A 144,179-nucleotide genomic window follows, 5' to 3' on the forward strand; every position below is an offset into this window, starting at 1 on the left:
AGTGAACTTCAAGGTGCAGCTGCTCCACCTCTTGGCAGTTTCACATGTGTCCGTGCGGGTACATCTCCTAGAGACCCTGAACACATGTACCCAGGGACGGGTACAGCAATGATTACAGCACAATTAATAGCATCCCCAAAATGAAAACCCAGAAGCCATCAAAAGAATAGCAAATGATTCATGTAACAGAATCCTGGAGAATTTGCTATGCCTCAGCAGGAATTTAAAAGCATTTATGATTCCATGTAACCTAACATCTAACTGTTACAGGTAGGCTGCCGGAAGCAGAGAAGCATGCACACACAGTGGTTTGTGCTGCGGGGGTAGGGGACAGGGATCGGGAGGCTTTTTCACCTACCCGGTGGCTTCCTGAAGCTGTTTCCAGTCTTTAAATACTACATATTCTTGGCATGCATTGTGTATGTATTTTTAAAGATCAGTTGAAAGGCAGAGATTCACTCCCTCATGCCTGCAAAAGTCAAAACTGGGCCAGGCCAAAGCCAGGAGCTTAGAACTCCTACTGGGGAGGTCTCACGTAGGAGTCAGGGACCCAAGTACTTGCTGCCTCCTGGGGCACTGGATGCGGACTGGAATAGCCAGGACTTGGAACGAGGACCCCAACATGGGATGTGAGTGTCCCGCGTTGGGCTTAACCATGGTACCCGCAAGGCCTAGCTGGCACTGTATTTTTCAGTAATCAAGTCTCACCCACTGCAGGCAGAGGACAATGGACACAATGGGCAGTTGCCTGTTTTTTACCTTTCCTGAAGCGTGTTGCTAGTGCATTTACCGTGTTCTCAAACTGTCCGTGCACCCAGATGAAGGGGCTAGGTGAGGAAACGGGACCTTCTGAGGTCCGCGCCAGTGTCCAGTTCCACTGTGGGTCAGCCGTCACCTCGGCCACACCGCCTTCTTGAGGGGAAGGAGCAGGGCTTCCCTACACCTCTACACCCAGCGGAACAGCTAGCAGGATGGTCTGACTGTACGACACCCACTCAAACACAGACTGTTTTCACACTTTCCACCTAACAGTTATTACAGCAGCTACCACATGCCATGTGCGTTCCTATCTGAGTAGAAATAAGCTGTGTATAATAGTTAATATTTGTAAGTTGTACCCTTGTATAACCTGCTTTACACAAATTATATAACCACCCCATCTTTTGCCTGAGGAAACTACTTATTTTACTATTGAAAAACACGATTTAAAAATGAGCAATAGACCTAAACAGACATTTCTCAAAGGAAGACATAGAAATGGACAAATACAAATTGCTCAACATCACTAACTGGCAACACACAGTCACAGGTACCGTCTGACTCCAGCTAGAACGCTGCTGTCAGAAAAACTGAACAGAGCTGCCACAGGATCCGCAGCACCACCACGGTACACAAACAAGCGGCAGGAACGCAGGAGCAAGGGGCCCCTGCCATGTTCTGGCAGCACATTCACAACAGCCAGGAAATGGAAACTGCCTAGACGTCCGTCATCACAGCAATGGAGAAAGAAAATGTGGCTGGAATACTATCCAGCCATGACAAAGGATGAAACTGTGTCACTTGTGGCAACATGGGACGGATGGACGGGAAGTCACCATGCTGTGTGAAGCCAGCCAGGCACCGAGGGGAAAGTGCTTCATGGTTTCACTCACATGTGGGCTCTAAAACGGTAGAATGTTCATGCTAGAGGTTGGGGACAACTATAGTTATTTCTTTGTCTAAAAGTTATTTGAGAGGCAGAGAGATCAAGTGAACTCCCATTCTCTGGTTCACTCACTCATTTAGTGCCCAAAATGGCTGGGCTGGGCCAGACCATGGTTGGCTAAAGCTGAGAGCCAAGAACTCAATCCAGGTCTCCTATGTGGGTGGCAGGAACACAAGTTACCCATTTTTTTTTAAGATTTATTTATTGGGGTTGGCACTGTGGCATTAGAAGGTTAAGCCTCCACCTGTGGCACCAGCATCCCATATGGATGCCAGTTCGAGTCCTGGCTGCTCCTCTTCTGACCCAGCTCCCTGCTGATGGCCTGGGAAAGCAGTGGAAGATGGCCCAGGTCTGTGGGTCCCTGCATCCGCATGGGAGACCTGGAAGAAGCTCCCGGCTTCGGACCGGCACAGCCCTGACCACTGCAGCCATTTGAGGAGTGGACCACTGGATGGAAGACCTCGCTCTGTCTCTCCCTCTCTGTAACTCTGGCTCTCAAATAAATAAATCTTAAAATAATAAACCATTTATCTATTTATTTGAAAAGGAGAGTTACGGAGAGCAGAGGCAGAGAGAGAGAGAGGTATTCCAACTGCTGGTTCACTCCCCAAATGGCCACAATGGCTGGAGCTGGGCCAATCTGAAGCCAGGAGCCAGGAGCTTCTTCCAGGTGTCCCATGTGGGAGTACTGCTTTCCCAGGCCACAGCAGAGACCTGGACTGGAAGAGGACCAGCCAGGACTCAAACCAGCACCCATATGAGATGCCGGCACAGCGCCAGACCCAGCATGGAAGCATTTTCAAAAAGAGACTCCAGGGGCTAGCACTGTTGAGTAGTGAGTTAAGCTGCCTGTGGCGCTGGCATCCCATATGGGCACCAGTTGAATCCAGGCTGCTCTACTTCTGATCTAGCTCTCTTCTAATGGCCTGGGAAAGCAGCAGATGACGCAAGTACTTGAGCCGGGAAAAGGCTCCTGGCTTTGGATCAGCCCAGCTCCAGCCACTGCAGCCATCTGGGGACTGAACCAGCAGATGGAAGATCTGTCTCTAACTCTGCCTTTCAAATAAATAAATCAATCTTTAAAAAAAAAAAAAAAAAGAGAGACTCCATGTATTTAATTCAATTAAAGGGGACAAAAGGGTTACTGTTAAGAACTACAGCTGTGACACAATTTTGAACATAAACATACAAGGGAAGGAATTTGTGAAACTGTATTTATTAATGTTTTGTTAAACATATTGTCTCTTAGAATTGAGGGAGGAAGCCCCACTCAAGTGAGGCAACAAACTTGCCATCTTTTACAAAATTTAATTAAAACTCACAATCTTATGATTAGTCCTTAATTCCTGAGAATTTGAACATCATTATGTTTTCTGTGAAATTATAACAAATGCTCAGATAATTTTTAAATTATAGTATGCTTGAAAAAAATTAATATGTTAGCAAGGAAAACCATCTCCAAATCTATACATTCATTAACTTCGGCAAGAATACACTGAAGCCCTGTTACTCTACAGTTTAATACAATTTAAATATAATCTTTTCAGAAATTTTATTTCAAATATATGAACTTACAATTAATCCAGACTACAGTGACATTATTACATTTTACTAAAGATAACAAAATTGTCACTTTCTTCTCAATTGTAGATATCCAAGGAGTCAGCATGTGGACTCTAGTATTAATAAAACAATTAATTTACATGAGTGGGAATAATAAGCAGAGAACAACTGATTCTCTTTTAAATCACAACCTGTGTCCCTACTAAAAGGGATGATTTTAGGGAAGAGAAGAAGAACAGGGAAAACAATATTGTTGCTATGAAATGATGACTAAATTGATATAACCAAATCCAAGATCATTAATATAAACATCTGCAATGAAAATATAAATTAATTATGCAGCATGCTTTAGGGCCTTTTCTACAGTTAGTATGGATTAGAAATACTAAAATGCTTTTAATCTACTCGCTGTTAGTAACTGTAACCAATGGTGACAAAATAAACAAAAAACATCTCTTACATGGTGTGTTTCTTCTTTACTCTTGTAAGACAATGAAAGTCCTGATCTCAGGCTGAGAACATTAACCTGACCCTAAACAATAAGCACAGCCAGGGCACTGTGTACCTACTCAAAAAGCTGAAGTAGAAGGATATTAGGAGAATTCTAACAATGTTAGAATTTCTTTCAGGATTTACCCAAAGAAATGTTTCACAGGCAAGTGCGATAGAAAACTCAAGCGTTTCCCAAAATGATGTTCATATTACATTTAAAGTTTTCAACTTTTCATTGTGAAATTATTTATTATACTTTAAAAAAACAAGATTAACCATTGACTATTAACTAACATACCTTGACAAAAATAAAGCTAACAGCTTGCTGGGAACTAAATTTACTCTAAATCTTTCTGTACTTTTTAATAAGTGATTTATTTTATTAAGAGTTTTATTCTCACAGTGGTAATGTTTAAAAGCCTGCACAGTGCAATTATTATAATTAGTATTTAGTCTGATGTCTTATACTTTATAAAAAGTTTGCCAAACCATTACCAAGATTTTAATTCAACCTAACAGAGAAGAAACCTGAGTTTGTACATAGAGACATTTTTTTAACGTATCATACCCAGTGCCTTCCTTCAACCAGCAATGAAGCTTCCAGCAGGTCTCCATGGCTTTATCTGACTTTCCAGTATGAACTAAGTCTTAAAGCAGTTGTTGGAGGTCAGATGTTCCCAAAGTAATGTAAACTAGTTATAAAATGTCTCATAGAAGACACGAGCAGCTCTGGGAGTCACATGAGATTACTACTACACGGCTGGTCAACAGTTACTCTGTACAGAAAGGCAGGTCACACCCGGTGCCTCACGTCCAGGACCAAAGCCATCTTCATAACATTTCTTCCAAAGGATACTGATATGTATACTTCATGAATTCAAGCTCAATTCCTTTTTTAAAATATGTATTTACTGGCTGTATACAGTATATGTATTGAATTTCCAATGACTTGAGACAAATATGGATCAACAACCTATGCAAACACAAATTACAAACATGTAGATAATGACATCTGAGGTTTCCGTTTAGAAATTTAATTTGTCCTCTGTAACTTTACTTCAATTAACTGTTCCTAGAAACACCTTCTAGACTAAAGTTGAGGCAAAAATCTAATTTTAAAATTTCATTCTCAACCTTTGAAACGGAGCCTTGTGCAACAGAACAGACGTCACTTTCAAACACTGCTTTAAAGAGTTACAACATCTAAATATTTTCCAGAGATGTGACCAGGAAATAATTCAATAGCTTTTAACACCTGTTTCACTGGCAAAAGTCTGAACGCAATTCTGACGATTTCCTATGGGCACCACGTACCAGCAACGTCATTTCACAACCGGCTCAGCAGACACAGTGCTGTCGGGCAGGTCTCCATTGCTTGTTTTAGTTTCTTCTGGGAGCATGAGTGAAAATAACAATGGATATATTTATTTTCATTTTTAAAAACAAACTTAAGTAAAATTTTAGAAGAGCTATGTCCCTAAATTCCAAATTAGGAAAAGGTTGTATCTGTCAAATACTTCCCTAACATCACAAGTCATATACCTAGTTTAATTCTTTTTTTTTTCAATCTAGGCCAGATTCTGTTAACTTTCAGACTGGCTCCCAATGGGCAGACGGAGTTAGAGAGATCAGGGTTTATCTCTGGTGGAGCTTCAAGCTGCGCCAAGGCCCTCGCACCTATGGAACCTCGAGACCTCTGGTCTGAGGACGGCCTGTTGCCCTCTAGCCTGTTCCTCCAGCTAGGGAAGGACCTGACTACCCAAAGACACCCAAAAACACGGTAACAAACTGGTACCAAAATTGTCAGGAATGAAGAACTTCCCATTTGTATTTAAGTTCTTTTTAAAGGCAGTTTACTGTGTATGTGACAGAATGAATCCCTAGCTTTCTGCACACAATGTCATGTGCACGCATTTCATTAACGCATGAAAACTATCAACGTACTCAGCAGCTCTGACTCCGGGCACTCTATAGCTGAAATAATCTTAAGAATCTTGGCCGGCGGAGTGGCTTAACAGGCTAATCCTCCGCCTTGCGGCGCCGGCACATCAGGTTCTAGTCCCGGTTGGGGTGCCGGATTCTATCCCAGTTGCCCCTCTTCCAGGCCAGCTCTCTGCTATGGCCCAGGAAGGCAGTGGAGGATGGCCCAAGTGCTTGGGCCCTGCGCCCACATGGGAGACCAGGAGAAGCACCTGGCTCCTGCCTTCGGATCAGCGAGATGCGCCGGCTGCAGCGGCCATTGGAGGGTGAACCAGCGGCAAAAAGGAAGACCTTTCTCTCTGTCTCTCTCTCTCTGTCCACTCTGTCAAAAAAAAAAAAAAAAAAAAAAAAAAAATCTCGAGTGACCTGGGCATATGAACGAGCTGCATCAACTGCAACTCCAGAGAGTTCTTGAAGAACAGACCAGGCAGGAATGAGCTAACTCTTGAGGCCTTAACGCCAATGTCCAATCTACTTGTAGTTTTCCTAGTCACGGGGACTACAGACAAAGGTCTGCAGATCACTAAATGTGGGAGCAGAAACTAAGCAACAAATGAGCTGTGTCCCAACACTAGCTTCACAAATTTATCTTAGTCACAAACTCACAAGTAATTTTTAATATTATCTTCTAGATAAAATCCTAAAAATATTTTTTTTCAAACACATGTCTATTACTTAGTCTAGATTCCATAAATGCCTGGATATGCTCCTTTTAATAAGTAATATTAGTAGGCAAAAATTTATTTATCAAGGAATAAGGTAGTTCATACAATTAATCTACCCAATTCAATCATATTTACTCATTGTGGAAAAAAAATAATAAAAACATCTTGTTTTATATCCTGATTTAGGAAAATTTCATGAAATACAAGAAAAAAGGGAAGAAAACAAACATGAAAATAAGAACCTACTAGTTGCTATTCCTAGTTGTGATCTTCCAAGAAAACAGAAAAACGTAAGTTACATAATCTGTACGACAGTAAAAAGGAAACATCTGTTCCTCAGGAAAGACAGTGTTGCTGAATGTCAGACCTGGAAGCAGTGCATCATGGGGACATGAACCACTTTTGCAATGCTCACAGCATTAAAGCTTATAAAGACTTCCCCCTTGGGGCTGGCACTGTGTTGTAGTGGCTAAAACTTGCCTGCGAGGCTGACATCCCTTATGTGTGCTAGTTCAAGTCCTGGCTGCTCCACTTCCCATCCAGCTCCCTGCTGAAGTGCCTGGGAAAGCATCGGCCACCTAAGTGGAGACCTGGAAGAAGCTCCTGGCTCCTGGCTTCAGCCTGGCCCAGCCCTGGATGTTGGTGTCATTTGGGAAGTGAACCAGCAGATGCAAGATCTCTGTCTCTCCTCCTTTCTCGGTAACTCTTCCAAATAAATAAAATAAATAAATAATTAAAAAGACTTCCCTTTCTTCCTACACAGAATACAGTGGACACAATCCTCTCATAGTGGCTCAAGTTCACTGAAATGACCAGCAATGCCATGACCACGCTGCCTCTCTTCCCCAGGCCTGGCTGTGGAGGGGAGCAGGAGACTGTTTACCACGACACAAAGCAGCCCGGACTATGTTCTGCCTCTTCCATCAGCTGCCCCACCTCGTTCAGCCATAGGCAGTCCCAGCAGCTCTGCCTCTGCAACCTTGAGCTGCCCTCCCCTAATTCACTCCTTCTAACTGGATACAGACTGAGCAGTCAAAGGAGAAAACCAAGCTTGCTAGATTTATTGAAAATAAGAGAAGCTGGCCAGCGCCATGGCTCACTTGGCTAATTCTCCTCCTGAGGCACCGGCACTCCGGGTTCTAGTCCCGGTTGGGGCACCAGGTACTAGTCCCAGTTGCTCCTCTTCCAGTCCAGCTCTCTGCTGTGGCCCGGGAAGGCAGTGGACGATGGCCCAAGTGCTTAGGCCCTGCACCCATATGGGAGACCAGGAGGAAGCACCTGGATCCTGGCTTCGGATCAGCGCAGCGCGCCAGCCGTAGCGGCCATTTGGGGGGTGAACCAACAGAAAAGGAAGACCTTTCTCTCTCTCCCTCTCACTGTCTAACTCCTGTCAAAAAAATAAATAAATAAAAATAAAAATAAGAGAAGCTAAAACTGAGCAGGGGCTCAAGGACCCACAGAGTGAACTAACTGTATAAGCTAAGGAATTCTCTCTTCAATGCCACACGTGATCCACACACAGGCTTTACTTTTTCTAGACTTGATCCTGTATTATTTTTCAAACAAGGAAGCTAGAGTCTGACCAGACAAAACGAACATTAGTACCCAGCACTAAAAGACCTATTGGTCTTTGCAGACGTAAGCCACTCACTGACCTTCCTTTTCCTTCTTCTCTTGGTTTTCTTCCGCTGCAGTCTTGTCTGCTCTGAAGAAAATTCTTGCGCTGCTCAGTGAGAAATAAAGCAGCTCAAACTCCTGCATAAGTGAAAAACGTGGGAAACAAAGGTTGAAATACTGAACGGCAAAATGTAAAAGTTACCTATATTTTAATGTCTTCATTATCTGAGCAAGCTCAAGTGCAATTTGTTAAGTATAGAAACTATGTACTGATCTGCTTTTAAGGTCTGAGTCTAAAACAAAATGCTGAGAAAAATTTGCAAAATTTTATGTTCTATTTCTGTAATTTTAAAGTATACCGTAAAATCTGAAGAAAAAACTTAGATGATAGCTCCTGTTCAAGAAAGTGAAAGAAAAAGAAGCAACGGGAAATCAGACGGAGTGGGGATAAACATCTGTGTTAAACACATAACAGCTATTTTAATTTTGGAATTAAAAAACCTTTCTCTAAGTCTACTTCTTAAATAAATAAATAAGGTCAGCGCCACGGCTCAACAGGCTAATCCTCCGCCTGTGGCACCAGCACCCCAGGTCCCGGTTGGGGCGCTGGATTCTGTCCCAGTTGCCCCTCTTCCAGGCCAGCTCTCCGCTGTGGCCTGGGAGTGCAGTGGAGAATGGCCCAAGTGCTTGGGCCCTGTACCCCATGGGAGACCAGGAGAAGCACCTGGGTTCTGGCTCTGGATCGGCGCAGCGCGCCTACCGTGGCAGCCATTGGAGGGTGAACCAACGGCAAAAAGGAAGACCTTTCTCTCTGTCTCTCTTTCTCACTGTCCACTCTGCCTGTCAAAAAAATAAATAAAATCTTTTTTTTTTTTTGCCTTTTCCTTTTATTAGACTTTATTTTTAGAGAAATTTTAGGCTGACAGCAAAATTCAACAGAAAATACAAGGAGTTCTATGAATCCATCCCCAAACCCATAGGCTTTCTCAGTGGGGACATCCACATCAGGGTGGTTCATGGGCTACAATCAATGAACCAACACTGCCACATCGTTATCCAAGGTCAGTAGCTTATGCTACAGCTCAGTCTCGGTGCTGTCTCTTCTATGAATTTTTTTAACTTTTATTTAATAAATACAAATTTCCAAAGTACAGCTTTTGGATTATAGTGGCTTTTCTCCTCCTATTAACTTCCCTCCCACCCGCAACCCTCCCTTCTCCCGCTCCCTCTCCCATCCCATTCACATCAAGATTAATTTTCAATTATCTTTACATACAGAAGATCAATTTAGTAAATATTAAGTAACGCTTGTAACGCTTTCAACAGTTTGCACCCACACAGAAACACAAAGTGTAAAGTACTGTTTGAGTACTAGTTATACCGTTAATTCACATTGTACAACACATTAAGGACAGAGATCCTACATGGGGAGAAAGTGCACAATGACTCCTATTGTTGATTTAACAATTGACACTTGTGTTTATGGCACCAGTAACCACCCTAGGCTCTTGTCATGAGTTGCCAAGGCTATGGAAGCCTTTAGAGTTCGCCAACTCTGATCTTATTTAGACAAAGTCATAGTCAAAGTTGAAGTTCTCTCCTCCTTTCAGAGAAAGGTACCTCCTTCTTCTGCCAGAAGAGGCTCCTGGCTTCAGATCAGCCCAGCTCCAGCCGTTGTGGCCATCTGGGGAGTGAACCAGTGGATGGAAAACCTTTCTCTCTCTCTGCTCTGGCATAGCAGATAAACCATCTGCAGTGCCAGCATCCCATCTGGGCGCCGGTTCAAGTCTTGCTGGCTCCATTTCTGATCCAGCACAACGATAATGTGCCTGGGAAAGCAGCAGAGGATGGTTCAAGTACTTGAGTCCCTGCACCCATATGGGAGACCAGTAAGAAACTCCTGGCTTCAGATCTCTTCAGCTCTGGCCATTGCGGCCACTTGGAGAGTGAACCAGATCACTCTCTCTCTAACTCTGCCTTTCAAATAAATAAATCTTTAAAAAAAAAAAAGAGTCAAATGGCTTACAAATACCATTACTTCTAAACACATTCTTCCACATTCATCTCACTTAAAACCTCGGTTTCTACATGGCTTCTGCTTTTCAGGTATCAAAAACTGAGTCACAGCAGATGTGACCTTGCCTGTCCCTTACCTGCAGATAGATATCCAGCCGCTTCTGAGTGAGATTCATGGTTTGCAGCAGTTTCTCATCTTGACTAGCTGACTGCACATTCTGTTGCTTAGCAACTGCTCTTATCTCCTTCAGGTATTTCTCCCTAACAGACTGGAACCAGTGAAGTGAGTCGAACTCCTGGTACTGATCCAAAAGCTTTAGAATGTAAGCCACACCTGCAGTCATCGGTAGACCCAAAGTTAAATTACAATGCGTAGAGAAGTTGTACTCCATATCCCTTCACAAATAACTCTCACCACTAAGTTAATCATTATGAATGAATTCTCATACAAAAACATTTTATATCATAAGCAAGTTTATCAAGATGGCTTAATACCTCAAAAAAGATGCAGAAGTATAAAGAACTAAAGACAATTCAGTGAGTAAGAAAATAAATAACATGGTCATGAAAAACATATTACTGTTGTAAAGGAAGAGAATAAAAACTTCTGGGGTTGGGCACTGTGGCTCAGTGGTTAAGCCACTGACTGGGACGCCCGTATTCCACACTGGCATGCCTGCTTCCAATCTGGCTTCCAGCCAAGGCACACTCTGGGAGGCAGATGATGGCCCAAGTACTTGGGTCCCAGCCACCAACGTGGGAGACCTGGACTGAGTTCTGGGTTCCTGGCTTCTGTCTGGCCCAGCCCTGAGTGTTAAGGGCATTTGGTGGAGTGAACTAGCAGATAGAAAATCTCTGTCTCAGTCATTTTGCCTTCCAAATAAATATTTTAAAAAAAACATAAAACAATTTCCACTCCTAACCAGACAGTAACTGAAGAGGCTACAGGAAAACCAAACACAAGATGCTAAAACTGTACAACCACAGTAAAACCTAAATATTGAATCAAACTAGTCAAGTGACTAGCAATACCAAGCAGGCATTCAGTGACAGATACAAATGACGGAAAACAAATATATTCAATCAGATGGCTCAGCTGAAGAATCAGTGAATGCTGATCAGGACAAATCTTAAAGAGCCCTTAGACCTACCCCGAAGCAAATGTTTCTAAGATTCTATTATAAAGGGAATATAAAATGGGCAAACAATTCCATTAAGCTTACCCATGGCAAAGCCATCATCAGTAAAGGCAGCTCCAATTTTATTTTTTTTATTTAATTTCTCCTTGCAACTAATGGAATGCTCTACAAAGTTGAGGGTCTAAAAAGACAGAACAAGGATATCACAGAAACAGCTATGTAAGATAAGGTTCAGCATTTAGTTCTCGAAACAAGTATTTCAAACACTGTCAACAGATTTGCTTCTTGGTTCCTGTCTTTGGCTCTGAAACACACACCTGAGACGAACGGTCGTGGGGGGACACCGTCTGCACAGGCGCCCTCGCTGGCTCTTCTTTCCAAGTCCTCAGTCAAGCACTGTGCGTGTATGGCTCCTTATAAACTATGGCGTGTATTTGAGAGAAGAGAACACTGCCGCTTGCGAGGTGTGTGATCTCACCCAGAGCCGTACGTTAAGTGAGCACTGAAGTCCGAAAGCAGGCTGCTCTACTTCAGTGCACACTTCTAAGACGAAACACCGGGGAGCCAGGGCTGCAGTACAGCGGGCTACGCTGCTGCCTGGGATGCCAGAACCCCATATGAGCATCCTAGCTGTTCCACTTCCAATCCAGTTCCCCGCTAATGCTAAGCAGCAGAACATGGCCCAAGTGCTTGGGCCCCTGCACCCACGTAGGAGACCCAGAAGAAACTCCTGAATTCTGGCTTTCAAAAACTGTCGGCGCAGCACGCCGGCTGTGCTGGCCATTGTGGGGTGAACCAACACAAGGAGGACCTTTCTCTCTCTAACTCTGCCTGTCAAAAAATAAATAAAAATAAAAAATAAGCCGGCGCCGTGGCTTAACAGGCTAATCCTCCGCCCTGCGGCGCCGGCACCCCGGGTTCTAGTCCCGGTTGGGGCGCCGGATTCTATCCCGGTTGCCCCTTTTCCAGACCAGCTCTCTGCTATGGCCCGGGAGTGCAGAGGAGGATGGCTCAAGTCCTTGGGCCCTGCACCCCATGGGAGACCAGGAGAAGCACCTGGCTCCTGGCTTTGGATCAGCGCGATGAGCCGGCCGCAGCGGCCATTGGAGGGTGAACCAACGGCAAAAAGGAAGACCTTTCTCTCTGTCTCTCTCACTATCTACTCTGCCTGTCAAAAAAAAAAAAAATCTATAAAATAAATAAATAAATAAATAAAAATAAAAAATAAAGATTTACCTAAGTCAACTCTACACCAGGTGTTAGTAAGTACTTAACCTAAGAAAAAAAACTACTAGCACCCAGAGGTTACACTATGGAGCAGCAGAGCAGGCAACAACAGGATGCTGTCTCCACCTCTACACACTAAGCCACTAGGCCTGTGAGCACTGAGCAGGAAGTAAGGCCAGTGCAACAGATGTGCTGAACTCTTAATTTCAGGAAATGTTAATTCAAGTAGCCACACATTGGCCACACAGAGACAGCAAAGCTCTAGACAGGTACAGAGAGTATTTTTTTTTTAAAAAAAATATGAATGATACGGTATGCTAAGTACTGTAGCAGCCTACACAAGAAACAAGACAGCCAGTTTTGCGTATATTGCCTCTGGAATCCCACAGTGAAGTCTTCATCAATAGTTAGTTAAATCATATATAGACATCTCACTTACACTTGCCTTTTTTCTTTGGAACTAAACGGTCAACTCACGCACAAGGACAGCGTCCTGCATGTCTTTGCTGTGCTCTTACTCTGTTTTGTTTTCTGCATCACTGACTGAATTCTGACAGCTGTCCTGTGCAACTGCAGGCTCCCCCTCCACTCACTGCTGGTCTCACTGCTGTTTCCTGTGGCTTGCATGCACTGTCCCTCAGAAGAAAACCTACAGGGAGAACTCACCCTGAGTTACCTGCAGTGTAACTCAATCCCTCACCTCGACTACAACACAAATTTAATATGAAATGAATATGGATATCTTTGCTAATAGCTGATATAACAGTAAGTATATAAAAGAAATAGAAAATTCGCAAAGCAAAAAGCTGCCTATAGACTATTAGCTAATGGTTATCATATGTAAGAAAATGTGCTAATTCAGGCAATATGAAAAGCTATTATTGAGCAAAGCTGGATATAATAAAAAGCTGTATCTTCTTGGTTATATTCAGCTTTTAGAGCTATTCACTTTCAAATCTTAGAGAAAACCTTTATTATAGGGAACAATAAACAGTAAGGAAAAACAACCCTTATTTTTAACACATACCTCTCTAAACTCCTAATGCCGTTTCCCAGCTTGAAAAATTGTTTTTATAATGTAATTTTTATAGCAGGCTACTTTCAGGCAGTATTATAGGATTAGAAAAGAACACATCATATATTTTAAAAAGGATAAAGCCCTAGGGCCGACAACTGTGGCATAGCAGGCTAAGCCTCCACCTGCAGCATCCCATATGGGCACCAGTTCATGTCTCAGCCTCAGCTGCTCCTTTTCAGATCCAGCTCTCTGCTACGGCCTGGGAAAGCAATAGAAGACTGCCAAGTGCTTGGGCCTCTGCACCCGTGTGGGAGACTTGAAAGAAGCTCCTGACTCCTGGCTTTAAATCAGTCCAGCTCCAGCCATTGCGGCCATTTGGGGAGTGAACCAGTGGATGGAAGACCTCCCCCTCTGCCTCTCCCTGTCTCTGTAACTCTGCCTCGCAAATAAATAAAATCTTAAAAAAAGGGAAAAAGCCCTAAGGATTTAAGTGTTAGGATTTACCATTGAATAGAGACAAGTTCCCTTCAAACAACGGCCTCTGAGAAATGTGTCAGAAAAACTTCCCAGCAAGTCTACACTAAGCAATTAAAATGACTATGTGATAAAATTCTGCCCAAAAATTCTATGGTATAAATGTAATGATATAAAGTAAAGTTAATTTTAAAAAGACTAGAATTCCTCTGGCAATTATTAACAAATAGAATATTTTTAAAAATAAGAACTAATTACTTCAATTCTAGGTCACATTCACTGAGATGACATTTAATTTCACCTACAATCAAAACCTAACATATGGGGCCAGCGCTGTGGAATCATGGGTAAAGCCACTGCTCGCAGTGCTGGCAACCCATATGTCCACCAGTTTGTGTCCCGGCTACTCCACTTCCAATCCAGCTCTCTGTATGGCCTGGGAAAGCAGTAGAAGATGGCCCAAGTCCTTGGGCCCCCGCACCCCCGTGGGAGACCTGGAAGAAGTGCCTGGCTCCTGGCTTCAGATCGGCCCAGCTCTGGCCGTTGTGGCCAACTGGGCAGTGAACCAGTGGATGGAAGACCTTTTTCTCTCTCTCTCTGCCTCTCTGTAATTCTGCCTTTCAAATAAATAAATTTTAAAAGAAAGAAAAAAAAGTAAAACATTCTGTACATTTTAGGTTATAAAGAAACCAGTTTTATTAATCAGTAATTTCTTGGGAAAAAATTAATTTTAGGTTTTGAAAATACTCACCAGAGGGGGAACAATGATATAAAAATTTCGGAGATGTATGTTCTTAGGCCTTCGAAATTCTGGAGCAAAAACATCTACAAGCATTTTGAAATATTCTGTACCTTCAGCAGAATTTCGTGTGTGGTCACTGAGGACTGAATCCAAATGCCTAAAAAGAAACAAAAATATTTCTTGGTTCCTAGTCCAGAAGACAGCTTTTTAAAAATTCATCTCTCAGGGGCCAGTGCCATGGCTCACTTGGCTAATCCTCCACCTGCAGCGCCAGCATCCCATATGGGCGCCAGGTTCTAGTCCCAGCTGCTCCTCTTCCAGTCCAGCTCTCAGCTGTGGCTCGGGAACGCAGTGGAGGATGGACCAGGTGACTGGGCGCCTGCACCCACGTAGGAGACCAGGAGGAAGCACCTGGCTACTGGCTACTGATCGGCGCAGCTCTGGCCATGGCGGCCATTGGGGGGGGGGGGTGTACCAACGGAAGGAAAACCTTTCTAACTCTACCTATCAAATAAGTTAAAAAAAAAAAAAATCTCTCATTAGGTTAGCTAAGAGCACCTGAAGGGGCTGGGGCTGTGGGTTAAAGCCCTGGCTTGAAGCACCGGCATCCCATATGGGTGCTGATTCTAGTTCCAGCTGCTCCTCTTCCGATCCAGCTCTCTGCTATGGCCTGGGAAATCAGCAGAAGATGGCCCAAGGATTTGGGCCCCTGCACCCATGTGGGAGACCCAGAAGAAGCTCCTGGCTCCTGAATTCAGATCAGCTCAGCTCTGGCTGCTGCAGCCATTTAGGGAGTGAACCAGTGGATGGAAGACCTCTTCATCTCCACCTCTCTAACTCTGTCTTTCAAATAAATAAAAATAAATCTTAAAAAAGAAAAAAAAAAGGCCGGCGCTGCGGCTCACTAGGCTAATCCTCCGCCTTGCAGCGCCGGCACACCGGGTTCTAGTCCCGGTCGGGGCACCGATCCTGTCCCGGTTGCCCCTCTTCCAGGCCAGCTCTCTGCTGTGGCCCGGGAGTGCAGTGGAGGATGGCCCAAGTCCTTGGGCCCTGCACCCCATGGGAGACCAGGAGAAGCACCTGGCTCCTGCCATCGGATCAGCGCGGTGCGCTGGCCGCAGCGCGCTGCCGCGGCGGCCATTGGAGGGTGAACCAACGGCAGAGGGAGGACCTTTCTCTCTGTCTCTCTCTCTCACTGTCCACTCTGCCTGTCAAAAAAAAAAAAAAAAGAAAAGAAAAAAAAAAAAAAAAAGACCAATGCTACAATAAACTTCTCTGTACATATACCTGGCCGGGGGGGGGGGGGGGGGGGGGGGGGAGAGCACTGGAAAACAGGAAATGTGACAGGACATTTCTAAGTAAGTTTCCTAGGAGTGCACAATAAGCTCATTTTATGTACAGAAAGTGATCAACATGATTTAAAGCTAGTTTGAAAAACAGAACATGTAGAACATCTTGGGACTTAACTTCTTCCTACAATGAACCTTGTTGTACCCCATTTCACTGTAAATTCTTCAATTTAAATCTCTTCACTAACACATTCACACTACCGTCCCTCTATTTAAACCTGATTCTCTTAGCGTCCCTCTCCAATTTTATTCTTTTTCTCCTGCATCTCTCATACAGAGACTTTCAAATTATTACTCCTTCAACAGTGAAAGGCAGAAATCTCTCCTTTGAGACTCACATAATCCAACTACAGTTGCTCTTCAACACATCATGAGGTTACATCCCATAAATCCACCTTAAGTTGAAAATATTATAAGAAAATGCATTTAACACACCTCACCCTCACCTACTGAATGTCCCAGCTTAATAGCTGTTTACCCTGGTCATCTTCTGGCTAACTGGGAGACATGGCTCACTCTACCACTGTCCAGCATGGCCAGCGGCGAAGTTTGAAAATCAAAATTCAGTATCAACTGAATCAAATCAGCTGTATCAAAAGTACAGTATCAACTGAGTGCATATCGATTTTGCATTATAATAGTTTTTTTTAAAAAAAAGGTTTATTTATTTGAAAGGCAGAGTTACAGAGAGGCAGAGGCAGAGGCAGAGGCAGAGGCAGAGAGAGAGAGAGAGAGAGAGAGAGAGAGGTGTCCTCCATCTGCTGGTTCACTCCCCATATGGCTGCAACAGCTGGTGTTGCGCCAATCTAAAGCCAGGAGCCAGGAGTTTCTTCTGGGTCTCCCACGCAGATGCAGGGGCCCAAGGACCTGGGCCATCTTCTACTGCTTTCCCAGGCCATGGCAGAGAACTGGATTGGAGGAGGAGCAGCTGGGACTAGAACCGGTGCCCATATGGGATGCCAGCACTACAGGCAGTGGCTTTACGTGCTATGCCACAGCACTGTCCCTTAATATAAAGTTTTTAAAAATCACAAATTCTAAGTCAGAAGACTATCTGCTTATCCAACAACCCAACTACTCCTTTATCAAAGCAGGCTTCTACTAACCTTTTAGACTACCCTACATTTATCAGCTGGGACTAGGATGCTTGCTCTAATTCTCTTCCATTGTTTACATCACAGGGGTGGGGAATGCCTTACCCATGGGCCATACAAGGCCCACTAAATCAATGGTCTGGCCCCGACAAGACAAGTGCATTTGGGACTTGAAATTCAATAAATATACAGCAGGCTAATTTTTGTAAAAATTTATTTTATTTATTTGAAAGGCAGAGTTGCAGAGAAAAAGGGGGGGAAAAGGAGAGAGGGGGAGAGAGGGAGAGATGAAGAGAGGGGGGGAGAGGGAGAGGGGGAGAGAAATCGATCAATCTTCCATCCACTAGTTCACTCCCCAAATGCCAGCAACAGCCAGGGCTGGGCCAAGCCAAACCCAGGAGCCAATAACTCCATCTGACTCTCCCACACATGTGGCAGGGGGCCAAGCACTTGAGCCATCTTCCACTGCTCTCTCATGTACATGAGCAGGGAGCTAGGTTGGAAGCTAAGCTGCCAGAATTCCACCAGTGCTCCAATATGGGATGCCTACTTCACAGACGGTAGCTTAACCCGCTGCATAACAGCACTGGCCACAGCAGACTCATCTTTAAGTTGATCATTTGCATGGCCTGCAAATGGTGTTATAAATATCTAAATGGCCAACAGCAAAAAGGTTCCCCACTCCTATGTGGGGTCTCTCTCTCTCCCCTTCTCCTTCTCCTTCTCTCTTGCACAAATCTAGGCCTTGCAATTACTCAGCTTTACTCTGGAAATCTTGTAAGACAATGTCTCATTCTCTGACTTCTTGGTTATTTCAAATCATTTTTTAAGAGTTATTTTATTTATTTGAAAGACAGAGGAGTTACAGAGAGAAGTAGAGCCAGAAAGAGAGAGGTCTTCCATTTTGCTGGTTCACTCCCCAAATGACCACAATGGCCAGAGCTGAGCTGATATGAGGCCAGGAGCCAGGAGCTTCTCCCAGGTCTCCCACGCGGGTGCAGGGGCCCAAGGAGTTGGGCCATCTTCTGCTTTCCCAGGCCACAGCAGAGAGCTGGATCGGAAGAGGAGTAGCCGGGACCAGAACCAGCACCCATATGGGATGCCGGTGCTGCAGGCTGGCGCTTTAACCCACTGCCCCACAGTGCCAGCCTCTATTTCAAATCTTTTTTAAACAGTCACCAATTTTGGGAAAAATGACATTTACTAAGAAGTAAAGAAAGGTTCAGTTTTCTTCCCTTCATATGCAAGCCACAACCCACTGCTTTGGTAATGTGGCAAAGAATCAGACTATCTAACAGGATACTCAGATCAAAGCGTCTGTGTGTTTGAGGCTTTATTCTCACAAAAATGTATACACACACTCCCCAGTATATATCTGTTTTATTTCAATGAACTTCAAGCCTGACACACTATGCTGTAATGAACACCTGTATACTCTTAACACCAGATTCATTGCTTGCTAACATTTTATCATATTTATTTGTTTTGTTTTCCTGAAACAAAATTGCAGACCGCATGTCACTTAACACATACTTTGGTATGAATCTAATAAGAACTATGTCATTTTCCCACAAAGCCACATTACTACACTAAGATTATTAGATATTAGCAATCCATTTCCACATCTCCTCTACTTAGTACCCATGTGTCATTTATAGTTTTGTTTTGCTTTTTTTCCCCCCCTTTCTGGATCATTTTTAAGAATCACCCACTGCATGTGATTATCCAATCTCTTTATTCTCCTAATCTACATCCATCTCCTTTACTTTTTGTCTTTCACTTCACATTTAAGGTTGTATCTGTCAAATACTTCCCTAACATCACAAATCATATACTTCTACAGCAGGTGTTTCATAGAAGGCCCCACATTTTGGGTTTCTCAGATTGTTTCTTGGTACTAAATGCAGAGGAAGCATTTCTGGCAAGAATACACACTAGGTACTTGACATTACATTGCATCAGAAGGCCAAATGGGGACTGGTGCTGTGGCATAGCAGGTAAAGCCACCGCCTGCAGTGCCGGCATCCCATATGGACGCCAGTTTGAGATCCGGCTGCTCCACTTCTGATCCAGCTCTCTGCTATGGCCTGGGAAAGCAGTAGAAGATGGCCCAAGTGCTTGGGCCCCTGCACCCGCATGGGAGACCTGGAAGAAGCTCCTGGCTCCTGGCTTCGGATCGGTGCAGCTCTTGCCGTTGTGGCCAATTGGGGAGTGAACCAGTGGGTGGAAGACCTCTCTCTCTCTCTCTGCCTCTCCTTCTCTCTCCATGTAACTCTTTCAAATAAATAAATAAATCTTTAAAAGCAGGCCGTCATGTCAGTCTGCCTGACATTACTAATGACGCTAAGTCTGATTACTTAGTTAAGGAATACCTCTCTCTCCCCCATCGTAAAGCCAGTTTTTCCTGTTGTGATGGAAAACACATTTAGTGGTAATTTTTTTGCATGAATATTCTCTAAAACCTCTTCATTCAATGTTTAAAAGTCTTATGGTGGTGGTTGCAAGACGGCGATTTTCCCCTCTAAATGTTCTCATCTCTTATACAATTAGTAAATGGCATTCTTCTGAAAAAAGGAACTTTGATTCTCCTCCTCCAACCTTTACAATTCTTCATTACGAATCAGGGATATTTTTTTTTTTTTTTTTTACTCAATGGATAATCATCTATTTCCACCATTATTCTTTTTGATATTCAAACTGTCTCCACTTTGTCCAGGTATGATCATTCACAAGTGATTCAAAAAACTGTTATAATTACTGAAAATAAAACCCACAGTTTATTAAACAAATTTAACAATTCTCAAACTTCAAGTTCTGTTACAAAATCACTACTGACTCAAGACTGTAGACTGAGGCTGATGCTGTAGCATAGTAGGTAAAGCCACTGCCTACAGTACCGGCATCCTATATGGACACCAGTTCGAGACCTGGCAGCTCCACTTCTGATCCAGTTCTCTGCTATGGCCTGGGAAAACAGAAGATGTCCCAAGTCCTTGGGCCCCTGTACCCACATAGGAGATCCAGAAGCCCCTGGCTCCTGGCTTCAGATCAGCCCAGCTCCAGCTGTTGTGGCTATTTGGGGAGTGAATGAGCGGATCGAAGACACATCTCTCTCTCTCTGCCTTTCTCTTTAACCCACCTTTCAGATAAATAAATCTTAAAAAAAAAAAAGACTATAGACCTATCCAATAAGATAGCTGTTAGTTATTTAAATTAGAATGAAATAAAATTTAACATTCTACTCCCCCAACCCATTGACCCTATTTTAAGTGTCCAACAGTGATATGTGGCAGTGGTTACTGTACTGGGCAGAGCTGTTCTAGACAGCATGAAAGGAAGAACTGGCATTCCAGAGAGGTGTTGGTATATAAGAACATGTTAAAAAGTAAGAAAAAACGGGCTCCGTGAGTTTTACAAAGGAGCTATCTGGCATTTCTTTCCTTACACTAAGTCTTCAAGATCAGTTGTTTGGACTAGCAACATTTCAGGTGTTCAGAGCCAGCTGGTTCAAATGGGCAGCATGTTCTAGAAGACCCCTTACTGGTACAGTTAGAAAGATCTTAAAATAATGAAGTCTTTAAGAAAAAACAGTACATTTCATTAATTTGTATAATATTTGCATATAAATTTTAATTATCCTCTAGTCTTCCTCTTTAATGCTTTATATAAACACACTTTTTTGGATCTTCAATTTAGGTTATCCCATAATTATATTACCTTGCTGCTTTTAATGTTTCATCTGCAAGACCTTCTTCTTTTACTAGTTCTTCAAAATTTACAATATCTTCGAGATCAGGCACAAATCTACACAAGAATTTGGGAAAGAATTCATTAGGGCAAATACAGTATATGCAATTGACACAGATATGAAAGTGACACTGTAGAACTCAAAACTTTCCAACTATGTATTTGGAAACAACTTTGCATTTCAGTTATGTTGGTATCATCACTTTAATTCTGAATGTAATTTCAGAAATGCATAATCTAATTTTATTCCTTAAAACCATGTCATCTTTAGATCCATTAAGTCACACTGATAAATTAACTATCACCTTAAAAGAAATAGATTTAAGTCTTCTGCAGTGGTAAAATTTAAAAAGAAAAATATATAACTAGTAAAATTAATGATTTTCTTCCATATTCTATTTCAAAAAATGCCAACAAGAACAAACACTTTTTCTACAATATCATTTATAGCACAGACTTAAATGTCATAATTTTTAAAGGCATAAGCAAGGCAAAAATGATGTTTGCATCCATACCTAATGGCATTGCTGCTACAGTGAAGACCACCAGATCTTATCATTCGCACATAGCCCATAGCATTACCTTAAAAACCACACAAAAAATAATATATATAAATAATTCTAAACTCAAATAGTCAGGAACAGTTATATACAGTAGTCAATTACAAGGTTTCCCCTGCTAAATACCAAAACATTTTGCTATTTTACTTCTGTTTTCCATAAAAAGTAAAACTTTTGCATATTTTTGCACTTAAAATATACATACTTATACACATCTATATTAAAAGAAATGTACCTTTCTCAATTGATAACCTAAATTCATTATTGCTGACAACACCGAAGGGATCAAACATTGTAAGATTACAATATCAGTACTTTCCTCATTCACAGGGAAAAACCAGTCTTTCCCTACCTCCACATACATACACACAGCTGGAAGTGATATCAAAAAATCTTTATTTTATGTCTCCCAATTTATCTGTCTAGCCTAGATTCCTCTTCTGAACTCCAGGCTTTCCTAATTCATGCCTATTATATTTAGTACGTCCACGTCAAACTCCAGACAGTTACCCCAATCACATCTCCTAGCCTCAGAAACGGGCAGTTCCATCCTTCCAGTTCCTCAGGCCAAAACGCCCTGAAGTCACCCCTGACTGCTTTCTATCACACTTTACATCCAATCAGTGGACAAATTAAACTGTCTCTGCCGTGAAAACACAGCCAGAATCCAACCACTTTCCACCACCTTCACAGCTACCCTCTATTCCAAACCACCTCCATCTCTTGCCCAGACCGCTGTGTTATGCCATGGCCTCCTGACTTCCCTACTTCCACCTTCATCATCCAGCCACACCCTCCAATCTTCTATTTACGTAACAAGGGGTGACCCTTTAAAAACTGAAGTTGGAACACATCAGACCTTTCCTGAAAGCTTTGCCACGGTTTTCCATTTCATAAAATCAAAACTGCACGTGGTCACCATACGCCAGCATGATCTCAGCCCCTGCTGTTCTGACATCACGCCCTGCCACTTGGGTTCTCACTAACCCCATTCTGATCCCTCACTATTCCTCAGGAATACTAAGTAGACTCAGGACTTTCGCGTTGGCCTGTCACCTCTGTCTAGCAGACTCTTTTCCCGAGTATGCACGTGGATTATCCTCTCACATTACTTAGGTCCTTGCTCCAACATCACCTCCTGAAAACTCGTGCTGAACATCACTGCATGGCACTGCCCAGTCCCATGACATCCAGCACCCATCTTTCTGCACCTTCCTCGGCTAGAAGACAAGATCTCTGAGACGGCCTTTGACTGCTTTAGTGCTCCATCTCTACAGCCAACGTGTCCCAGGACACTGGGACTCAATACATAACTGAACAGAATGGAAATTACTTGGGGGAGAGTGCAGATGCCAACAAGCAGCAGTTACCATCTCATAAATCATTACAGTAACATGTTTTAATGGTAACCCTACAAAGCAAGTATCAGTGAATCTATTTTAAGGCCTATGCCAATGTGAGAGACACTAAACTGTGGGGGAAAATCCAAGAGCTAGTTTCACTGTTTTCCTTTAAACTACCAGACCAATGTCTAGTTCATCAAACTGTCAGAAAGGTTAATTTAGAATACATTTAAGAGCAAAAGCTCAAAGACACACTACCTGGGTTCAAATCTGGACTCTGTCATTTGTTATTTATAAAACCTAAGTCAAATTATGTCTGTTAGCATGTCGGTCTCCTCACCTGTTAAGTTCTATAAGGGCCGGTCTTTATTTACTGTCATACATATCACCGGCACCTAGAAACATTTTACATAATACATAGCTGTGGACTGAATGATGAAATCATACTTCATGGTGCTACAGTGAGATTCCTATGAGTTAAAACATATAAAGTCACAGCAATTAATAAATGCTCAATAAATAGTTGTTACTGTTTCAGCAGGCAGATTGTCAAAAAGACTTCTCATTTTGCTCTCAGCTCTGAGATTCTTATTTTCTCAAGATATTTAACAGATATAAAAGCACATCATGGTAATTTTATAAGCAGAGAAAAAGAACGTGTGTTTTCTAAGAGGAGAAAAAAACACTAGAGCTAAGCAAAGAGGATCATCTTGTGTAACTGTGAAGTGCATCCTGGCTGCTATCAAGGCGACACTAGACAGCAGGCACACCGACATACTGAAGCTCATGACTGAGCATCCAAAATATATTCCCAAACAATATAAAAACATGAAGTAAGTAACATTACAAGGTAGTATTCACATGACGAAAAAGACTCTGATACTAGTATGTAAATAAAGTTTAAGCAACACTGCTCTTAAACGGAGGTCCACAGATCCTAGGCAGCAGTACTTGTGTATGATACACACAACTTTGCACATATTCAAGCATATCAGCTTCAGTTCTGGGGGAAACAAACCAGGGTTTTCATTAGATTCTCAAAAAGGGTTAAGAACTACTGCCCTAGAAATTTGCTATCTAGTACGGTATCAAATGTCTTCCTGAAGAAATCAATACTTATTTTGGTAATACCTAATATCAAATGGTTTGAAATTTAAAAATCACAAAGATTCTCTTCTTTTACTAAAACATAATAAAAAAAAAATCTAACATACAAACCAATTAATTTGCAAAATTTAAACTAGCACTCAGTGACTACTCCAGAACTAACTGCTTATAATATCTTCCCTACTATTTATTTGAAGCCTCTTCAGAGCAAAGGCTATTTGTAACTCAGCACCTAGAAGAATATCTGGCATACCTGATGCATAGTAAATGTTTGATAAATGAATCACTCACTCTCAAGAGGTAGAATTTTCTCAAAACATAGTAAGAGTTTACTACCCACTTTGTGTCAGTTAAAGTAAGCTGTGAAGAATATAGAACATCTTTGGACTTATTAAAGAACCTCAGTTCTTTAAAAGAAGAAAAAAGGTGGGGGGGGCAGCACTGTGGTGAGGCGGGTTAAAGCCGTGGCCTGAAGCGCTAGCATCGCATATGGGCACCAGTTCAAGTCCCAGCTGCTCTTCTTCCGATCCAGCTCTCTGCTATGGCCTGGGAAAGCAGTAGAAGATGGCCCAACTCCTTGGGCCCCTGCACCCGCGTGGGAGACCCGGAAGAAACTCCTGGCTCCTGGCTTTGGATTGGCACAGCTCCGGCCGTTACAGCCATCTGGGGAGTGAATCAGCGAATGAAAGAACTCTGTCTCTACCTCTCTCTCTGTAACTCTTTCAAATAAATAAAATAAATCTTTAAAAAAAGAACCTCAGTTTAAGTGTTTTTTTTTTTTTTTTAAACATTTATTTACTTGAAAGGCAAATAGATCTTCCATCCACCTGCTCACTCCCCAAATGTCTGCAACGGCTGGAGCCGGGCCAGACGGAAGCCAAGAGCCTTCTTCGTGTCTCCCACATGGGAGCAGAGGACATGGCCCAAGCAACTGGGCCATCTTCTGCTGCTTTCCCAGACACATTATCAGAGAGCTGGATCGAAGTGCAGCAGCCGCGAATCAAACTGGCGGTCATATGATATCACCACAAGCAGCAGCTTAACCTGCTACACCGCAGTGCCAGCCCCCTACGTTTAAGCAATACCACTTTCTTATTTCTCTGAGTTTTTCTTTTCACATTTTTAAAATGATGATTACATGTCTGTCTCACAGGGTTAGAGATAACATACATGAAAAAGCTCAAATAAGTTCAAAATTTTGTTAATTAGTCTCACATGGACGACAGGAACCCAACCGCTTGAGCCGTCACAACCGCATTAGCAGAAAGCTGAGACCAGCAGCCAAAGTTGAGCGCTAACCCAGGTATTCCATGTGGGGTATGGGTGTCTTAACCACCAGGCTCAACACCTGCCCTTTCTCGCTTTTACATATAACTTTACTGTATTTCAGAAGACAAGTTCTACTTGTAAGGTAGAAGACCATTAAGTTATATGTGCAAGTATGAAATGGTATAGCAAAGAAAAAAATATGACATCCAATATTTAATCTTTAACTATATGTAAGTTACTTATTAACCTCTCATGTAAATATTTTATACTTTCACATGCAGGCTGCAACTTGAAGGAGACTCTCTCTTGTAAAAGTAAAAACAGGGGCCAGCGCCGTGGCTCACTTGGTTACTCCTCTGCCTGCAGCGCCGGCATCCCACATGGGCTCCGGATTCTAGTCCCAGTTGCTCCTCTTCCAGTCCAGCGCTCTGCTGTGGCCCAGGAAGGCAGTGGAGGATGGCCCAAGTGCTTGGGCCCCTGCACCCACATGGGAGACCAGGAGGAAGCACCTGGATCCTGGCTTTGGATTGGCGAAGCGTGCCGGCCGTAGCGGCCATTTGAGGAGTGAACCAACGGAAGGAAGACCTTTCTCTCTGTCTCTCTCTCTCTCACTGTCTAACTCTACCTGTCAAATAAAAAAAAAGTAAAAACAGTAACTTTGAACAGAGTAGCTAAGTTCTTGCCAGCTGACAAACATAAATATGATGCTTGAGATGAGTTACTAAATATACTTTTAAATGATGAAACTTTATTTTATTTAAATTAGTCTATAGTCTGTCAATCATTTCTGCTGCAACAATCTAATCATCCTTTACTTTTAGGGGTAAGAAAATCACCTAAGTGAAATACAGCTGGGGCCGGCACTGTGGCGTAGTGGGAAAAGCCGTTGCCTGCAGTGCCGGAATCCCATATGGGCGCTGGTTCAAGTCCTGGCTGCTCCACTTCCAATCCATCTCTCTGCTATGGCCTGGGAAAGCAGCAGAAGTTGGCCCAAGACCTTGGGCCCCTGCACCTATGTAGGAGACCCGAAGAAGCTCCTGGTTTCTGGCTTTAGATTGGCGCAGCTCCAACTGTTGCAGCCAATTGGAGAGTGAACCAGCGGACGGAAGACCTCTCTATCTCTGCCTCTCCTTCTCTTTCAAATAAATAAATAAATGTTAAAAAAAGAAAGAAATACAGCTGAACAGAGTACACAAAATAAACTATCAAGTACGAGATGTTTAATATATATTATTTTATACATATACATGTAAATTGTTGAGAGAGATTCCTAGCATTCTTTCTCGACATTGTTATAACTTACCAATTTGGCTGATGAGTTGCCTGAACTGATCAAGGTAACTCTGTCCTTCTGGTGTTATTCCAAGTTTTCTGATACCTCGATTGAATTTTTCTGCTCTATCAAAAGGATACTAAAACAGATCATTTTTAAGATTATCTTCAATAAAGACCCTCAAGACATAAAATGCCTAATAAATCAACAATGCCAACATCACTCTCAACTAACTTTGTATTTCATTGTATTTAAAAAAATCACAAAGTCTAATAGCGAAAAATCTGTAGGACAAAAACTGCCCATCTTCAAGATCAATATAATTTGCTTTCTTTGTGACATCAGCTGAAGGGAATAATCGTCAATGTCACTGAACTTAAGTTCCTCACCACCATTATTAGTCTCCTAACACCTAGCTGCTCTATCAGATAGAACAAAGCGAGCTGTTCCTCCTGGAAACACTTATTCACAGACGTGTCTCCAAGTTTCTGAGGACTGAACAGGATCAGGAACTGAAACACACTCCTTTTCTAATGAACACACATATCAGGTGGATTTAAATCTCTAGTTGCCATTACCAATTGAAAAAAAATGTTTTTTTAAAGTCTTGGTTGATGAAAGACCTGGGACATTATTCAGTTTATAGTAATAACATAAGGAAGCATTTCTGACACCACAATAGCACGATTATTTATCTCTGGTACTAGTAATTTCTGTTCCAATAAAAATGAAATAGTCGACAACAGTTCTCTGACATCTATAATCCACAATTCATTATTTTGTTAGTATTTTGCTACTCTGCCAGAGAAGAGAACTACCAAAAATTATATAAGAGGGCTCTAACTAGATGACTTGTAAGAGTAACTGAAGTAGTTCTGCTCATGGCAAATCAAATACAGAACCTATCTAAGTTGGTTAGTCCTCTACCCACGTGGTTACATGTCTCTGTAATGTTACCACTTAAAATTCAATAGACTCTTCACTTCCCTATAGGAAAGCTCAACGTGAAGAGGAAAGGGAAAATAGTATCCTTGTCAATTATTGGCGGCAATGTCAACTGTGCAATATTTTTGGTATGGCGATGTGCACTGCAATTTCAAATACTCATATTCTTTGACCTAGAAATTTCCCAAATAATCTTTAAGAAATAGTCTTCAATTACATAGAGACAGGTGTGTAAGGACGTTACCTGTATCATTGTAGCAGTGAAAAATCAGAAGAATCTAACTACTAATCAACAGAAGATGATTAAGTGACAGTGCACATCTACACTGCTGACTCTTAAAAAGAGTGCAGATCTCTATGTACTGACCTGATGGGCACACTGTAAAATAACATGTATACACTAGCAACAAAAAGCAAATACATATGTCTATTGCAAAAATATCTGAATGGCATGTTAGAACACTGTTAACACCAACTGCCTCCAAAAAATGGAATTGGGAGGAAAGTAAAATGAGGCAGGACAGTTAGTGTATGTGCTCTACTCTGTTTAACTGTTTCAAAACGAGCATCTTATTTTTCTATTATTTCAAGATAAAAGAGAAGAGTAATACCTGGTTATACTGGTCATTTAATTAGACACTTCTTTACACTGCAGCCTATAGAGAATATAGCAAAGACTAGAAAATTCTCAAGAGAAATATAAAGAGCTCAGAGACATGTAAAAGGATGAAGAAGAAAACCACAGGAGAGATCTAAATAATGAATTTTAGCATAAACATCTGCCACGCAATCATCAACTGAACTCAACTCCCTTAAAAAGAACAGGTAGCGTACCTTATGATCATTTTGGTCCTTGATTTCCCTAAAAAACCGAATATCTTTAATCAATCTGGATTTGATATGTTCATCATACATAAATTGGCTAAATATATAAAACTTCTTTTTCAAAAACTGGTAGGTGAAATTAACCTACAAAATTAAAATCCAAAACATTGAAAAATGTTAATATGCAAATTTCAAAATGTTACTGAATACCATTATCTAAAAGTACTATTTATAAATTCATGTTAGACTTGAAATAGTTTTTTAATTGCCTGAGTTTACAAAGTGTTATATAAGCTTCTCTCATGTATTTTTACAAAAAAAAAAAAAAAAGAGAGAGAGAGAAAAATGGACAATATTCTCACGACAGACTAAGACTAAGAGTTGTAGTGAAAAGTGCAAAACCAGACTCAGGACCCTAGTTTTCCAGCCATAAACCATAGTCAGAAGTTTCTATATTCCCCCATCAGTAAGATTACTTATTACTAACCAAATATTCAACTATGTATCCATAAATATTTTTGAATACCCCCTAGATGTGCCTGTGGACATGGTCCTTATCTTCAGAAGTCTGTATTCTAGCAGGGATAACAAACATCTTAAATAAGAAGCAATTTCTACAAGTGAGAAGTGTGGGTGCTTTATGAATGAATAGCAGGGGCTAGCATTGTGGCATAAGGAGTTAAGCCACAGCCTATGATGCTGGCATCCCAGATGGCGGCTGGTTCAAGTCCCAGCTACTCCACTTCTAATCCAGCTCCCTGCTAATGTCTCTGGAAAAGCAGTGGAGGATGGCCCAGGTCCTTAGGCCCTAGCACCCATGTGAGAGACCTGGATGAAGCTCCTTGCTCCTGGCTTTGGCCTGGTCCAGCAATAGCCCCAGCCATTTTGGCTATTTGGGGAGCGAACCAGTAGATGGAAGATCCCTCTATCTCTCCCTCTCTCTGTAACTATGCCTTTCAAATAAATAAAATAAATCTTAAAAAAAAATTTAAAAAAAGAATGAATAATAAAAGATCCTGTCCCAGATTCAGAAACTCTTAGGAAAGTCAGATTTGAGTACACACTGGTATCAAACAACATAATATGATGAATTCTGTCCCACAGAATGAAGCACTCATCTCATTTTCATTGCCACTATTCTCAAATATTACCAATGGTTTTGTCCTCAGTTATGTTCATTTTATTCAATCTCCATTTTCCCAGTTAGAAAAATGGATGTTTTCTTCATACTTATTTTGCAGTACAAATATTGTCCTCTTTTTGCTCTTTTTCTGTTTTTCTCATTTTTTTTCTTTATTTGACAGGCAGAGTTAAAGAGAGAGAGAGACAGAAAGAAAGGTCTTCCTTCCGTTGGTTCACCCCCCAAATGGCTGCTATGGCCGGAGCTACGCTGAGCCGAAGCCAGGAGCCAGGTGCTTCTTCCTGGTCTTCCCTGCAGGTGCAGGGCCCAAGCACTTGGGCCATCCTCCACTGCCCTCCCGGGCCACAGCAGAGAGCTGGACTGAAAGAAGAGCAACCAGGACTAGAACCGGTGGCCACATGGGATGCCGGCGCCGCAGGCAGAGGATTAACCAAGTGAGCCACAGCGCCGGCCCCATCAAATACTTTTAATAGTATCAACCAGAAAAAAAATGGAAGTTCAGGTACAATCCAGATAGCAGAACGTTTACTAGACTATTCCATAAGAATACTATCTTCTAAACTACTACACTAAATTAAACAGAGGTCCATCACCCTCCATCCCCCTAGAAAGGTTCTTACTGTTGTATTCATGATTCCAGTGCCATGTGTTCGAATTGAATTAGCAATATGCCGAATGTTAATAGTATTCAAGTGCTTATTATTGCTTGTTCGTTCAATAAAAATCTGTAATGAAATAAACACACACTCAGTAACAACACAACGCATAGCCAACTGTGGACAGCTATCCTAAGAAATCTATTTCTTTAAATCTATTTCGTTAAAAATAATTTAGCTGAAAAATCATTCATGAATATAGCACAAAGTGAACAAGATGTCTAAGCAATGATTTTTTAATTTTACCCATTTCCACCCTTGAGAATCAATTTCTTGTCTTTCAATCTTCCCACAACATACTCGGTGTCATTTAAGGAAACTTTCTAAAATCCACTCACCTGATTATTGAGATTGTAGAGGTACCGAGATACAAATACATGAATGTTTCTCATAATCTCCAAAACATCAAGGCCCTAAAACATAACCCAGATAGAAGTTCTATTATTAGACAGTAAAACTTGCATCAATGCAGTTGCATACTGATTATATTGTTTCTTATTATTTTAAAAAGTTAACAGGGGTCGGCACTATGGCATAGAGGGTTACACTTCTGCCTGCAGCATCAGCATCCCATAAGGGTGCCAGTTCGAGTCCCGGCTGCTCTTCACTTCCCAGCTTGCTGCTAATGCACCTGGGAAGGCAGTAGAAGATGCCCCAAGTACTTGGGGCCCTATACCCAGGGAGGAGACCTGGAAGAAGTTCCTGGCTTTGGCCTGGCTCAGCCCTGTCCAACTGGGAAGAGAACTAGCGGACAGAAGATCTCTCTATTTCTGCCTTCAAATAAATTAAAAAACAAAACAAAACAAAACAAAAAAAAAAAAACGAACAGGTATACCAAAGGATAAAAGTACACTAATGGTCAGAATCAGAACGTGTTGTGACACATAGAAAATGCAAGCTTCTTGGTAAGTAATTCTCCCAGCTCCGGCCATTGCAGCCATTTGGGGAGTGAACCAGTGGACGGAAGACCTTTCTCTCTGTCTCTCCCTCTCACTGTCTGTAACTCTACCTCTGAAATAAATAAAGTCTTTAAAAACAAACAAACAAGTAAAATGCATGGATTTCAACTTTTTTGGGGGGGACCAAAGCAGCTTATATTTTGATTCCATTTTCAGACAAACATTTTGAAGTACCCTCTTCTTTTCTTTAAATATATGCTAAAAAAAATTCCTTAAGAAATCCCAATATGCTATAGTCAGACTATACTAGAAACATGTTATACTATACCTGTTCCAAGGTCTGACTAGGAAGATGTGCCTCTGTCATAACCAATCCATAGCGCTGAGTAGCTAAGTTTCTCATTTCACTGTATGTGGCCCAGTCGTGAAGAGCTACCGTTGTCAGATTGTAGAAAGTCTTATCTAGGTAGTGGGTAACATAAGCTACAAAAAACAAACAAAAAAAAAAAAACTAAGAGTTTTGATTCATGCAACTAAAAATAAGGACTCGTCTTTGAACATTTCTTCCCTTAAAGCAAGGTGATAAGAAATACAAGAGGAAACAAAAAGGAATTAAAGAACACACAAAAATGATATCCCTAAGGTTTTGTTTTCTTTGTTCTTTAACAGCATAAAAACATAAGACTATAAGAAAGCAGATCACTTACCTCGAATGTCAATGAAACGATTGAAAAACCGAATTGGATGCAGAGAGAAAAAAAGGGCCAGGTCTTTCATGCCAACTTTGAAAGGGTTCCGGTCATCCAGCTTTAAATGAGTATGCACAGAAAGGCGCAGATCCTTCTCTATTTCTTTGCACAACTTGTCCAGCAAATGCTGTTCATGAAAGAATGGATACTATGACTTTGCAAGTAAGGCACACACATACACATACTCACACACATACACACTGCAACTGCTGGTTCACTCCCTAAATGTTTGCAAGAGCCCATGGATTGGCCAAGGCCAAAGGCAAGCCAGAAGCCAAGAACTCAACCCAGGTCCCCACATGAGTTGCAGGAACCCAACTACTTGAGCCATCACTGCTGCTTCCCTGAGTCTACATTAGCAGGAAACTGGAATCAGCAGCCAGGGCTGGGAACTGAACTCAGGTACTCACAAGTGTCCAAAAATACTAGCATCTTAACTACTAGGCCAAATGCTCAGCTTGGTTAATTAATTAATTTATTATTATTATTATTATTATTATTTTGACAGGCAGAGTGGACAGTGAGAGACAGAGAGAAAGGTCTTCCTTTGCTGTTGGTTCACCCTCCAATGGCCACCGTGGCCAGTGCGCTGCGGCCGGCGCACCGCGCCGATCCGAAGGCAGGAGCCAGGTGCTTCTCCTGGTCTCCCATGGGGTGCAGGGCCCAAGCACTTGGGCCATCCTCCACTGCACTCCCGGGCCATAGCAGAGAGCTGGCCTGGAAGAGGGGCAACCGGGACAGAATCCGGTGCCCTGACTGGGACTAGAACCCGGTGTGCCGGTGCCGCAAGGCAGAGGATTAGCCTGTTGAGCCACGGCGCCGGCCGGTTAATTGATTTTTAATTCCACCCTCCAAATAAATGTATCAGTAGATGCAAATTTAATTTCAAGGTATCAGTGTTTATTTTTTTTTATTATTATTTTTTTATTTTTATTTTTTTGACAGAGTGGACAGTGAGAGAGAGACAGAGAGAAAGGTCTTCCTTTTGCCGTTGGTTCACCCTCCAATGGCCACCGCGGTTGGCGCGCTGCGGCCGGCGCACTGCGCTGATCTGATGGCAGGAGCCAGGTGCTTCCTCCTGGTCTCCCATGGGGTGCAGGGTCCAAGCACTTGGGCCATCCTCCACTGTACTCCCTGGCCACAGCAGAGAGCTGGCCTGAAAGAGGGGCAACCGGGACAGAATCCGGTGCCCCGACTGGGACTAGAACCCGGTGTGCCAGCACCACAAGGCGGAGGATTAGCCTAGTGAGCCGCAGCGCCGGCCAAGGTATCAGTGTTTATAACACTCATGTCATTAAAAAGGGAGGGGGCATACTGCATTTGAATTATTTCTTTTAAACAACTAAGTCTTTTAAATAGATCATTTCTATTTAAAAATGTAACTAAACATAATTCCTTTGTTCCACAGTGACTTGTAAATAACTTTAACTCAGTGAAAGTTTGCTTCAATCCAAAAAATTTTTTTAAACACTGCATTCCCAAAACATGTTGCTTTTCAATCTCAAATGTGATAATACCTCATTTAAAATTTCCATAATCTCCTTGTCGTAGCAATCCAGGAGCATCTCATAGGACTCTAAATGCCTTGCATGCATCATAGCAGGGACACAGTCACGTAAAGCACTGAACATGTACTAAGAAGAAATTAAAACGGATATGCATTTAGAACAATATCTAAACAATACTGTAAAGATTGCTTATCTATCTTGAAAGAGAATTTCAGATCTAAGGAACATTTTTCCACATGACTGACCTTTCCTAATTTTCTGAATAAAAGAACCTAAAGCATATGCTTTAACAAAGTATTTTTAAAATTAACATTCGTTTGTCCTTTCTTGTGAATTCAAACACTATTTTCATAAAGAAATAAAGGTCTGATTAACACATTTTGCTGAGTAAATGTCAGACTTCTATGACAAATTAAAATCAAGGGAATGAGAATGACTTATGAGATACGAGGGAAATGGGATAATAAGATGAGTTAAATATATTTATTAGTATTAATACAATATTTAACTACGAACTATAGAAATGCTTATCAGATATGCATAACATTGTACAAATCAGCATTAGCAGTTAATTTTAAAATGATTTTAAACCAAATAATCCATTTTAAACCAGAATGGTTTGGACAATTATTAAAAATAATGATGGATTTCTTCTTTACTTACATGTAATCTGGCTGCATCCACAGCATTTTCATACACATCATCTAAATAAATTGGGAAGACAGCTCGATGCCAGTATAAAAAACAACAGTCACACTGTGTCTGGACTCTACAATGGAAAATAATTAGTGGTACCAACAGTGAAGTATCACACAAAACAATGGGAAAGGGCCGACTTTGCAAACTGAAGGAGAAAAGGTCAGTCTCACTCATTTCACATCCCTACATCAATGAAGCCAACATTAGCACAGAAGGGTCACAAAACAGGTATTTTTCAAATTGAACAAAGCTAACAACAACACAAATACTAGACACTGTCAGAATTCTGCACTTCCGCTTTAGTTTCAAAGCATACTTGGAGGGCCGGCACATGGCTCACTAGGCTAATCCTCCACCTGCGGCAACGGCACCCCAGGTTCTAGTCCCGGTTGGGGCGCTGGATTCTGTCCTGGTTGCTCCCCTTCCAGTCCAGCTCTCTGCTGTAGCCCGGGAAGGCAGCGGAGGATGGCCCAAGTGCTTGGGCCCTGCACCTGCATGGGAGACCGGGAGGAAGCACCTGGATCCTGGCTTCAGATCGGCACAGTGCCGGCCGTAGCGGCCATTAGGGGAGTGAACCAATGGAAGGAAGACCTTTCTCTCTGTTTCTCTCTCTGTCTATAACTCTGTCTCTAACTCTGCCTGTCCAAAAAAAAAAAAAAAAAAGCATACTTGGAAAACAGCAACTTGTAAACAGAGGAGTTTAAATTTACTTTCATTATTAGATATGACAAGACTTAATACTTGCATCGCATGTATTATTTTACCCATCTCCAATATGAAAAGCACAGCCTTTTAAAAAATCCTGGTCACAAAGAAGTCACACTGAACTTGTATACAAACTTTACCACGAAGTGACTTTTCCACACCTTATGGGGCAACAAAACGATCATTAAATATATTACATAATGAAGGTTTAATACTTCTTCCAGGGATGCAAAGTTAAATGTCACAACTACAAAAGATGTCAACCTCTCACAACAAAAAAACATTAAGTTATAAATATGAGCATTAAATGGGAATTGTACTGCAATCTTAATTGAGACTAAAACTTTAGAAGATAGAGGGCCAGCATTTTGGTGTAACAGGTAAAGCCTACAATGCCAGCATCCCTTATGGGCAGCAGTTTGAGTCCCGGATGCTCCACTTCCAATCCAGCTTCCTGCTAATGTGCATGGGAAAACAGTAGAAGATGGACCAAATGCTGAGGCCCCTGCACTCAAGTGGGAGACCCGGACAAAGTACCTGGCTCCTGACTTAGGACCGGCCCAGCTCTGGGCACTGCGGCCATTTGGGGAGTGAACCAGCAGATCAAAGACCTTTCTCCGCCTTTCAAAATAAATAAATCTTAAAATAAATAAATAAATAAGTAAGCAACTAAAAAATATGTCTTGCAAAAATTAATTCAAGTTAGTGACTGGTTACCGACAACAAAATTTAAATTTGTATCACAAAACATAAATTATGGAACACTATGTGTCACAGATCTCTAAGTGTCCCACACACAAATGAAGCCTTGTTATAGAACAATTTTTAAGACCAGTAGAGACCCAGCATAATAATCACAATATGCATCAGAGTCTACCAAACACTCTGAAGTTGCTCTGCTCTTGTGTGAGCTCTTCCAGAAGCTATGTTTCCTGCAGAAGCAAAGCTAAGTAATGATAATCACTAGTCACAGTCTCATTTGGATCATGCTAAAGAAGTTAGCATTTTATTTCTCTTGCTATGCTATAAAGAATATCAAAGTTTCACTAATCTTACTTTTTGAGCATGTACATTTTGTCAGTCCTACTTACCGTTCTCTGAGTTCACTGATAAGATCCAGTTTCTTCATAACTACTTGAAGTGGTAAGAGTTCTTCATCTTTAAATGTTTTCTATTAGGGAGAGGGAAAAAGGCAGAGAACTTGCAGTTAAGGTAAGAACAGATTTCCTGGATCACTAGCAAAGGAATTATGAAAACTCAGAATAAAATCCCTAAGTAATAGCAAGACATATACCATCTGTGTGCCAACACTTAGCGCCAAGGAAACAATAAGTCGTCGTTGTTTTGTGCTTGGTCCATTTAGAGTGTTTTCAGCCAAAACTAGAGCAGAGAGCACATCAAGACGCTGTTCACTGTATTTTTTGTCAGAAATTACTCTTTTCTTAAAAGAAAACAGGAAACAATTAGTTTTGTTTCTGAGGCAATAACAAAATACTGAAAAGAAAAACTTCACTATTTTTCCATGATTCATTTCAAGATTAAGAGCACATTAGACAAATGCCTTCCCTTGTTGAACTTCCAAAAATGGTTTACACTTTACTTCTGAACATTCTCTCTTGGCATTGTCAGGAACAGCAAATGGATTTGCCCTACTTTAAAACTTCCTTATTAATTTAGTAAGAAATCATATCCAAAAAATTATGCATCAGGGGCCAGTACTGTGGCGCAGATTAATCCTCCATCTGCAGCACTGGCATCCCATATAGGTGCCAGTTCTAGTCTCAGCTGCTCCTCTTCCAATCCAACTCTCTGCTATGGCCTGGGAAAACAGTGGAGAATGGCCTGAGTGGTTGGGCCCCTGCATCCACGTGGGAGACCCGGAAGAAGCTCCTGGGCTTCAGATGGGGGCAGCTCTGGCTGTTGTGCCATTTAGGGAGTGAACCAGTGGATGGAAGACCTTTCTGTCTCTCCCTCTCACTGTCTGTAACTCTACCTCTTCAAAATCTTAAAAAAAAAAAAAGATGCATCAATTTCAGAAGTGAATTTAATGTAATTTTTAACAGGTATACATACCACATGTTGCAATTTCAGAGTAAAGGTAACTTTATAACGCTAAAAACCATAAAATACCATAGCAATGAAGGACTGAGAATATTATGTTCAATGGGAGTAAACAGACTAAACTAGAAAATATATAAAACAGAACAAAATAAAATAATTATGTTGAACACTTAATAATTTGCATACCTTGGCCACAGAAATGGAATTAAGAGCTTGATGCTGAAGGTGCTGTGTAATATGTGAAACTGAATCAGCCACAACCATGCTTCTCCTGTAGAACATATGCTCTATTGCCTAAAAGGAATCAAAAATAATGTTGTGAATGTCAACCTGGAACTTTTTGCCACTATTGTTACGACTCCAGGCTAAGTAAAGAATCTGTAAAGGAGACACAGAAAACACTACCATCAAAGAGTGGTAAAATCAACTACAGTGAATTTTTTTTAAAAGATTTTATTTATTTATTTGAGACATAGGGTTACAGATAGTGAGAGGGAGAGAGAGAGAGTCTTCCATCTGCTGGTTCACTCCCCAGATGGCCTCAACAGCTTGAGCTGTGCCAATCAGAAGCCAGGAACCAGAAGTCTCTTCCAGGTCTCCCACGTGGGTACAGGGGCCCAAGCGCCTGGGTCATCTTCCACTGCTTTCCCAGGTCATAGCAGAGAGCTGGATCAGAAGGGGAGCAGCCGGACTCGAACTGCCACTCATTTGGGATGCTGGCGCCACAGGCGGAGGATTAACCTACTGTACCACAGCGCCAACCCTCCAACTACATTAAAATTAAAAACTTCTGTTCTGCAAAAGCCACAATGAAAATAATTTTACAAAGGGAAGCCAATGTATGTAAGTATTTGCCACATACAAGAACTAGTATCTAGAAAATACAAAGGTCACAAATGAAACAAAGTTTTTTAAAAGGCAGCAGCACAAAATCCAATAGAAAACTAAAGACATGATTTTCAGAAAAGACGACATACAGTTAATAAATAATTGAAAATATAGTCACCATCCTCAGCCATAAGGGAATAAACACTAAAATTCATGTGCAAAACAAGCTGTACCCAGTAATTTACAGAAAAGACAAACAAAACATATGAAATCTGATAATATCAGTGCTGGCCAACTGGGAAAATGAAAAATCTAATATATTGTGGAGGCGTGTGCATTGATACAACTATTTTGGATAATAATCTGGCATCATCTCAGTAAGTTGAACACAGAAGCCAGAAAACCATCACATGTATGTAATACCTAGAAAAACTCTTGTACAACTACACTATGAAACCTATACAAGAATGGCAGGATTGTCTATAAGAACAAAAATGACAAATCACCCCAAAGTCCATCCAAAGGAAAGTTAAATAGTAATGAATATTCTGGGCTGGTGCCGTGGCTCACTTGGCTAATCATCCATCTGCGGCGCCAGCACCCTGGGTTCTAGTCCCGGTTGCTCCTCTTCCAGTCCAGCTCTCTGCTGTGGCCCGGGAAGGCAGTGGAGGATGGCCCAAGTGCTTGGGTCCCTGCACATGCATGGGAGACAGGGAGGAAGCACCCAGCTCCTGGCTTCGGATCGACATAGCACCGGCCATAGCAGCCATTTGGGGGGTGAACCAACGGAAGGAAGACCTTTCTCTCTGTCTCTCTCTCGCTGTCTATAACTCTACCTGTCAAATTAAAAAACAAATAGTAATGAATAGTCTAAGCTACGCATCCCAGCATGAGTATGGTAAATGGTAAAATGCTGAGTGAAAAAATCAAGTCAAAGAATACATAAAGTATTACTTCCTTAATACGAACTTCAAAACGTACACAGAAAGAGTAGAGATTCACCCACACGTGGTAAGCTAAAAAGAAAAATCAGGAAATGATTAAGCATTAAATCCCAACAGTGGTTTCCTCTGAAGGAGGCAGGAGAAGTGCCACCACAAGTGGACCCACAGGGTGCTTTGAAAATATTAACATCCCGTTTCTTCCGTGGGATAGTATTTGTTGCAGTTTTTAAGCTATAAACATATACATAGTTTTAAGCTATAAACAGACACAAATATCTATACTTCTCTATTTACATTTTATACATACAACTGATAACTATGAGAATATTTCAAAAAGTTAATGGAAAATGGAATGAAGGGACTGGTGCTGTGGCGCAGTGGGCTAAGCCTTTGCCTGCCACGCCAGCTTCCCATATGGGTGCTGGCTCATGTCCCAGCTGCTCCACTTCCAATCCAGCTCTCTGCTATGGCTGTAAAGCAGCAGATGGCCCAAGTCCTGTGCTCCTGCATTCACGTGGGAGACCCAGAGGAAGCTCATGACTTCAGATCGACACACCTCTAGCCGTTGCAGCCATGTGGGGAGTGAAACAGCAAATGGGAGACATATCTATCTCTCCTTCTATCTGTAATTCTGCCTCTCAAGTACAAATAAATAAAAATAAAATAAAAAACAAAGGCCTATGGCCTCCCAAGAGTTAGGGGGAAAAAAAGTAGCTGTTCAAAAAAAAAAGTAATGAAAAGACTGGTTTATCTGGATGCAAAAAATGTTTTGCGTCTGGGGCCAGTGCTGCGGTGCCACGGATCAGCTGCCACCTGCGACACCAGCATCCCATATGAGAACTGCTTCATGTCCTGGCTCCTCCACTGCCAATGTGGAGGCCAGGAGGGAGTTCCCGGCTCCTGGCTTTGGCTTGACCCAGCCCAGGCCATTGTGGCCATTTGGGGACTGAACCACTGCATAGAAGATCTCTAATTTTGCCTTTCAAGTAAAAAAATAAATCCCTTTCTTTGTGTGTCACTCCTTCAAATCTTTTTAAAAAATGGATATGTGATTATTTTTTAAACGTTTGAGTTTAAAATACCCATGAATTAAACTTCACTAGTAATACTGAAGCTAACACATTTTCCATCTTTTCTCTCACTACGTTAACTTGTAATAAAGTTTAATATGGGGCTGGTATTTTGGTTCAACGGTTAACTTAAGCCACTATTTGAGATACTGGCATCTCTATCAGAGTGCCAATTCAAGTCCCGACTGCTCTGCTTCTGATCCAGCTCCCTGCTAACACGCCTGCAAGGCAGTGAAGATGGCCCAAGTACTTGAGCCACTGCCACCAACATGGGAGACACGCAGGGAGTTCTGGGCTTCTGGCTTCAGACTGGCCCAGCCCAGCCTGTTGCAGGTATCTGAGGAATAAACCAACAGATGTCCGTCTTTGGCTCTCCATTGCTCTCCTTTCCAAGTAGAAGAAAATGAATAAACACTAAAAAATAATAATAACCACCTAAAACCTACCTTAAGAAGTTCAACAAGTCTGCATAATGCCTTAACTGAAGTTTTGGTCATTGGTTTTTGTAATGACATGTAGAGATTCATTGTGGTTTTAATAATGGTACTAATGCTATATGCATATAAGAAGCCCTGGAAAAGAAAACAAAACATTGATTATAATCACAAGGAAGGAGTGCATTTCTACAGGACTTCATTCTGTATGTAGTAACAGTCATTCCTCAATTTGCCAATAACTAATGTTTTTCAAGTTCATCTTAAAGCCAACTCTTCGGTTTTAAAATATTCTTCCTCACAGAGACATGGTGTCTAAGTTTCAAAGCAGCCCTGATGAGTTTATTTGCTCAATGACACATCAGAAGTTTAGCTCCACTGAAATTATAATGCATAGTCACAGTTAAAGAATCTCCTCATTAAAAAAAAGGAATCTCCAGAAAAACAACACAGACGTCAGGAAAATGTCTTCCCATTCTTATTTCACCTGCCAGGGAAGAGAATCAATGATGTTTGCCAGGGCTGATGTGGCGAGGAAGGTTAAACTGCACACCAGCATCCCTTATGGACGCCTGTTCAAGTCCCGGCTGCTCTACTTCCAATCCAGCTCTCTGCTCATGTGCCTGGGAAAGTAGTGGAAGATGGCCCAAGTGCTTAGGTCCTTGTATCCACAAAGACCTGGATGAAGCTCCTGGCTCCTGGCTTCAGCCTGGCCCAACTCTCCCTCTCTCTAACTTTGCCTTTCAAATAAATAAATAAATCTTAAAAAAAAAAAAAAAAAAAAAAAAAAAAAAAAAAGATGACTTCCAAATGCTGCCTCTTAGGGCAAAGCTAAGGACTCTAAAGAGCTAGGAATCTCAAAAATGACAAGCCCACTCTCTGGCCAATACAGATATGCAAGAGAACTTCAGCATTTCAGACAATTCCCCCTTTTCTCCTCATCTAGCCAAGGATAGAGAGGCCTTTTCTCTCCCAAGGGCCATCTGGATATTTATAACATTACTAGGCCAATCAACATGATCCACTTAGGGGCCAGCAAAGAGGTGTAGCAGTGAAAGCCGTTGCCTGCCAACACCAGCATTCCACATGGGCACCGGTTCATATCCCAGCTGCTCCGCTTATGATCCAGTTCCCTGCTAATGTTCCTGGGAAGCAGTGGAAGATGGCCCAAGTGTTTGGGCTCCTGCAACCATATGGGAGACCCGAAAGAAATTCCTGGTTCCTGGCTTTGGCCTGGCTCAGCACTGGCCACTTAAGCCATTTGGAGAATGAACCAGTGAATAGAAGCTCTCTGTTTCTCCCACTCTCTCTGTAACTCTGCCCTTCACATAAATACATCATATATATAAATGTAAGATCCACTTAAAAATTAGCATAACTTTCAAGTCCTGCCTGTGGTTGGCTTGGCAAGGCTAGAGACCAGATGATTTCATGGGCCTTACACAGCCCACAGGCTGACATTCCCCAGTCAGGTGCAACTGGCACCCTTGATCCTTGCTCACCTGAGAGGCGCTAAGCAGGCCTTCTCTCCTTCCAGCCCAACAAGAACAGATTCTCTACTCATGAAGGAGGTACAAGTCTTGTGAGGTTTAAAAGAATGGTTTAATATTAAACTCAGGGGAAACAAAGCAGAACAAGAAAACAGGGAAAATGGTATTAACCCTCAAATGTTGTCATTTAAAACCAAAAGGGACACACAGAAATGCAAAGATAAAGACTGAGATATTTTGAGCTTATAGAAGTCCCACAAAGACACATGTAAAGTTTAAAGATGAAACTAAATTCTATGGTGGATATATCCAAAGAGGAGGGAAAGAAGCAGTTTGCCAACGTGTCTCACTGTATGTGCCCTCACCATGAACGATAAAGCATTGTCCCATCAGTGACAGTGGCTCACTAAGGAAGTGACATCAACCCGGATGGGAAGTAGCAATTTCTCTGATCCATTTATAGCTCTGCGGTCAAGAGACAGGCAAATTAAGAGAATTAAGAAGTGAAACAGAGGGTAGCATCCTTAAAAAACAGACACCAAGACCAAAACTTGAGGCATACATGCAGAAAGCCGTAGGTTCTACCTTGTCAACTACGGGTCTCACACCAGACTCTGTCCTAGTCTAGCACTAGGCAAAGTTAAAGGCACAAATAAGAAGACCAGGAGTCAACTCTCAGGCAGAAAAGGAAAGGTGGGTGTCCCTCTTTCCAGCAGGGAAGCCTGATGTACAGGAATAAGCCCACATCATCCCGTTCATCATTAAAATCTAAAGCACATTCCCAAAGGAAGTAATTTAAAATCTAAGCTGGGCGTCGTGGTGTAGCAGGTAAAGCTGTCGCCTGTAACACTGGCATCCCTTAGGGGCAATGGTTCAGGTTCCAGTGGTTCCACTTTGCGAGTCAGCTCCCTGCTCATGGCCTGGGAAAAGCATCAAAGGTGGCCCAGGTGTCTGGGCCCTTGCCACCCATGTGAGAGACCTAGAGGAAGCTCCTGGCTTTTTTTTTTTTTTCCCTCAACAGATAGAGACAGACAGTGAGAGAGAGAGAGAAAGGCCTTTCTTCCGTTGGTTCACCTCCCAAATGGCTGCTACGGCCGGCGCTGCACTGCGCCAGTACGAAGCCAGGAGCTTCCTCCTGGTCTCCCATGTGGGTGCAGGGCCCAAGCACTTGGGCCATCCTCCACTGCCTTCCCGGGCCACAGCAGAGAGCTGGGCTGGAAGAGGAGCAACTGGGACTAGAATCTGGCACCCATATGGGATGCCAGCGCCGCAGGTGGAGGATTAGCCAAGTGAGCCACGGCTGACCGCTCTTGGCTCTTGAATTCAGTCTAGCCCACACCCGGTCATTGCAGCTATCTGGGGAGTGAATCAGTTGATGGAAAGTCTTTCTCTCTCTGTCTCTCCCTCTCTTCCAAATAAGTAAATAAATCTATAAAATAAATAAAATATAAACTAAGGGAGCACTCTGTGGTCTGTTAATGACAGAATAAATTATCTTAAACCACCCTTTCTGCTATGAACAACTAGAAAATCTAGGCAGAGATGGGTGTTTGATCCAGTGAGTAAGCTGCCTACATCCTATACCACTGTGCTTGGGTTAGAATAGAAAGAGAATAGAATACAAAAAAGTGTTTGATTGTAAATTTCCACAGATTCCTAAAGCCCTATAAATCCCAAGGAGCACAAACACAAAATCACACATAGGGGCACTGTAGTAATTATGCTAAAAAACAAAAAATACATTTGATAAGCAATTAAAGAAAGACATGTTATATTTAAAAAGCAACAAAGCCCAACAATTGCTCCTGGGTTTTTATGCTTTGTTTTGCTTTAAAGATAAATAATAAAATAAATATGTTTTATTTAGTTGAATGGCAGAGTTACAGAGGCAAGAGAGAGGTCTTCCACCCACTGGTTCACTCCCCAAATGGCCATAATGGCCGGGGTTGGGCCAGGCCAAAGCCAGGAATTTCTTCCAGGTCTCCCATGTATTTTGAGACTTGTGCCCATAACAATGAAAGTGCAGGGCCTCAGCACCTGGGCCACCTTCTGCTGCTTTCCCAAGTGCATAAACAGACAGGCAGATCAGAAGTGGAGCAGCTGGGCCTCAAACCAGCACCCATATGGGATGCAGGAACCACAGGTGGTGGCTTAAGCAGCTATGCCACAGTGCAAGAACTGCTTCTTAACCAACAATACGAGAAAAACGACACTTTCCAAAGGTACATTAACAACAAAATCCCAGCCATCCTAGAATTACAACGCAGCAAAATTGTTGAAGTGGAGACATATTTAGACCAGAAACTGAGGATTCACCAATAAACTCATGAAATGAAATACCAGTAGTATTTCCTTCCTGAGTTCAGAGACATCAGAAGGATGAAAAGCAACAGAACAGGTGATTTGTAAGTAAATCTAAAAAGACAATGACTATAGAAACAGTAGCAATGAGATTCAAAATTCAGAGAGGACCAAAATAACCACAGCAGCACAAAGGATGGGGAAGAAGAACAATTAATTAAACCACTCTAATTTAAGATCCTTACGTTAAAAAGTGTCTAAAGGGTGGCAAAATCACTTATTTAGAGTTGAATGAGTAAATAATGCATCTTAAAATCTCGAGAGTAACCACTAAAAGAACAGTAAAATAATACAGAATTAAACTAAGAGAAGGGAAGAAATAAAATAATACAGTCCAAAAGACAGCAAGGAAAAAAGAAACACAGGAAAAGTGAGACAAATACAAAACAGGTGGCACTTTTAATCCAAATATATCAGTAATGGCAAACGTTAAGAAATACCACAATGAAGAAATAAAGATTATCAGATTAGGGGACAATCTAAGCTGATTACACAAGACATTCAATAAATGTAAGGAGCCAGAAAGGCTGAAAGTAAAAGTATCAAAAAACATGTCCCATGCATTAACTAAAAGAAAACTCGTATACCTAGGTTAACATCACACACAAGAGAAGTATGACAGGGAGCCAATGTCATGGCATAGTGGGTAAAGCTGCCACATTTGACACCAGCAGCCCATATCGGCACCAGTTCAAGTCCTGGCTGCTCCACTTCCCATCCAGCTCCCTGTTAATGTGCCTGGGAATGCAGCAGAAGATGGCCCACGTACATGGGCCCCTGCCACCCTGCTGCTACCCACATGGAAGACTTGGAAGAAGCGCCTGGCTTCAGATCAGCCTAGCTCCAGCAGCTGCAGCCATCTGGGGAGTGAACTAGCAGATAGAAGATATCTCTCTCTCTCTAATTCAGCCTTTCAAATAAACAAATAAATCTTAAAAAAAAAAAAAAAAAAGAACAGTACCACCCTCCAGGAGCCCATTCTCTATGGCCCAAAGACCTCCTACAGCCTCACCCCTCAGAGGCCATCATTAGATCAAGTTTTCACCTTTAATCACTCAAGCATTAACATTAAGACATCCGGAGTGGAAACATCTGCCCGAGTTAAAAAAGAGACATATGACAAAAAGCATTACTAGAGATAAATATGGATATTTCTTAATAAAAGATTTGATTCACTAGGAAGATGTTAACTTTAAATGTTATGGGCTTAAGTCTCAAAATACATTAAACAAAAACTGACACAACTATAAGGATAAACAGACAAATTCACAATAATAATGAGAGATTCTCACCTAACGCTCTCAGTAACTGATAAAATATATGGGCAAAACCATTAACCAGGGGAGGTGTTGTGGTGCAGGGACTAAAGCTGTTGCACACGACATTAATATTCCATGTGGGTGCCAGTTGGAGTCCCAGCTGCCCCACTTCCAATCCAGCTCTCTGCCAATGGCTTAGGAAAACAGCAGGAGATGGCCCAAGTGCTTGAGCCCCTTGCACCCATGTGGAGACCTGGTCAAAGTTCCTGGCTTGTGGCTTTGTTGTGGCTGTTTGGGGAGTGAATCAGCAGATGGAAGATCTCTCTCTGCCTCTCCCTAACTTTGCCTTTCAAATAAATAAATAAATATTTTTTAAAAATCATTTATATGACACTCTTGTCAAGGACACCCTCACTTGTTGCAGATATTATCACTGACAAATGCAAATCAGACATTTCTTTCCACTATAAACAGGGCCATAAAGCAAACTTCAAAATACTATTTCTACAAATCAATAATAAAAAGTAACTTAGAAGTCCTCATATATTTGGAAATTAAGATATACTCTCCAAAAAAACTCCACAGAGCAAAGAAATCACAATAAAAATTTTTAAAGATTTCAAAATAAATGATAATGAAAAAAGAACATTAAAACACGAGCTAAAAAAATGCTTTGAAGGGGATGTGCAGCTTTGAATGAGAATATTAGAAAAATCTAAATGAGACACAAAGATCCAAATGTAACCAAATCAATTTGTTTTAAAAACAAAAACATATCCTATCCTCTCCACAGTTTTTTCCAAGCTCAATTTCTATAAATTAACAAAATAATGACCCCCAAAATACTCTAAGAAAGAAGATGCAACTACCTGTATAAAAATATTACATCTATTGGTGAGGTCTTCAGCAAATTTATCCATCCTCTGCTCTTTAGATAAGATAGACTCCATTTTCATCATCCATGAGCTCACAAAGACGTAGTAAGACTGCACATCTCTAACAAAGATTGGGAAAATATTGGGATTACTCAGCACAACAAAGATAAAATTTACTTCTATTTCACCACATTAGAATAATATTTCTTTATGGTAGCAATTTCATTTTTCTCATTTTCAAGAAAGATATTATATGTAAATATATAATTTTACCTCAATCAACAAGTATTTACCAAATCAATTAGTGCCCACACAGGCCAGGCACTGTTTCTCAGCACTAAGAATGAAACAGAAATTAGCAGTAAAAACACACACACAAATCTCTGCTCCCATTTATCTTACATTCTACAAAGAATTGTCTAACAAAGTTAATTAATATCTCCAATTAGAAGGTATCAGGTAATATATGCTATGGAAAAAAAATTCATGAAAAGGGACAAGGACTGGAGTGGTGGGTACAATTTTAAACAGTGATCAAAGTAGACTGGTTGTACAGGTCATTTTGAGTGAATATTTGAAGCAAATGAGTAACCGTGCAAATATATGACAGAAGAGAATTCAAGGAAAGTGAGTAATAAATGCATGGTATTTTTAAGTAATAACACCAAAAGCGTAACTAAAGCATAGTGAACAGTGGTAAGAGAAAAGGAGCTCAGAGAGGCACAGGGAGCAGAGTGGGGAGATTTGTGGAAGGCCTTGGAGGAAACAGGGACTTCGACTGTCAGTGTGCTGGGAAGTCGCTAGAGGTTTAAACACATCAGCTTAATCTAACTGTGGTTTCAAGGGGATCGGCGATACTTTGGCTGACATGCTACAACAATAAAAGGGACAATGATGAAAGCAAGAACACTACCCAGGAAGCTACTGCAGTAACGTAGGAGAAAGGTGATGACACACTGAACCAGAACAGGAGCCATGGAAGTGGTTTTTCAGCAACTAAATAAAATAAAAATAAAGCCAGAAATTACTGTTTATTATAGGCTGGCCACTGTTATAAGCATTTTACACAAATCAACTCACTCACTCTTCACATTAACCCTATGAGGAGGTACTATGATCTCCATAGTAGAGAAAACTCCATACAGAGAAATACTGTGCCAAGATCAGACAACTTGTAAGCAACTGATGAGCCAAGATTCACACACCAATTGACAAAGCTTTTCCATCCCAAAATGATTAAATCAATAATAGATTGAGTGATGAAGTGAAAAGGATAACTAAACACTAAATCATCTCTTCACTGGGTCTCATCTCAGACAATCCCACTCAAAACCAAAAGCTGTTTAAGGTAGCCTTTCTTTTTTCTTTAAACAATGTAGGGTACAAAAAATAGACAATTCTCCTCTCAGTAATCTGGCATTACCAGCTTTTTAAAAACCTTCTGCAGTTAAACAGATTCAGCTAGACGAAAGCTCCATAATCCCACACTGAAGTGGGTGGCTGGCCATACCAGTGGGCAATTTCAATTAGGTGTCAATTTCAAAACTCAGTCTGAAGAGGGATTACAAGAAAAGCTCTACTAATTGTGATTTAGGGAGGTGTTATTCTACCATAAAATCAGAAAAATGGATTCTGCAGAGTCATGATTCCATTAGGCAAAAGACATCAAGTCTCGTACTTTGGGCCCTGCTCCGAGTGGTGCTGAGTGTATTATCTGACTTACGGACGACCTGAGTTCAAAGTCTGGGACAGAGAAAGGCAGACTCCTAGGAGAACAGCTCCACTTCTGAGGAGTCTGTGACTCAGCAGAGACACAAAGTACAGGAGGGGACAGAAAAGTCAGAGGCAAGGACCAGAGAAAGAAACCTAAACCATCAGCACCCCTGACGGCAACTTTGTCAACAACATCATTAAGGCGACATACCGGGAAGGGCATGTAGCCTGCTTTAGATCAGACCATGCAGCATAAAGCAGAGGTTTATCTGTTAGTTTTGCCCATCATTCCTACATCCGGATAGTTTTATTCTTGTAAACATAGAAAAGTGAAACTGCTTCACATTTTAAAAAAGCAGTTGACAGGCCAGCGCCGTGGCTCAATAGGCTAATCCTCCGCCTTGCGGCGCCAGCACACCAGGTTCTAGTCCCGGTCAGGGTGCCGGATTCTGTCCCGGTTGCCCCTCTTCCAGGCCAGCTCTCTGCTATGGCCTGGGAGTGCAGTGGAGGATGGCCCAAGTGCTTGGGCCCTGCACCCCACGGGAGACCAGGATAAGCACCTGGCTCCTGGCTTTGGATCAGCGCGGTGCACTGGCCGCGCTGCGGCAGCCTCGGCGGCCATTGGAGGGTGAACCAACAGCAAAGGAAGACCTTTCTCTCTGTCTCTCTCTCTCTCACTGTCCACTCTGCCTGTCAAAAAATTTAAAAAAAAAAAAAAAAAAAAAAAAAGCAGTTGACAAAGAGAGCCCCCAAATGACTAAGGCTATGGTCAGTCTGCCAGCTTCATTTCAAAGTATAAACAAGTGGGGCCGGCACTGTGGTGTAGCAGGTAAAGCTACCACCTGTAGTGCCGGCATTCCATATGGGTGCCAGTTCGAGTCCTGTCTGCTGCTCTTCTGATCCAGCTCTCTACTATGGCCTGGGATAGTAGTAAAAGAGGCACAAGTCCTTGGGCCTCTGCACCCACGTGGGAGACCTGGAAGAAGCTCCTGGCTCCTGGCTTCAGATAGGTGCAGCTCCAGCCGTTGCGGCCAATTGGGGAGTGAACCAGCGGATGGAAGACCTCTCTCGCTCGCTCTCTCTGTCTCTGTCTCTCCTTCTCTTTCAAATAAATAAATCTTTAAAAAAATATAAACAGGAAAAACAGCAAGGAAAAAACATATCTCCTGCCCCAAGAGAAAGTACTAAGCACAGTCAACACCTAAGTGTCAGAGCCTGAGTTCTGAGCCAAAGGTTCAGACCCCTAGCCTCTAGAGCCAGGATTTTCCCAGTGTCAACGGCTAGAACAAAGCAGAAAGCAACAACCACAAACCCTGGACCATAATCAAATAGGCAGCTGGTGCAGCAGCCAGCAGTGATCTGGTGGTCAGTGTGGAGGAAGGGAAACTTCTCCACTTACTTACCCCCTCAACTTTCTCTATAAAGTCAGAACACAGCACATGCGGGCCACAACCTCTTCCAACACCAGATTTCATTTGAACTGGGTAAATTCCTTTGGCAGAAATGTGAGAAGAATAAACCTGACAGCTACCCTCTTCAGCTCCGCAGAGCTCAAGAGTGATTCTACAGGAGTGTCTTTGGAATCCAAGAACTTACAAACATGATTTTACCCCGTCAGGCATCTGAGAAAGTCAACGCCTTCATCCTCCCACCTAGCCAGACTCACTTGCTGCAGTATCTGGGACTGTCACACACATTCTGCCAAGCCAACTCTAGCGGAGGGAGTGCATCCTCAGAGCAGCACATTCAACTGGAATGGGGACGATGCTGGTTCGAATCCCCTCTGACACATCCCCAGTTGTGTACCTGGCAAAGTGCTTCATTTTCTAAGCCTTGTTTTCCTTATCAGAAAAGCAATTTTTAAAAAAATAGTACTATAAACTCTTATATAGTATAGTATTAACTTATATTATATAGTATTAACTTATATAGTATTAACAGCTTGGGCTCTAGAGCTGGACTGCCTCCCCTTGCCCCTCCTAGTTAAATTTTTATTTTATTCATTTGAGAGACAGACAGATAACAATCTCCAATCACTACTTCATTCCCCCAAATGCCTGTAACAGCAGGAGTAGGACCAAGCCCTCAATCCAGGTCTCCAATGTGGGTGGCAGGGACCCAGCTAGTTAAGCCATCTCCCCTGCCTCTCAGGATATGCATTACCAGGAAGCTGGAATTAGGAGTGGTGCCAAGACTGAAACCTATGTACTCCTACATGACATGCAGTCTTGCTGAGTGTAATCTTAACCACTACAGCAGAAGTTTGCTGCACCTACTAGTTACACTTAGGCAAACTCAATCTCTCTGTACCCAAGTTGCATCATCCATAACATGGTAACAACAACAGTTATCTACTTCATGGGATTTTCTGCTCAGCAAAGATGATATGTGTGAAGTTTCAGGAAGTTAATTGGCTTACAGAGAGCACTCAGTAAGCATAAGCTGTTACTTTATTTTCTACATGAGAAGACCATTAGCGTATACAAGAGATGATGCATTTAAAGCCTTTAGCATAAACCCCACTACATAATTAGCATCCATAATATTAGCAACTATTATTACTGTCATCTTCAGCTTTTGGTCTTCCTTTAGCACTTTGGAGCCACAGAGGTTAAATCTGTCCCCTCTTCAGTGCAAATGTCCCTTAGATATCTAAAGAAACCTAGCACATCATTCCTCAGATTTCTCTTTCAAAGGCCACACTGTACAAACTTCTCAGAGCCTTTAAAAGGGGTGGCATGGTTCCAGATCCTCTGACAGTCTCATCTGCTCCACCCAGCTACGCTGCAGTTTCTTGTCTTTCTAAAACATGGCACCACCAAACACAGGCTATGATCTGACCAGTAAGATTAAATGGAACCACCAATCCCTAGCTTCCAAAACTTAGATATTACAGTAATTAACGTACTCTAAATATATATTGGCTTTTTTTTTTTTTTAGCAACATTCCAAAATGTTAAAGAATATTAAGAGTACAGTGTTTTGGTATAGCAGGTAAACCTGCTGCCTGTGACACCAGCATCCCACACGGGTGCCGGTTCGTGTCCCGGCTGCTCTACTTCTGATCCAACTCCCTGCTAATGCACCTGGAAAAATAGTGGAAGGTGGCCCAAGTGCTTGGGCTCCTGCACCCACTTGAGAGACCTGGATAAAGCTCCTGGCTCCTGGATTCAGATTGACCCAGCACCCAACACTGTGACCATCTGGGGAATAAACCAGCAGATAGAAGACCTCTTTCTAAAAAAATAAAAAAAATAAAAATGCTAAGTTTCTAGGGGCCAGCATTGTGGCACAGGTAAAGCTGCTGCCTGCAATACCAGCATCCCTTATGGATGCCATTTTGTGTGCCAGTATATTTCTGATCCAGTTCCCTGCTAATGGCCTGGGAAAAGCAGAAGATGGCCCAAGTGTTCGGACCCCCATCACCCACATAAGGACACTTGCATGAAGCTCCTGGGTTCTTCCTGGCCCAGCCCTGGCCATTGTGGCCATTTGGAGAGTGAGTCAGTAGACGGAAGATTCTCTGTCTCTCCATCTCTCTGCATAACTCTGACTCTCAAATAAATCTATCAATCTTTTAAAAAAAGGGAGGGAAGGGGAGAGGAGGAGAGAAATCTCCTGGGACTGTCCAATTCATCCCTGGTAATGAGTAGGCTTGATCAGACAATTCAAATGCTTTTTACATATTTAGCAGCAGTGTAAGATTTCTAAATATCTTCATTATGGTTGTTTACAAAACATACTTGGTAAGTGACTGAGCTTTCTGCTGTAGGAAAGCATCCCTGTGCATTTTAATGGCTTGAAGACTTTTTCTGTCTAGAAGTTTGGCAGCTGCTGGTATTCTCTGGATCAGAAAATTATCAGGAAACCAAATAATATTAGCAGTGAGAGTGATGGCTGGTACCTGAAATAGTAAAGACAAGGGAGAAATATTATAAATACAGGCTAAACAATTAGCTGTTTAATAGTTCTACAATACAAAGACAATTCATCTAGGAAAAAAATAACTACAAAAAATACTCATTCAAACATAAGACAAGTACCTTAGCATAGCCCAGAGTCAGGGTCTCTCCAAATCTGGGGCAGAGCATGACAATTTAATTTTCCCTACATATTAAACAAAGCAACACACATGTGTGCACACACCTCACATTCTTTCATGTATTTTCAGATGAATACAAATATGAAAAAAAGAAAACAGAAACTTGAATCCTCATGTAATTTACTTTCACTCTGTTAGTGTAAAAAAATCCTAAAGATGCTCAGGTTCTCATGACCACGTATCTAAACTAACACAAACAAGTCTCAAGTTTTAAACCAGAGATTGCATCACAGAAATAGCAAACAGATTCCAAAAATGAGAATGAGGGGTAAGAAGAGGAAGAGGGAGAAAACAGAAGGAAAACAAGGAAAAATAAGATGGGAAAAAGTACTAATTGTAATAAACCAAAGTTAATGTACAAGAAAAAAATACCAAAAATATCCACCTACACATGCATTCATTTGAAACAGAATTTATGGAGCATTTTCATTTACTATGTTACTTATTTCTGGAAAGTCTGAATCTTAAAACTGAACACTACTACATTTTTTTGATAAATTAGGAATAAAATTCAAAATCTTTTTAATCTACTTAAATTGAAAAATAAGTTTTAGGTTCTTACCTTCTTACAAATGTCCAATAAAGACTTATAAAACTTTTTATCAACAGTTCGAAAAATTTGAAAGTGCAGTACAAAGAGTCCACAAATTCCAACATACTTGTCTCTCTGGTCAATTTCAGAAGGTTCTCCTTATAAAACAACAGCATCAGAGAAAAGCAGAATAATGTACTTAAATTATGCTTTCAAAGAAAAGCAAACTTTATAAACAATAACAAAAATTCCAATTTACATTACCAAGTTTGGCTTCTACATTTGCAAAAATTGAGCGAATACTATGTGCAAATTCTTCAGCAAAAGTGCTATTTTTTGACACAGATACTCCTCCATTGAGAGAATCAAACTGTTGTTCTATACAGGCCTGGATAAGAAAACATTTTAAGAGAAATTGACTCTCTTCACAATAGACTATTAAATCCTTTAACACAGTGTGTGACAGACTTCTACATTCATCATTTTACTGTTACTAAAACTAAATCTCACGACCATGTATCTAAATCAACTAAAGCTCAGGTTCTTAGCGCATTCTAATCTAATAACTAAAGCCTTCTGAATGGAAAATGTATATTTACTTACATTTCTGAGTATCAGTTATATAGAAGCAGTAAAATTCAATCCCAAATCTATAATTCTGCATGAAGAGATACTCACAGTGATCCTCAGAAATGCATAAAAGATATTTCTAAGGATATATTGGAAAGTATTTTTTAATTTCACTTTATACATTAAAAGTTATGGTTTTTTTTTCTTTTTTTTTTTTTTTTTTAAAGTTATGTTTTTGATTTACAACTATTCTAGCACTTGATCACAGCATGCACTTGACCACGGCATGTAAGGAAATATCTCCCGGAAAAAGTAAGTAACAAAAACAAAAAGTCTTCTGAATCTAATGAAGTTAAACTGAAATCAATAAGAGCTGAGATCTGGCAAAACTGTGATCATATATAGACAAAAGATAACCCTGAAACATTTTAAATAGAATATGATGCAACTTCTGGTAGAAATTACCAAAGCAACAGAACTTTCCACGTTGATGGAAATTTTCTATATCTGTGCTGATATGACAGCTTAGCTAGGAACTATATATTGCTTAATATTAAGCACATAAAAGGGCCAGTGTTGTGGCATAGCTAGTAAAGCTGCTGCCTGCCATGCCGGTATCCCATACAGACACCAGTTCGAGACCCAGCTGCTCCATTTCCCATCCAGCTCTCTGCTATGGCCTGGGAAAGCAGTACAAGATGGCCAATTCCATGGGCCCCTGCACCCACATCGGAGACCTAAAAGAAGCTCCAGGCTTTGGATCGGCACAGTTCCAGCAGTTGCAGCCAACTGGGGAGTGAACCAGCAGATGGCAGACCTCTGTGTGTGTGTCTGTCTCTCTCTCTCTCCCTCTCTCTCTCTGCCTCTCCTTCTCTGTGTAACTCCGACTCTCAAATAAATAAATAAATCTTTAAAAAAAAATTAAGCACATAAAATGCAGCTAGTGAGACTAAGAAAGTGAACTTTTTAAAAATTTGACATTAGTTAATTTAAATTTCAAAAGGCAAATGTGTGGACCCAGATTATGCTCTCTGAGCCCAGACTTTTTTTAAGGTAGTCTCACAAATCTGAATCTCCAGGTTAACAAACACAATACTTAACACAACTGCTTAGATCTTAGTTTTTTTTTTTTTTTTTAAGATTTTTTTTTTTTTATTCATTTGAAAGAGAGTGATAGAGAGAGATAGAGACAGAGAGAGAGAAGCCTTCCATCCACTGGTCCACTCCCCAAATGGCTACAACGATGGGCTGGGCCAGGCCTAAGCCAGGAGCTTCATCCAGATCTCCCACACAGGGGCATGGGCCCAGGCACTTGGGATATACTCTACTGCTTTCTGAGGCCATCAGCAGGGGATCGGAAGTGGAGCAGCCAGGACTCAAACCGGCGCTCATATGGGATGCTGGCACTGCAGGCCGGGGCTTTAACTTGCTGTGCCACAGAGTCAGCACCTAGACTTTAGTTCTTAATTCCTATTCTTTTATATCATTTCTAAATTACTACAGTATTTTTGTTGCTACTAGACACTAAAATAAATCACATATTTCAGTACACTGACAAAGCCAAAGCACTTTTTAAGGAAAATCATATTCAACAGCACAAAGTGGAAAAGTTCTGTAATTCTAAACTGGGTCAACTAATGTGAGCCCATTTGTTGCAGCCTGATATAACTCTACTTACCTGGAATATCATTCCATCAAGTAACTGCCCTTCTAGCTTCAGCAAGAACTTCTCAAATGGCTTCAATTTTTCTTCCTGAATTCCAAATTTTGAAGGATTGTGATGGACAGATTTCAGTAACCTTGCAGAAGACAAGGAGAAAGAACTTAAACCTACTTACTACTTAATGAATTCTCAAATTAAAAACTTCCCCAGAAATCAAACTCTCATATTCATGATTTTTGTTTGACTCTACATGTCTAAAATTTTGAGCGAAGCAATCCTAAGAGTCAATTTTCTTATATCATCTTACATTCAGGTGCCTCATGCACTGCACATAACAGGTATTTAGTGAATACTTATAAATCGAATATAACAAAATTGTGTGTCTATGCTTTCATTATCTATTGTTATCTATGTAATAAACCAAGCTCAAGAGAAAAACTGTCACTTGAATAGAACCCAAGGGAAAAAGTAAATCTGGGTTCTAGGGTAGGCAAATTAACATTCTACTACACTTATACATGTATATCATATACTCTCAAGCCAGTATCCCCTGAAATTAAAGAACTGTTACTGTCTTCATAAAGACACCTGACATGACCTCTTCTATATACAGATCACCAGGTCTTCTGAGAGATTACATTCATTTTTTTACTTTTTACTAATACTAACATATTAACCATACATACTAAAAATATTTTACTTAAAAATATTTTAGTTGGCATACCTTTTGTACATAGTCCAGTGGTCTTTCAAGGTGACATGATTATCAATGATTTCATCGAGGGTGAGCAAAACTGTTAGCAGTTCTCCCAAGTGCTCATACATAGTCTGTCAAAAAACCTTTAATGATTATCATTTAGTCACTCATTAGAAGCCCCATGTGGATATTTTAAAAGAACCCATTTGGGCTAATAACTAAATTAATTAAAGCTGGGGGATAGATTAGTTAACTAAGCTAGAGGATTGATCCTCAAATGGATTATTATTAGCTTTTGACCATTATTTCTTTAATAGTGACACTGCAGATTTGATTCACTCTTCAAGGAGATGATTTAAAGAATGTGCACTGGGCCACTAATGAGGAAAACCAAGAGTGACATGGACAATGATCAGGAATGCTTAATCAACTTTACAGAAAAAAAAACAAAACCTTTTAAGAGTCTTGCTATAGTTGTTGTATTCCCCAAACACTGCAAAATAAAATACAGTAGAAAGTAGTTTTACAAGTTAAATTACTTTTACCTGAAAATGAACTCCAGTTGTCTCTATAATTTTGGGTGCAATCCTATTAAAAAAATAAACTGAAGTTTAAAAAAAAAATTTTTAAGATTTAATTATTTGAACGGCAGAGCTACAGAGAAAGAGAAACAAAGGGAGGTCTTCCATCTGCTGTTGCCTATACCAACTCATGGGAGATACAATGCCATGTGACCTATGGAAAACTTTACCCATTTGAATCTAAAAGATGTATCTTGGAATGTAGAAAGAAAAACAAAGCTGATATTTATCGTATCTTTCTAAACCACTGATTTTTTCAATTATTTAGAATCTTTGTCATCCTACACAAACTGTTAATGGGAACTAGTCCTCTCTCCAGTCAGGTTTCAGTACTCACCCCAACTGAAAAACCATACATACTAAGATTATGCCAAAATCTAAGGTCACCAGAAAAATTCAATTTTACTTTTATTCGATTTACTCAACAAGTCATGTAAGATCGTGTATTAAAACATGATTCCAAAAGACAGAATGCATATTTTTAAAAGCTAAACACAAAATTCACATAAATGTTATCTTCTCAAGGGGGCCTTCTCAGAATCACACACAGGTACTGCAGGAGGTAGGGGAGTTGCGCGGTCATTCTCTCTTGCCAAGACAGCTCTCATGAAAAGACAAAACACAGGGGTCAGCGCTGTGGTGTAGTGGGGTAAGCCGCTGTCTGCAGTTCTGACCTCCCATATGGATGCCAATTCAAGTCCCAGCTGCTCCACTTCCAATCCTGGGAAAGCAGCAGAAGATGGTCCAAGTGCTTGGGCTCCTGTACCCAACGCGGGGGCCCCAGATGAAGCTCCTGGCTCCTGGCTTTGGCTGGCCTAGCCCTAGCCATCTGGCCATTTGGGGAGTGAACCAGCAGATGGAAGATTCTCTCTCTCTCTCTCTCTCTCTATATATATATATATATATATATATATACACACACACACACACACATATATATATAATTCTAACATTCAAATACATAAAATAAAAAGACGACATAAACTGAGAGGAAAACCAGAAGAAGAAGAGTAAACCACATCCTCCGGTTTATGAAGAGCTGAGATACGACATGCTATATAGTAAATAACCATCAGTAAACTGGTAACCAAAACAACAGTGCCGGCTGCTCAGGGATCCTGGCAAACTACTCCCCTGGGTCTCAGTTCATCTCCTCCCACTGTGAAGAACCCCCAGTCACACACCTAAACCAAGTTATTGCAATGATATAATTAAACTGAACGTGTAAAAGCTTTAAGGGTAAAGGAGTAATCAAATGTAATGTATTATTTTGTGGTAATAAAAACAGCAAGGACATTCTGAAAACTTAATCATTTTTCTTCACCTAGGGTTGCAGTCTCCAAACATCAAAATTCAGAATGACAAATTTTTTTGTGTCGACTTTTTAGCTTTATCTCCTAGAATTTTGATTTTTAAGAAAAGTCTCGTACGTTTTTATTAAGGGAAAGAAAAGAGAGATAACATGGTACATGTACTAATTCCATATTAGGTTTTTTTTCTATATGGTCAAATTTCTTTAAGATTTTTCTGTCGGGCCAGCACCGTGGCTCACTCGGTTAATCCTCCACCTGTGGTGCCGGCATCCCATATGGGCGCTGGGATCTAGTCCTGGTTGCTCCTCTTCCAGTCTAGCTCTCTGCTGTGGCCTGGGAAGGCAGTGGAGGATGGTCCAAGGCCTTGGGCCCCTGCACCCGCATGGGAGACCAGGAAGAAGCACCTCGTTTCTGGTTTCGGATTGGTGTAGTTCCAGCCATAGTGGCCATTTAGGGGGTAAACCAATGGAAGGAAGACCTTTCTCTGTCTCTCTCTCTAACTCTGTCAAATAAAAAAAAAAAAAAATTAAAAAAAAAAAAAAGATTTTTCTGTCAGTAGATAATGGGTTCAGTCACCATCATTAACCTAGGTATTAGATATATATATTTAACATATATATAGATAGATAGATATTGAGTAGTGTTTGAAACATCACAAGTGTTCAAGGAATGCTGAAGGGATGAATAAGTGAATAAAAATGATTTCAGAATTGCTTCTCAGCCTTTGGCCAAGATCAAGTGTAAAAATGATTTCAGGTGATTATATAATTTTAGAACAACATTTCCTACAACTCTATTATAAAGGCAAAAACATTTCTAAAAATCCATTACTTGTTACTGATATAGAGGGCGGCCAACTGATGGACTACGTTCATCACCACTTCATAGCACCTGGTAACGAAACAGGACAGTTCCTGAAATGACAAGGTGAATGTAGGTTACAAAGTTGCCTTTTAAATATCACCATTTCTGACTGAATTTTACAGCAATAATTCTAACAAAAAACAAAATCATTTTTCAGTCACATCTCTAGCCGCCAACTTCAAGCAATCAATATTTAACACAGCTTCTGCAACCCTGCTCATGCCCAGGGTTCTTACTGCATTTCATTCATACTTCATGTTAAGTCTGATGTTTTAGCTACTCATATAACTCCTTATGGCAGGGACTATCTCATTCCTTTGTGCACTGCCTAACAGTAGTTAACACCAACCATTTCTCAGTAAATTTCTGTTCTTAGATGAATATCTTTATGGATGAAGGTGCTCAAAGACTGCCATTGTATAAAGAATGTAAGAGGAATGAGTTTGCAGAAGTCACTTTGAAAAAAAAGGTTACAATCAAATAGCTTCAATTATCTTTAATCGTATCTATAAACAGGTGTGGCACATAGCAGATGAAATATCCATTATCCCAGAGATATGTTTGTCATTTATTAACTCACATCTACCATGTCCCAAGTCTTCTGCAATTTTTCAGAAGCTCTCAACTTTAAAATGTATAAAGTTTGTAAGTAAAACATTTGAAAGCCCATGAAACCTACAGCTATTCTAAATGTTAAGCCTTTTGAGGGCAGGAATTTGCAGTCTTGTGCAGTGTTATTCTCTGCACCAATAACAGTTTCTAATTTATACTAGGCTCAAAAACATAACTGGTCCAATATTTAAAAATGAAATGTTTATGCAGCTGTGCTATCCAAAAACAACTTAAAGTTTTTGACAATGGAAAATAATTCATTTTGATTTAACTTAATCAGCTATCGTTTTACATGTCTTAATAAACTTCTAAAAGTTTAACAAGAGTAAAAAACAAAAAATGCAGAACACAGAGCAGGCACAAAATAAAAAGGCAGAAAAACCCAGATGTATTTAAAAACCATCAAAGACACAATAAATTAACCACTTAATAGACTGAGGTTATCAACTGTAATAAAAGCATCCTTTTGGAATGAGTGCCTTCATTCACCCAGATACAGCCATGTATCTCTTCTCCATAGGGATATGTTTTGAGAAAGATGTCTTCAGCCAGCTCCCCTGTTGTGTAAACAGACTATGCTACACAAGACAATTATGATACCATTAAGGGACAAAATCTATGGGACTGCTCTCATACACGCAGTACATCATTGAGCAAAGTGTCACTACACAGTGCATGGCAGTATACGCAATTTCAAAGAAACACAACTAAATCATAACATTTTGTGACACTGGAAGTTTGAAAGAATGGAAAAAGACAAATGTCAACTGAAAGCAACAGCAACAGTATTACTTTCAGATGAAAACAGACTTTATTAGGATTACTGTAGTTATTTACTATACAGGGTGAATGCCCCTTATCTGAAACATTTGGGATCAGAAGTATTTTGGATTTTGGAATATTTGCACATACATAATGAAGTATGTTGGAGGTGGAACCTAAGACTAAACATGGGGATGTGAGGGCGATCTGGCTGCGACATCTGTCACCCCATTGATCGCCAGGGTTGATTCAGCTGATCTGGCTGGCTAGGCGGGTGTCCCCTTCCTCCCTCACCACTCCATGTGCATCTCCCCCGAAGCTGCGTGCTCGGTCGAAGAGGATGACCTTCCCCGCTGGAGGAGGACCGGTCTTCTGTCACGGGTATACAAGCAGCTGCGCTCCCCTGCTAGAACCTCCAAACTCTCAAGACTAAACATGGAATTTATGTTTCTTACACTCCTTATAGCCTGAGGGTAACTTTATACAGTATTTTTATTCATTTTGTGCATGAAACAAAGTTTCGCAGCATGAAATTTTCCCCTTGTGGCATCCTGTCAGCAAACAAAGTTTCAGATTTTGGTTCACTTCAGACTTCCTATATTTGGATTAGGGATGCTCAATCTATGTAAGTAACACATTTGTGCAATTATATATAATATACATAATTATCACAGCTTAACAGGGTCACCAAATAATGATAAAAGGTTCTATTTATCATGAGTTATTAATTCTAAACTTACACATACTAAGTATAAAATATTCTTAAAATAAGAAATATAAAAGTTAAACTGAAGATTAATTTGACACATTCATTGGGACCCTGTAAGCTACATTTCTTAGACACCATTATTCCTGACAGGTTCTGCCAAAATGTGGCACTAAAGGGAGACCAAGAGGCAGGGAAAGCACATCTACGTCTTGCTGTTGCTGATCAACACAATCCAGGCAGGCACAGCTCACCCTGACTCCAGCAGTGCAGCTTGCGCCAGCACCAGCTTCCTGCAGCAGCCCAAAACCAACCATAAACCGCCCGCTCAGAGTGTCAGTCCCCGGGGATTCCTTCTCCAAGCTCCAGATTCTGGCAACCCCAACCTTCTCCCTTTCGCTCCCCAGATGAGGAAGTATGTCTGCTTCCTCCAGAATACCTCCGTGTTTTCTCAGCTCTCAGTTCTCCAACTCCTGTGTAATCAACTCTGTATTAAATTTCTCTCCTTTTATAAAACAATCATTATTGTGTTTATTTAAGGTATACAATTCTTAAATTACATAAAAACAGTAAACAGGTTACTATAGTGAGGCAAATTAACATGTCCATCATCTCACATGGTTACCTTTTTTTGTTGTTAAAGATTTATCTATTTATTTGAAAGGCAGAGGCAGAGGGAGAGAGAGAGATCTTCCATTGTTGGTTCACTCCCCAGATGGCTGCAATGGCCGGAGCTGGGCAGATCCAAAGCCAGGAGCTTCTTCTGGGTCTCCCACATGGGTGCAGGGGCCCAAGGACTTGGGCCATCTTCTACTGCTTTCCCAGGCCATAGCAGAGAGCTGGATCGGAAATGGAGCAGCCAGGACTAGAACTAGTGCCCATATGGGATGCCAGCACGGCAGGCAGTGACTTAGCTACACCACAGTGCTGGCCCCTACCTATCTTTAATTTTGTGGTAACAGCACAGGTGAAATCTGCTCAACAAGTACAAATCCCAAATGCAGGACAATTTTAGTATCTAAAGTTTTTATGTTGCAAATTAGAGTTTCAACCTTGTTATTCCTAGTATTTGCTACTTTATTAATGGGCTTTTTGTTACTATAAATACCTGAAACTTATGAAGCGGACTCAGGCTTTCATAAACAACCCTCTCATGAGAACTACCTTCTAAGTGTGCATTCCAGCAACTTAAGGACCTCCTTCTAGGCCCACCTCCTATATAGTGTAACTGGATTACCTTTCCATCCCATTAGTAACACTAACAAAAGACTTTGGGTTTAAACTTTAAACATCTGTATGGGTTCTGTGCAGCCATATCCTGTTCAAACCAGAGCAGCTACTTTGTATACTCTGACCTCCACAGCTTTTAAAATATCTTCTATAATTTGTTTTCTAGAGAGGATCTTGAATTCACATACTGTATTATTAACAACGTGACTTCAATTAGGTAAATTAACAAGCAAAAAATAGTAAAGAAGTGTGAACGTTATTGTGCCTGATTTGATGACAGTTATCAAATCTTGTACTCAGAAATCAGAAGGGAGGCGGGAACTACACTTGTGCTTTCCCTATCTCCAATGCTTGCTTTTTTCCTACTGTACATGCATTGTTTTTACTACAGCTGGGGAACAGCAGTTATTGTTGGATAAAATTAAGTAAAAGAAAAAAGTCTGCAGTCATGAAAGCATATATAAACAAACGTTCTGTTAGATGCATCAAATGCTGCTTTTTATTTTTATTTTTTTATTTTTTGACAGGCAGAGTGGACAGTGAGAGAGAGAGAGACAGAGAGAAAGGTCTTCCTTTTGCCATTGGTTCACCCTCCAATGGCTGCTGTGGCCGGCGCACTGCGCTGATCCGAAGCCAGGAGCTTCTCCTGGTCTCCCATGCAGGTGCAGGGCCCAAGCACTTGGGCCATCCTCCACTGCACTCCCGGGCCACAGCAGAGAGCTGGCCTGGAAGAGGGGCAACCGGGACAGAATCCAGCGCTCCGACCGGGACTAGAACCCGGGGTGCCGGCGCTGAGGATTAGCCTATTGAGCCACGGCGCTGGCCCCAAATGCTGCTTTTTAACAACTTTGTTGGGGCCGGCGCTGTGGTGTAGTGGGTAAAACCACTGCCTGCAGTGCCAGCATCCCATATGGGTGCAGGTTCCAGTCTCAACTGCTCCACTTTCGATCCAGCTCTAAGCTACGGCCTGGGAAAGCAGTGGAAGATGGCCGAAGTCCCTGGGCTCTGCACCCATGTGGGAGACCCAGAAGAAGCTCCTGGCTTCAGATTGACACAGCTCCAGCCATTGCAGCCAACTGGGAAGTGAACCAGCAGATGGAAGACCTCTCCCTCTCTCTCTCTGCCTCTCCGTCTCTCTCTGTGTAATTTTTCAAGTAAATAAATAAATCTAAAAAATAAAAAAAGACGTTGCTCAAGAAAAAGCTTAATCCACACCATTAACTTTTCCTGATATAATTTGTCTTTTCCTACTGGTATGAAGTTAAATGCTTCCAAAGGCAAGATGACAGGCCTGGCATTTTGGCAAAGCAGGTAAGCAACACCAGCATTCCATATGGGTGCCGGTTTGTGTGTGGGCCGATCCAGCTCCCTGTTAATGGCCTGGGAAAAGCAGAAGATGGCCCAAGTGCTTAGACCCCTGCTACTGATGTGGGAGACCTGGAAGAAGCTCCTGGTTTCAGTCTGGCCCAGCCTTGGCCTTTCTGGCCATCTAGAGAGTGAACCAGCAGATAAAAGATATTCTCTCTGTCTCCCCTCCCCTCCCCTCTGGGTCTCCTTCTCTCTCTTCAACTCTTTCAAATAAACGAATCTTTAAAAAAAAAAAAAAAAAAAGCGGCCAGCGCCATGGCTCACTAGGCTAATCCTCCACCTTGCGGCGCCGGCACACCGGGTTCTAGTCCCGGTCAGGGCACCGATCCTGTCCCGGTTGCCCCTCTTCCAGGCCAGCTCTCTGTTGTGGCCAGGGAGTGCAGTGGAGGATGGCCCAAGTGCTTGGGCCCTGCACCCCATGGGAGACCAGGAGAAGCACCTGGCTCCTGCCATCGGATCAGCGCGGTGCGCTGGCCGCAGCGCGCCTACCGCGGCGGCCATTGGAAGGTGAACCAACGGCAAAAGGAAGACCTTTCTCTCTGTCTCTCTCTCACTGTCCACTCTGCCTGTCAAAAAAAAAAAAAAGCAAGATGAAATACTGTCCATAAATGAAATTACACAAACTTATTTTTATACCCATTTCCCTAAAAAGGCAAGTACATCTTTCAAGAGTTATGATTTCCTAAACTATAATCCAATGTCAATTAGTGTCTTACCCTCCGAGTACACATCCTTAGCATCTGAAGGTTTCAGAATTTTAAAAATTATGTAATGTACTGAAATTTTTCAAAAACCTCAATAGAAAGTAAAATTCAGTTACCTGTAAGAATGAAATGAATCTTCCCATTTGAATCTGGCAATCACCTTCCACCATGCTAGAATCTGTAGCTTTAAAAGACAACATTTAGAATTTTATTTATATTTTTAACTTAAACTCAATCAACACTGAAAAAGTGTTTTTCATTAGAACATCCTCTAAAGTGGATAACATTAAAAACGAAATTTTTACATGCAAGAGAAAAATGAGATAAATTAATCACACAATTAAAAGTAACTACCTGCTTCATTAATGAATTCAAAGAAAAATCTCATCTGGTTACAATGCTTTCTAACTTATGGAATATCACAAATGAAGCCATTGCTGCTCCACTCAGTTTTTTCCACCCATTTAACCAAATATACAAAAAACTGGAATGATTATTTCTCACACTAATACATTATATAATCATGGCAGCGGTAGTACTATTATTTTTTGTTCATTTCAATCTCAAAAAAAGGCATCACATTACAATTCTCAAATTTTAAAACTTACCTCCTTCTCCATAAAACAAGAGACCATTGTAAAATTTAGTTTCAGCCTGTTAAAAAAAATTTTAAATAATTTCAAAGATTGTTATTGTTTTCAAATTGCTAGTCTCTCCTATTTCTCTATACTTAATAAATGACTATCATTTATATACAAATTCATTAAATTCAAAAACTGCTTACAACGTAAGTAAATTCATTTTATCTTTAAAGTAACCAAGATATAACTGATATGCAAAGAGGTATCTGGCTCCTTCAGCCTTTCCTTTATCTTAACTGATCACCCCCTTGGTCCCAGATCCTTCCATTAGTTCAGGGAACAGAGAGCAACCACACAGCATCAAAGAGGGAAAAAAGATGCTTTACCATTTCTACTGGAGTTTTAATGGCTTTTGAGTAAGGATAAACAAAAGCACACATTAAATATGCACGGCTTTTTAAAATTTCAGTTCTATATACAAAAGCCCATGTGGCAGATCTAGATTCAACCAGTTACTACCAATAAAATGTTTCGCAAGTGGCAGCTTCTCTAAGGCTCAATTTCCTCAGCTATTCCTCATGTACGCTCTGGGTCACGGTAAGCATGAACTGTGTTTCTGGCACACAGTACATATTCTTTTTTTTTTTTTTTTTTTGACAGGCAGAGTGGATAGTGAGAGAGACAGAGAGAAAGGTCTTCCTTTTTGCCGTTGGTTCACCCTTCAATGGCCGCTGCGGCCGGTGCATCTCGCTGATCCAAAGCCAGGAGCCAGGTGCTTCTCCTGGTCTCCCATGGGGTGCAGGGCCCAAGGACTTGGGCCATCCTCCACTGCCTTCCCGGGCCATAGCAGAGAGCTGGCCTGGAAGAGGGGCAACCGGGATAGAATCCAGCACCCCAACCGGAACTAGAACCCGGTGTGCCGGCGCCGCAAGGCAGAGGATTAGCCTGTTAAGCCACGGCGCCAGCCAGACAGTACATATTCTATGAATGGCAGTATTACTATTAACTGCATCCTTAGTATTACTATTACTTTAAGTAAATCATTCAATAAATATGTATTCTACATTGGGCATATATAAGCTTATGTTTTATTGAAAGAAAAATTTTTTAAGGGGCAGAGAGACAGCTCTCACTGCCATCCACTGGTTCACTGCCCAGATGTTAACAATGACTGGCCCTGGGCCAGGGCAAAAGCCAGGAACACAATCCAGGCCTCCCAAGTGGCTAGCAGGAACCCAGTTACTCAAGCCATCAGCACCGCCTACCAGGGTCTGCATCAGCAGAAGCTACAGCAAGGAGCCAGAGCTCAGCCTCAAACCCCAGTTCTCTGACGCGGGGCACAGGCTTCCTAGCTGCCACAGCACTTCCAGGTACAGAACTGGTTTCAATGATCTGTTTAAAGTTTTAAGACAATCATACAAAGTCTTACCTCATATTTTAATTTCTTGATTTCACAACAAAGTGCAGCATAAACAGTGATGACTTTATTTAAGACCTAGTTTCATGAGAAAAAACATTTTTAAAAAAGCAAATTTTAACAGTAAACTAAGACATTTTTAGATTAAGGATTCTGTACCTTGTTTTCAGTCTTTATGAGTTCCAAAAGGGAAGACTGTTCATAAGGCAAAAGCTATAGAAACAAAGGGAAAACAACAATTATTTTTTTTAAAAGTCACCGAAATTTGAAACATACAGATTGAGACAGCTCTATTCTATTAAACTTGTTTTAAGATACTGCACTCAGCAAGAGGACCACATCAACCATTATGTCCAAAGCCACCTCACTAGGCAACACAATAAGGAAACCAAACAATCTCAGCAAGACGTGGCCCCAACATGACACAGTCAAGCTGCCCTCTAAGGTGTAAGGTTGTTCATTATGAGTGCAGTGCTAGAAAACGCAAAGTAAAAAGGTAATACCAGTATTACTAAGCTTCATTAGTTACAACCATCGTAAAAGACCTTGCATGATCTTGGAATCTGCTATGCAGTCATATATTTAATAAGGTATTATAATTAAAAGGATAAAAATAAGGGATAAAGAACAAGTATCTTTTCAGAAACACAACAGTGTCCAGTTTACTTACCTCCTAAGGCTAGCTCAATTTCCACTTCTTTCATCAAGGCTTTCTGATCCTCATCTATAAGTCATAGCTTGATTAAGTGAAATCTTAAGTTCTCTTCTGGTTACATGCTAACAGTTTCCAAGAATGTATGCTATATACACCCTTTCTCATTAGATTGTAATTTCTGTTTACAGAGATTTTACCTGAGTTTGTGATTTTCCCAAAATACTAAGCGAAGAATCCTGCGTAAGAGCAAATAGAGGGGGCCAGCGCTGTGGTGCCATAGGTTATGCATCTGCTTGAGGCACCAGCATCCCATAGATGTGCTGGTTCTAGTACCAGCTGCTTCTCTTCTGATCCAGCTCCCTGCTGATGGCTTGGGAAAGCAATGGATGATGGCCTCTGCACCCACACGGGAGACAAAGACGTTCCTGGCTCCTGGCTTTGAATCTATTCAGCTCCAGACATTGTGAGCATTTGGGGAGTGAACCAGTGGACAAAAAACCTCTCTGCTCTCCCTCTTTGTAACTGTCTCTCAAATAAATACATCTTAAAAAAAAAAAAAAAAAAAAAAAAAGCAAATATAATTCCTCAACAATGGAACTACAAAGAGGTTCCTGATAAAGCAAATGGATGTGCATGATAAAAGAACCCTTCTGTAGAAGATTGTGAGAGATGATTTTGTTTCTTTACTAAAATAAGAGTTGAGGCAAACACACTTTTATGACCAAAGGGTCCTTTATAGTCCAAGAGCAAGTCTTTAAAAAACCTCCAAAGTTGAAACAAGTCAGGTTATTCATAGAAATAATGCTTTAAAAGCCGCAAAGCTTCATTCAAATCGTTTTAACATTTATTTAGTTATTTATTTGAAAGTCAGCATTGTAGGGAGAGAAGGAGAGACAGAGACAGAGAGATCTTCTATCCACTGTTTCACTCCCCAGATGGCTGCAACAGCCAAGGTTGAGCCAAACTGAAGCTAGGAGCCAGAGAGCTTCACACGGGTTTCCTACAATCATATGCTATAAACATCCTACAGACTATAGACTGGAAGAGAAAATCTATCAATTCTTTTTTTTTTTTCTAAAGATTCATTTATTTGAAAGTCAGTTACAGAGAGAGGGAGAGACGAGATTGTCCTGGGCCAGGGCCGTGGCACAGTAGGTTAATCCTCTGCCTGTGGCGTCAGCAACCCATATGGGCGCTGGTTCTAGTCCCTGCTGCTCCTCTTCCGATCCAGCTCTCTGCCATGCCCTGGGAAAGCAGAAGATGGCCCTAGTTCTTGGGCCCCTGCACTCACATGGGAGACACAGAAGAAGCTCCTGGCTCCTGGCTTCCGACTAGCATAGCTCCGGCCGTTGCAGCCATCTGTGGAATGAACCAACGGAAGGAAAACCTTTCCCTCTGTCTCTTGGTCTCACTGTCTGTAACTCTACCTCTCAAATAAATATATAAAATCTTAAAAAAAAAAAAAAAAAAAAGAGATCGCCCATCTGCTGGTTCACTCCCCCAATGGCTGCAACAGCCAGTGACTGAGGCCAGGAGCTTTTTCTGCATCTCCCACATGGGGAGCAGGGGCCAAACACTTTGGCCATCTTCTGCTGCTTTTCCCAAGCCATTAGCAAGGTTTTGGATCAGATGTGGAGCAGCTCAGACTCGAACTAGTGTCCATATGGGATACTGGCATTGCAGGTGGCAGCTTTACCCACTATGCCGCAATGCTGGCCTCTGTCATTTCAATTCTTATGTTGTCAGAGAATGGTCAGAGTACTACACCCTAACAGTCAATCAATATACAGTTACATCAATAAACTTTGGCTGTAATCTCTAAATTGGGCCAATTCAAGATAGAAATGTTTAGGTATAAAGGACAGTTATTTATGAGCAGTAAAAAGTTTCAACAAAAGAAAGTTAACCTCATTCTCAGTCCTACAGCTTTTAGAATAAGGATCTTCCTTGCTGAAATTGGTTAGGACAGTACATGGGGCATAATACTGCCATTACTGAAAGCCAAAACATATAAACATCCTGTGATAAAATGTCTCATTGGCCCTACGCAAAAGAAAAGAAACAAAGTGCTGACATATGGTCCAACACAGATGAGCTTTGAGACAATATGCTAAGTGACAGAAGCCAGCCACAAAGGACCACGTATTCTATGAGTCCACTTACAGGAAATGTCCACAGAGACAGAAAGTAGAGGCCTGACGTTGGCTAGGGCTGGTAAGTGTTGGCATGGCATGTCTTATGGAAGCGAGGGGACTACTAATAGGTACAAGATTTCTTTTTTTAGGTGGTGAAAATGTTCTCAAATTGACCATGTAATGGTTGAACAATTCTGTAAAAACATCAAAACCACTGAGTTGTACAATTTGACTGGATGAACTGAGTGATATGTGAATCTCAAGAAAACCATCTTAACAAAGTCAATGTGTGTGATCCCAGGACAGTGTCAAGTATGTGGTAAGTGTTCAGAAAATATTAGTTATTATTTAAGCAATAATAGACCATGGTTTCAGTGACAGACTAAGAACTTTCTCAACGGAAACACAGTAAGAATGATTTATTTTATACACATCAAAAAAGTACTCACACATCAAGATCACCCAGATAGCAGGACAGAACTTTCTGGAAATTATGAGAATATACTACATCTTAATTGGTATATGAGTTACATGGGTATGCATGTCTGGCAAAACTCTTTCACCAATATTCTTAAAATCCATGCATTTCAATGTATGTAAAATAACCTCAATAAGAAACAAATAAAAGCCTGAATATTCTATCCAGCTGTCCTCATCTTCTTGATAAAAAACAAAGGCCAGTTTGAAAAGTTGGACTTTGTGCCATTCTTTAACAATAAAGGCTTTGAGTCTGTATCATTCTTTAAAAAAAAAAAATAGCAAATTAAAAACACCTAGGTGGCTTACAGAAAACGAAATTAAAATCTTTTCCAAGTTTCTTTTAATACTTAGATTTCAAGTAAAAATATTTTGCCATTTAAAAAGCTGCTTTGAGGATCTAGTTTGTCCTGAAAACATAAACATAAGTAGAAAGAAATTTTAATCAAACCTTTAATGCTATAGGATCAAGATTGAAGTCCCAGACGTCCCCAATAGAATCATCAAGCGCATCCTCAATTCTTCTCAGTTGCGACGTATACTCCTCGAGAAATTTCCCATAATTCTTAAGCTGGACTTCAGCATGAATTTCTAAATTTAAATGTTAAAATGGCATGTGGTAAGTTCAAGAAATGAGTTACAGAGCATTTACTTCAAATAACCTCAAAAGTCACAACAAAGCACTGTTAATTATTACTCTGGAAGGTATGAACTTCTGAAAAACTTCAAAGTTAAACAATAATTCAGCTTTCCATCTTCTCCAAATACATTAAATAATGTTAAAAGCAGTAGCCCATACAACCCATTACCATATAACTGTCTGAACAATGCCTTAGATAACGTAATGTCTCTATGTTCTAGTTCTAAATGACTTTATTACCCTCGCCCCAAAAAATACGCAGGTGTAAAAATCTGTGTTGTCGGCCAGCGCCGTGGCTCACCAGGCTAATCCTCCACCTTGCGGCACCGGCACACCAGGTTCTAGTCCCGGTCGGGGCGCAGGATTCTATCCCAGTTGCCCCTCTTCCAGGCCAGCTCTCTGCTATGGCCCCGGAAGGCAGTGGAGGATGGCCCAAGTCCTTGGGCCCTGCACCCGCATGGGAGACCAGGAGAAGCACCTGGCTCCTGGCTTTGGATCAGCACGATGCGCCGGCAGCAGCGGCCATTAGAGGGTGAACCAACAGCAAAGGAAGACCTTTCTCTCTGTCTGTCTCTCTCACTATCCACTCTGCCTGTCAAAAAAAAAAAAAGTAAAAAAAAAAAAATCTGTGTTGTCACAGAACTAGTACTTTAAAATGTTGCTTCTATACACAGTAAACTGCTTCGATAAACTAACCTTTGTTAAAATGGAGGTTTCAGATCTTCAGCATGACAATAATCATTCCCATAATGCCTAAATTTACCAACATATTTATTTAATCATTTAACCATACTCAGGCCAAAAGAGCCAGGAATGAACATTGGCTATGGAGCCTGCGATGTGGCACAGCAGGTAAAGCCACCACCTGCAGTGCTAGCATCCCATTATGGGCGCCAGCTCAAGACCTGGCTGCTCCATTTCTGACCCAGCTCTCTGCTAATGCACCTGGGAAAGCAGCAGAGGATGGCCCCAACTCCTTGGGCCCCTGCACCCCTGTGGGAGAGCCAAAGAGGCCTCATGCTCCTGGCTTTGGCTCTGCCCGCCCGGGCTATTAGGGCCATTTGGGGAGTAACCCAGTGGATGAAGACATCTCTCTACCTCTGCCTGTCTATAATTCTGCCTTTCAAATAAATAAATATTTAAAAACAAATAAAAACAAACATTGAATACAGAATACTGTCCAGATATGGACAGAATTTACACATTAACAGAAGACTATTTAAGGAGTCATTGGAAAAAAACTGGATTTTGGGGCGGCGCCGTGGCTCACTAGGCTAATCCTCCACCTTGCGGCGCCGGCACACCGGGTTCTAGTCCTGATCGGGGCACCGATCCTGTCCCGGTTGCCCCTCTTCCAGGCCAGCTCTCTGCTGTGGCCAGGGAGTGCAGTGGAGGATGGCCCAAGTGCTTGGGCCCTGCACCCCATGGGAGACCAGGAGAAGCACCTGGCTCCTGCCTTCAGATCCGCGGCAGCCATTGGAGGGTGAACCAATGGCAAAGGAAGACCTTTCTCTCTCTCTCTCTCTCACTGTCCACTCTGCCTGTCAAAAAATAAATAAATAAATAAAACCTGGATTTTAAAAATGACTATTCATCAAAACTAATGAAAGTAAATATTTCACTTTACACATAAGAATTCATTACTTATTCCCAAAGGCAACAAATTCAACTCCAACCAGTTTCTTTTTTTTTTTTTAAGATGCCCATATGGGATGCTGGCGCTGCAGGTGCCGGCTTTACCCGCTATACCACAACCAGTTTCTTTATGGACATGACTAACTTTATTAAATCTTTGTCGTCTAAAAAAGAAAAAATTTTCTTCAAATTAGGGCAAAGCAACTAAGAAAGTGTGCTCTGACTCATGCTGTATCAAAGTACAAAGACTTAATCCTTGATCCTCCCTCTATTTGCAGCCGGTTCTCAATCAGGTGAATCCACTTGGTTCAGTAAGGGTCTATCTCACGATTGTAACATTAATCTTGGCCAATTTGGAACACATTTAGTCTAGATGTGATTCCAAAAATTAACGGAAAGTAGATACAAAACAGGTGAACACTCTTCTCTTTCCTGCAGCTAACATAAGAATAGTGAAGATTCTCAGAACCCTAGGGAAATGACCAGCCAGAGCTGCACCTGACCAGCAAATAAGGGCTTAAAGACAACACCAGAGAACAGGCTAATAAATCACTCTTTCAGAATCTTCTAGAGGATTCTCAAGGAAGCGAGCAACAGCAAACCTGAATTAACATTAAAAGTCCTTGCTGATGGGTGGTTGGAAAATTCACAAAAAGTAAAACTGAGACTTGAAATAAAAACTACATAGCAATTCAAGAGATGCCAAAAAACCTATTTAACAAGCTTACCTCTCCCTGTAGCCTGCGTTCTGGTCTTTTATCTTTGCATCCCTAACACCCTGCACAGCCTCGCTATGTAGAAAATGTCTGCTGGGTAGATCAGATCCTCCTACCCTGAAGTCCATCCAATTTCCAACCCAACTAACCAATCTGTTCCAGCGTTTCCAATCCACTCGAATAAAGGAGCTCGGTGCCTGAGGTGCAGCACCCTCTACAACAGTAAACACAGAATCCTCTCCACAAGAGTTTACCACCCCCTACATTTTTTTTTTTTTTTTTTTTTACATAAAGTTGCAAACCATCCTGGATGTAGCTCACCCTTGGCTACTAAAACTTACATGTAAGTGTGCAGACGTTAGTCTTTGCAAAATCACGCACAACTCATCTCGAATTTTAATGACATTCCAACTTTGAGACAATTATGCATCAAAAATTCACAGACCGCACGCCCCGAATTATCTAACGCTAGTACAGATACCATGACAAAGATCAGACACAAATTGCCAATTTGCATTCATCTCAAGTAGCGTTTCATTAAATTATCTCAGTTTAGCCTCCACACTGAGCTGAAGGAAAATGACTGTTTTCTTTGGTTGGACTCCTGAAAGTTCAAATTAGACAATTCCATTTTATGAAGCGAAATTGGAAGCTTTTGGGTCAGATCTGAAACCTTTGCAGAGCCAACGGCAACCGCAGGACATCACCGAAAGACACCGCTTAGCGAAAATAACATGTCTGGGAGAGGATAGAAATGACGTCCAGGTGCGGAGTTCTTTCGCTCGGGATTTTCCACGGCTATACAATCGCGAGCGGAAAACACCCGAACTTCCCAAAGTTGGACTGGGAGGAAAAGAAGACAAACAGGAAACCGAAACAGGAACGCGGACACCAGCCCCTTCCAGCACCGACGGCTCCGGGAAGCCAGCGCCGCGAGCAGCCCCGGCTCCCCCGGGGGCTGCGGGGCCTCCCTGGGCGCGCCCGGCCAGCGCACCCCAGACACACCCGAAGGCCCCGCCCGTGCCGACGGGGACCCCCGACCCCGACGGTGAGGCCGGAGGGCGCGCCCCTCTCCCATCCCCAGGGATAACCCGACGGCCGCGCGCAGGGGCGCTCCCGGGCAGCCCTCGCCCCGACGCCGCCTTACTCTGCGAGCCGTCGTCAACGCGGTCAAACTCCCAATCTGGGGACAGAGTCTCCACCGCCATCACCCCGGCGCCTCCCACAGACGCAGCCCGACCAGCCCCGCAGCGACAGCGGCCTCACCCCGGCGCCTGTCACCGCACGTGACTTCCGGCCGCGGCCCCGCCCCCGCGCGCGAGGGCCGGCCCGGAGCACCGCCCCCTCCGGCCGCGAGGGCCGCTGGGAAAGCGAGTCTTCCGCGGGGGCCGCTGGGAAAGCGAGTCTTCCGTGGGGCCCGGACGCGGCCGCTAGGGTGGAGGTACCCGAGCGCATCCTCCGCCCGGGGTTCGGGCCTCGTCACCGTTCCCTGCTCTTCTGGTGCCACGTCGTCGGCGCCTTTAATTTCGCCCTGCGGTGCTGAGGCAGTTTTTCGTACGTGGGAAGAGTTGCTCCTCGGTCACAGCGACAAAAGGGCAGAATTAAAGGGCTGGGGGCTGCGCAGGCCTTGTAGGCTTGGGGGATGGCGCAGCCCAGGCTCCTGTGAGCCCGCGTCGCCAGCCCGCGAGCACCTGACTCCCTGTGACAAGATTGTGCGGATCGTTGCCTTGCGAGGGTCGGAACTACTGCCGCCCTCCCCTGGGAGCTCGCCTGCCGCCCTCCCCTGAGCGCCCGCCTGCCGTCCTCCCCTGAGCGCCCTCCTGCCGCCCTCCCCTGGGAGCCCACCTGCCGCCCTCCCCTGAGCGCCCGCCTGCCGCCCTCCCCTGGGTGCCCGCCTGCCGCCCTCCCCTGGGAGCCCGCCTGCCGCCCTCCCCTGAGCGCCCACCTGCCGCCCTCCCCTGAGCGCCCGCCTGCCGCCCTCCCCTGGGAGCCCACCTGCCGCCCTCCCCTGGGAGCCCACCTGCCGCCCTCCCCTGAGCGCCCACCTGCCGCCCTCCCCTGAGCGCCCGCCTGCCGCCCTCCCCTGAGCGTCCTCCTGCCGCCCTCCCCTGAGCGCCCGCCTGCCGTCCTCCCCTGGGCGCCCTCCTGCCGCCCTCCCCTGGGTGCCCGCCTGCCGCCCTCCCCTGGGCGTTCACCTGCCGCCCTCCCCTGAGCGCCCACCTGCCGCCCTCCCCTGAGCGCCCGCCTGCCGTCCTCCCCTGGGAGCCCGCCTGCCGCCCTCCCCTGGGCGTTCACCTGCCGCCCTCCCCTGGGCGCCCTCCTGCCGTCCTCCCCTGGGCGCCCTCCTGCCGCCCTCCCCTGAGCGCCCGCCTGCCGCCCTCCCCTTGGCGTTCACCTGCGCTCTCCCCTGGGCGCCCGCCTGCCGCTCTCCCGTGGGCGCCCACCTGCTGCTCCCTGGGTCCTTCCATATAAGCCGGGTGGCAGGAAGGGGGCGCTGTTGGAGCCCCTTCTGAAGTGCTCCCCCTGCCCACGGGGGTCTGCATTCCTGATTCCTAGTATACAGGCATGTTGGTTGCCATGTGGCTTCAGTAGCTACTAATAGAAAACTGTGTGCCCATCAAGAGGGAGTAATTACATCAAGCTCGACCCAGCCAGACTAGGAATTACTGCAGAGCTAATAGGAGAGAGAGGTCTTACAGGAGGCAAGAAGAACCCACAGGAGACAGCTGCGGAACAGTGTGCATTGGAGGCTACGTCTGTGCTTGTAAGTTCTTTAAATGCGTTTGTCTGTACGTGTGTAGTCGCAGAGGAAGAAATTCAAATCGCAGAACACAGGACAGTGGGTCCCCCGGAAAGAGTATGTGTTGTGAGTTGAAAGTGGATGTCCGAGTTTCATTGTGTCAACTCAAGTGTTTGAGTCTTCCACAATGAAACCCCATTACAGCTGCACCTGTGCCAAGTAAATGATCTCTGGAAGAGCATTCTCCTGGGACCGTTGGATGTGCACTGGGGAAACCACTGAACGCCATGAGATACTGGGCACCGTGCTTAGCACAGAGACTGTAGAACAGAAGACACAGATGGAGCCCTGCCCCTTTGGCGGGCGCAGTTGTAACGAGCGGTTGAGAAAGCCAACAGCAACTTCAAAATACTCAGCATGTATTTTTGGCAGTGCCTAGAGGCTGGCTGACTTTTTTCCCTTTATTTTCTGTGTGATCATGAGATGGACCTTGCTTTGTATTGCACATAGAAACTAATCACCATAATTAAAGTCTCACAACAGCCCACTGTGATAATTGAATTTACAAGTCAGAGCAATTTGAGCCTGCCAGTACACTGATCTGTGACTAGATCAGTAGCAAGAAGCAGCATCCTGTAATAATTAAACACACAGTTTTTCGGGTTTTGTTTTTATTTATTTGAGAGGCAGAGAGACATAAGACAGACAGAGCTACCATCACTGGTTTGTTCCCCAAATGCCCACTATGGCTGGGACCAGGACTGCACTCAGGATGGAACTAGGAACTTAATTCAGGTCTCCCACATAGGTGGTGGGGGACCCAACTACTTCAGCCATCATCTCCACCTGCCAGGGTGCATGGGAGCGGGAAGTCGAAATCTGGGCGGGTCTGGGACTCAAGCTCTGGCTCTCTGATGTGAGAATGTGGCGTCTTAACCGTTACACCAGTGGCCACCTCAGAAACACAGTTTGGACAGCCAAATTGCCTAGCTCCGAATCATGGCCCTGCCACTTCCTCGCGATGTGATTTCAGGTCAAATAATTTAACCTCTGCCTCAATTACTTCATCTGTAAAAGGGGAAGAAGAATAGTAAACACCTCCTAGGACTTGTGAGGACCACATCAGTTTATACATGGGGAGCCATTAACAATGCCAACCACATATTGTAGTGACCTTCTTTTTTTTTTTTTTTTATTTGACAGAGTTAGACAGTGAGAGAGAGACACAGAGACAAAGGTCTTCCTTCTGTTGGTTCACCCCCCAAATGGCTGCTACGGCTGGCGTGCTGCACCAATCCGAAGCCAGGAGCCAGGTGCTTCCTCCTGGTCTCCCATGTGGGTGCAGACGCCCAGGCACTTGGGCCATCCTCCACTGCCTCCCCGGGCCACAGCAGAGAGCTGGCCTGGAAGAGGAGCAACCAGGACTAGAACGCAGCGCCCATATGGGATTCTGGCGCCACAGGCGGAGGATTAGCCAAGTGAGCCACGGTGCCGGCCCCAAGTAGTGACCTTCTTTAAAAAGGGGGGAGGGGCCGGGGTGCGGGCATTTAGCCAGTGGTTAGGATGCCCACATCCCACATCGTACTTCTTCAATTCTATTGCTGTCTGTGGCTGGGTACTCTAGCTTCCAGCCAGTGCAGACCTTGGGAGGTAGAGTGAAGCCCCAAGCAACTGCACACCTGCAGGTCCACGTGGAAGACCTGGATTGCCAGTACTGCATCCCCGCTTCAGCCACTTCAGGCACTTGGGGAGTAAGCCAGCAGATGGGAGCGCTTGCATTCTGCCCCTCCCCCACACCCCCCTTCAATAAATTTATTATAAGATGTATTTATTTTATTTAAAAGTCACAGTTACACACTGAGAGAGGAGAAGCTGAGAGAGAGAGAGAGAGGTCTTCCATCCGTTGGTTCACTTCCCAGATGGCCACAATGGCCAGAGCTGCACCGATCCCAAGCCAGGAGCCAGGAGCTTCTTCTGGATCTCCCACATTGGTGCTGGGGCCCAAGGACTTGGGTCACCTTGTACTGCTTTCCCAGGCCATAGCAGAGAGCTGGATCTGAAGTGGAGCAGCCAGGTCTCAAACCGGCGCCATTATGGGATGCCAGCACTTCAGGCCAGGGCGTTAACCCGTTCTGCCACAGCAACAGCCCCTCTCAAAAAAATTTTTAAAAATTGATTTTTTAATCTTAGGTAGCCTTGAACTTAATTCTCTTTCAATCAAATTCCATAGTCTAGAATCCCAAATTTTGTTAGAGAATTACAAGTGAGATACTAGATTTAAAAAGCACATTCACTAGGGGCCGGCACTGTGACATAGCAGTGTCAGCATCCCATATGGACACTGGTTCGAGGCCTGGCTGCTCCACTTCAGATCCAGCTCTCTGCTATGGCCTGGGAAAGCAGTACAAGGTGACCCAAGTCCTTGAGCCCCAGCACCAATGTGGGAGATCCAGAAGAAGCTCCTGGCTCCTGGCTTGGGATCGGCACAGCTCTGGCCATTGCAGCCATCTGGGGAGTGAACCAGTGGATGGAAGGCCTCTCTCTCTGCCTCTCCTTCTCGCTCTGTGTAACTGACTTTCAAGGAAAATAAATAAATCTTTAAAGAAAATTAGCAAAAACCACATTCACTAACTGGGAAATGCCATCTGAACGTTATCTATCCTAATAGCTGTCTTATATTTCTCAGACCTCGTCTACAGGAAGCAAATAGTTGGTTTGAGAAACTGAGTATCCTTCCTTCTGCTACTCTGAGGTCACACAGTACTTTCTGAAAAGTAAGCTTGGAAAAAGAGGAGAGACATTTAGTAGTGCTGTTGTGCTATTTTGAGAGCTTGTAGGAACTGTAGGAACTTTAGAACAGCTGCCCACAGAAAGTGCCTGCCTGCCAACTCCTACCAATTCCTGCTGCACCGTGCAGGCCCTTGGACCCAGACCTTAGATATCAGTTTATTCCACACCAAAATAGTCCCTATATTCATATGGAATATATATATACATCCCTATATTGGTGGGTAATCAGTCATTGTGGGATCTTAGAGATTACCATCATAGCTGGCTCCCCCTGTGTGTCCATATATTCACCACTTAAGATTTTTTTTTAAAGATTTATTTATTTTTCAAATCTGAGTTACAGAAAGAGAGGGAGAGACAAAGAGAAAGAGATCTTCCAGCCGCTGGTGGACTCCCCGTGTGGCTACAAAGGCAGTGCTGGGCCAGGCTGAAGCCAGGAGCCAAGACCTTTGGTTGGGTCTCCCACGTGGGTGGTTGAGGCCCAAACATTTGGGTCATTTTTTTCTGCTTTTCCCAGGCCATTAGCAGGGAGCTGGATCAGAAGAGGAGCAGCCGGGACTCAAACTAGCACCCACATGGGATGCCAGTGTCACAGGCAGTGGCTTTACCCACTACGCCACAACACCTGACTACTTTGAATTTGTCTATTAATCTAACTGTCTTCTCTGTGTGGCTGTGTGTGTTTCCCATTGCTACTGTAACAAATTGTCACCAATTTAGTAGCTTGGAAGAGAACAAATTTATCTTTCAGCTCTGCAAATCTGAAGTCCAGAATCAGGCTCACAGCGTGCAAGAGACAAGGCGACAGCTGAACTGGTTCCTCCTGGGCTTTCTGAGAGAAAATCCATGTCCTTGCCTTTTTCCTTTTCTTTTATACATTTCTCAGATCTCTTCCCATGTGAGCATCCCATGTGAGCGCCAGGTTCTAGTCCCAGTTGCCCCTCTTCCAGTCCAGCTCTCTGCTGTGGCCCGAGAGTGCAGTGGAGGATGGCCCAAGTGCTTGGGCCCTGCACCCACATGGGAGACCAGGAGAAGCACCTGGCTCCTGGCTTTGGATTGGCGCAGCGCCCGCCGTGGAGGCCATTGGGGGGGGGGGGGCAGTGGACCAACAGAAGGAAGACCTTTCTCTCTGTCTCTCTCTCACTGTCTATAACTCTACCTGTCAAATAAAAAAAAAAAAGTAGCATATTCATGGGTTCTAGAGATTAGGACTTGGACATTTTGGGGGGCTTGTTATTCAACCTGACACACATTCCTTGACATCAGGGACCGGTATTTATTCCTACATTCCATAGTCCCCAATACATAATAAGCAATCAAGAAATGTTCAAGGTGTTAAAAGCTATAAAATTACCAACGGCCCATCAAATTGCTGAACCTTTTAAAAAAGTTTTCAAAATCAGCTGACCTCATGATTCTAGTGGGCCTACTTAAAAATAGCAGCTATAAATACAAGATATCAAAAGCCCTGAAGTCTTTTCTGGTAATTCCAATATCTGGGTTTCCTGCAGGTCTCTTTTCTATTGTCTTGTGATGTTTCTTTTCCTCTTGGTTTGCCATCATTTCACCTTACTGCCCAGCATAGCTGATATGTTTTGTAATGCATCCTGGCCTTTATGCATGAAAAATTTCAGAGACAACTGAAGGCTCGGAATGATGATCTCTTCCTGCTGGGGGAGTTAGTATTTCTTTCGGGAAGGCTATTAGATTAGGGGCAGATTGTTTTAAGCTGGCTCGGGGCTGTTCTGATTCAAAGGGAGGTTTTATTTAGTGAGAGCTGATCTATTTCTGTATCATCTTAATCCTAGGATATAGTTTTGCAGGGTTGCTTGGCAAGGACTGCTAACCCTCTGCTTAGCTTCTCAGCCTCCCGGCTACTGCTTCCTTCCTCTTAGCCTCTTAGCCTCTCAGCTGCCACTCACAGATCAGCGCGTGCTTTGGAGTGACATGTGGTGCCAAATGTCGGCACGTCTCTCGACTTTCTCTCCTGGACTCCAGTTCCTCAAGTGCTCACTATCCTGGGTCGCCAATGCCTTCAAAAAGATTTTCTATAGAAATGGACAATTCAGATAACATCGAAGCTAAAGACTTCCGCATACCGCAAGAAACAATCAGAATATGATTGCAAATCATCTATGCCAAGGTGTTAATCTCCAAAATATTCAAAGAACACCTAAAAATGAACAATAAGAAAATGTGTAATTCAATTTAACAATGAGTTGGGGGCAGGCATTATGGTGTAAAGTATAAAGCCGCTGCCTGGGATGCCAGCATCCTATCTGGCCACCAGTTAGAGTCCCAGCTGCTCCACTTCTAGTTTATTTTATTTTATTTTATTTTATTTTATTTTTTTTGATAGGCAGAGTTATTCAGTGAGAGAGAGACAGAGAGAAAGGTCTTCCTTTTTCCATTGGTTCACCCCCCAAGTGGCCACTGCAGCTGCTCCACTTCTGATCCAGCTCCCTGTTAATGCCCAGGGAAAGCAGAAGAGTATGACCCAAGTGTTTGGGTCTCTGCCACCCACATGGGAGACCTGGAAAAAGCTCCTGGCTTCTGATTTCAGCCTGGCCCAGCCCTGGCCATTGTGGCCATCTGGAGAGTAAACTAGCAGATGAAGATCTCTCTCTCTCTCTTACTCTGTCTTGCAAGTAAATAAATATTTTTAAAATGTAAAACAAATAATAAAAATGGGCAAAGGACTGAATAGATATTTCTCCATAGAAAATGGACAAATGGCCAGCAGGCATATAAAAAAGTTCAAAATCACAGTAAGACATCACCTCATACCCATTAGGATGGCTGCTAGTGAGAAAACAGACAAGAAGTGCTGGCAAAGATATGGAAAACTTGAACCTTGTACGCTGCTGGTGGGAATTTAAGATGGAGCAGTCACAGTGAACAACACAGTATGGAGGTTCCTCAGAACACTAAAGAGAGAATTACTGGGGCTGGCGCCATGGCTCACTTGGTTGATCCTCCGCCTGTGGTGCCAGCATCCCATATGGGCACCGGGTTCTGGTTCTGATGGCTCCTCTTCCAGTCCAGCTCTCTGCTGTGGCCCAGGAAGGCAGTGGAGGATGACCCAAGTGCTTGGGTCCTGCACCCACATGGGAGACCAGGAAGAAGCACCTGGCTCCTGGCTTCGGATCGGTGCAGCGCTGGATTAGCAGCCATTTGGGGGGTGAACCAACGGAAGGAAGACCTTTTTCTCTGTCTCTCTCTCTCACTGTCTGTAACTCTACCTGTCAAATAAAAAATAGAGAATTACCATATGATCCAGCAACCCTTCTTCAGGGTGTCTAGCCAAAAGAATCAAAAGCAGGATCTCGAAGAGATATTTACACACCTATATTCAAATTGCTACAGCATTCACAATAGCCTTTGGGGGAATGTCCATTGAGGAGTGAATAATTTTTTTTTTATTTGACGGGTAGGTTCACCCCTCAAATGGCCACTACGGCTGGCACTGCGCCGATCTGAAGCCGAGAGTCAGGTGCTTCTTCCTGGTCTCCCCTTGGGTGCAGGGCCCAAGCACTTGGGCCATCCTCAACTGCCTTCCCGGGCCACAGCAGAGAGCTGGACTGGAAAAGAGGAGCCAGGACTAGAACCCAGCACCCATATGGGATGCCAGCGCCACAGGCAGAGGATTAACCAAGTGAGCCACGGCGCCGGCCCCCAAGGGGTAAATAATTTTAACAGTGTAATATAGGGACTGGCACTGTAGTTGTCGGTGAAGCTGCTGCCTGCAGTGTTGGCATCCCGTGTGGCCACCGGTTCAAGTCCTAGCTGCTCCTCTTCTGATCCAGTTCTCTGCTATAGCCTGGGAAAACGGTAGAAGATGGCCCAAGTCTTTGGATCCCTGCACCCATGTGGGAGACCCAGAGGAAGCTCCTGGCTTCTGGCTTTGGATCAGACCAGCTCTGCCCGTTGTGGCCATTTGGGGAGAGAACCAGCAGATGCAAGACTTTCTCTCTCTCTCTCTCTCGTTCCCTCCCTCACTCCCTCTCTGTCTGCCTTTCAAATAAATAAATCTTTAAAATAAAGTGTAATATATGAAGTATGTGATAGGTTACAGGATATTCTACCCTCTGGTTTCCAGCTGTTCTCACAAATAGCAACTCCTACTAGACCTGAGCTCCAGAAACACCCAGACTGACATCCTTGATTCAGCTCGGTTCCAAATGCAGCGCTTGGTCCATGGATGCCGTGTATCCTTGTTGAACGAGTAAGCCACTCGCTGTCACCTTTTGAACTGCTCTGTAATAAATGCCCATTTTGCAGGAAAAGTACTTCCTCATAGTTCTTCAGTAGATGGCAAATTTTGTTAAAGAATCGGTAGAAGTAAAGCAAAAAGTTGCTCACTGAACCAGTGTTTAATCTGTTTGGTATATCAAAATGACTAAAGCCTTTCAAGGAGCCCAGATTGTATGATAAGAGAAAATTTAGGGTATTTTAACATGGGGTGGGCTGGTGCCATGGCTCACTTAGCTAATCCTCCGCCTGCGGCACCGGCACCCTGGGTTCTAGTCCCAGTTGGGGCACCAGATTCTGTCCCAGTTGCTCCTCTTCCAGTCCAGCTCTCTGCTGTGGCCCGGGAGTACAGTGGAGGATGGCCCAAGTCCTTGGGCCCTGCACCCGCATGGGAGACCAGGAGAAGCACCTGGCTCCTGGCTTCGGATCGGCGCAGTGTGCCGGCCGTAGCGGCCATTTGGGGGATGAACAACAGAAAAGGAAGACCTTTCTCTCTGTCTCTCTCTCTCACTGCATAACTCTGCCTGTCAAACAAAACAAAACAAAAAAACATGGGGTGAGCCAAGTACAGTTAGCAGATCTGTAAATTAAAGTTTTACTTTATTTACTTTTGTAAATAAGATTTTATTGGAACACAGCCATGCCCATTCATTCTCCTGTTATCTTTGGCTTCTTCATACTGGAATGCCAGAACTGAGTAGTTACAACTGTGATCATCTGGCCCACAAGCCTCATACCGTCACTGTCTGGCCCTTCAGGAAAAAGTTTCTAATCATGTCTCAACTCCAAAAGAGCAAAATAAGAGAGAGAGAAAAAAATAAAAAAACCTGGGGGCTGGTGTGTGGCAAAGCCAATTAAGCTGCCATTGCAATGCCAGCATCCCATATCTGGATGCCTGTCAGAGTGCTGCCCCTTCACCTCCTGTCCAGCTGCCTGCGCATGTGCCTGGGAGAACAGTGGAAGATGGCCCAAGTACTTGGGTCCCTGTCATCCATGTAGGAGACCCAGATGGAGTTCCAGGCTCCCGGCTTTACCATGGCCCAGCTGTTGTGGCCGTTTGGGGAGTGGACCAGTGAATGAAAGGTTCTCTCTCTCTCTCTCTCTCTCTCTCTCTCCCTTTCTATGTCTCTCTGCCTCTCAAATAAATAAATAAATCTCTAAGTGGGAGCATGGGTGGGAGGGAGAAGAGGGTGGGAAGTATCACTATGTGCCTAAATCTGTATATATGAAATACGTGAAAATTGAACGCCTTAAATAAAATTGTTTTAAAATAAACAAATTTTAAAAGTTAAAATTTTTTTTTTCTGTATGTTATGGAAAGTGAGTTGAAATAGCGCAGTTTTTAAAGCAGCAAGTGGTTGAAATGACCTAACTTTAAAGCATGAGTATGTTAGGAAAAGCCTCCTATCAAAATGATTGACAAGGACACTTGTATAACGGAAGCCGCATGAAGTAGTCAAGAGAACCTGCCTACCGTTAATAAGTAAGAAAAGTAGACAAAATACGATCTGAAATAACTTTTTAAAGCCATGGAAGAGAATCTGAGCAGGCGGGAAGTGTGGGGAGTTTGCTCATCAGCTGAGAAAACAGAGAGTGTGAGGCTTCTTGCCAGATGACCCCCTCTGATCCCTTGAGAACCAGCAGAGAAACACTGCCTGCCTCTGGCTCACGATGGTAGCAAGCTAAGCTCAGGGCTGTGAGAAGGGTAGCTAGAAATTTAGGGGAAGGGACTGGTGTGGGAGGTGGATCCTGAAGCAAGGGACACACAGAACGGGTGAGATTCCAAAATTTGCATATAATCTCCACCCGAATCCCTGGTGAGTCACTAAGAAGAACTCATAAAAACGAGAAGATGCGCAGTCCAACTTTTACTCAGTATACTGACCACAGGAATGCTCTCGCTTTGGAAGGCCCTGTGGAAGTAGAATGTGGTCACCAGTCACCTCTGCTTGATTTCAGGCTGCGGAGGGAAGTTGCCTGCTCTTTAGTCTTTGCTTTTCCCTTGTTGTGATCCTGTACTTTTATTTTTCTTAATTCGAGAGGCAGAGAGACAGAGACAGGGAGAGCTCCAGTCTGCTTAATCGCAAGGCCAAATGCTTGGTCTTCCCCAGAATTTTTTAAATGCCACTTTACCACCATTTCCTATAAAATCTGAACCTCCAAGTTTTCATCTCAGATGAGGATAATTTGTTTCCTTGGATTTCTCTGGCCTTGACCTTTTCCCTCCCTCTTCTCAGTAAAGACGCCTTTGGGACGTCTGTGGATGGTGCTCCTCACACACTGAGCACTGAGGACGGCAAAGAACCTGCTTCCTCCTCCAGCAACTCCTGTGAGGAGGTGTGATTTTCAGAATTTCCAAAGTGGGGACTACATCAATTGTGTTTGTTTGGCATCAATTTCTAGTTTAATTTCAGTGTGGTCAGAGCCCATATTCCAGGATTTAAACTGCCTGGTATATAGTGAATTTTTGAAAACATGTTGTGTGAGTGGGCATTGTGGCATAGTGGGCAAAGCTTGCCATGCTGGTGTCCCATACCAGTGCACATATGAGTCCTGGCTGCTCCACTTCAATCCAGCTCCCTGCTAATGGCTTGGGAAAAGCAGTGGAAGATGACCCAAGTGTTTGGATTTCTACCATCCTTGTGGGAGACCTGGATGAGGCTCCTGTCCCTGGCTTCAGCCTGGCTCAGCCCGGATTGTTGCAGCCATCTAGGGAGGGAACCAGCAGATAGAAGGCCTCTCTCTCTCTCCCACTCCCTCTTTCTCTATAACTCAGCGTTCAAATAAATAAATAAATCTATAAAAAAAAACATGTTGTATGTACTAAAAAAGGAAGTCTATTTAGTAGTTGGCTGCTTCTTTATTTGTTAGTTTATTTAAATAGTCTGTGTCTCTTCTGATTTTTTCTGCTTTAAAAACGTATTGAGAAATACACACACACACACACACACACACACATATATATATATATATATATATATATATATATAAGAATTACTTTATTTATTTGGAAGAGTTACAGAGAGAGGTAGAGCCAGAGAGAGAGAGGTCTTCCATCTGATGGTTCACTCCCCAAATAACTGCAATGGGAGCTGTGCCGATCTGAAGCCAGGAGCCAGGAGCTTCTTCCGGGTCTCCCACACAGGTGCAGGGGCCCAAGGACTTGGGCCATCTTCTACTGCTTTCCCAGGACATAGCAGAGAGCTGGATTGGAAGAGGAGCAGCAGGGACTAGAACTGGTGCCCATATGGGATGCTGGCACTGCAGGCTGGGGCTTTAACCCACTGTGCCACAGTGCCAGCCTTGAGAAATATATTTTTAAACTTTAAGATTGCAAGCTTGTCTTTTTTTCCCTTAAGTTATGTCAATTATTTCTTTTTAAAATTCGAGACAATATTATTAAGTATACCAAATATAAGTTTAGAAAAACATTCTCTTTTATTTAGAGTTTGAGTGAAGCTTTTAAGACATCTTCCTTTGGGGATCTTTTTATATTTTATAAATCTCTTTAAGCGATCTGACAAGCTTTGTCTTTTTTATTTTTATTTTTATTTATTTATTTATTTATTTATTTTTTGACAGACAGAGTGGACAGTGAGAGAGAGAGAGAGACAGAGAGAAAGGTCTTCCTTTGCCGTTGGTTCACCCTTTAATGGCCGCCGTACCACACTGATCCAAAGGCAGGAGCCAGGTGCTTCTCCTGGTCTCCCATGGGGTGCAGGGACCAAGCACTTGGGCCATCCTCCACTGCACTCCCAGGCCACAACAGAGAGCTGGCCTGGAAGAGGGGCAACCGGGACAGAATCCGGTGCCCCAACCGGGACTAGAACCCGGTGTGCTGGCACCGCAAGGCGGAGGATTAGCCTATTGAGGTGCGGCGCCAGCCCAAGCTTTGTCTTTTTTTTAAAAAAAGATTTATTTTATGTATTTGAAAGGCAGAGTTATATATAGAGAAGGAGAGGCAGAGAGAGAGAGAGAGAGAGGGATATCTTCCATCTGCTGGTTTACTCCCCAAGTGGCTACAAAAGCCAAGACTGGGCCAGGCTGAAGCCAGGAACAGGAGCTTATTCCGGGTCTCCCACAAGGGTACAGGAGCCCAAGCACTTGGGCCATCTTCCTGTGCTTTCCCAGGCACATTAGCAGGGAGCTGGGTCAGAAACCAAGCAGCTGGGACTTGAACCAGTGCCCATCTAGGATGCTGGCATCACAGGCAGCGGCGTAACTAGATATGCCACAATGCTGGCCCCAAGACCATCATTTTGTAATTGAAAATTTTATTCCATTTCATTTAATGCAATTACTGGAATATTTAAGCTCAAAACTAACATCATACTAATTTCCTTCTATTTTTTCCACCTGTTCCATGTTCCTTTTCCTCCCTTTGTTACTTTGCTTTGAATTTTTTTAAAGATTTACTTATTTGAAAGGTGGAGTTATAGAGACGCAGAGAGAGAGAGAGGTCTTTCATCTGCTAGTTCACTCCACACATAGACACAATGGCTGGAGCTGCACCGATCCAAAGCCAGGAGCCAAGAGCTTCTTCTGGGTCTCCTACATGGGTGCATGAGTTCCAAGGACTTGGGCCATCTTCTACTGCTTTCCCAAGCCATAGCAGAGAGCTGGATTGTAAGTGGAGCAGCTGGGACTTGAACCTGTGTCCATAAAGGATGACGGCACTGCAGGCAGCGGCTTTACCCATTATATCACAGCGCTGGCTTCTGGATTCATTTTTTAAAATCATCCTTTTGGAGCCAGCGTTGTGGCATAGCTATTAAACTGACACCAGCATCACATATGGCCTTCAGTTCAAGTCCCAGCTGCTCCACTTCTGATCCAGCTCCCTGCTAATGTGCCTGGGAAGGAAGCAGAGAATGGCTTTGGTGCTTGGGCTCCTGCACCCATGTGGGAGACCCAGATGAAGCTCCTGGCTCTTGGCTTCAGCCTGGCCCAGCCTTGGCAGTTGCAGCCATTTGGGGGAGTTAATCAACAGTTGGAAGATCCCTCTCTCTGCCTCTCCCTCTCTCTCTCTCTAATTCTGCCTTTCAAATAAATAAATCTTTTTTTTAAAAAAGCATCCTTTTATCTTGATAATCATACATTCTATTTTAACCTGGTAGTTACCCACTCTATTTTTGGTAGTTGTACTAGAGATTATAATATGTATCCTTAACTTATTAAAGTCTAAAATATATTAGTACTTCATTATTTCCAGATAATACCATAACTATAGAATTCTTTAACTCCATCCTGTCTCCCTGAAAATCTTACACCATTGTTGTTATGTATTTTGATTCCATTTATGTTTAAACTTTGATTGTTGTTGCCTTATACAGTTAATATTAACTTAACCTTCATATTTTTATTTTCTATTGCTCTTCTTTCCTTCATCCATGAACTTCACCTGGGATTATTTCCTTTCTACCTAATGAACAGTTCATTCCTCCAAGCTCTCCAAGCACATCCAACAATTATCTATTACATTGTATATTCATTTGTGTATTTTCATATATACATATATAAATCCACACTATATTTTTTAAAGATTTATTTACTTATTTGAAAGGCAGAGTTACAGGGCACCAGCTGGGTCTGGGCCAGGCCAAAGCCAGGAGCCAGGAGCTAGGAGCCAGGAGATTCTTCTGGATCTCCCACATGGGTAGCAGGGGCCCAAGCACTTGGATCATCTTCTGCTGCTCTCCCAGGCCATTAGGAGAAAGCTGTGGATCAGAACTGGAGCTATCGGGAGAAGAACTGGCACTCACATGGGATGCCAGGGTCTCAGGAAGTGGCTTTACCCATTACACCACCTTGTCTACCCTATCAAGTTTAGTTTCTAAAAATAACTATGTCATCTTCATTATTGAAGATTACTTTTGCTGGCCATAGAAATCCAGATTGATAGGGTTTCTTTCTAAATGTGCTTCCTTTTTTGTTTTTTATTTATTTTCATTTTATTTGAAAGGGAGAGAGACAGAGAGATCCTCCTACTGGTTCAGTCCCCCAGAGCCTACAATAACCAGAGCTGTCCCTGGGTGGCAGGTCTCCCACGTTGGGGCAGGAGCCCAAGTGTGTGAGCCACGACCTGCTGCCTCTCAGAATGTGAGTTAGCAGGGAGCTGGATCAGAAGCAGAGGAGGGGCTTGAACCGAGGCATTCCAATATGGGATGTGGGCATCTCAGGCAGCAACTGAACCACTGGGCCAATGCCTGCCCCAAGCAGGGAATTTTTGGTTTGTCCATCTCTCTCACTGTATCTGACCTAACCTCTAATTATCGATGGAACCACAGTTTTGGTTCTTCCAGGAAAAAAAGACATCATGGGCATCTCATTATATTTCAGTGAACACTAACTCTACATTTCTTTAAGTTGGAGTGGACACATGTAATTATGGATCCCCACTCAGCGGAAACCGCACTCTTCTCCCACCCCTGACCTGGTAAACACAGCTCAGAACAAATAAAGTGAATCATAACATTTGGAAGTTTAAAAGAAGCGAGCAGTCACAAAATGCAGACCCGCATTTGGCAAGAGGTGGTCTTCACAGCAAAACCTGGATGTCTACAGAAATTCTCCAAGCTGCAAGGACGGTTCTCTCTCTCTCTCTCTTTGATCATCATCATCATCAACAACAACACGTTCATCCTCTTCTTCTGTCAACAAGTGTTTTCAAAGTTCTGATAAGTGCTAGATACTGTAGACCCTAAAACACCAGACGTGGACTCCGCGTGCACGAAGCGTCCAGCAGGGAAGGTACCAGGCACACAACTACCAGAAACACACAGAGACCCTTTAAAGCACGCATGGGCAGAAATCCCGCCCGGGTTAGGGAAGAAGAGGGTCATCTGAGGGAAGCGAAGAGGTTAAGGCAGGAAAGAAACAAAAGCCTCTAGAAGAAGCATTTGAGCTGCACCTGTAAGCAAAGAAGGAATTTCGACGGATAAGATGGTGACGACTGACAGGTGACACGCCTTGCTGGGGAACACAGTCCAGGAAGGGATCGGCCGGACTGCGGTGTGGATGAATCACGTGTGCCAAATAGCAGCGAGAACAGGAGTCAAGGCCAACCCGCAGGCGGCCTTGAGCGCTGCGCCCGGGAGCTTGGTCCCAGACAGGTGCCCCGCTGAGGAGGACGGCACCTGCTACCCGTGGTGGGAGACCAGCTCTGGGCCAGGCCCCTTGCCAACCGTTGTGGACAATCCCCCATCCCGGCACCCGGACCCTTGTACGATTTAGCGAAGGCGCCCCGCCGCTCTCCTTGACGGACATGCCCGTTGCCTTCTCCAGGCTGTGTTCTGGACGTGACTCGGGGTGGCACTGGCCCCCGACGAGGCAGATCCCTATCCATCTCGCAGCGCCTGAGTAACTGGCAGGACCCGGGCCACCGCCACGACGGAGGAGCGAGCGGGGTTTCTGCGGCAGCTGCCCTGAGGTTGCAGAGGGCGGCAGCGCGCCCCGCCCACTCCCACCGGATTGGCCGCTGGGCTCCGGCCGCTGGAGGGGGCGGGGCTCTGCCCTCGGAGGGGCGGGGCCGCGGCTGGGGCCGGGACTCTCGGAGGCCGAGAGCCCAGAGCCGGGCTGCCCCGGGCAGAAGGCTGCAGGCCGCGCCCAGGCTGAGTGTCCCGCCCGCTTTCGGCCGCCCGCGCCGCGCGTGCTGCTGTCCGGCATGCTGCGTGGGGGCGGACAGGCGCTCCGGCGCTTCTCCTCCAGCCCGGTGAGTCCCGTCCGGCCGGGCGTCCCGGCTGCCACCCTGCCCTGGTTTGCAGACCCCGGGGCGGCGAGGTTGGGGGAGGGCAGGGATGCTCAGACTCCGCTCAACGCCAAGGCAGCGATTTTGAAAGTGGGAGACTTCAGAGAAGGGTCCTGGAGGGTCGCCGTCCCGCCAGCCATTGTCTTCGAGACCCGTTTGTTGAACGCGTCGGGTCTGGCTGGGTTGACAGGATGGGCACAGCCGCTCGGAGTCTGCTTCCTCCCAACCGTGACATTCCCTGGATGCAGCCGTAGCGGCGGGGGCGAGGCCGCCAGGTCCTCCTTGGGGGCGCGCTCGGGACTGGCACGCAGGGCCCGTGCAGATAATGGCACTCGCAGCTGATGGCTGCACACGCGGCGTTACCGAGCTGGGCTGAGGTCTCCCAGGCGCTGCAGGGCCAGCCACGCTGGAACACTGTTGCTCTGCAGCGCTAGAACGGAGCCTGGGCCCAGCCCCTCCACTTAGAATTGCATCAGCTGCTCCCGAAATGGAAAAAGACACGTTGCAGGCAGAGCCGCCTTCAGCACTAGGGGGCCTCGGGAGGGATGCCTCCAGGCGTCCAGGCAGACCCCAGGTTGTTCAGGGAAACCAACAGAAAACTCCATCCCAGGCACGTGCTTTTGCTCATAGAAGTGCCTGCTTGCTGTTACAGAATTGCCTTCTCTGAATCGCCTCTGCCAAAGCCACCTGTCCACCTGCATCTACTGTGTCCAGATGTAAAATCCCTAGGGGCAGAGAAAAGGCTTGAGTAGCACCAGGAACTGACCCAAAGGTGCATAAACAGGAAGGCTGTTGTCCCCCAGACAAACCCAAGCACTGAGAATTCCTTTTGCTGCTTGTGATCAGTTCTCCATACTCTGAGGAGTATTTGACCGTTTTTTAAATGGGGGGAGGGTGGAGACCTGCTCTGCTACCAGTGCTTGGGCCTCCTCCATAGCTTCCCTGACCACGTGGCAGCAGGGGACTTGGGCTGCTTGGTGCAGAAGCAAGGGGCTTGTGCCTCAATGTTTTGTCCACCTGCTCTGTGAACGCTTTGCACTGAACTGTCTACTATGGAAAGCTGAAGAGAGTCTTACAGAATGAAAAGATCTTCACGGTGGGACTGGTGTAAGGTTTCACGAGTACAAGACAAACTTCCCAGGTGACAAATGGCATAGCTGGAGAAGCCCCTGGCATGGTCAGGGTGTGTCCTCAGGAGTACCTGTGGAAAATCAGTGACATACAGCTGGGAAGAACACAGGTTCCTCACTGGGAGAACTTGAAATGTTTTACCCTATAGAAAATGAGGATCTATCCTTTGGACTATGTTCTGTAAGAATTATTCAAAATCAAACAGATACACGACTGGTGGGAATATAAAATGGTACAGCCACCTTGGAAAACTGGCCGTTTCTACCATAGCTAAACCTGTAGCTATCGTATGACCCAGCAGTCACACTCCTGGGTGTTTACCTAAGAAAAATGAGACCTATGTTCACACAAAAACCAGTTTAAAAATGTTTGCAGAGGCTTTTTTGTGTGTGTGTATAAAAGTGGAAAGAGCTTATTGTCTCAGCTACTGGCAGAGCAAATAAACTGTGGTATGTCCATCCATGTGGTAAGACTCTACTTAGATCCAGCTCTCTGCTATGGCCTGGGAAAGCAGTAGAAGATGGCCCAAGTGCTTGGGCCCTGCACCTGTGTGGGAGACTGGAGGAAGCTCCTGGCTCCTGGCTCCTGGCTTCGGCCGTTGCAGCCATTTGGGGAGTGAACCAGAGGATGGAAGACCTCTCTGTCTCTCTCCCTCACTGTCTGTAACTCTACCTCTCAAATAAAATCTTTTTTTTTTAAGACTCTACTTAGGGAGGAAAAACATGAATAACTACCAATACGCACAACACAGATGAAACTCAGATACATACACTAAGTATAAGGAACCAGACTTCAAAGGCTACATATTTTATTATTTCATTCATCTGACATTTTGGAAAGGGTAAAACTATAGAGATAGAAATAAAGGTCACTGGGGAAGTGTGTGGCACAGCAGGTTCTGCCACCATGTGGGATGGCCACATCCCATATCAGAGTGCCTGGAATTGAGTCCTTCTGATCCAGCTTCCTGCTATTGCACCTGGGAGGCAGCAGATGATGTCGACCCAAACACCTCAGTTCCTGCCCCTGGCTCAAGTTTTAGCCTGGCCCAGGCATTTGGGGCGTGAGCTAGAGGATGGACAGTCTCTCCCTCCCCCTCTCTGTGTGTGTCTCTCCTTCCCTCTGTCACATTGACTTTTGAATTAATTAATAAATTAATAAAGAAAAAAGATCTGTCGGTTTCAGGGGCTGGGATAGGAAGGATTGATTATAAACAGGCATAAAAACTTGGGCAAGTGATGGAATGGTTCTATAGTTTGATTATGGTAGTGATTACGGAACTATGTGTTTGCCAAAACTCACAGGACACTAAAAAGGATGCATTTTGCTGCATGCTAACTGTACCCTTGTCTTACTGTGTTTGCTATTGCTATAATGAAATAGCTGAGGCTGGGCACTATATAAAGAAAAGAGGTTTGCTCAGCTTACAGTCTGGAGGTTTGGGAGCCTGTGCTGGCATCTTCTTGGCTCTCATGAGAGCCTTACAGTGCATCACACTGATATAGCACTTCCTGTGCGCCAGGCACTAATCTAAGTGAAAATGTGTACAGTCCTTTGATCCTATCACATCCCAATGTAGGAACTATAATTATGCCCATTTCACAGATGAGGAAAGGAAGACCCAGAAAAGTTAAGTAACACTGTCAGTCTCACAGCCAAAAAGGATAAAACAACAAGAAAGAAATGGTCCCAGCTTTCCAGGAATTTGTATATTAGTGGGACAGACTATTAAACCTGAGTTTTTTAGGTAAAGGATGATACATAATACATCAAATAACGCAATACACCAAAAGCAATACATAAATGGACAATAAAATATGAAAAGACACTCAAGCAAGAAATGCAAATTAGAACAAGATATCCGTTTAACTTATCAAGTTGGCAAAAATTAGAGTTTTGCAATATTGTGTGTAGGCAGGGGTGAGAAAACAGTTCTTCCAATACTCTAAAAGGGAATTTGATGCTATCCATTAACATTTAAGTTTTAAAAATGATCTTGCAGTTTCACTTATATGTGTCTAACTGAGAAAAACATTTCCACATGGGCACAGAAAGCAGGTACATGAATATCCATTGCCATGTTATTTGTATCAGTGACATAGTACATGCCAAAATATCTCTCAATGGAGACATGAACAAATCAATTGAGACATTTCTACACTGTGGCAGTTTTAAAGAATGAACATGGGGCCTGTGTTGTGGTACTGCAGGTTAAGCTGCTGCCTGTGACACTGACCTCCCATATGATCACCAATTGGAGTCCCAGCCAGTCCTCTTCCAATCTAGCTTCCTGTTACTGCACTTGGGAAGGCAATGGATGATGGCCTTGAGCGCTTAGGCCCTTTCTATTCCTGTGGGATACCAGGCTGGAGTTCCAGACTCCTGGCTTTGGGTTGGCCTAGCCCTGGTCATTGAAACCATTTGGGAAGTGAACCAGGGATGGAATTTCTCTCTCTCTCTATTTATCTCTTTATCTCTCTCTCTCACTCTGTGTGTGTGTGTGTGTTCCTCTCTCTCTCTCTAACTCTGCTTTTTTTTCTTTTTAGATTTATTTATTTGAAAGGCAGAGTTACAGAGAGAGGCGAGAGACACACAGATCTTCCATCTGCTGGTTCACTCCTCAAATGGCCAAAATGGCCAGGCTGAGCCAGGTTGAAGCCAGTGCTTCTTCCAGGTCTCCCATGTGGGTGCAAGAACCCAAAGACTTGGGTCATCCTCCACTGCTTTCCCAGGCTCATTACCAGGGAGCTGGATCATAAGTGGGGCATCCGGATCTCAAGTCGGTGCCCATATGGGCTACCCGCATCACAGGCGGAGGCTTGACCTGCTATATCACGATGCTGGCCCCTAAAATAAATCTTAAAAAAAAGAAAAAGAAAATGTGCCAGCAAAAATTAGGGAACATAATTGACAGTATTATTTCATTTTCATTTATATGATCTTCATTTTATTTGAAAGGCAAAGAGACAGAGAGATTTTTCCATCTGCTGGTTCATTCCCCAAAAGCCCACAACAGCTAGGGCAAGGCCTGGATGAAGCCAGGAACCTAGAACTCCATGAGGGCCTCCCACATGGATGGGAGAGACCCAAGGACTTGAGCCATCATCTGCTGCTCCCAGGGTGTGCATCAGCAGGAAGCTGGATAGGAAACAGAGTAGCTGGGATTCGAACTAGGCATGCCAATATGCGATGCACGCATCCCAGGCAGCAACTCAATCAACCTGCCACATGCTTGCCCCTCTTTTCTTTATTAATAAGGAGATTGTGGGGCCGGCGCTCTGGCATAGCGGGTAAAGCTGCCGCCTGCAGTGCTGGCATCCCATATGGGTGCCGGTTCGAGTCCCAGCTGCTCCACTTCTGATCCAGCTCTCTGCTATGGCCTGGGAAAGCAGTAGAAGATGGCCCAAGTCCTTGGGCCCCTGCACCTGTGTGGGAGACCCAGAAGAAGCTCCTGGCTTCAGATTGGCTCAGCCCCTCGCCTTTATGGCCATCTGGGGAGTGAACCAGCAGATGGAAGACCTCTCTCTCTCTCTCTCTCTCTCTCTGCCTTTCCTTCTCTCTCTGTGTAACTCTTTCAAATAAATAAATAAATCTTTAAAAATACTATAGGCAAATGCTAAGCACTGAAGTCATGGCTGTGCACTCCAGTCCTTTACTCAAAGTCCTTGATCTGTCGCCTGGCCCTTTAGGCTCTGTCTGGCCTCCAGGTTCTGGGCATCCCCCTCGTGGCCTCACCTCTGAATAGGCCCCAGTCTTGACAGCCATTTTTAAAAATCCTTTTGTCTTTCTTTATGGTGGGAAAAAAAAATGTTGGCCAGATATCCAGGAAAGTCCACGTGAATATTTTGTTAACATTATGATGCAACAGAAAACCAAGTTGCGCAAGTTATCGCTTAGAATGGTCTCCTGAGTCTTGGCTGACTCTCGTGCAGAATCAGCTATATATGAAGTCTAATTCCTAGCCTCTGTTTGTATGAGGGTTTGTTAAAATGGGGAGTGTGGGCTTTCCCACGCCTCCGGATGCGTCCTGTGAGTGTCCTGAAGGTGGATTACGCCTGCACGGCAGTGCTGGACAGCCTGTTAACATAGCATTACACTGTGTCACTTCCCGCTTAAAGTCGTGCAGTGCGAACCTCGCTCTTCATGGTGAGGTCCGAATCATTTAGAGCCCTCCCTAAGGCCTCTCTCTGGGTGTCATTTGTCACCACCCCTCAGATTCAGCAAAGGAGTTCCCTGTGCTCTGAGACCCTAGCACATTATGTTCCATTCAATGCGTCTTTACTTGGCTGGGTGTCCTCTCTACTAATTAGTGAATTTCTTAGGACAGGGACAATTTCTTTGTACCTTTCACGTAGGGGTCTCAGAAAGAAATGCTTACAGAAGCCAAACAGGTAAGGAAAATGAAGGGCTGCACTGGGTGCAGGGAAAGGCTGGTTGGAGTTCATGGGGCTGCCTCTGCTTGGCTCCGGCTGACAGCTGCAATGTGGGAATGTAGACCAGGGTTGGCAAACCTCTACATTTTTAAAGAAAAGTCAGAAATTTGCCTACTGATGTGAAACTTCCTAAAAATCTTGACACAGTTATCTTTGCTAAGATGGAATTAAAAGAAAGATATATAATCAACACTTGAGAAATATTTTTCTGAATGAATGTAGAGGTCTCAGTACAGTACCTGGCTCATTTACATAGGAAACATTCATCATCATCATGGTTATTTACCTAAGTACTGCTTGTGCTCTTGTGATAATAATAATAGTTGACATTGATTGAGCATTTACTATTACTACTTATTGCACTGATATATTGCATCCTCTATCCTATTGAAGCCTTATACCTCCCCTATGAGATAGGTACTATTACGATGATGATTTTTTCTTTCAAAACTTTTTTTCAAACATTTATTTATTTGAAAGGAAGAGTAACAGAGAGAGGGAGAGACAGAGAGAGAGAGATCTTCTATCTGCCTGTTCACTCCCCAAATGGCCAAAACAGCAGGAGCTTCTTCCGGGTCTCCCACATGGATGCAGGTGCCAAGGACTGCTTCCCAGGCGAATCAGAAGTGGAGCAGCTGGCTCTCGGACTGGTGCCCATGTGGGATGCCAGCGCTGCAGGTGGCGGCTTTGCCCACTACACTACAACACTGGCCCCTGTTGTACCTGAGTGAGTGCAAACAGAGGAGCACTGCACATTGATAAAATTTGACGGTCCTTTATTGCTGGCAGTGGCGAGCAGGCTCATGTCCTAAAGAACTCCTGACCCTGAAGCTCAAAGCAATTGAGCTTCTAAAAGCAAAAACCACAAGGAGGGGAGGGGGAATACATGGTTGCTAGGATCAGGGGGACACATGGTTATGAGGGTCAAGGTGACCTAAAGCCTATGGGAAACTAACATCAATTACATTCTTAATACCAGTCACAGTCTTGACATCAATCCAGGTACCAACCTAAATCATATGTGGGACATAGACAAATTACAATCTTAACATTAGTCCAGGTGCAGCCTATCTGTTCTAAGCTTGAGCGATCATGCTGGGGAGTTTCTATGTTTTGCCAAGCAGGAGGAGGGGTATTATTATTGTCTTAGATTTACACCATGATCCCACGGTGCAGGATGCTTTCTCAAGATGGACTCTTGGGTACACCTCTTGTCAGGGTGTCACTTCACCCCTATTGTTTCTAATTTTAATGGATGGGGGAAATGGGGCCCGGCTGAAAATTGCACCTCTGGGGTTGTGGGGAAACGAATGGGCACTGGGACAATAACTGATGGAGATGGACTCTTAGCACTGCCACTTAGTAGCTATTTGGCGGTAGGCTCCATCTTGGCATCTCTGCACTTTAATTTCTTCATCTGTAACAATGGGTCAGTGATGCCTGCCTCTGGGAGTCCTCGGGCGATCCAGTGAGGTGATCTGTGTGTAATACCTGACACACACTAGGCTCTCCTCAAATATTTGCTAACATTTCCACCCTGTCTTGTTGCCCCAACTCCCAGGGCAGAATCATTGTTGTTGGGGGCTAAAACAGGTTCTCCCGAGAGCAGGGACTCAGCCTTGGTGTGCCCACGGGTCACTGGGGAGTTGTTAAAATGCAGCTTCCCAGGCCTGGGACTCAGGCCCAGGAGATCAGGGTGGGGGCCAGGAACCCATATTTGAAACATATCCTCCCTGTTGGTTCTGCTAACATGGGCATTCAATCCTCAGAACATGCTTGGAGAAATAAGACTAAGGTAAAGTATCCCAGGAGACTTTAATGGATCCCTGCTATAAACACACAGTTCTACAATCTGAACATTTCCCAGTGCTGGAAACTCACCTTTTATAGCTTCAGCTTTAGCCTGAAGCCCAGAAAGCGTTTCAGTGGATGTAATCCTGGCAGGCCAAAAATCCAGGCAGGGTTTCTTTAAATGAGAGTATTAAATCTGGAATTGAACTCTGAATAACCAGATGACAGCCGAGCAGCCTGTTACATTGGAATCAGCTGGTCCCTTGTGGTCTTTTTTTTTTTTTTTTTTTTAAGATTTATTTGTTTATTGAAAGGCAGAACTAGAGAGAGGGAAAGACAGATATCTCTCATCCTCTGGTTCACTCCCCAGATGTCTGCAACAGCTGGAACTAGGCCAGGACAAAGCCAGGAGCCTGGAACTCCATCTGGGTTTCCCACTTGGGTGGCAGGGGCCCAAGCACTGGGGCCATCTTCCCCTGCTTTCCCAGGCACATGAGCGCAGAGCTGGATCAGGAGTGCAGCGGTGAGATTTGAACTGGCGCTCATACAGGATGCAAGTGTCAGAGGCAGTGGTTTAACCCACTGTGCCGCAGTAATGTCTTAAAAGTAGTATTTTAGCCAGCGCCATGGCTCACTTGGCTAATCCTCCGCCTGCGGCGCAGGCAGCCCAGGTTCTAGTCCCGGTTGGGGCGCCGGATTCTGTCCCGGTTGCTCCTCTTCCAGTCCAGCTCTCTGCTGTGGCCCGGGAAGGCAGTGGAGGATGGCCCAAGTGCTTGGGCCCCTGCATCCGCATGGGAGATCAGGAGGAAGCACCTGGCTCCTGGCTTCGGATTGGCGCAGCACTGGCTTAGCAGCCATTTGGGGGGTGAACCAGTGGAAGGAAGACCTTTCTCCCTCTCTCACTCTCTCTCTCTCTCTCTCTCTCACTGTCTAACTCTGCCTGTAAAAAAACAACAACAACAACAAAAAAAACTAGTATTTTAGATGTCTTAAAATATATGGCATTGGTAATGATTTGAGGTAAGGACACAATTGTAAGATGGCCAACATTATTTCAAGCAACAGCACTAATTATGGTATTTGAAGATAGAACACTGATAGAACATGCTGATTTTTTTTGGAAAAGAGGAGATTACATTGTCTACTATGCATTCTTTTATGTGAACTTGCTGTTGTTACAGAGTTAATCTGTTTGTTTCCAAGTATTTGTTAGATGTTGAAGCTTGCTTAATTATACTCTTGTGAGATTAAAAACATGGCTGACTCTGGAAAAGCTTTTTTTTAATGATTTATTTATTTATTTGAAAGGCAGAGTGATGGGGAGAACAGTATCTTCCATCCTCTGGCTCACTCCCCAATTGGCTGCAACGGCCAGGGCTGGGCCAGGCTGAAGCCAGGAGTCAGGAGCTTCATCCAGGTCTCCTACATGGCTGGAGGGGCCCAAGCACTTGGGCCATCTTCTGCTTCTTTCCCAGGAGTGTTAGCGGGGAGCTGGATCAGAAGTGGAGAAGTGGGGGCTGGTGCCCATATGGGATGCCGGAGCTGCAGGCGGATTAACCTACTGTGTCACGGCACCGGTTCGAGACCCGGCTGTTCCACTTCCTGTCCAGCTCTCTACTATGGCCTGGGAAAACAGTGGAAGATGGCCCACGTCCTTGGGTCCCTGCACCCGCATGGGAGACCCGGAAGAAGCTCCTGGCTTCTGGCTTCAGATCAGTGCAGCTCCTGCAGTTGCAGCCATCTGGGGATTGAACCAGCAGATGGAAGACCTCTCTCTCTGTCTCTATCTCTCCCTCTGTAACTCTTTCAAATAAATAAATAAATAAATCTTTAAAAGAAGAAAAAACCTTAACTGTTTAATTATCCGCTCAGTTACAGAGAAGTTGTGATCAGATATCCTTTGTAGTTCATTTCTGAGAAAAAATTTTATCTATGCCCTTAATAAAGTGGGAATGCAGTTTCTTCATAATCCGATTTTTAACAGTGAGTGTTGACTAATGTAGAATGAGTTTCTAGGATGTCAGAGATTCCTACCCCGAGTCCTGTGAGCCCACAGTCTCACATGGGAGACTGTAAGGTGGGAGTTCCCGAGGAGCTGGGATGGGCCCGTCACTGAGCAGGAAAGCACACAGGAAGGCCGATGCTCTGGCCACCATCTCCGCACCACAGGAGTCCCGCGTTTAGCCTCATCCACCTGCTGGCTTTTCATCATGGGCTCAACAGTCACCATGGCAACGGATGACCCTTAGCTCTGCTTTGTGAGAATTTACGGGAACTGAAATTGCTCAAAGACACTCTTTTAAACTAACCCTTTTAGTGCCATTTTTTCTATATGGTGTTACTTCTGTATAATCAATGTATTTTTGTGTATCGATGTTACTATATAAAGTAATAGAGGGGCAGTTAAGCCACAGCCTGGAATGCCCACGTACTATATCGGAGTGCCTGGAATCGAATCCCACCTCCACTTGTAATTCAGTTTCCTGGTTATGTGCCTGGGAAGCAGATGATGGCCCAGGTGCTTGGGTTCCTGCCACCCATGTGGGAGACTTGGATGAAGCTCCTGGTTCCTGCCTTAGACCTGGCCTAGCCCTGGCTGTTATGGGCACTTGGGGGGTGAACCAGCAAATGACTGATCTCTTTCTTTGTCCTTCCCTCTGTCTCTATCACTCTGCCTTTAAAATAAATAAGAAAAAATACTTTTAAAAAGGAGAAAGAAATAGAAGATATGAATAGTAACAGTTTCTTTTAATTGTTTTATTTTTAAGTCAATATGTGGGCTTTGGATTCAGACAGATCTTGACTCAAATCCCAGATTCTTCCCTCTTCTAGCAGTGGATCTTAGTGATATGCAAGGAAACTTCAAAAAGTTCATGGAATTAAAAGATAATTTTGTTTTGATGTAAAAGGATTTTGAAATCATGCATGGTTTTTTTCATAATCTACATTGCTACAAACATTTTGAAGACCCGAATATGCATGGATATAAAAATATTTTACATTAAATCAACTTATCTTTTAACTCCAATTTCCCATGAACTTTTTGAAGTTACATTTCTATTTATTTATTTGAAGGTCAGAGTTACACAGAGGGAGAAAAGGAGGGAGAGAGAGAGAGAGAAGTCTTCCATCTACTGGTTCACTTCCCAATTGGCTGCAATGGCCAGAGCTGCACTGATCCAAAGCCAGGAGCCAGGAGCTTCTTCCGGGTTTCCCATGTGGGTGCAGGGGCCCAAGGTCTTGGGCCATCTTCGACTGCTTCCCCAGGCCATAACAGAGAGCTGGATGGGGAGTGGAGCAGCTGGGACTTGAACCCTGGCACTGCAGGCGGTGGCTTTACCTGCTACACCACAGTGCTGGCCCCATACTTGACATTTCTAAGCCTCAGTTCCTTTGTTCCAAAAATGGTGCAAAGTGGCAGATAACAAAACAGCATGGGTGTAAGAATTAAGTGAAATGAAATGATGTTCAGGCCTCCATGCTTGTCTGAAAGCATTGAGGCCATGCGTGTTTTAGAGTTGGGAATTATTCACATTTTACAAAGTTAAATGGATAGTGTGTTGAATTCTTAGCAGGCTCTGGGGCAGTCCTTGCAACCTGACACATGGACTTTTCTGCAGTAAGCTTATGAAGATTTTCAGAGTCTCATAAATGTTATAAATAAACACTTCTAAGTAGCGTGACGTCAGTTCGGGTCAGATTTGACACCAAATGAGTTTGTGCCAAACTTCTAAGAAATCAATAAGGACTATGAGAAGTGTTACAATAGATCAAGCTAGTTCTTGAGCACTTCCCGGGGATTTCATGAATTCTGTACTACATGAAAAAATACACAACAGGCTAGTATATACAAGACTTTAACAACATTATGACGTAGACATACTGTCTCTGTAACACAAAACCCTGCACTGAACTCTGCATAGTAAGTCATTCATTTCTAACAAGGCTGTGTGAGGTTGGTATTATTACTCCCATTTTACCAGTGAGGGAGAAAACGCAAATAAAAGTTGGTTACTTGCTTCAGGTCACACAACTAAGAGGTGCTGCTAGGTTTTTGGCCTGAGCTGATTTCTAGGGTCTGTGCTCTTTGCCCCTATGTTTTAGTGAATGTAGATCTTACTCTCTTTGGGTCCAATCCTTATGTCTGTGATGCAAATTCGACTTCTGTGTTGAAGTGATCTTGTTCAGTGTTAAGATCCTATGACTTAAACTTCTTTCTTTATATCTGGCCTCGCTTTACCCAAGGAATTGATTGAGGCAGCTTGTAAAAATATATGCAATCTGGGGCCGGTGCTGTGGTGTGGCAGGTAAAGCTGCCACTTGCAGTGCCAGCATCCCATATGGGTGCTGGTTCAAGTCCCGGCTGCTCCACTTCCAATCCAACTCTCTGCTATGGCCTGGGAAAGCAGTAGAGGATGGCCCAAGTTCTTGGGCCCCTGCATCCACATGGGAGATCTGGAAGAAGCTCCTAGCTCCTGGCTTTGGATAGGCCCAGCTCTGGCTGTTGTGGCTATTTGGGGAGTGAACCAGTTGATGGAAAACCTCTCTCTCTGCCTCTGCTTTTCTGTAACTCTGCCTTTCAAATAAATAAATAAATTGTTAAATATATATATATATGTATGCAATCTCAATGATTTAAAATGAATAATCAAGGTAATTAAAGGGAAAAGAAGAAATACTTAGGTATTCTTACAAATACTAGGTATTTTTACAAATTATTTTTACAAATATCTATAGGTAATATAGTCTGGGTTCAGTAAATGTCAATACAAATTCCATTTCATAGATCTTCGAGTCTTCTGTAATCCTCATCTTGTATGATTGAAAAAATGATGTTCATTACCCATGTCTTCTATCCATGCTTACATCAGTCATCATCAAATTGTTTTGCAGATTTCTTTCAAAAACAAGCTGAAGTTGGCACTGATTGGCCAGAGCCTGTTTGGACAGGAAGTCTACAACCATCTGCGCAAAGAGGGCCACCGAGTCGTGGGGGTGTTCACGGTTCCAGACAGGGATGGGAAAGCTGATCCACTGGGTGAGTGCCTCGTGGCTCAGCTGGCTCCGTCGCTGCCAAGTCTGGGCTGGTCACCAGAGCGGGCGCAGCCACTCTACACTCATCACAGTGCACGCTCTTTCGATTTGCTGCTTTGGTGTTGCAGATACTGGGCCTGCATGGCATAGTCCAAGGGGACAGCCCCAGTCTGCGCTATCAAAGCTGCATGCCAGCAAGCAGGAAGGGACAGGTAGGAAGGGGAGGGCAAGCCCTTTCTCAGGGGGCACGATCCAGAAGTTTCATGTAGGAGCATTGCCTCTACTCCCAACCCCTTGTCAGAACGTAGACACAGGCCAAATCTATTTTCCAGAGAGACTGAGAAATACAGATTTTACTTGGGGTGGTTTTGTGTTCAGCTAACCCAGGGAGCTAAACCATCCATGCTAAAGGATACAGAGGGTCAACTAGGAGCCTCTGCCTTGTTCGTGGACTTGAGAAGTGTTGCAAGTATATGACTTTTTCCCTTCATTTCAGAAAGAATCCTGGGAAATAAACTTCTCTACCACCTTGGCCCAGGGTTAGACCCTCCTTTCTGTTGGTCATGGCCATTTAGACTCATGATCTAATTCCAGCAAAGGAAAAAGCCCTGATTAACAGAGTAAGATAGGAGGTGGCCCAGTGCGTGGTTAACATCGTACATTCAGAGTCACAGAATTAGTTCTAACTCTGCCACTTACTAGCTGTGTGACCTTGAGCAATGCAGTTAATCTTGGTAAATTTCAGGTCAGTGGTACCTGTCTCACGTGGCTACTGCTGCGAGGATTAAATGAGATAATGTATACCAAGTGCTTAGCACTATGCCTGGTTCATAATAACCAGGCAGGAGTGACAGGAACTGATTATTCTTGTGGTCAGAATCACCAACTAGGGCAACCAACAGTAGCACTTGGACAGCCGCACATCAAAACAGGAGACCAGTGCCCAGATCTTCAAACACCCAGTGTCTCAGTGGAGTAGTTTTACAAGGAAGGCTTTGGTGTCTCCCCGACTCCACCTTTCTCCTAAAACCTCCCATGGTTTTCTCCCACTGTCCCATTTATTGACCACCATTTATCCTGCCATCTAACACATGAGTTCAGTTTGGAGACTTCGTGTGAACATTCACGTGTGTGACCATTATTGAGCTCATCCCTCCAATTCTTCCAGAAACCTAACCTTGACAGCCAGAGTCCTTCAGGACTTGCTTAGCCTTCAGCATTCAGATTTTGTGCTAGCGGCATCATCTCCTCCTGAGTCAATGAATTTTGATGTTTGGATGTGGATAAAAATGCCAGAAAATGTCTTTAGTCAAGGCATCTGGAGATTGGCTAAAATTAATATGTGCAAGGAATCTCCAAAAAGCTCATGGAAAATGTATATTATGCAAAAACTACATGGATCTCAATTTTTTATGTGAAAATAAACTTCTAATTCCATTGTCCATGAACTTTTTGAAGTACCCGCATGTACTGTTATATATTAAGTTTAGATTCTATTATTAATATATAATACCATATATTAATCTATCAGTCAGGAAGCATGTGTTTAGTCTAGCAGTTAGGACACCTGTATCCCATACTGGAGTCCAGGGTGTGATTCCAGGCTCCAGCTCCTGACTCCAGTTCCTTGCTAATGTAGATGGTGAGAGGCAGAGGCAATGGTTCAATTAGTTGGGTTTCTGCCTCCCAAGTAGGAGACCAGTATTGAATTCCTGACACCTGGCTGTGGCCTCCGCTCAGCCGTGGCCATCGCAGGCATTTGGGGATAGGAGGTTAGGAGCTCCAACTTTCCATCACTTCCTCTCTTCCCACTCTCAAATAAATCAATAATTTAAAAACTATGATATTTTAATACATGATTTATACACAAAATATATACTGTTAAACAATATATATACTTAAGATATAAGATGCATAGTACAAATGATATTTTATTATGGAAAACATGGGCCTTTGCTGTTTCTCCTTGGGAAGCCCCTTCCATTTTCACGGTTAGAATGGAGCCTTTTGTGTGGGGAAGAACAACACTGTGCCCAGACAGCAGACCTGGATCTGCTCCAGTCTGACGATTCCTTCCAGGGGAGCTGGAGGTGGATGCCCCATTTTTTATCTCTGACCTCCACTAACTTACTTGTTTGCTGAATTTAAAAGAATTCAGCTCAACATTTGCCTTTTGGGACCCGCCTGTTGGGTAGAGAGAATTTGTTCTGGTCCACAGTTTGCCCTGTGCAGAGAAGGGGGAGATTCAAGGTTTTCCAGTTGTACCAGAGGTGGAATATTTTTAATTTGGGGACAAAGTCCTGGCACTTGGCTCCAGATCTAAAAGAATGTTCTTTAAAGGGTTCTATCAGCAATAAAGTCATCAGAAATGATATGAAAGTATTAAAGGATCTATAAAAGAAAAGAAAAAGCTGCTGTTACAATCTCAAGCTGAACTCTAGCCACAAACCTTTCAGTTCAAATACATTATGCCTTAAATATGTAGGTAAGCATCACATTAAAAAAATGGCTAGAGAACACTGCAATTACAACACATCAAATTCTGGCCTCAATCTGAACTGTTCCTTACCATGTTTTATTTATAAATGTTTCATGAAATATAAAATTATAATGCACAAATCTATGTCAATATAACATTATAGCTAACTCTTTAAAAAATGAAAATAATCTTCTTTTTGGTGCTTAGCTTTGGCTGCAGAGAAAGATGGGACCCCTGTGTTCAAGTTCCCTAGATGGAGAGTCAAGGGCAAGACCATCAAGGAGGTTGCAGAAGCCTACAGATCCGTGGGTGCTGAGCTAAACGTGCTTCCCTTCTGCACACAGTTCATCCCCATGGATGTAATTGATGGTCCAAAGCATGGCTCCATCATTTACCACCCGTCCATCCTGCCCAGGCACAGAGGAGCCTCTGCTATCAACTGGTGAGCTATTTTAATAACAGAGAGGGAGAGTCTTTTCCATTGCCCAAGTCTTTCTGGGTTGGTTGGTTTTGTTTCCACCTGAAGTATCAGGAGAGCAGGTGTGATTGGGTAGTTGTGAGTTCTGATTGATTGTTAGGAGTGCACACACTCCCCTGAGATTTGCACACTGCATGAATCAGGACAGCATTTTCCAAGAATCGTCTATGGAGCACTATTCCATTGCTCCTGATCCGGTGTTGAGCAAGCCAAGGTTTTCTGGTCAGATAAGCTTGGAGTATGCTGGATTTCTGTAACACGGGACTTCTTTGAACTTTCATTATGTGCTTTACCATGAACTTCACAAGCTCTAGGAGGTAATATGAGCATACAGCATCCTCAAATTTACTTAACCACAGAGTGCTTTTTGCATAGAGCATCTCAGGGACATTTCAGGAAATGCTGAATTACCTGAAATTAAATTCTCTTCTGCTTTGTCTGTCTTCCCCTATTCAACTGCAAGCTTCTGGGGGAAAGAGACTTTGTCTAACATTCTTACTGCTGTTTCAAGAACAGTGCCTGGCACATCCCAGGTACCAGACACCAGCTTCTCTATGCGGTGGGTTGAGATGGGCATTTTTCACCTTTTCCACCTTCTTTACTTTACCTGCACATCTTCCTGCTATTCCTTAGTGTGAAGCTACTGAATAGGTAGAAAGTCTACACTTGGTTGAAATGTGATGAAAAACTTTTCATTGGATGTAACATTTGATTACATGAATTAATTTCTATTTTGCTCTTGTAAATTATACTGTGCTGGCTATCCTGGCTCTTAAACTTGCAATTTTTCTTATTTCACTTTGTTTCTATATGCAGAATCATTGGGTCAATGTGTATGAATATTTTCAAGGCTCTTGAGAATATAATACCAACTAATTCCTCTAGATTTTTCAAAAGAATCATTAATTGATTTAGATCTTGCTTGATTAGTAACTCAGAAAAGTGAAAGTGATTTAAATTGTGGTCACTGATGACTTTGTACTCTCCCTGTACTTGCCTCCTCTCTGATATGTGTTTATATGCATGTGTCCATATATTCCGCTTAATGTTTGTGTTTTAACCTCCTATAGAACCAGGCTAAGCTTTTCTCCTAAGCTAAGCTGTACAGACCACAAAACACAAATACTTGAATTAGTCAACCATCTTTTACTGCAATTTATATAGACAACCTTGAGCTAATTCTATGTGAAGCTTAGACCTTATTATACAACCTAAATAAACAGTCTGCTTTCCACATTGCACTGGCAGCATCTGTTTTACTTTTGATTTTTATTCTGCCTAATTCAAGGTCAAGTATGATGTAGGGTGGCAAATTATTGTACTTGATTCTGAAATAGAAAGCTGACACCTAAGAGTTAATGAGTGGTAGTAAAGATGGACTCCCATGCCCTTTAAGATTCTCTACTGTCAACTTAAATAACAATGAGAAAAAGGTCCTCCAAAGAGCAAAGATATTTACTTGGGAATAGCAGAGTGTTGCAATGAGAACATATATGCCATAGTAAACTATGAGCACATTCAAGGAGGTGAGGCAAGTGGAAATATTCAAAGGCAAAACGAGGAGGATTATTTTGCAAGAACAGTCCTTGGTAAGGATCAATGACGGGGTGGCACTGGTTCACGCTGTGGGTAGACACATCCCTGTGGAAGTGTTTTAATGAAGCCTGCCATGGCCTTTGTGCAGGCTGTGGGCCTGGCAGTCTTCTGTGACGAGTTCCTGTCATCAGGCATGCACGCGTGACACCCCTGCCTTCGCGTCCTCCGGACTTTATTTTGCTAGTTACGGCTTGACAAAAGTGACCGTATCTTGAGTCTGGCAAGTTTTGTACTACAAGTCATTACTCTACGTTAGCAAGAAAGACCACAGGTCTGAGGATGTATCAACAGCAGTGCCACTGAGTGACAGCTCTGTATGAGCTCTGACCGGGCCAGCTCAGTTGTTCATTTCTCAAAGTCACTTCATTCACCATCTACTTTTCCATGGTAAACACCACCTGCATTTGAAATTGAGTCACTTCTTTTCACAGGACTCTCATTATGGGAGACAAGAAGGCTGGGCTCTCTGTTTTCTGGGCTGATGACGGCTTAGACACAGGACCCATCCTCCTTCAGAGGTCATGTGAAGTTCAGCCCAACGACACAGTGGACACACTTTATAATCGATTTCTTTTTCCTGAAGGAATCAAGGCCATGGTCAGTATGTTTATGCTATCAAGAAGAATCTAATGAGCCTTTAAGATTTTGGGAATATTTATCTTTTGTGGAGAATTTGTCCGTAAGAGTTTTCACTAAAAATATAATTTATTTAGAGTAGAAATCCAAACTTTAAAATTTCTTAGTATGTGAAGCTGACTTGCTCTTCTGAAGCAGTGATCGAATGGATGTAGTATCAATTAAATCGCCCCATTGCTTTTGTCGGACATTTGAATCGCCAATCCTGTTTATAATAACTAACTGTAAAGAAGAACACAGATTCTTAAGAAATTTTGCTATGTAGTTTGGACTTCATATAAAAGTATTTTAAATTGGCCGGTGCCATGGCTTAACAGGCTAATCCTCTGCCTTGCGGCGCCGGCACACCAGGTTCTAGTCCTGGTTGGGGCGCGGGATTCTATCCCGGTTGCCCCTCTTCCAGGCCAGCTCTCTGCTGTGGCCAGGGAAGGCAGTGGAGGATGGCCCAAGTCCTTGGGCCCTGCACCCGCATGGGAGACCAGGAGAAGCACCTGGCTCCTGGCTTCGGATCAGCGAGATGCGCCGGCCGCAGCAGCCATTGGAGGGTGAACCAACGGCAAAAAGGAAGACCTTTCTGTCTGTCTCTCTCTCTCACTATCCACTCTGCCTGTCAAAAAGAAAAGAAAAAGTATTTTAAATTTATCCATGTAGCAGCATCAAAGTTGCTGTCGCTTTATTTATTCAGATGTACTTTGGGTAACAAACCCAAAGCATGTAACAAAATATCAGCCTGTAAAGATATTGTCTAATTCAGCAGATAATTTTGATGTCATTTATGTTCTTTCCCAAGTTTGGTATGGTAAAAGTAGCAAGATTATATAAAGGAGTAGCCAATTCATACTGGATGGAGGAGAGCAATGCTTCCTTTGTATCCTTTCATGACTAACAGCGTGGGGCTTTGGGGTCAGAGAGACTTACGTTCAAGTTCATATTCTATCACTTATTTGTTGGATGACAATAGACAAGTCACTCAGCCTCTTTAGCCTTGGTTCCCTCTTCTATAAAATGTAAATAATACTGATGGACTTGCAGTTGTGAAAACTAAATGACTTTATTTGTATAAAGCTTCTTGCACACAGTAGGTGCTCAAAGATGATCAGTTCACTACTGTGTGTTCAGCGGCACTTGCACAAGCCCAGGTTCTGTGCTTGACGGTATCTTAGAGCGAGGCCGTAGAATGAACTGTAGATCTGGCTTTGTTCCCAGGTGGCTTCCTCCCTGTGTTCTTGGTGGGTTGGTCAGCAGCTGTGAGTCCTCAGAGAGAAATCTGAGAACTTGAGCTTCTGTAGGCCTCCCGTGAAAGACAAGACAAACATAAATATAGCAGGGAAGAGAACCCGGGACACATCCCAGACGTGATCAGTTTCATGGACAGATTTTAAGTCTTTTTTTTTCAGCTATAGGATGCTAGAAAGCAAGTTGAATTAGTTAAGAACCATCATGCATACTTTTCATTATAATGAGGAAAATAATGCAACTATTTTATAACTGTATTTCCGAAGTGTCCATTGACTCAACAAGGGGAGGATAAAGTTTATTTAAACAAAGGAATCATTTTTAAGAGTGCCGGCTTGATACTGATAGGGAATAGACGTGGACACAAATCCTCTACCACTGTTTCTGTGACCTTGCTACTTGCTTAACTTTCCCCAGTCACAAGTCTCTCATCTACAAAATGACAACAATACTATCCACGTTACAGAACTTGTGTGATGTCTGTCGGCAAGAGGTATTTTAGCACACATTCTGCGCCTGCCGTTTAAACAGACCGGAAGCAATGGTCGTTCTCTGATAGCCTCACAGGCGTTCATACTGTTCCGCGCAGCTTCAAACAGACTGTACCATTGTTAATTATGGGCTGTGACGCAGGGCACTTTGTTTGTTTGTTTGTTTGTTTGTTTCAGGTAGAAGCTGTCCAACTCATAGCGGATGGGAAAGCTCCTCGAATTCCCCAGCCAGAAGAAGGGGCCACGTATGAAGGTATCCAGAAAAAGGAAAACGCCAAGGTACCTATGTCAACTCAATGACACATCTCAAAGCTTTGAGTAGTTCCCAACGCACTCGTTCCTGGCCAAAAGGGAGACCTCCAGGCCAACCCTCCCCGCCCCTGCCCCTGAAAGAGAGGAGCTTCTATTGTTCTGAAACTCACGGCATCAGGAGCTCAGCCTGTGCTTTGTGCTTTCCTAGATTTCTTGGGATCAGTCTGCAGAAGTCTTACATAACTGGATCCGAGGTCATGATAAAGTCCCTGGAGCCTGGACAGAGATCAATGGGCAGGTATGTCCTGGGGACCACTTTCCCCCCTCATACTACCTGAGTAAAAGGCTCTATATAGGGGCTGGTGCTATGGCATAGTGGGCTAAGCTCTGGCCTGCAGCACCAGCATCCCATGTGGGCACCTGTTTGAGTCCCAGATGCTCCATTTCCAATCCAGCTCCCTGCTAATGCACCCGGAAAGCAGCAGAGTTGGCCAAACCTTTCTTTATTTTTTAAAAGGTTCTACAAAGATGTCTTGGCTTCTCCTGGTTCATCTCTCGCTTAAGAGAGGGGTTTATGATTCCCTTGCCTTGATTCTGCCAGAATTGAGCTTTACTGTGAAACAGTCTTAGGAGCCTGCAGTTCGAAGGGGAAAGCAGAGAAGCGAGTTGATATGCAGAATGCCCCAAGTGCTGTCTTAGAGGCCCAGACTCGAGTGAGCTAGGCAAGGCTTCCTGGAGAAGCACACTGCTTTGCTCACACTTCGAAAAGTATTAACCAAGTGCAGAGCAAACAGGAGAAGCCCTGAGGAGAGGACTCCAGTACCCAGGCAGGGACTCCAGAAAAAGAGTTAATGAAGCCAGACCCTCAGCTGTGGGGAAGGGCACGTGAGAGAGGAGGCGGGGGAGGTGGGCAGCACCAGGGGCACGAAGGCCTTGGATCCTAGATCTCAGGGTTCACCTCTTCTGGCAGTTTCCTGACCTCACATACCCAGCCCGGCAGGGTTTGGTGTCCCTCCCTCCTCTGTGTTCCAATGGCACTCTGCCAACCTCTGCAGGGGTGTCAGTGCCCCCCCCCCCACACACACACACCACAAACTATGCACTCCTTAGGGGCCCGGCTTCCTGTTTTGTATTGATCATCTCAGCCCCTCAGCAGGATTCCTGGGGCATACCAGGTGCTGAGAAAAACATGTGGGATCACTGAATGAGAAGGGTGCTTAGTGTAGGTAGCAGGGTGGCATCTGATGGCAGAGCGTGTCTATTAGAATTCTGGCTCTGAGGTCAGTGTATGGCCTAGTGGTTAAGACACTGGGTAGGATGCCTGTGTCCCATCTTGGAGTACCTCGGTTCAGTACCTGGCTTCAGCTCCTGGCTCCAGCTTCTTGCTAATGCAGACGCTAGGAGGCAATGGCGATGGCTCAAATGATTCAGTTCCTGCCATGTACATGGGAGACCTGGGCTGAGTTCCCGGCTCCTATCTTCAGCCCAGCCCAGGTCCAGCTGTTGCAAGCATTTGAGAGGGTGAACAAGTGGACAGGAGCTAGTTCTCTTTCTGCCTCATAGATAGACAGACAGACAGACAGATAGACACAAAAATCTGGCTCTGCCATCATTAGCTATGTTGCCTCCCTTGGGCAAATTACTTAACTACTGGGTCCCTTGGCTTTCTCGGGACTAATACTATGGGTCATGGGTTATTGTAAAGATTAAGGGAGTTGATACACGCTAATTCATATAAGTACTACGTACATACTTAGATTATGAACTCAAGAAGTATTAACTATCTTAGTGCTCAATAAGTGATAACTAAGTCACTGAATGGTAACAATACATCAGTGTCAGTTTCTCTGCACACCAGTCTGGATCTGGCCCCTCACTTCTCATCACACTAGATTGTAATTGTCTGTTTGCTGCTGTGCGTCTCCCCTCACGGACACCTACCCTCAACACCTCCACACACCCCCCATCCTGCCTTCAGGCTGTCAACGCCCAGAGCCTTTGATCTCATTCACCTTTGTCTTGCTGAGGACACATGGTGGATTATACTCATGTTGCCTAGCTGTGGTCATTTTGAAACTTTTCAATCACCTATTCACACACCGTCTCTTGCTTTGTGCCCATGCTTGATAAGGTCTCACACTGTGGTGTAGATCAATCTTATCACAGATAATAATTTGAACTTCATCTGTTTCTTTTTTTTTTTAAGATTTATTTATTTCACTTGAAAGAGTTACAAAGAGGCAGAGGCAGAGAGAGAGAGAGAGAGAGAGAGAGAGAGAGAGGGAGATGTCTTCCATCCGCTGGTTCACTCCCCAAACACCCGCAATGGCTGGAGCTGGTCTGATCTGAAGTCAGGAGCCAGGAGCTTCTTCTGGGTCTCCCACATGGGTGCAGGGACCCAAGGGCTTGGGCCATCCTCCACTGCACTCCCAGGCCACAGCAGAGAGCTGGCCTGGAAGAGGGGCAACCGGGACAGAATCCGGTGCCCCAACCAGGACTAGAACCCGATGTGCCGGCACCGCAAGGCAGAGGATTAGCCTGTTGAGCCACGGCGCCGGCCAGCCATCTTCTACTGCTTTCCCAGGACATAACAGAGAGTTGATTTGGATGTGGAGCAACCAGGACTTGAACTGGTGCTCATGCGGGATGCTGGCACTGCAGGCAGTGGCTTTACCCACCATGCCACAGCGCCAGGCCCCTAGTGTTTATACAGGAAGTAATGCACACCCCTGTGGACGGCCTGGCTCCCCAATCTGACTGTCTGGTTTGATGTCTTTGTTAGATGGTCACCTTTTACGGCTCGTCGTTACTGAATAGCTCTGTGCCTCCTGGAGAACCACTGGAAATTAAAGGTGCCAAGAAGCCTGGTCTTGTTACCAAACACGGACTTGTTCTTTATGGCAATGATGGCAAAGCAGTGAGTGTTGCTTTTGATCACCTCTGAAACAACTGTTTGGGTTCCTCCATAACCCAGGCTCTTCAGGCGATGGCTTGCACTTGCTTATGTGGCTTTGGCTGGGATGTGGGGAAGCTCAGGAGATCTGTGCCTCCATTCTTTTCAGGGGCTGAGCTGCCTCTAGGTGCCCTGCGTGGACAAGACCCCTCAGGATAGGCCCCACAGAGCCACATGTACTGGTGTGCAAAGGGCAGGAAGAGCTAGCAATCTACTCAGAGGACCAGGATGTGCATCCCTTCTTAGCACTCACAGGTCATGGGCAGGATGGCCCTCCTTCTGAGTCTTACATTCCTTACCCATGAAACAGAGAGGGAATCCACCTGTCTCCCTTCCCAATGCCAGAGCCTGAGGGGTGGGGGTGGGACTCAAGCGAGTGGATGTGGCCCTCTTCAGGTGCACCGTGCCATGGCCTCACCAGGCAGGTGTCACCCACACTGCCTGGACTCAACAGTGCTGGCTCTGGGTCTCAGAGTGCTCTTGGGCAGCTTCCCCACAAGGAGTGCAGAAGGGGATTCGCTGCAGGACAAACCAGTTGCTAAGACTGCAGGCTCTGGAGTCCAGCTAATGCCGGCTTCTAATCTCAGCTTTGTTACTGAGCAAATTACTCAACCACATTGAGTCTCTGTTTCTGCATCGGCAAAACGGAAATAATGATGGCATCTGGCATCTGCCTCCGTGAGGATGGATGAGGTTAGAGAAGGTAGCCCAGCCCGTGCACACGTACTTCACCGTAAGTGCTCAGGTAATGGTGACAGCAGAACGCTAAGTAGTATCTGCTGTCATAGTGGGTTTTCATCTAAATACCTGCACCCAAAGGTCAGTTTGTCCAAGGCTTGCTCCCCATTTGACATGTGCCCCTACGCTTGACTGTCTCCTCTCTGCTGTCATGATTAAGATGCCACTTCAGTCCTTTTACGCATAATAGTGCCTGCTTTTACATTATATTTTTGTAATTTCCAAGCAAGCTTGACCTTAAATCCCCACAAATATGCTTCCTCCTCACACGACTTTCTCTCCTCACCACTTTCAACCTGTCCTAATTAACCCTTGTTTTGCTGCTATTTTGTAGCTGATGGTAAGAAATCTGCAGTTTGAAGATGTAAAAATGATTCCTGCCGCTCAGTACTTCTCAGCGGGTGAGACGTCCGTGGTAGAACTCACAGCCGAAGAGGTGAAGGTGGCTGAGACCATCAAGGTGAACGCGTGATGTCTTTAATATCACCCCGATCTCTAACCACGGGAGCATATTCATAGCTGGTACTCTCAGCCCTCTGTGTAGTGAGGCTGCAACTGTATTTCCTCCTTTTTGTATTAATTGTGATAGGAAATCAACCTCAATATACATACGCTCAAAAAGAGTGTATCTAAATTCATTTCTAATATAAGCAACCAAGGCAGTTCTAGGTTGGCATGGGGGGTGCGGACAGGAGTGGAGTCACACGGGAAGAAGGAGTCTGCTATCATGAAGGTCATTTCCATTCTGGACAGCAGGAAAAGCACAGAGAATTGCATGCAGGAGGTTTTGCCTAGGCCGACACTGGGGTGGTGAAGGTCAAGTCCACTCACATTCGTGAGCCGCATCTGGTTTGAAGCGATGCTGAGGACCGGATGACAGGACCATGTGTACAGGATGGAGAGGACACAGGCGGGGCAGAGAGCGAGCCAGCCTCCTCCATGCTGTTCTGTGAGACACTGCCCTCACCCCAGTTTCGCCTTTTGCGTAGGTCATCTGGGCCGGAATTCTGAGCAACATCCCTGTTATTGAAGACTCAACGGACTTCTTTAAATCCGGGGCTCGCTCCATGGATGTTGTCAGGTAGAACCGCCACCATAGTGACTCACAAGCCTGCACTAGGGATTTGGGTTTGGACTGTCAAACCCAGAACCTTTGTTCTAGATGTTGCTGCTCTATCACCTGTCTCCTTGTCTCCTGCATGCTGCTTTTCTTCCTCTTTTTTTTGTTTCCATGGTGAAATCCAGATATCTAGGATACTAATCCTTCTAATTGTTCATTTCTTTTTATTTTTTAATTTTAAAAATTTTTTATTTTTTTTTCTCTTACAGGCAGAGTGGATAGTGAGAGAGAGAGACAGAGAGAAAGGTCTTCCTTTTGCCGTTGGTTCACCCTCCAATGGCTGCTGCAGCCGGCGCATCTCGCTGATCCGAAGCCAGGAGCCAGGTGCTTCTCCTGGTCTCCCATGCGGGTGCAGGGCCCAAGGACTTGGGCCATCCTCCACTGCCTTCCCGGGCCATAGCAGAGAGCTGGCCTGGAAGAGGGGCAACCGGGATAGAATCTGGCGCCCCAACCGGGACTAGAACCCGGTGTGCCGGCGCCGCAAGGCGGAGGATTAGCCTGTTAAGCCACGGCGCCAGCTCAATTCTTTTTAAAATTCGTCCTCACATTTCTTAGCTGACTCTCCTCCAATATGGAGAAGCTCTGGGTGATAACGATAAAGAGGCAGCATCCTAAGCAGTCTGATTCAGAAGGATTCTGACATCGATGATCACACTTCCTCTCAAATCTTTTTTTTATTATTAAGATGTATTTATTTACTTGAGAGGCAGAGTTACAGAGAGAGAGAGAGAGAGAGAGAGAGAGAGAGAGAGAGAAGTCTTCTATTGGCTGGTTCACTCCCCAAATGGCCACAACAGCCAGAGCTGCACCCATCTGAAACCAGGAGCCAGGAGCTTCTTCAGGGTCTCCTAAATGGCTGGAGGGGCCCAAGCACTTGGGCCAGCTTCCACTGCTTTCCCAGGCTGTTAGCAGGGAGCTGGATCAGAAGTGGAGCAGCCAGGACTCGAACAGGCACCCATACGGAATGCCAGCGCCACAGGCAGAGGATTAACCTACTATGCCACAACGCCAGCCCCAGTCCTCAAATCTTTTTTCTCCCAGTGTCCAAAATCGCCCAGTAAGATGGATCTAGAATGAAGGTTAGCAGGCTACTTGCAGGCGTAGGTAATCACCCTATAGTTAGAATGCGTCTACAGTGATTACAGCAAGCTGCAAGGGCTGGATCTGGGAGTCTCCCCTGTGGCAAGGAGAGTGAACCTGCAGAGATCCTTTATCCTTACTGGGGATAACGGGACAACTGGGAACTACCCAGGGGCTGTGATGATACTGCCAAGAATAGAAGCCAAGGAGTTTTTGACCCCAGGTCACACTAAGGTCATTCACTAATTAAATGAGGTAAGGAACGTTCCTCCTGGGACTGGCATGTGGCGCAACATGTTAAGCTGCCACCTGTGACACTGGCATCCCACATTAGCACTGGTTCCAGTCCCAGCTGCACCACTTTTTGTTTTTGTTTTTGTTTTTTTGACAGGCAGAGTGGACAGTGAGAGAGAGACAGAGAGATAGGTCTTCCTTTGCCGTTGGTTCACCCTCCCATGGCCGCCACGGCCAGCGCGCTGCACCTGGCACACCGCGTTGATCCGAAGGCAGGAGCCAGGTGCCTATCCTGGTCTCCCATGGGGTGCAGGACCCAAGCACTTGAGCCATCCTCCACTGCACTCCCTGGCCACAGCAGAGAGCTGGCCTGGAAGAGGGGCAACTGGGACAGAATCCGGCACCCCGACCGGGACTAGAACCCGGTGTGCCGGCGCCACTAGGTGGAGGATTAGCCTGTTGAGCCATGGCGTTGGCTGCGCCACTTCTGATTCGGCTCCCTGCTAACGGACCTGGGAAGGCAGCAGAAGATGGCCCGAGGACTTGAATCCCTGCCACCCACATGGGAGACCCCAGAAGAAGGCCCTGGCTCCTGGCTTCAGCCTGGTCCAGCTCTGGCTATTGTGGCCATTTGGGGAATGAACCAGTGGATAGAAGGTCTCTCTGTCTCTCTTTTTCTGTAACTCTATCTTTCAAATAAATAAGTAAATCATAAATAAAACAAAACAAAAAGAATGTTCCACCTCTTAATGTAATCCTTCCTATCAACAAAGCAATATTAATGATAGATATCCTATTTATCTCTGTGTATCATTGATTTGACCTGATTTATTGAACAATTACTACCTATTGGGGACAGTTTGGCACTAAGGATACAGTTACAAACTAGACTGCGTCCCTTTATTTATTTATGGGGCATTTATTTCAGTCATTGAAAACCATCATTCCAAGAGTGTGTAGTATTATCCAAAGCTGAGAGTTTTGCTTCCTCAAATTACAGATTTCTCAGCTATGATTCATGAGTTCCCAGAAACTTCAAATGAGTTTAACTAAAGCTTTCAGCTATGTTATTAATACTGTTATTTGCTAGCAAGACACTCCTGCAGGAATTATTCCCTTCCTGTGTGTCTGACTTAGCATTATCATCTCAATAATATTCTCTGATATTATCTCTATAAATAAGATACCTCATCTCTTTTGAAGAATAAATGACTGAACAACAATTGGAATGAGCGTTCTATACTGCACCTGGGATGCCACTGCCATTCAAGAAATGTCAGCAGCTGTAATTTGAAAACATAACAGGGAAAATCAAGGATTGGAAAGGACTTAAAACATTATATTGACCCACTGCCTGATTCTAGCTAGAGCTATGTGAAGCACATAATATAAGCTTTTCTTGTGCACAGTCTACAGGAAATAGTCTGCAGTATGACATTCATTTCTCATAATCTTTACAACTAGGGAACAGCCTTTAGTTATTATTCCTCGAGTATAAAGGGGTCTTCAAAAAGTTCATGGAAAATGCATATTATGAAAAAAAACTAGGCATGCATTTCAAAGTGTTTTGCACCAAAATAAACTCTTTTATTCCATTGCCATGAACTTGGTTTTATTCTATTTCCATGAACTTGTTGAAGAGCTCTGGTACTGGAAAGGAACTTTGCTGACTTATGTGCTCCTTACTATCTTGCTGGTGACTAATTAACATGTTTTCCCATTGATTTCTTTCCTTGTCGGTCATGGATGACATTAAAAACAACCGTCCGCCGGCGCCAAGGCTCAATAGGCTAATCCTCCGCCTGAGGCACCAGCACCCCGGATTCTAGTCCCGGTCGGGGTGCCGGATTCTGTCCCGGTTGCTCCTCTTCCAGTCCAGCTCTCTGCTGTGGCCCGAGAGTGCAGTGAAGGATGGCCCAAGTCTTTGGGCCCTGCACCCGCAAGGGAGACCAGGAGAAGCACCTGGCTCCTGGTTTCGGATCAGTGCGGTGCACTGGCCGCAGCGGCCATTGGAGAGTGAACCAACAGTAAAAGGAAGACCTTTCTCTCTGTCTCTCTCTCTCACTGTCCACTCTGCCTGTCAAAAAAAACATAATAAATAAAATAAAATAAAAACAACCGTCCTTCAAGACAGATTTTTAAAATATTCTTGCCCCCAGTCTTATCAACCTCTCCACTTACTATCACCGAGAACTCATAGGCTATATGTAGGCAGTGACACAAGTCTTACTTTGCAACAACCTGATGAATGCTAACCGTGCAGCCCCCTAAATGCTATAAAAACTGTAAATGACGTGAGTTGGTTCTTGCCTTCAGGCTGGTGGAAGAGATCAGACAGAAGTGTGGCGGGCTTCAGTTACAGAATGAAGACGTCTACTTGGCCACCAGGTTTGGAGACTTCATCCAGAAGGTCGTGAGGAAGCTGAGAGGAGAGGACCAGGAGGCAGAGCTGGTGGTGGATTATGTGAGCCTTCCCTCGATGTGTCCGTTCACAACATTCACATCCAGACAGGCCTGCAAATGCTGGGCCTTAGAAATAACAGCTTCACTGAGACACAAGTCAGATACACCATTTAAAAATGTGCATTTCAATGGGGTTTTAAAAAGATGTCTTAATTTGTTTGGTTTCTGAGTGGCAGAAGGAGAGGGAGAGAGAAAAAGAGATATCCTGTGTCTGCTAGTTCATTCCCCAGATGGGCACACAGCTGGGTCTGGGCCAGGCAAAAGCCAGGATCCAGGAACTACATCCAGGTCTCTCCAGCACTTGGGCCATCATCCACTGCCTTCCCAGGCACATTAGTGGGAAGCTGAATTGGAAGTGGAGCAGCAGGGACTTGAACTGGACTCCAATACTGGATGCTGGCATTGTAAGTGGCAACCTAACCTGCTGTGCCACAGCACTCACCCACAGTGATTTTTAGTATGGCCACCGAGCTGTGCAACCATCACCACTCTAATTTGAGACAATTTTTATCACCCCAGACAGAATCCTGTACCCACTGGTAGTCATTCTCTACTCCCTCATCCCCACCTCCTACTCCAGCCCCTGGAAACCACCAATCTCCTTTCTGCCTCTATGGAGCTGTCCATTCTAGCTGTTTCCTATAAGTTGAATCATATAACACATGATGTTTTGTGTTGAGCTTCTTTCACTTAGCATAATGGGTTCCAGATTCATCTGGGTTGTAATGGCTGTCATCTCTCCATTCCTTTTTCTGGCCAAATAATATTCCACAGTTTCTTCGTCCATGCATCCGTTGATTTATGAGTTGACACACAATTAGGTTCTTTCTACCTTTGGGCTAGTAATACTGCTATGAAAATTCATGTGCATGTTTTTGTGTGAACATATGTTTTCATTCCTTCTGGGTACATGGCTAGGAGCAGAACTGATGAGTTATATGGTGACTATGTTTCACTTTTGAGTAAAAGCCAAACCACTTTCCAGGGCAGTCACACCATTTTATAATCTTCCCAGTAATATATGAAGGTCTCAGCTTCTCCACATCTTTGCCAGCACTTGCTATGATTTGTCTTTTTTTTTTTTTTTTTTTTGACAGGCAGAATGGATAGTGAGAGACAGAGAGAAAGGTCTTCCTTTTTTGCCGTTGGTTCACCCTCCAATGGCCGCTGTGGCCGGTGCATTGTGCTGATCCAAAGCCAGGAGCCAGGTGCTTCTCCTGGTCTCCCATGCGGATGCAGGGCCCAAGGACTTGGGTCATCCTCCACTGCACTCCCGGGCCATAGCAGAGAGCTGGCCTGGAAGAGGGGCAACCGGGACAGAATCCGGCACCCCGACCGGGACTAGAACCCGGCGCCAGCCTCATTTATCCATTTTTAAAAGTGTATTCGGCTGGCGCCGTGGCTCAACATGCTAATCCTCCGCCTGCGGCGCTGGTACACCAGGTTCCAGTCCCGGTCGGGGCGCCGGATTCTGTCCCGGTTGCCCCTCTTCCAGGCCAGCTCTCTGCTGTGGCCCAGGAGTGCAGTGGAGGATGGCCCAAGTGCTTGGGCCCTGCACCCCATGGGAGACCAGGAGAAGCACCTGGCTCCTGGCTTCGGATCAGTGAGATGCGCCGGCCGCAGCAGCCAGTGGAGGGTGAACCAACAGCAAAGGAAGACCTTTCTCTCTGTCTCTCTTTCTCTCACTGTCCACTCTGCCTGTCCAAAAAAAAAAAAAAAGTGTATTTATGGGGCCAGTGCTGTGGTATAGTGGGTAAAGCTGCCGCCTGAAGCGCCAGCATCCCATATAGGCACTGGTTCGAGTCCCAGCTATTCCTCTTCTGATCCAGCTCTCTGCTATGGCCTGGGAAAGCAGAAGATGGCGCAAGTCCTTGGGCCCCTGCACCCATGAGAAGTACCTGTACACTGGAAGAAGCTTTGGCTCCTGGCTTTGGATTGGCACAGCTCCAGCTGTTACGGCCAACTGGGGAGTGAACCAGCAGATGGAAGACCTCTCTCTCTCTCTGCCTCTCCCCGCCCCACCATCGTGTAACTCTTTCAAGTAAATAAATAAATCCTTTTTTAAAAAAGTGTATTTATTTCATAAGCAGAGAGACACAGATAGACAGAGCTTCCATTAGCTAGTTTACTCCCCCAAATACCCCCAACAGCAAGAACTGGGCCAGGCTAACCCATGGTGTGGGAACTCAATCCAGGTTGCCCACGTGAGTGCCTGGGACCAAATCCACTTAAGCCGTCACTGCTGCCTCCCAGCATCTGCACTGGCAGGAAGCTGGAGTCATGAGCTGGATCCAGGAATCAAACCCAGGTACTTCAGTGTGGGATACAGACAGTCTAACCAGCATCTTATCCACTAGGCTAAACAACCATAACAGTTGTATTTTAATTAGGATAGAGGAATCAAAGAGTTCAAAATAGGAGTCTATTTCTACCACCTTCCACATTTACTTAAGCGGTTACCTCCACCAGTCCTCTCTGTTTCTTTTGTGTGGATTTAAGCCACTGGCAAGTGTTCTTCCATTTCAGTCTGAGGGACTCCTTTTAGTAGTTTTTGTAGCCCAGTTGTGCTAGCAATGAATTTTAAAATTTTTGTTCATTTGGGAATAAATTTCTCCTTCATTTTTGAGAGACATTTTTGCTGTATGAAACAGTTTTCATGATCTTTATTTTATTGCTAAAAACTGGGCTTCATAGCAATTGACTAATCTAAATTCACTTGCTAGACAACGATGGAGAGTACAATTTAGGCAACATGTATGTAACAGAGAGAAAGCGAAAACTGGGAAGAAACACTTAAAATGACACTAATGTAATAGGAAACCTATTGGCATTTTCAGATTTAAATGCAGTCAATGGCTGTGCTCCATCAGTGCTGTCACTAGATGGCGGTGTGTCCATTAGCTACAGGTCTTGTGCGTTGGCTTCATCCTACAGACTCCGAGCTCTGTATTTATCAAGTCCAACCTGGGGCTCTGCACATCACAGTTACTAACTTCTTGCCTCAGGGGTCAAGCAGAGCATCCTGGGCCTAGATCTTACCTGTGCTTGTATCTTCCACTGACTTAACTTCTCCCTCTGCGTTAGTAAGCTCTTTATTGCTATTTAGCATCAAATCAATAAACCCAGAAACCCACTGATTCTATTAACAGAATTCTCTCTCATAGGTTTCGAAGGAGGTCAATGAAATGACAGTAAAAATGCCATACCAGTGTTTTATAAATGGAGAGTTCATGGACGCCGACGATGGAAAGACTTATGACACTATCAACCCAACGGATGGATCTGTGAGTGATGACACAGTGTGGGGACGACAGGTCATTCAGTTGCACTTTATACACAGATATAAAACAGGCACTCTTAAGGAGTCTTAAGGAGCTACCTATTGTCTGTCTGTCTCTCTCTGCCTCCATGCATTTCATACAAATGTACCTCATATGTATCTTTCAACTTATCTATTCCCTTGTTGCTATTAACTATAGAAATCTAGTTACAGACTGGCTATTTATGATGACTTTAATCAAACAGCTGTACCTGTACCTGTCACAGGCACCCCTGTGCATAGAGCTGTGTGTAGAAAAATTTGTACAGACTTTGAATAATCATGGTAAGGGGCTGGTGCCATGGCTCAACAGGCTAATCCTCTGCCTTGCGGCACTGGCACACCGGGTTCTAGTCCTGGTCGGGGTGCCGGATTCTGTCCCGGTTGCCCCTCTTCCAGGCCAGCTCTCTGCTGTGGCCCAGGAGTGCAGTGGAGGATGGCCCAAGTGCTTGGGCCCTGCACCCCATGGGAGACCAGGAGAAGCACCTGGCTCCTGCCTTCGGATCGGCGTGGTGCGCCGGCCGCGGCGGCCATTGGAGGGTGAACCAACGGCAAAGGAAGACCTTTCTCTCTGTCTCTCTCTCACTGTCCACTCTGCCTGTCAAAAATAATAATAATAATAATAATAATAATCATGGTAAGGAATGCAGCCTCCTTAAGGCACCAGAAGAAACAGTGTTTCCAAATGCACCCTTCCATAATGTAGGCTGGCATGAAAAGTCCCAGTGCCAGATGGCTCATTTCAAGTTAGGATTGTTCCTTTTTCTTTTTTCCCTTTCTAAAAGATTTACTGATTTATTTGAAAGTCAGAGCAACAGAGAGAGAGAAGAGAGATATGTTTCATCCTCTGGTTCGTTCTCCAAATGGCTGCAACAGCCAGGGCTGGGCCAGGCTAAAGCCAAGATCCAAAACGTCCATCCGGCTCCTCCATGTGAGTGGCAGGGGCCCATGCACTTCGGGCCATCATCTGCTGCTTTCCAGGCGCATTGGCAGGGAGCTGGTTCGGAAGCCAGGTAGCCAGGACTTAAATGGCCCTTCAGTTTGGGATGCAGGCATTGAAGGCGGTGGCTTAAACTGCCACACCACAATGCTGGCCCCTCTTTTTTCTCTACTCCTTTTTTTAAAGATTTATTTATTTTATTTGAAGGGCAAAGTTACAGAGAGGCAGAGGTAGAGAGAGAGAGAGAGAGAGAGAGAGACTTTTATCCACTCATTCACTCCCCAAATGGCCACGACAACCAGAGCTGCACCGATCCAAAGCCAGGGGCCAGGAGCTTCTTCCAGGTCTCCCACACAGGTGCAGGGACCCAAGCACTTGGGTCATCTTCCCACTGCTTTCCCAGGCCATAGCAGAGAGCTGGATCAGAAGAGGAGCAGCCGGGACTTGAACTGATGTCCACATGGTGCTATGCCACAGCACCAGCCCCTTTTCTTTATTCTTTTAATGGACACATTAATCTTCCATCATAACATCCTTTGGATTTTATAAGCAGTACTCTATTTCTCCTAGTAATCTGATATTAACGCCAAGGACCACATTGATGTGTGTCTTACATGATCTGTTTTTATTTACCTTGAAATAGACAATATGCAAAGTCTCCTATGCATCTCTGGTGGATGTCGATAAGGCAGTAGCAGCCGCGAAAGAGGCTTTTGAAAACGGAGAATGGGGGAGAATGAACGCGAGAGAAAGGGGCCGACTGATGTACAGGTGAGCGTGTTTTTTAGCTGAAAGTCAGAGAGACTTCTCACCTGCTAGTTCACTCCCCAAATGCCTACAACAGGCAGGGGTAGACCAAGCTAACTCGAGAAGCTAGGAACTCAGTCTGGGTCTCCCACACGGGTGTCAGGTACTCAACTACCGCATCTCAGGGTGTGTGTGTCAGCACAGAGCTGGACATGGGAGTAGAGAAAGAACTTGAGCCCAGGCACTCTGAGATGATATATGACATCTTAACCAGTATACAAAATCCATGCCCCTACAGGCATACTTTTTAGAAAACCAAGTCTACAACCTTTGAATATTGTCTAATATTGCCAAGATTTTTAAAAATTTCTACAAAACATTTTAGTATGCACCTGTGATGGACTTTGCCCTCTGTTGTTGGATCATGTAAGATCCTGTATACGTGAGCTCCTGATGTTTGTGTTATGGTCGGTATCAGCTGGAGTCCCCGTAGGAAAGAGGTTTGGTAAAGGACCATTTACAGAGATGTGGGTGAGGTCTCGGCTATCCAACAGAGGATCCTGAAGCACCCCCAGGCGTGGACAGCAGCAGGGGAAGCTGCTCCTCCCCCAGGGTCTCGGGCAAGGAGCCAGGAGCTGTTACTGGAATTTAGCAAGATCTGCAGCTGTAGACGACCATGTGACAGTGGCCTCTAGTGGAGGCCCACAGCAGCTCCTGGCCCATGGCCTATCAGGGAGCTGAATCCCCTGACCACTTTTTCCTCCAGTTCACCGGTCTCCTGCAGGTGCCTCCTGGGGTCTGTTATTGGCCAAGCCCATGAGGGAGCAAGGAGCCAGGTGAGGCAGACTATACAGGTCACCTGCCAAGGTCACAGAGCAGGATGGAGAATGGATAGAGAGGTGCGAACGGAGAACACCCACCACCCTGCTGTCAGCCAAGCCCCAGTTTTCTCCCCACCCCTCTTCCATGCTCAAATACATTAATTAAAAGGAAAAACAAGATTTCTTAGAGCAAAATTTGGAAGAAACACTGAGGAAGGGGGATTTCAAGCCTGAATCTAGAACAGCTCAGAAAACAAAGTTAAGAAGGAAAACAAATGGAGGAAAGAAATACAAAAGATGGATTTTAACCATGTTATAGACTTTATACTTGTACTTATCTTCCCATAGAAAATGAACACCAAACAGTCATTCCACAGGTATTCTTTGGTTAGTGCTGTCAGCTCTCCATGTCTACAGATTCTCACATCTATGGATCCAGCCAATATTAGACAGAAAATATTTTTTAAAAATGCAACTGTATTGAACATATACAGACTTTGTTTCTTGTCATTATTCCCTAAACAATACTTATATAGTCCAACATCTACATAGCATTGGGTAATAGAATAGCATTTTATTAGCAATAGGTAATGTAAGTAATTTAGAGATGATTCAAAGTATATGGGAGAATTATGTAGGCTTTATGCAAATACTGTGTCATTTTTTGTAAGGGCCTTGAGTATCTAAGGATTTTGGCATTGAAAAGGGTCGTGGAACCCATCCCCCATAAGTACCAATGGACGGCTGTATTTCTGTACCAACCAGAAATCCTCAAGTGTTCATACATTCTCAAGGGGTATGGGTTGCCCCATAATATCTCCCTTTGCATTCATGAACTGTGCACCTGCCCAGTGTTTTCCATCATCGATCACCTTGGACTACCACAGTGCAGTCACTGTTCTACTTGTTACACCTAGACTCACAAGAGTGGCAAGAGATACATGCTTCCAACACATTCCGCTTTTCCTTTGTCACTCTGGAAGCGAACTACTTATGAAGTTCTTTGTTGGCTCTCCATTAAGGACTGGCTCCTGACCCACTCATCTTTACCTCTGAATTGTCCGTCCTGTGAGGCTGCCTTCTACGGCATCAATATTTCATGAATGCCTCTCTTTCGCCAACCGCAGACTCGCAGACTTACTGGAAGAGCATCAAGAAGAGCTGGCAACCATTGAAGCCCTTGATTCAGGAGCTGTCTACACCCTGGCTCTGAAGACTCACATTGGAATGTCTGTGCAAACATTCAGATATTTTGCTGGCTGGTGTGACAAAATTCAGGTACCCACCAATGTTATTTGTTCGAAAGGGGGAAAGGACGAACATTTATTGGCTGATGCTGGGCACAGTGTCTGATCTTCGCTTTATGTAGGATTTCTCACTCACGTAGCCTGCTTGTCTTAGCCCTTTTTGTGCAGCTATAACAGAACACCTGAGACTGGATAATTTATAGAAACAAGACTTTATTCTCTCCCAGTTCTGGAGGCTGAGAAATCCATGATCAGGGAGCTAGCAGGTTCGGTCCCTGGCTCCAAGACAGTGACGTGGAGCTGCACCCTCCAGAGAGGAGAAATGTTGTGTCCTTGGATGAGAGCAGAGCAGAAGAGTGACCCCGCTCCTGCGAGCCCTCTTGTATACAGCGTGAATCCATTCGTAAGGGCACGGCCCCATCACCTCCCCTTCGGCCCCTTCTCCCAGCACTGCTGGGTGCACTGAGGGATGCGTTCAGACCATTGCAGCGGCCACAACATCCCTGGGAAGGAAATAGGTGGACATGACCCCCTGATTACAGGGAAGGGGAAAGAGGCTTGGAGAAACGAACACCTTTCCTCTCACCCATAGCAAGGAAACCAGAAAACCAGGTTTGAACTCAAGATTTTCTGTATCTGAAGTCTAACAGTAAGCTTTAACGGCTCCTGTCCAGGAAGCCTCTGGATTGGCAGGAAGGAGCCTGGGATCACAGAGGGGTTCCAAATTCACAAATCCACAGAGGCCAGGGAGTTCATGTAAATCCTGGAAGTAGACTGAGTATAAAAAATTTTTGTAAAGACATGGGTGCAATAAAAATTTCATTTTCTTTTTACTCTGAGATAATGAATAGTGCCTGCGTGTTGATAAATGGCAGGAACACTTGGCCTTACCACTGGGGATACAAGAGGGAAGAGTAAGGACTATGGCACACAGCAGAGTGCATGCTGCTCCTACCCGCATGATAGCTGCTGCAGTTTCAGTTATCACAACCAAATTCCCAGCAGCAAGATGGAGGAAGCGGGAATGGAGAGAAGGGCTACCGGGCTTTAAAGAGGTTCTCCCTCTCCCGGGGCTGAGTGCCTGGATTTCCCACAGGCCCTGTCCATCTGCTAAGGAGACTGGGACACAGGATTTCTATCAGGGTGCATTGCTGCCACTGATCTTAATACAAAGTCAAGTGCGTCCAAGTGCCAATCACCAGCTGAAATGCTATCTCTAAGCCTTACTCTCTTCATCTGTAAAATGGTCACAATAATACATACCTTGCAAGTTAAGGGGATTGAAGACAAGTGTTGATAGATTACCAAATTAGACAAGTCTGCAACATGATGAGCCTTGCATATAAATGAGGTTTTTTTTTTTTTTTAAATTGTTCAGGCACAAAGTCATGCATATGTGGGTATTTAGTAACGGTGGTTCAGGTCCAACCCTGACCCTGATTCTGAAATCCAAATATCTCCGAAACCCCAAAATTGATTTGTTTGATTGGCTCAAACTCATCTGGTGCCAAACCCTGACCTTGAATGAAAATGAATCTATTGATGATCTTTATTTCTTCCTGTCACTTATTTACCTCACTTCCACGAGGTCCAAAGGCAGGCAGGCAGGCAGGCAAGGCTAGTGGGTGAGACGGCCGCCAAGCCATCCCTAGCACTCTGTGACCCGCTCACTAAAGGCTGTCTCCTGGCCTCCTGACAACACTGAAGTGCCAGCCATCCCAGCATCCTTCTGAGCAGACAGAAGGAAGAAGCAAGCTGCGAGAGAGGAGGGGAGGGTAAAGAGCGCTTGTCTGAGCCGAGTCAGCCCACTTACGGAGCATTCCTCTTGCGATGCCCTCGGCTTTCACCTGACATCCACCAGCCCTCTCTGTTACAGACACTGGGGATCACATTTTATCTGGGCACCTTGCTTATTAAGATAGGGATTCTGTTCATAAGGAGAGGAGAGAGTGGACATTAAGCAGGCAATTAACATTCTCTGCCACACCAACAAGTTGGGAATGGGTGGTGACTAAATGAGTATTGTGTTTGTTCATGGATATTTTTTTTATAAATCAAACACATCTTTTTCTTATCAGCTAAGAAAAAACAAGGGCAGAAAATGGACTTTGAGGTTAAATGTCCTAGTCTAAATGAATAAAATCAGGATCAACGTTTTTTATTCTTTAGGGTTCTACCATTCCAATCAACCAGGCCCGTCCAAATCGCAATCTGACCTTCACCAAGAAGGAGCCACTTGGGTAAGACAACAAGGGGCTTCTGAGCGACTCACAGGTTGTTCACTCGAGACCACCAAGGATGTCGATTTGTCCCCCTGCAGGGTCTGTGCCATTATCATTCCCTGGAACTACCCACTGATGATGCTGGCATGGAAAAGTGCTGCGTGCCTGGCAGCAGGCAACACCTTGGTGCTCAAGCCGGCACAGGTACGATGCCAAGGGCCAGGTTTACAGTCACCTGCTCTCCTAGACACTTAAAACAGAGCCATAGCTTTATACGCAGAACAGCTGGAAGCAAAAATGGGGTTGCAGATTATGAGATCTTTTCATATTCCACAGTCAACTTCTCACCTGAGTACATGTTCATCCTTAATAACTACCTAGTGCTGTTTACCCTGGCCATTAAAATGCCACTTGGGATGCCCACATCTCATAGTGGAGTGCCTGGGTTCAGGTCTCAGCACCACTCCACAATCCAGCTTCTTGGTGATGTACACCTGGGAGGCAGCAGGTGATGGCTCAAATACTTGGGTTCCTACCACCTACATGGGAGATCCATGTGGAGTTAGAGGCTCCCACCCTGGATGTTGTGGACATTTGGAGAGTATACCAGAGAATAGGAGATCTCTCTCTCTCTCTCTCTCTCTCTCCCTTCAAATAAATAAAAAAATTTAAAATATAAAAAGTTTTAAATAATTTCATTAAAATACGTATACATTCGAAAATTTTGAAATGCATATGTCTTAAGAGAAGTAAATAGGCAAAAGCTGTCATTACGCCCCAGCCAATCAGTTTAATTCCCTAGAGGCAGCCAATATAATTAATGGTTTATTTATTACTTTCTTAGTTCTTCCAGAGAAAATAATCTGCATCTACAGTCACGTACATATAAACAAGGGGGCTTCAAAAAGTTTTCTGGAAAATGAAATTAAAAGATGATTCAAGGGATAAATGTTTGGCCTAGTGGTTGAGATGCTAGTTCAGACACCCATTTCCCATCTGGGATAGCTTGGGTTGGATGCTTGCCCCTGGCTCCTGATTCCAGCTGCCAGCTACTGCAGACCCTGAGAGACAGGCAAGACCCTGAGAGACAGGCAGCAAGTGCTGACTCGAGTACTTGGGTCCCTAACACCCATTTGAGACAACTGGATTGAGTTTCTGGCTCCCATATGAGACAACTGGATTGAGATTCTGGCTCCCAGCTTTGGCCTGGTCCAGCCCTGGTCATTTTGGGTATTTGGTGAGAACCAGTAGATGGGAGCTCACTCACTCTCTCTCTCTCTCTGCCTCTCAAATAAATAAATAAATGCAAATTTTCCATGAATATTTATAGTTGTATATATTCATATTTAAACAAAAATCTACATATGAGTATATAGTTTTTAACCCATTAAAAAACCCAGTGAGGAGGGAGAGGGAAACAAGATGAATAAGTTCTAGAAATCTGCTGTACAAAGTTGTGCCTATTATTAACAATATTATATTCTATGCTTAAAAATTTAAAAGAATAATATCATGGTAAGTGTACTTACCACAATAAAATCAAATTTAAAAACACACCAGTAGAGTTCTATGCATACTTACCAAGGCAATTCTTATTTTAAAAATTTCCTTTTTATTTAACAGTATTCTATAGACAGACAATATCCTGTACTATTTCAGTTTCCAAGAACACATTTTATTTCATTAATCCATATTAAGATCTGAATCTTTAGATTTTTCCACCTATTCTGAGTCTAAACTGCGCTGCAGTTCATGACCTTGTAAACACGTCATCCTGCACATGGGCAAGCACATTTATGGGGCATGTTGCTAGTAGCAGAATCATTTAGCTAGAAGACACATGTACCTGTGTCATCGACAGGCACAAGTCCTTCCAAGGAGTTGTGCTAATGCCCCAGCGCTGTCGAAGAGTGCTGGACAGCAGCCCCTCCGCAGCACCACCCATGAAATGGCAAGAGGCAGACCCAGGGCGGAGAGGAGGCAATTTCTAGCCAAGTGTCTTCAAATGAAAAGTCATGTTATCTGGGCTCTGTTGGTCAAGATTCTGTTTTGACTGGCCCAGGCTGGAGCACAGTACTGGCGCTGCTTCAGAATTTCACATTTGTTTCTGTGGTGCAGCCAGGGTGAAGAGCCAGCAGCTGGTCCCCAGCGAGAGTGCTCAGCACTGAAGAATGTGAACGAGCCTAATGATGTCCCCAAACACCAGAAACTTTTATTGAGGGCATAGATCAGCGCCTGACACTGTGGAAATGAGGCTGGCTCTGTCTGTGATTGAAAAGTGATTGACAGCTTACTCATGGGTCATGCTAATTCTGAGAATTAGCGACCCAGAGTTGCCATCATTGTATTAGAATGATTGTTTTAATTTTATTGGCAATATTGTACAGTGATGGTATTTAATCATCCAGATGGGCTTTAGGTATTCAAGCCGTGTGTGAACAGGACTGAATATAGATGGTTCTTCCCCCTTTTTTAAAAAAAAATAATTAATTGAAAGAGAGACAGATAGACCTTTCACCCCTACAAAACCTACAATAGCCAGGGCAGGGCCAGACCAAAGTTGGAATCTGGGAACCTAATCCATGTCTCCCATGCAGGTGGCAGGCACCTAAACACTTGAGCCATCATCTGCTGCCCCCCAGGGTGAGCATTAGCAGGAAGCTGGATCGAAAGCAGAGTCAGGACTTGAACTCAGGCACTCTGATATGGGATGCGGTGTCTTAAGAGCTAGACCAAACACCCTGCCCTAGTGTTTGACATCTGTGCAAATTCTTTGGTGGCCACTTACCCATTTTATGAAAGTTGGTTTGCTTAACTAACTATCTGAGGGTACTTCAAAAAGTTCATGGACGGTAGAATAAAAAGATCAGGTTTGGTGTTTTTTTTGTTTTTGTTTTTGGTATTTTTGACAAAAAAAAATTTTAAACAAGAGTTCTTCCAAAAGTTCATGGAAAATGTGTGCTATGAAAAACTATGCATGGATTTCCAAATTTCTTTTCATCAAAATAAACTTATTATTTAGTTCCATTTTTCCATGAACACTTTGCTCTCCCCTTACATTGAGTCTGTGACTCAATGTAACCACATTCCCTGGCAATGTTCTGAAAAGAGTTGAGGCTGTCAGGACACCACTGCCACCCCCTAGCCCCTGGGGAGCTCCAGTTCTGCGCTGGGACACAGCACAGACCCTGTGACCGAGCTTCAGACAGAGCGTGCCTTTGCCCACCACAGAACGGATGTGAATTATGTACGTATACTTTATTTCTAATCCAAAATGTCACTCAAAATACATAAATAGAAAGTCCACAATTCGCTCTTCACACCTCGATGGATCTTGCACACTGCATTTATTTAGGGACCAAGCATACTGACGAAGTACTAATTTAAGACTGAATTAGCATTGGTTTGTAGAGCATGAAAGTATGATTTCATTGTGCTTCTGAGACATGTGCTACTATAACAGACGTTCAAGTCAGCTCCACTGTATGCCCCTTTTTGTATAAGAAGGGGAAATAAGAAAATATGGTTTTGCTCGTTTGGACAAAACGAAATACCAAGAAGGGAAAACCAGAGACTAATGAGATTGATCATCTGTTATGGGAATGAGTATCTCAATTTTTATTCTAGGTTTTCACCCACAGAGATAAGAATTCTAAGCAGAGGCATTAGTAAGGTGCATACGTGAGGGCGGGATTTATGTAAGAGAGCGAGTGTGCATTCGTACAACAGTGGGCAACCACACGTGGAGAGAGGCCAGAGACTTGCCTAGGAGAAGAGAGCATGGGAAGAGACCAGAGAAGGACCCATAAGCAAGGTCCAGAAACCAAAAATCAAAGGAGGCGTCCTCACATGTAACAGTCACCTCACTGCACTGCCCTAGCTGAACATACATGTGGATTGGCGTCTGGACGGGGGTTAGTGTGGGGGAGGTTTTCTGGGAGTTTCATGGCACCTCCACATGGCCATCACAGCATCTCCACCTTCCTGGTCCTGGATGAGACACAGGTGCATCATGGGAAAGTGGGCATACTGGATTGACAGGTAAGGGGTGGAGTTATAGTGCAGGGCTAGAGGCAGAAATGATTAGGAATATCTTCCAGCTCACCTATCTGTTCTACCTGCCTATTCCCCCCATCACATCCACAGGACAATGGGGGACAGGTTGGAAAGGAAGGTGAGAGAATCCTACTTGTGTATAGTCCTGAGTTTCCCATACTCAGTGACCACAAAGAAATGTCACCAACACCCGTGTGTATGTGTATGTGTGTGTGTGTGTGTGCTAAGATGTTAACATTTGAGGAATTTGAGAGAAAGGATATGAAGAAGTCTTTGTACTTTTTTTTTTTTTGCAAATTTGCTGTAAGTTTGAAATGAAAGTAAGTAAAATAAACATTGTTGAATACAATGTAGAATAAACATGAGCTTTCCTACAGCCAACAAGGAAAGCGGGTGCAGGTCTAGGACGGGCCAGAGTCTGAAGAAGGTAACTGCTGTCTGCTCCTGTTCAGGTCACGCCCTTGACCGCCCTGAAGTTCGCAGAGCTGTCCGTGAAAGCAGGCTTCCCGAAGGGGGTGATCAACATCATCCCGGGCTCAGGTATGCCCTCCACTGACCCACTTTGCTATACCCAGGAGCGGTCCAGGGGCCGCTGAGTGGCTGCTTTCCCAGGTGAGTGGGAATTCAGTGGAGCTGTGAATTACAACTACATTACAACTAAATACACGTCACCAAACAGGATCAGTGTCCGTACCATGTGCTGACATCTACAATTGGAACTGCCTGGCTGGGTGGGTGCGTCGGGGGAGGTCACCAACATCGTCACACTGCCCTGAGGGGCTCCATCTCAGTGTTCAAAAACTTTGAACAACCAAGCCTTACCCATTCCTATGGGGGTGTGGGTGGCTCACACTGTATAGCGGACATTATTTTAGATTTTGATCAATTGGTAATTAATACAGAGAATGTCAAACTTAGATTTTAATGAAAGCTTAGGCATTGAGTTCAGTGAGTTCAAACCCATGCTCCGCATGGGAACCTGCGTAATCCGGGTTTTATTCCTTGATTCCCCAGGCGGTATAGCAGGACAGCGTCTCTCAGAGCATCCTGATATCCGTAAACTCGGCTTCACTGGCTCCACTCTGATTGGCAAGCAGATCATGAAGAGGTACTGATTTTGTTCTCTCAATTTGGGACCAATTCTGTTAAACCAGGCTTCTGTTTTCATTTAAATAAAGAACTTTTGGAGTGAAGGGGTGGGAGGGAGACACATCAAATTTAGTCCAGAAACCTACTTAGCACTGTCATATTGAAATACTTGAATACAATAAAAGACCTTCCAAAGGGCTGAAGCCCACAGGCAATAAAACCAGACTTAAGCTGAAATTCCCCATGCTACCAGCAGCTTTAACAGGTGAGCACCAAACAGTGTCTGCACTAAAGCTGTGGCCTCAAATTGTTGTGGAGCACCAGAACCTGAAAAGATAAATTGTCTTCTATATGACAAGTCTGGATTATTTATAAAATAGGTTCCCAAAAGGCAGGAATTTTAGTTTCTTTTTTTAAAAATTACCCACAGTCTGAATGTCCAAAAGAAGGCAACAGTTAAAGTATGCCAACAAATGGAGCACTGGTCGTGTCCATGGAGAATTTTTACTAAGAGTAAAAAGTGTGCCAACAATGATACATGGAATGAAATATAAGGTATAAAATTGCGCATATTGGATGACCCCAACTTTGTCAAACAAGGCGAGAGCAATGGTAGGATGTAGAGCAGAAATAAGCCTATCAAAATGATAAGAACATGATAAGAACAATGGCCATTAAGCCGGAGAATAGAATTCTGTGATTTTTTTTTTCTTAAGTCTACACTTTTGGGGGTTAATTTTTAAAATATTTTAAATTAGAATATTTTAAGAAGAGGGAAACAAATAACGTATTTTTGAGAATTTGTATTTTCCCCCAAATGTTCCAGCAGTCTGGTTAGAGGCTGAATTCCTTGCCAGGCCTTTGTGTCACCAAAATTCCTAAAGAATGTGAATGTAACTATGAGATGCTATCAGGATTTGACCACAGAAGTTTCCAGAACTTTTATTACGGAAAATGCCCGATTTGTACAAAGCTCACAGAAAAGCGTAATGAGCTCCATGTGCTTGTCACCCAGCTGCAACAGTGATCGCCATTGTGCCCCGCGTGCCTTGTCCTGGAGCGTGTTTCCTAATGCTCTGCGGCTCAGTGATGTTTTCCATGCCAAGCGGTTACTTTTGGTTAAAAATGCAAGACAGACAGAGCCACTCAGTGCTCGTGTCCCATTTATTTTGCTCTAGCTGTGCTGTGAGCAACTTGAAGAAAGTGTCCCTTGAACTCGGCGGCAAATCTCCACTTATAATATTCAACGACTGTGAACTTGACAAGGCCGTGCGAATGGTGAGAGGGGGTCAGATCCAAGGGAATGGGCCAGGGGTCTGACGATGACATCTGGCTCTGTGTAGCCTAAGTGGAAAGCATCCTGTTGATGCTTACCTTTGGGAATACTCAGAGCACTAAATCTCTTAAAAATGACGCCTTTCTAATTTACCACATCAAAGTGTTTTTGAAACAGAATATAAGTCAGAGCCATATAGCTCAAGAGCTTTCTGGCGGGGTTTCATGTCTCCCTCAACCTCTGCTCCCTAACACCTCACCCTGCCAGCTGGAACAGCTCTACTTCTATCTGTTTCTACAAATCGCACTCTGGTGAGACTTTTAGACACAACACAGGGTTCCATATTAAAAGGTACTTGGCCCCATCAATCCCCTGGTTTTCACAACGTGGCTTTTGTAAGATATTACCATGGAGAAAGCTGAGTGGAAGGGACACAGGAACTCATTCCATTTTTGTAATACCTTGTGATTTTTAAACTACTTCAGAATATAAAAACGTATTTTGAAGTAAAATTTTTTTTTAAGATTTATTTATTTTATTTGAAAGGCAGAGTTACAGAGAGAGAAGAGCCCCCCCCACACACACACACACAGAGAGAGAGAGAGAGAGATTTTCTGTCTGCTAGTTCACTCCCCAGATGGAGACCACGGCCATGGCTGGGCCAGACTGAAGCCAGGAGCCTGGAACTTCATCCAGATCTCCCACATGGGTGGGAGGCCAACTACTTGGGTCATCCTCCACTGCTTCCCCTGGAGCATCAGTAGGGAGTTGGATGAGAAGTGGAGCAGCCAGGACTCGAGCAGTGCCCATATGTGTTGCCAGCGTTGCAGGTGGAGCATTGCCAGTGTTGCAGGTCCCCCTGCAGAGCAATGCTGGCCCTCTGAAGTAAGAGTTAAATGGTAAAAAAAAAAAAGGCTGCATTGGCCTTGTCTGCAGTTTCCATTTCTGAGCCCTGGCTGTGTTTAGCTTCCTTATGACAGTGCTTGATATTCAGATCATTGTGGTTCTGTGCAATCTTCTAGCCTGTGCACGGACCAGGACCTGTTCACCAGGCCCCTTGCCTGAAACCCTAATGAATGCCCACAGCCAACCCCATTGTACAAGGACCCCAAAGAGAATGGAGTGGTCTGGGAGTGAAGCCATCCCAAGTACTCCCCTGGGAAGGGGCTGGATCATGGCCTATCTGCAGGTTTCAGTGACAGACAACAGCTGGGTGCACAGGAGCTGATATTAAGGGTCAAGACTCCTGTGGGTTTCTGAGAGAAATCTTCCAGAACCTTCCAGAGAAAAGATTGAGGAACAGAAAATAAAGGGAAGGGAGATTTCCCTATACTGTTGTGTTGTCTGTTGTATTCTTAAAAGCACCAACCTCAACGTTAGTCTTCACTAGTATCTCCCACTCATGACTATGTAACATGAATACAAAGGACTGGCTAAATATCACTATGGATGAAACACCTGTAAGCATGGGAGAAATCTCAGAGGACCATTCTATTCCCAAATGGCAAGTCTGGCATTAGCCACACCATCAGACTCTACAGGAGAGGATGGGAACACATTTCTGCAACTCATCATTTTTAAGAACCTGAGTATAGGGGCCGGCACTGTGGCTCAGCAGGTAAAGCCAGCAACTGCAGTGCTGGTACCCCATATGGGCACCGGTTTGAATCCTGGCTGCTCCACTTCCAATTCAGCTCCCTACTGATGTGCCTGGGAAAGCAGCAGATGATGCTGCAAGTGCTTGGGCCCCTGCACCCACATGGGAGACCTGGAAGAAGCTCCTAGCTCCTGACTTTGGCCTGACCCAGTCCTGACCATTGTGGCCATTTGGGGAGTGAACCAGTGGATGCAAGAGCTCTCTGTTTCTCTCTGCCTCTCCCTCTCCGTAAGTCTTTCAAATAAATAAATCTTTAAAAAAAAAAACCTGAGTATACAGTGTGTGTGTGTGTGTATATATATATATATATATATATAAATATAAAAAAACCTAGTTTAGAGAAGTTTCCTGGAAGTGAATTAGAAACTATTTAGAAAGGGAAGACACACAAAACTATAAGTCTTCCCTAAAGATATGCTATGAGTATCTCCGACAAATAACAAAAGAAACAGAACTGATGATCTCCAAGTCCTTCTCGTCACTAACAAGATCAAGGGCTTTGCCTATGCTTTCTTGATGTGGTCAGCTGTCTTCCAATAACACCTAATCCTCTATGTGTGTGCAATTCTCTGACAGCCTTGACTTCTCAGATAACTGTAACCATCTTTGCTCCTCTGTTGCTGAAGGGCATGGGAGCAGTATTTTTCAACAAGGGCGAGAACTGTATTGCGGCTGGGCGGCTGTTTGTGGAAGAATCCATCCACGACGAATTTGTGACGAGAGTGGTAAGACATCTGCACACTCGCTCTAGGCGTTGAAGAGAAATAGCTTCTATTTTATTTTTTTAAAAGCTTCATTTATTTAAAAGGCAGGGGGAAGTGCTCCTATCCATTGATTTACTCCCCAAATATCTGTAAAAGCTTGCAGGAGCTAAGAACCCAAGCCAGGTCTTCCATTTGGGTGGCAGGAACCCAATGACTTGAGGCATCATCACAACCTCCAGAGTTAGCATTAGCAGGCAGCTGAAATTAGGGGCCAGAGGTGGACATCAAGCCCAAGTACACTGATGTGGGACATGGGCATCCTAACCAGCAGGTTAACTGCTAACCTGTCCCATAAGCCTATTTTTAAATTATATTTCCCCCATGAACTTTTTGAAGTACCCTTATATATGAAAATACCTGATAAAGTCTGCACCAGAGCAGTTAATTATCTAGGCATGGCAGTGAGTTTGCAGTATATGTGAGAGATACAGCTAGGATTTTGCAAATCTCTAAATTGATTCTGAGAGACACAGCACTCAATCCTTAGGAATCCCCGGTCTGCAGTTAACATGACAGCACTATCACTTCTTCCACTAAAATAACTAAGAACCCCCATAGCTTGACGACGGCTCTGTACATGTGAGAACGTTAACGTGGATTCTATGACTAAAAGACACTCTAGCGTACACTGTGTCATTATGTCATTAGGGAGGTAGTAGTACACATGAATTGGTTACATTTGCAGAACCAGCATCTAGCTTTTGTTCCTCCAGAGCCAATTTCTCACACTCCACCCCACTGAAACAGCAAAGGTGGTCCTTCTTCCTGAGGGTAGATACCAAGGAAATCAGACAAATAGGCATTAGAGTCACGTAACCTCTCTAGGCCTCAGTTTCTTCTTCTGTAAGATGGAAATAATAGCTGCCTACCTGCAGTGTGCTGCGAAGACTAATGACAATACATCTGTAATCGCCTTAGCACGATACCCACTCAGTCCACAGTATCCACTGTGATTATTAACAGTGAATTGTGTTTTGTGGACCGGGTAACACACAGGTGGAAGAAATTAAAAAGATGAAAATTGGTGATCCGCTGGACAGATCTACTGATCATGGGCCCCAGAACCATAAGGCCCACCTGGAAAAGCTGCTGCAGTATTGTGAGGCTGGAGTGAAAGAGGGGGCTACCCTGGTGTACGGAGGAAGACAAGTGCAAAGGCCAGGTAAGATCACCTCCGTGGGGGCTGAGTTGGATGGGTGATCACACTTCTCACCATGGCACTATCTGACCACAAAAGCCAACAGTGTCATTGATAACGTGTGCACAAGAATTAATTTCTGGGTCCTGCTTGGCTGCTTCTGCACAGGCACCGCGGTCAACCCCATGTTTGTGAGCCTTAGTTTCCGCCTATGTAAAATGAGATGCCCTGTGTCCACTCGGCTTTACAAGGCTGTGGAAGTCAAAGCAGCTGCAGTGGTAAGCGGCCCTGAGCTGGACAGTGAACCAGCGTAACGAGTGTTATGCAGGCACTGGCGGATGTGATGCTTGGCACTTTGAGATTTAATCTTAGCCAGCCAGAGAGATGCCCTCCTGCTATCTAAAGCAGAACCTGTTACCAAAATGTGTGAACAGCCCAGTGTCATGACACTTGTGCAGAGAGATTGTTTTTCAGAATGGGTACTTGGTGTCACGGTTAGAAGGCTAGTTAACACATCCGTGTCCCCAGCAGAGTGCCTGGCATTAACACCTGGCGCCAGCCCCTGGCTCCAGCTTCCTGCTGAAGCAGACCCTAGGAGGCAGCAGTGATGGCTCAGGTGACCGCGTCCCTGTCACCCATGTGGAAGACCTAGGTTGAGTTCCTGCCTCCCAGCTTCAGCCTGGCCAAGCCCCAGGTTAAAGTTATAAGCAGGGACCCGGTGTTTGCAATGTATACCAAAGCATCACTCCTGAGATGGCTGGCCATTGCAGGCATTTGCAGAGCGAGTCAGCACATGGGGGCTCGCTCTGTCTCTCCAGTACATTTATTTAAAAAAACTATTTTTTTTTTTTTACTTATTTGACAGGTAGGGTTAGACAGTGAGAGAGAGAGAGACAGAGAGAAAGGTCCTCCTTCTGTTGGTTCACCCCCCAAATGGCCGCTACGGCCAGCATGCTGCGCCAATCCGAAGCCAGGAGCCAGGCGTTTCCTCCTGGTCTCTCATGCAGGTACAGGGCCCAAGCACTTGGGCCATCCTCCACTGCACTCCCGGGCCATAGCAGAGAGCTGGCCTGGAAGAGGAGCAGCTGGGACTAGAACCCGGCGCCCATATGGGATGCCAGCGCCACAGGTGGAGGATTAACCAAGTGAGCCATGGCGCCGGCCCCTATTAAAAAATTACTTTTAAAAAAACTCCTCATTGGCCGGCGCTGTGGCTCAACAGGCTAATCCTCCGCTTTGTGGTGCTGGCACACCAGGTTCTAGTCCCAGTTGAGGCGCTGGATTCTGTCCCGGTTGCCCCTCTTCCAGGTCAGCTCTCTGCTGTGGCCCGGGAGTGCAGTGGAGGATGGCCCAAGTGCTTGGGCCCTGCACCCACATGGGAGACCAGGAGAAGCACCAGGCTCCTGGCTTCGGATCAGCGCGGTGTGCCGGTCGTGCTGCGGCGGCCGCGGTGGCCATTGGAGGGTGAACCAAAGGAAGACCTTTCTCTCTGTCTCTCTCTCACTGTCCACTCTGCCTGTCAAAAATTTTTAAAAAGGCCAGCGCCGTGGCTCAACAGGCTAATCCTCCGCCTTGCGGCGCCGGCACACCAGGTTCTAGTCCCGGTTGGGGCGCCGGATTCTATCCCGGTTGCCCCTCTTCCAGGCCAGCTCTCTGCTATGGCCCGGGAAGGCAGTGGAGGATGGCCCAAGTCCTTGGGCCCTGCACCCGCATGGGAGACCAGGAGAAGCACCTGGCTCCTGCCTTCGGATCAGCGTGATGCGCCGGCCGCAGCGGCCATTGGAGGGTGAACCAACGGCAAAAAGGAAGACCTTTCTCTCTGTCTCTCTCTCTCTCACTATCCACTCTGCCTGTCAAACAAAACAAAACAAAACAAAACAAAAAACAAACTCCTCATTTTCATTATTGTAGGTGGTTGTACACCAAACCAACCTCACTCCATGTATTGGTAATCAGAAGAGGAAACATTTGTCTTGCTGTTTCCTGTATGAACTGAATTTCTGAGTAACTGTCTAGCTGATAGAGGAGACTGTCTTTTACAGAAGCTGCTTCACTACTTCATATAGAAAAACAGAAGAGGCCAGTGCCGCAGCTCACTAGGCTAATCCTCCGCCTGCAGCGCTGGCACACCAGGTTCTAGTCCCGGTTGGGGCGCCGTATTCTGTCCTGGTTGTTCCTCTTCCAGTCCAGCTCTCTGTTGTGGCCCAGGAGTGCAGTGGAGGATGGCCCAAGTGCTTAGGCCCTGCACCTGCATGGGAGACCAGGAGGAAACGCCTGGCTCCTGGCTTCGGATTGGCGCAGCATGCTGGCCGTAGCGGCCATTTGGGGGGTGAACCAACAGAAGGAAGACCTTTCTCTTTGTCTCTCTCTCTCTTACTGTCTAACTCTGCCTGTCAAAAAAAAAAAAAATAAAGAAAGAAAGAAAGAAAAAAAAAAGAAAAACAGAATAGAATAGAAAAAAGTCAGCATTTTTATCCTGTAATTAATGAAATCATGGATTCAGGTATTGTCTGTCCATGAAGGCTGAAGCTATTAAGTGCAAGGTTGGCAGGGGCCTGGTATTTGCCATGTACACACTGTCACCCCTAAGGCTGTACACTAGCTGTGAAGGGCAAACACAGCTTTGCAATGGAGGGGTCAGGCTGCCACCGCCTGAAACCTCTGGTCAAGTTGAGCATCTGTGACAGGGGGACAACTGGATACTGTGTGTCCCCTGATGGGATACACCATGGGATGTGCACTGTGACCTGGGAAGTGTTCTTGCCAACAAAGCCTAATCCAAATCTACTTGTACCTGTGAGCCAAAGGTTCCATGTACCAGAAATAGAGAGGGCAGAGAGGAAGGGAATGTTCTTATTCATTGGGTATGGAGTTTTGGTTTTATAAGCGGGAATGTGTTCTGGAAATGGATCATGGTGAAGGTTGCACACATGCTTGATTATCCTGACTGTACAATTAAAAATGTTGAAGAGGGTAAATTTTGTATTTTCCCACAATTTAAAATTCGGGTGGAGAGAGAGAGAGGAGAGAAACACATGATATCGAGAAACTCAAATTATCCAAAGGAAGCAATGACAAATCTAAAATGTGGGATATTTCAAGGGATCACTGACCTTTAACAAGCCAATGGCATTAAAAACAGGGGGAAGACAAAAGGAGGAGCTGTCTTAAGTTAAAAGACACTCAAGAAATCTAACAGCCAAATGCAATGTGCAGAATTTATTTGAATCCTAAATCAAACAAATCAACAGAAAAAAGGATTGTTCCAGATGAGAGAAACTGAAATACAAAGTATGAACAATGAGTGAGCATTAATTTTGAGGTTTGATACTGTGTCGTAGTTATGTAAGAAAGTGTCCTTATTTTTTTTACAGACTTGTACTGAAATACTTGAGAGTGAAAATTACACCTGGATCTTACTTGATGAATATTTATTTTACTATTTATTGTATTACCTATTTTAATGTATATTTGAAATATTCATAAAAGCATTAAAAATAAGAACTAACACCAAATAGAGAAATGAAGCTCTTTTTGGTTTTACTGAGACAGAGGGAAAGAAATTATAATGTAATTGAATTGAGATGTAATATGAATTGAAAATGGCCTCACCTATAGTAGAGATTCTTTTCTTCTTTCCAAAAGGCTTTTTTATGGAACCAACTGTGTTCACAGACGTGGAAGATCACATGTACCTTGCCAAAGAGGAGTCCTTTGGACCTATTATGGTCATTTCTAAATTCCAAAATGGGTATGTTCTTTGGATGCAATTTAACTTGATTTTTATTGGCTATATTTTCCCTCTCTGCCATTGTGCTACCTACAGAACATGAAATCAGTGAACGTTTAATTCTCTATCATAAAAACAATTAAGTAATTAGGAAAGTATGCTTTTCCTAACAACCATTGGAGATCATAAAGTACTTTGCCTGTAGCCTAAATTAACGGTTGATGTAATGGGATTTTATCTGATTAAATTTTAGTTTTAATAGAGTTGGCAGTGGAAATGTGTAGAACAAGGTAAATGACTGCAAAATATCAGAATGAGAGTTCACATTTACATCCCTGCTGATGGGAGCATCTGTGGAATTTTATGTCGCCCAAAATAATGCTGCTGTTATCAGGGACTGAGCCGGAGAAAGCCTGACCCTCACCTTCTCATAGGAACGTTTGCCATCACCACAGAGTCAAAATGCTGGCTACTCTACGTTAAACTTCCCACAGTATGTGGCATGTCAAGGAGAGCCACTCAGTAATGGAGCTCACAAAACAGCATGCAATACGATGGCGTCTCTTGGTACACACATAGTGATTCAGAATGACAGGTTTGCTTCAACCAATGAACAGTTGAAGAATAGAAACCAAATGTGGAGTTCAGAGGGCTTCTTTGTCTTTGACAGACATACTCATATTGTAAGAGACTTTGGGGGATGCTAGGTTGGAGTAGGAAGCCTTTGAAATACAGATCCAATTATATCTGCTGTGCCCTCTTTTCCACTATAAATTCCCCTGTATAGGATTGTCTTAGTGTGGAGCATGCAGACCTCGGAGGCTACATTTGGGGGACTTAAATGTGGCTAAGTCACAGTCCCTGCCCTCAAGAAGCTTACCCTCCAGTGGGGGAGACAGATATGGCGATGGGCAATTGGTCCACAGAGCACCAGAGGCCAGCAGGATGGTGCAGGAGAGAGAATATGCCTTCTGCCCTCTCACCTGCAAGAGCAGCCTGGTTACTGAACCACTCTGTGACTCAGTTTACTTTTAGAATCAGGTTAATAACAGTATAGTGCTTTGGGGGTCATTCTGAGGATAAAATAAGTCAAATGCTTGCTTATCATAATAAGCAAATATATATATTATACACACACACACTGCGCTGGGAGGAATCTGTGCCCCTGACTGTAGCTGATTTACACTGAGCATTTACTGTGTTCCAGGCACTATTAGCTCAAGTGGCCACTATGCTCACTGTAAATCCAGAAGTAAACCACGTGCTACCAAGCTACAGCATCTCAACAGTGCTCAGTGAGAAAGGGCAGAAGCCACCTTTGTGCCACTAGTCCAGTCTATAAATAATCTGGGTCCATTCCAGATACGATGCATCAGGAAGGGTGAACGTCTCAGTTCTCTCTGAGTTAGGTTCCAAATTTCATGGGCAAGTTTGAAATTGTGAATAGTCAACATGACCTTTAAAAGACCCTTTGGGAGGCTCCATGTTGAAACCTGTGTGGTCTCTCAGTGAACTGAACAGAGCTGATTTTTGCCCTCCACTTTGGGAATATCCTGTTTCTTTGCTGGAGCAGCAGATGAAATAGCTGGCTTGCATTTCCTGGACATGTTGCATGCATTTTTTAAGCATGAAGAGCAGTTCAGAAAGGTGAGATACACCATGACAGGCAGGTGGGCGCTGGACTCAAGGGAGAGAGGAACAGGCTCATGTCTCTACTTGTTTGGCCATTTACATACTGTTGGCCCTACATATCCTCGGGTTCCATGTTTGTGGATCCAGCCAATTCAGATCGAAAATACTGTTTTAATTGCATCTGTACTGAACACATACAGATAGTCTTGTCATTATTCTCTAAACAATATAGCATGACTGGGGCCGGTGCCGTGGCTCACTTGGCTAATCCTCTGCCTGCGTGCCAGCATCCCATATTGGCACCGGGTTCTAGTCCCAGCTGCTCCTCTTCCAGTCTAGCTCTCTGCTGTGGCCCGGGAAGGCAGTGGAGGATGGCCCAGGTGATTGGGCACCTGCACCTGTGTGGGAGCCCAGGAGGAAGTACCTGGCTCCTGGCTTCGGATTGGCGCAGTGCTGGCTGTAGCGGCCATTTGGGGGGGTGAACCAACGGAAGGAAGACCTTTCTCTCTGTCTACCTGTCAAATAAGTAAAAAAACAAAACAAAAACAACAAAAAAAAGTATGACTAATTTCACTCATAGCATTTACATCACACTAGAGATGATTTAAAGTGCATGGGAGTACTGTGTAGGTTACATACAAATAGTGCAGCATTTTATTTAAGGGATTTGAGCATCCGTGGACATTGATTTCTGAAGGATGCTGGTCCTGGATCCAATCCCCTAAGGATACTGAGTGACAACTGTACACTGAGTCAAAAGGGAGGGAAGCCACCAGACTTATGTAAGGGGTCACTTTATTCTCCTTTGATTGAATAAGCATTGTAACTGAAATCACTCTCATCGGATGATGTGACACTATGGGATAAGTAATAGACATTATCCCTGCCCTGGGGGAGCTTCTGGCCTCCAGCTTAGGAAGGGTGAGCCACAACACACATGACACAGGGCCAAAGAGCCTACTCTACTACACAGGACACAGGGCCAAAGAGCCTACTCCACACACATGACACAGGGCCAGAGAGCCTACTCCACACACATGACACAGGGCCAGAGAGCCTACTCCACACACATGACACAGGGCCAGAGAGCCTACTCCACACACATGACACAGGGCCAGAGAGCCCACTCCACACACATGCCACAGGGCCAAAGAGCCCACTCCATACACATGCCACAGGGCCAAAGAGCCTAATCCACACACATGACACAGGCCAAAGAGCCTACTCCACACACATGCCACAGTGCCAGAGAGCCTACTCCACACACATGACACAGGGCCAAAGAGCCTACTCCACAAAACCCTGCACTGGGAGCGTTTCCTGGGTTCCAGGCTCTCTCACTGCACCCTCACCACAAGCAGACACTTCCCTTTACAATTGTGTTCATGTTTCACAAGAAGAAACGAAGGCATGGAGAGATGAAGTCATGTGTCCCAGGTCACCCAGACAGCCTGGCTGCAGAACCCTCTCCCTGGGCCCCACACTTGGGCAGTGTCCACTGCAGGACTGGCAGGTTCTGGAAAGGATTCAGGGTAGGCACTGAACAGTGTGTGCAAATGCTGGAGACGGCAGGAAATAGAGGATGTTTGAGAATCTAGAAGTGGAACCCAAGGGAGAGGGGTGAGGGTGGGAAGGCCATGAACAAGAACCCCTGGAGAAGATCAAAACGATGACTTGGGATCAGATTCCAAAAGGCGTTGCAATGTATATGACAAATATAATACTAGAGTTGAATATTTATTGGGGCTTTCTTTCGAGGTGAGCCTGGGATATTTCATTTATAAAATTTTAAGCAGGTAGCAGTGATGTTTTCCTGTCTCTAGCACAGAGAGGATGAAAGGAAATTGGTTTCACTTTACATTGAGTGAAGTTTTATGTCTTCCTAAAATCACTGTGCAGGGACATCGACGGAGTGCTGCAGCGAGCCAACAACACCGAGTACGGCTTGGCCTCCGGGGTGTTCACAAGAGACATAAACAAAGCCATGTATGTGAGTGAGAAACTAGAAGCGGGAACTGTCTTTATCAACACATACAACAAGACCGACGTGGCGGCCCCGTTTGGGGGAGTTAAGCAATCTGGCTTCGGAAAAGACCTGGGTACGGCTCTACTTTTATCCTGCGCTGTCCCTTTGTTGCCTGGCTCGTGTGTGGCATGCAGCATGCGTGTTCTGCTTGGAAAGGCGAGTCCTACACGGGAGTTACATCTGGAATGACAGGGCTATCGATTCGTTAAATGTGAAACATTTTAATTGACTCTAACACAGAAAAGCAAATTGTGAGCAAATAAATGTGTTTCTCTGCAAAAACAAGATTCACGTAGAAAGGCAAAAGAGACGGATGATATATTTGAGCTAAAATCTGTTT

The 144,179-nt window shown here is 44.1% G+C and overlaps 2 protein-coding genes across 3 annotated transcripts in view; one reads left to right on the top strand and one right to left on the bottom strand.

Annotated features, from left to right (window-relative positions):
* Window positions 1-2,888: 2,888 nt before the first annotated feature.
* Window positions 2,889-72,780, bottom strand: WASHC4 (WASH complex subunit 4). Of its 2 annotated transcripts, none has more exons than XM_062202985.1 (33): window positions 72,650-72,780; window positions 68,963-69,102; window positions 65,404-65,457; window positions 65,257-65,322; window positions 63,855-63,900; window positions 63,363-63,430; window positions 57,832-57,914; window positions 55,652-55,694; window positions 55,134-55,237; window positions 54,425-54,545; window positions 52,441-52,564; window positions 52,207-52,334; window positions 51,286-51,446; window positions 45,824-45,950; window positions 39,857-39,982; window positions 36,755-36,862; window positions 35,802-35,948; window positions 35,599-35,678; window positions 33,767-33,872; window positions 33,113-33,229; window positions 31,554-31,722; window positions 31,175-31,329; window positions 30,286-30,360; window positions 29,912-30,016; window positions 28,160-28,294; window positions 26,411-26,519; window positions 21,344-21,410; window positions 20,799-20,885; window positions 14,648-14,795; window positions 11,262-11,358; window positions 10,176-10,372; window positions 8,061-8,160; window positions 2,889-5,147 (listed from the first exon to the last, which is right to left on the bottom strand). In XM_062202985.1, exons 1-33 carry the CDS (start codon window positions 72,708-72,710, stop codon window positions 5,083-5,085), a joined length of 3,519 nt encoding a protein of 1,172 aa, XP_062058969.1. In that variant the 5' UTR covers window positions 72,711-72,780; the 3' UTR covers window positions 2,889-5,082. The 2 variants fall into 2 exon arrangements, with proteins under 2 accessions (XP_062058969.1, XP_062058968.1); XM_062202984.1 differs by having other exon boundaries at window positions 2,889-5,150.
* Window positions 72,781-88,876: 16,096 nt separating this feature from the next.
* The window catches only part of ALDH1L2 (aldehyde dehydrogenase 1 family member L2), a 60,770-nt gene continuing 5,467 nt past the window's right edge, over window positions 88,877-144,179 (top strand). The window contains exons 1-22 of the mRNA XM_062202986.1: window positions 88,877-88,994; window positions 101,279-101,423; window positions 104,106-104,340; window positions 106,404-106,569; window positions 108,513-108,614; window positions 108,796-108,885; window positions 111,370-111,504; window positions 112,613-112,738; window positions 113,268-113,359; window positions 117,029-117,176; window positions 120,340-120,459; window positions 122,078-122,205; window positions 124,130-124,280; window positions 126,419-126,489; window positions 126,570-126,675; window positions 130,980-131,067; window positions 131,542-131,635; window positions 132,795-132,894; window positions 135,176-135,274; window positions 136,310-136,475; window positions 140,097-140,202; window positions 143,713-143,912. Coding sequence (XP_062058970.1) covers window positions 88,947-88,994; window positions 101,279-101,423; window positions 104,106-104,340; window positions 106,404-106,569; window positions 108,513-108,614; window positions 108,796-108,885; window positions 111,370-111,504; window positions 112,613-112,738; window positions 113,268-113,359; window positions 117,029-117,176; window positions 120,340-120,459; window positions 122,078-122,205; window positions 124,130-124,280; window positions 126,419-126,489; window positions 126,570-126,675; window positions 130,980-131,067; window positions 131,542-131,635; window positions 132,795-132,894; window positions 135,176-135,274; window positions 136,310-136,475; window positions 140,097-140,202; window positions 143,713-143,912 — 2,716 coding nt within the window. The 5' untranslated portion in view covers window positions 88,877-88,946. The remainder of the gene's footprint in view (window positions 88,995-101,278; window positions 101,424-104,105; window positions 104,341-106,403; window positions 106,570-108,512; window positions 108,615-108,795; window positions 108,886-111,369; window positions 111,505-112,612; window positions 112,739-113,267; window positions 113,360-117,028; window positions 117,177-120,339; window positions 120,460-122,077; window positions 122,206-124,129; window positions 124,281-126,418; window positions 126,490-126,569; window positions 126,676-130,979; window positions 131,068-131,541; window positions 131,636-132,794; window positions 132,895-135,175; window positions 135,275-136,309; window positions 136,476-140,096; window positions 140,203-143,712; window positions 143,913-144,179) is intronic.

Source organism: Lepus europaeus, chromosome 10, assembly GCF_033115175.1.
Source record: "Lepus europaeus isolate LE1 chromosome 10, mLepTim1.pri, whole genome shotgun sequence".
In the NCBI taxonomy this organism is placed as follows: domain Eukaryota; kingdom Metazoa; phylum Chordata; class Mammalia; order Lagomorpha; family Leporidae; genus Lepus; species Lepus europaeus.

Coding starts and splice junctions, on each gene's coding strand:
- WASHC4 (XM_062202984.1), bottom strand. CDS start 72,710: ATGGCGGTGGAGACTCTGTCCCCAGATTGGGAGTTTGACCGCGTTGAC. Junction 11,359..14,647: donor ATATCATTGTTCCCCCTCTG/GTGAGTATTTTC, acceptor CTGTCTTTTTAG/ACCCTCAACTTTGTAGAGCA. Junction 10,373..11,261: donor TGATGATGGCTTTGCCATGG/GTAAGCTTAATG, acceptor CGATGACTGCAG/GTGTGGCTTACATTCTAAAG.